The 144,179-nt window shown below is 34.8% G+C and overlaps 1 protein-coding gene across 2 annotated transcripts; it reads left to right on the plus strand.

The window, feature by feature from the left end:
- Positions 1-13,329: 13,329 nt before the first annotated feature.
- Positions 13,330-109,480, plus strand: LOC149793767 (uncharacterized). 2 transcript variants are annotated; one of them, XM_089967755.1, is made up of 4 exons: positions 13,330-13,620; positions 95,606-95,695; positions 100,923-100,946; positions 107,950-109,480. In XM_089967755.1, the coding sequence occupies exons 2-4, from the start codon at positions 95,629-95,631 to the stop codon at positions 108,342-108,344; spliced, it is 486 nt and encodes a 161-aa protein (XP_089823881.1). In that variant the 5' UTR covers positions 13,330-13,620; positions 95,606-95,628; the 3' UTR covers positions 108,345-109,480. The 2 variants fall into 2 exon arrangements, with proteins under 2 accessions (XP_089823881.1, XP_089823880.1); XM_089967754.1 differs by lacking the exon at positions 13,330-13,620 and adding an exon at positions 31,649-31,839.
- The last annotated feature ends 34,699 nt before the right edge of the window (positions 109,481-144,179 follow it).

Here is a 144,179-nt window from a genome sequence, read left to right on the forward strand (position 1 = left end):
CCAAAGCAAATAGAAACGAGTTCCACTATTTTAGAATCATCTGATTCTTATCCAATACTCTCATGTTCTTCATATGGGCGGCACTTTGAACTTATATTGAAAGTGACTTCGATTGCAACCCTTTATGGTCCTAAGCAAGGTATCATAAACTAGTATGTCTTATATGATTGTGAATATAATAGATCTGAATCGAGATTTTGTTAACTCTGTGGCGCAAAATTAATTCCCACTGCTATTCACGCTCTTGCTAAAATTGTTTGCCTTGATTTAATTTCCTTTGTTCTTTTAATTTCTGGTTTCGTGCTAGTTTAATTTGCGTTGCGTAAAATTACATTAATTCTAAATATTTGTTTTACCAACTTGATCACAGACCTAAACAAAGGATTTTGTTAAGTCAAGAGCATTAAAGGGTACTATCCCTTATTCTCTACAACTAGACACTCATAAAACTGCTTTGACAAACGGCAGCAACGCTATATACAAGAACATAACAACCACATCATCAAAAGAAAACAAAAGGAAAGAAAAACGATATTGGAAGTCAAGTGTTATTAAAGCTTCCTTTACGAAAGCCCTAATTAATATAGCAAATTAGTTCTCGTACCAACCAAAGCCTCTCTGCTACCTCTTCACAAAGGGAAGGTAATGGAGGCCAATATTATTAAATTCTTCAGTTAGGTTTTTAATTAAGATCAAAAGAATATTTCATCATCGAAGGTGTCCGTTGAAGTTCCAAGGGTTGGTAAGATGAATTGAGAATACAGTTTCTGGCAAAGTACTGAGAGAAGTTGATTGCATGCTTAATAACGGATTATTTTTTTCAACCTCTTAAAGCCGTCTGTAAAGACCAGCTATTAGTGCCGAAAACATAGAACTATAAATATTGTACAAATAGCAAGGATGCCGTGAGCTTAAAATTTCAGAGATCTTAAAATGGCATTACCTTTACTAACGTAACGAACAAAACATTATCCACTTCGACATCTTGAATCCAATTCCGTCCTGACAGCTGATTAAAAAGCTTTCTTTTTCCAGTCTACCATATATCGTCTAAATAATCACAGTGTTCACATTACTATAAGGCGAGAAAAAAGTTAAATAATTGTCATGTGTCGATCTTTTCTTTGCAATTCATCCTAAATCAGGGAACTTATAGTCCTTTATCATTTTAGAAAAACAGCATCCAACCTCCGCTAGTTTAAAATACTTTTTCAAAAACCAATACAATACCACGCAAGATTCTTTTTTCTTGATCGCAATCTACCATGCGTAGCCACAAACTTCATTAAAATTTTTAAACATCAACATCGAATCTTCACCCGGTGGAGGCTGAAATATTGTGTCAAAAAGAAAGCATCCTACCAACGATACAAAATATTTTAAAAATAGTATTCGTGTTCACTCACCAACACAATAGCTTATTTATTTTATACAACATTAGAGAAAAAACAACGATGTAAGTAACGCGATGCTTTAATTTAAGCATTATAAGTTGATCTTTGCATTATTCCTTAATGCAGACATTACTGAGTTGTGCCAACGGATGCATGAATATAAGTAGTGATGGGGAGAATATATATTATCATTTCCCCTTCCATTATCTCTCGTAGGTCAAAAACACATATATTGCATGCACTTGTTGTTCAGTCAATCGTTGCTAAGCCAAGAGAGTCAAATAATGTTATAAATAGAACCCACAAACCCACTGAAAGATGATCCACCACCAATGGTGTCCTGGAATTCCAATAAATAAATACCATGTTAAAGAATTAGACAATAAGTAATTCACAAGCCCACTCAATAGAAACTGAAGAATGACCAATTAATATAGAAAACATTATATAGGATGATGCTATATGCACTCAGTCCATAGCCATGACTTATATCAATGCGTAGGTCAAAGAAAATAAAACGACAGTTAGTATCATACAATAATCATGTTGAAGAAATATTGAACATTTAGCTAACAAAGAACAACAGGACAGTTAATCATGGGTACCTATACAAATCATAGAGAAGGGCATATTGATTATCACGGAGAATTTACCACTCTAAATTTAAAATTGTCCAGCTGGTATAATCAAGTTATGTAAAGTTTTGTTGATATATTACTCGAAAAATATAACGTAAATTTATCTATCGAAATCGAATATAAGTTACCTAGCTGAAACTTAATTTGTTTTTAATCTATGTAAACCAATATCCTAAATATGTAGTAGAGTAGAAGGATTCGGAAACACAATACTACGATGAAAACAGGAATGTTCCAATTCAAAAAACAGGCTTGCAATTTACATTCGGATAATGTCCGATAATATGGGTGAAATTAGATGGCTAAAAGTACAACGAATATAATTAAACATAACACCGCTTTGGAAGCCAGCAATGTGTGTGATTTGTGAGCAAGATTGCAATCATCTATGGTCATGTACAAAATATAAATAAGGCCAAATACCAAAGATCTTAATAATGGCGGGAAATAAAGCCACTATACCAGCTAGCATTTGTCTATATTAATCAAATGGGATAAATAAATGAAACGAACGTTTAAGAGCTGATATTTCATCTCAAGGTGATATTCGGCCTAACATACGAGCATGACGACTGAAGGAACCAACATAAAATAATATACTCCACCTTACATTAGTCGTATAAAAATCGTTACATTTGAAGTGCAATTAATGTGTTTGTGCGTTTGGAATTACGATATCGATAATGGCACATGTATGTTTAACAACTCTGTTATAATGAGTTCAGTCGCATCGGCAATTCTGTAATCGCAGGACAATTGTGACATGATATCAGAAGAAAATGTCAGTACAGAATTTGCGGATGCATGCTACATTTCGTCAATAATGGTTTTATTATGAGTCGTGCATGGCACTAGAATTCCAAATTACATACATTAGAGCCGAGCTGAAAAGGATTGATGTCTTATTATGCACACATGGATGAAGAAGGACATTCTGCTGATATATGCCCTATATACATGTTTTCCACAATTCAGCTCGTTTAATTATGCAGGCATGGGTTTCCCTAACTTTGAAATTCAAATAATACTGTGCAATGTATCTAAGATAATTGATTTAACCAAGATGTGTCTGTTTCATTCCCTGTATGTTCTGTAACACTTTTTCCAACCCTGCAATTGTCTTTTTCAAAGTTTTTGATAGATCATAGCATGTAAAAGAATCTTCTTAACTTTATTTTCAAGCAGTCAAATGTATGGCCTATTTCATTTAATTTGTGTTTGTCGAATTTATGACACTCTAGATGGATTTTCTGACCCATTCAGGGAATCTAGCTTCATTTGAAAGGCATCCTGGATACATAATGCCTGTCTACCTAAATCGGCCTACTCGGATAAGAATATATGTATAGTGTCAGTACAATGGATATGTACTTGCGCAATAACCTAGAACTCGAGCAATTAAAATAATTAAACATTTAGGTCGCTTATAAAGTACTAGTGGACTAAATAAACCTAATGCATGCTATTGTAGATCAAAAATATAAAAATAAAATTAAAATCTCAACATAGTTTAAAAGGAATGTATACGATGCACAGAATATATAGTCTATATAATTAGAAATGCATATCTTTTCTTTAGTTCTAATAGACAGCAAATCAGATGGTGCTAGCAATTATTGCCTTTCCTTTATTACATGTGTGGTTGCTCATTTGATAGAATTCATTCACGCATCCATTCATTTGTTTATTAATTGTTTACATAATTTAATGAATTAATCTTTTTATTAAAAAATCGATAACATTATGCAGCCACTATGCAGAAATTCTTAAAAATAGAATTATGTCGTATGTTGGTTTAGACTATTTCGTGCTGCGCTTTGTAATCGATTCTAAATAGGTAGAAACCACTACTAAGGAAGAAGTTTTCGTTTGGTTTCTTGTTTGGTTTATTGCAACTTGACAGCATACATAATGACAATTCCCACGTAAGGGGTCGTCCATTTAGTACTTACGCATAGAGGGGGGTTGGAGTAACCCAAATACATACGTTTGCGCGTGCGCGCGCGCGCGTGTGTGTGTGTTTTACTGATAATGTACGTACGCCTAGGAAACGTGTGTGTGTGTGAAACCTCGATAATAATTTGTCTGTGCGTTTGCATTTTAGCGGACACCAGACAAAATGTTTAAAGTTACGCAGCAAATTTCTTTGCAGTATACATTCAACGTCTGTGGACTATCTGTTTTATTAAACACTTTAATGTTATTAATCGTTTATGGTCTCTGCATGGATTAAATAGAGGTTGTTCTATATAATTCGGAAGATGGTGTGTGTGCGTCAAGCGTACGTAAGCAGATGGGGGTGGTGATGTAAAAATGTACGCATATGTACATGGGGAATAGGTCAAGCTTTGCCAAAGTTTTGCTTACGTACTAAATGGATGATCCCTCAGCAGAAATATTCCACCTCCTTTCCTGTCAGGCCAATCCCAGAATAGGTCTGGCAGCTATACATGAATACATATTTTTATATCAATATTTGTCTGTGATAGCCTTAATTGAGATATATTCTGCAGCGAACTCAAGATACCCTCATCGGTAATAATGATTGTCATATACTGTAAGAAAATCCGTTATTTTGGAGACGACAAAGACATTTTGGGCGAATATATTTGCATTTAATCCATTGACTGTGGATTCTAGTGGAAATAATTTTTTCATCAGAGTTGGCATTGATTTATTGTTTGCATTTCTCGATTCAAGACGGGTTCAGATTTAATACGATTCGAGTGATAAACATAGTGTCATTTGGGATTACAAAGGATCACAAAGGTGGGAACGCCACAAAATGGAAATTAATAGGAAAGTGAGTTAACTTTCATGCCTTATAAGCTATGAAAAATCACCGTTATATGCTTCATTAGCTATGTCAATTTTATATTCTTATTCCATGTCAGCAATTTGTAAGTAATAAATACATTCAGCAAGAATGATGCTTTTCACACAGGCAGCAACGGATTAAGTTAAGATTTTGATATTGTTTCTGTTTCTCCAGTAAAATTACAGCTGTTTTCTACAATAATCAATTCCGTGTCCTAAACAGTCTAGATTAAATCTTTGTCCCTTTGGCTTATACTAGAAACCCATTTAGCTAGAATCATGAATTGCTTCATCGCTAACTTTGTGATTGTAGACTGTCTTAGAATTAATCATCTTTCTGATTCAAATTATTTAAATAAAATTGATAATTAAATATTGATAAATAATCCTTTTTTTCCAGCATTCATTAGGTTTGTCTCACCTTGTCAGATTTATAGGTTTATAAAAAATCTGCATATGATCTTAAAGTTGTTACACCAATAACGAAACAAATAAATACATATATGTTACTATCGCTGAAAAATGATTTGTCATGATTTCCGACACACACACACACACGCACGCACGCACGCACGCACGCACGCACACACACACACACACACACACACACATACATACATACATATATATATATATATATATATATATATATATATATATATATATATATATATATATATATATATATATATATATATATATATATATATATATATATATATATATATATATATATGAAACAAATGCCATGAAATCAACAAGCAGATGTATGGTATCTCCTCTTTGACATATGTTCCCTAATGACACAAAAGCGACAAGTCAGTTTTGTTGTTCCCTTCAAGATATTATTTATTCCTAGGTCTATGTCCATGCAACATTTGGGAGGATTCGGTATTTTGGGATATACCGATTATTCAGTTGCAAGTATTAAAAGAGTATCGTGTACGTGGTACGTTTATTCCAAAAACACTATAATTGTCATATGTGGCAACGCTGTTAATTTCTCACTCTAAATGGGTTGTCGACGAATGAACTTCAACAATTACGTCTCATTTTCTAGTGTGTAGCAAGCCATAATGTGTCATAGCTTATCTTTAATGATCATATACCGAATGCTTTCAGCCCAATACAATATTAAAGAGTCAGACGATGAATGGCTAGCAGAAATTAGTAGATTAAATTACTACACCGTCTCAATTCATGTCTAGTTGATCTTTTGGTATTTGACCAATCGTCTTCTGTTGAACCTGACAACACGTTAAAATATCTTTACGATCGAGAAGCGCTTAACTTAGGATCTACCTTATGTGATATTCATGAGAACCTTCAATATAATTGTTTTTACGACTAAATAATAATTATCGCTAAGGGTCGGGCCGTTATTACGATGTCTACACTGGGGCATCATATTGCAGACACGTAGCATAATGTCCCACCCAGTCACATTATTCTGGCACCACGCCGACCAGTCCTAACACTAACCTCTTAATGCTGAGCGCCAAACGAGGAAGCTGTTAGTACCAACTAGGCCACCGGAGCGGTGAGATAACCTTATGGTTGGTAGTAAAGTTAATTAAATCAGCATAATGACTTATATCAATTTTAAATATATTCAAAATTTTAATTGCTTTTTTCTGGTTCGTCATTGCACTTGGTTAACACGCCACACGTATTTCAATGCCCCGGTCCGTGAATGTTAGAAGGTTCAGTGATTGTAGTGCTCTGATTTTAAAAGCATCTTTGCCTGTAGTCAATCTTAAGTCCGTTCAAATGGCAATATATGTGTAGTGTGTACGCTGTATCATTGATATACAACTCGTTGTATTAACCTTTCATTAAAAGGAAATTATGCAATCCTCGTTTCCTTTAAATGAAAAATGTATACATATCATTGTATATCATTGATATAGCGTACATACAACACACACACACACACACACACACACACACACACACACACACATATATATATATATATATATATATATATATATATATATATATATATATATATATATATATATATATATATATATATATATATATATGTAATGAGGCTAATGAATTAATATCACTGGCTTAATCTAAACTTACTTTCCTTCCATATTAGATACATAAAAAAAACCCGGATTTAATACGTGACGTGCCAGAAATATATTGGATCCAGAACGATCGGGTCTACTCCAGTTCTAAATGAACCTAGTAAAATGATAACATGACTATGGCTCGATTATGTACTGATCAGTTTTTTGAGTAGTAGATACTTGATCTGATATAAAATCGTAGACGTTTACTTTTTGAATGATACTCAACGTCCCGTTTAGAAATCATCTATGCCAAGACAAAAGAATCATCACTTTGTATTAGATGGACAACCTTGGCTCATCAGAATGCTACCAAACCTGTAATATATCTAATTTCCCTTGTGATCTGATCTATAGTCTAAATACCAAACCTTTTACATTCAGAAAACAGCTTTGTATGCCACCTTTTTCATACGAATTCATCCTCAACTAAAATACTGGAAGCTTCTATATTCTATAATCCAAAATTACCACTTTTCTTTATCTTTTGGGTCTGAAAAACGTAGACATGCTTACATCTATTGCTGCAACACCCATATCACAAGCTTGACCCGGTTACCAGATTCAATCACAAGCTTGTCCCTGTTACCAGATTCAATCTGTGTTCATACCACAGATAATACTTCAATATTAAAATCTTTTAACTCCATTAAAACTTCTCAAAAGCAAATCTCATCATCAAAAATACACACCGAGTCTTTCTTCCCCGTAATCTATTCTGATACCATCTTGCTTATCAACATGTCTTTCCTCCTAATGTTCTGTCAATTATAATTTTGTGTGCAATTAGGCTTCAGTAATCCATGTTGTACCTGTCATGTGGGAGTAGCTGCCTTTGTCCAAGAGTTCTAAACATCTCTCTTTTCTTCCCTTAGCAGCAGGAGGACCGACGCTTTAGAACTAAAATGTCTCTAAGGGATATGAGGTTGTCAAGGAGGCATCAGTGGCATTTGGTGTTGACATTGTCAATTATTCAGTTTTAAATTCTGGGATTTTAAGGGTTATTATGTGTATCTTGAACGACACGCTACATATATCGACACGTTCCGTGTTTGAACCTTCATGCATGTGTTCAAATAATAAACTTGACGAATACGAGTCTTCTTTAAATTCTATCTGCTTTTATTCTGAAGTAAAACATGCATACTGTCTTAGGAACAAGTTAGATTATACTTTTGGTCTGATGAGTTGAAGTAATTGACTAATCAAAAGCACATCATCTTCCTAAAACGCCGAGAGTTTTTATTGCTGTTTTATTGAAGGGAAAAGTTCGGGTTGTCAATAATTTTGGACCAGCTGTACGCGTGTTACGTCTGTTTTTATTTGCCCAATCATGTGGACTAGAACTATCGTCAACTTATGTATCATCTTTCCACCTTTTATCGAAGACAAACGTATTTACTTGTTTTCTTAGTCAGGTCACATATACAAACCTAAATGTACAGAACATGATTGTATGATGTTTGCTCACTGGATCATGAATTCTGGACTCTAACCGATGGGATAGACTTGCAGTAGTGAACCTACTTTACAACTAACGGTGAATTATATTGCATCCATCAACTTGCTTCAACATAATTTATTTTGCTATCTGACACAATTATTGATATAATAATTTAGATATAAAACTTCTCTATCGAGAAAGACTTGCAATCTGGACGTCGACATGCAATCACTTAGACCTAATTATGGGGAAAAAGAAAAGAGAACTGGAAGGTAAAACTGTTATTTGTTGCACGCAGAAGATGAAGGGCATAGAAAGGAAAATGCAGTTTTATCTTCTCTGTTTTCCTGCCTTTAGAGAAATCATTCGTATTAAGGATAATAGCTTTGGTCCCGATATTTACGTTTTCTTAGGCATTCACCTTGCAGGAGTACAAAAAACAAAACAACGACTTATGTCGATTTAATAGCAAACTGTCTAGTTAGAAAACATATCACGTGGGTAAATAGATGACCCGAGAAACGTTCTGGCTGACGATCTCTAACTTATAAAATCTTACAATTACGGTCACCAGCTAAACACGCAAAGCACTTCTGACACAAATTTGTTTTTAAAAAAATGAAGACGGCATGGGCGTACGGTCGGAGTATTTTCTCAGTCCGTGTCAGTAAAGCTGGTTGCTCCACATGTCCAATGAAATTGTGATTTCTCGGATCTCTTTTCCGGGATTTCGAGATTATTCGTCGGCTATCATTAAGACTCTTGTGAATACGTACATCAGCACCATTCCTTAATACAGTTGATTATCTATGACACACAAGACGATAATATTATGTAAGAAGAAGAATAAAAAAGAATGTCTGATAATATGATCTCAGCTCCAAGAGTGGATTGATGTAATAGTGTATTTACTGTTTATGATACGTGTTAAAGTTTTGTTTTCCAGTTACGTCATCCTCATCGTTGTGAATTATTTAATGTTGATTGACGTAAATTAATATATATATATATATATATATATATATATATATATATATATATATATATATAATCTAGGACAGATTAAAGCCATATTATTAAAGTGTGTATATATATATATATATATATATATATATATATATATATATATATATATATATATATATATATATATATATATATATATATATATATATATACACTTTAATAATATGGCTTTAATCTGTCCTAGATTAAACAACTTAACATACTGAATGATTCAAACGTGAAAAAGAACACAAAACTGTGGCATTTTCATTTATATTTGGGTTCCTGACACTCCACGTTTGAAGTCACGCTATAAACTAAAACCGAATGGCTAATTCAGCTGATGTAAAACGTTATTTTGCTAAGAGTGCAATTTAAGTCAAGGTTAATTAAATTATATGTGAAGCCTGTGTCATTGTATGTAGAAGGTTGCACGGTACGTAAGCACATTCATGTTTATATAATGTGATTCAATCTTACGTTCTAAAATGGTAAAGGGAAACTTGCAAGCAGCAATAATTCAAACAACTCAAACACAAAAAACATAAAGCTTCTGTACGGCAAGACAAAAATACGTTAAAATAGCTTAAAATGGATATGAAAAATGCTTTTAGAATTTTGTATAATAGATTAGAAATTATTGTTGAATGTTTTAAAAATAAAATACGATGCCACTATTTCCTGGAAGAAGATGAGTTTACATATTAACAATTCTTATGTATGATTAACAACATCATTCTCAATGAATTACCGTGAAGCTCCTAGAACAAAACTATTTAATTTTATGAAATTATGAGATAGTACGTATGTGATTATCAATTATTGTAATTAATTATTAATTAATTGCCTATTGAAACTTTGATATCAAAGTTTGATGTTGGGAGTCGACGACATCGCTATTACATACTTCTAATAATTACAAATATAATGATAATGAAAAGGTTTTAATATTTGTCTAATCACGATGCCAGCAGTTGTGCGTTATGACAATGTGATGGCTTCAGTAGGAACTGCGTGCACATATTCCTAGAAACACACTACATGTCATGAAGCAATTTATGTGTGATCGATTGTGTACGTCGCATATGTGCAAGCGTCGTCGATGTGGAAGTCATGGAGGCAGAGATTTGCGTGTCAATATTTACGATTGTCAATCGGTCGATCAATGATTCAATATATATATATATATATATATATATATATATATATATATATATATATATATATATATAGTGCACATAGAACTGGAAATGTAGCGGGGTTTGAATTTTGCTGATTGTTAAGATCCATTTACGAATCAAGCAAGTTCTCGCATGCGTTGAGTTTCTATATTCTACCTTTTTCCATCTTCGTTGGGAATGAGTTCATGCCGAGTGGGTTAATGCGCCGAAGGAAGAGAGCTAAGCAATAGATAATGTAATTCTTCCTAGGGGTTAAAGTCTTGTTCGCAACTAATTACAACTCTCTGACCGTTTTCATGACACTGGATATTGATGTCAGTCGATGTAGTTATTTTTCCTAATAAAACCATGCTTTAAAATATAACGTTCAGGATCTAGGGGTAACTGTTTATGTATAATAATAATAATAATAATAATAATAATAATAATAATAATAATCAATAATTGTATCCTTAATGAGGCTGTTATGACTCTGTGGTTGTGCTAGCTATGGTAATCACCTCCAATAAACTATCTTTTATCGATGCTTTTATTGCTCCTTCATTATGGTTTCAGAATTATCTTGCAGATTTAGTTCTGTTAGATTGAAGCTTTTACGGCACCATTAGTAAATGTAAAATATCGAACCAGCTTTCCGGTTTTTATCCACTGCACGAAATGGGTCATTTATTTACCTTTATAATGTAGTGTAATTTTGTATAAAGCTGGGTTGTATCTTTTGCCAGTGCATAAAGCCAAATCAGCATGCGTAATGTTGAAACTAAAGGCGAATAAATTCCTAAACAAAAATGTATCCGAAAGGTAACATTTATGTCAGTCCCTAGTTAATGTCTTCTTGAGAATCCTTTTACAGATCGTGCATTAAAATATTATAACTTTGCACACAGGATCAGAAGGTTCATAAACACTGTTTGTATCCCATTCCTCCAAAGAAAGGGGCAATGATGATTTGGGAGGGACAAATGAAAATAATACTAAATAATGTACCAGACTATCATGTTTTCCTTGAACACTTACATTATTGTAATATAAATTGTATGATGTGCGCAAGGCACTCATGAAAACCAATAAATTGTTAACCTGAAAAGAGCTGCACCATGGAAATTTTCATTCCGGATATTGCTATCTCCTTTACTTTCAGTGTACGTTATTTATCTACCAACATATTATAATAATACATATGTTTTTTGAATTGCTTTTTTTTTCTAAACTAAAAAATCATTATTCACTTTGATTAAATAGGAAGTATCAATGACCTTCCAAAACGTTCGATAATCTCCATGTTACTCACCTGCCCCATCCCCAATTGTATTCCTATATAATAACATTGGGAAAACCTGGTTAAATGCTTGTGCATGATTATCTCGTGCATGGAAAAACACCAACCCAATGAGTACAAAAATAGGATCGGAAAGATAGAAAAAGGTCAAAGTCGTTTGCTACGTTTAGTAAATATCGTGACTGTTCAAATACGCCTCTACCCTCTATTAACTATTGGTATTTCGAAATTGAACGTTAGACAATTCAATTTAAACATAGTTTTGTCTAGACTAAAATCTTTGGTGACCTGAACGTTTCTTCATTATTTCAAAATTCCTTTTTTGTTGTAAATTAAATTAAGTTTTCTCAGTATCATGCACCAAAAATTAACCATAAAATATGTTATATCTTATGCATTTATTTAAGTATATTTATATTGTATATATCAATTATTCATGTTTATTTATTACAGCGATTTATAAATATGTTACATACATACATACATGCATACACATACATACATACATACATACATACATACATACATACTTATCACCGTCATTTGAAACAAAACTTATGATGACTCGTAGAAAAAAGAATCTTTCACGCCATCTTTATTAGCATTCGTAATCAGATTATGCACGAAGGGAACTGAAAAAGACTAGCGCGCATGCTTCTTCAAAATCAGGCATTAAGTAGTCAGTACTCAGTAGTGATCATTTTGCACTAGAGAATGTCACGCTTAACGTTTGCAATAAACGATGAAGAGGAACGAGATTTCATATCAATTTTAATGGAAAAATAGGTTTATGCTGAACGATTCGTTCAAGAAACTATTTGACAATATGGAAAAAGGGATGAAAGACCTGCAGGAGATTCTCAGCATGGATCTTTCATCGCCTTTGCCGGGATGCAAAAATTATAGAGTGCGCTCCGTAACCTTTGTGGCAACAATAGACCAATTTGAAGGTTAATGATATTAGAATTGTATCGTCATATAGTCACCTGTCTTTCACATGTTAAAAGAATGGCATGGTAAGGGCATTATATATTAGATTTATTGCAATAATTGTTTCCTAAATATTTCGAATCCTGCAGTTCATTAAATACATTTGCTCAGTGAAATTAGTGTTAAGCTATCTACTTCACAATTTGTTTTCGAGGTAGTCATATGATGACATTGACAAAACAGCGATTGATTTGGTGTTCCCTTTGGAATGTCGAATCGCATTAAATGCCAGACTATCACGAGCTTTACCATTTGAGCTTTCTCCAATTACTGATCGATCCTAGAACAAGACTCTGAGCATCATGGAAGGCAGACATATTTAATTGCTTTTTCCCGAATAGTTTTTGTATACACATATATCTCTGGCCTTTCAATATGCAAATTCTTTTGGTTGTTAGGCGAGCTCATCATGATAAAATGATTGTCTCTAATTCAGGAAAACCCCGTTGCTTTAGAAACGTCAATGTCCGTGCATGGAATATGTTATGTGTGTCGACGATTAATTGATTGCGCATACTCGTGGACGCATCCATTACATAAGCAATTAATCTCATATGTAAGCCTCTAGTCAACCGCTAATTATCAATCTTGTGAGAAGCAGAATTTCATTTGAAATATGAAGAATCACAAAACTCAAAAGCACATGGGAAAATTCAGGGAAATACACGAGTCAACTTGAATTATGAAATGAATACATACAATTCATAAGACTATATCCAAAGCTAAGAGCTTTAAATGGTTCTATTAACAACCTTTCATCACATCGTTATATTGGATTTCAATAACCGGTAAGTAAATGATACATTGATTAAAAATGTTACACCTCACAAAGGCAGCAATTAACTAACTTTTGGCGTTGAAATTATAGAGATCATGAATTTGATGTTTTGAAAAGTTATTTACCTTTCGTTGGTAGTGGAAAATCAATATAAAATGGAATTTTAGAGAAGGGTCTTTCAAAACAAGTGTCATTATTGACAGGACTATCTTGAGTTCACAGTGTCCATACAGAAGATTGCCATGATTCCATCTTTATCTTCTATTTGAGTTCTTAACATTTAAGGGTACTTTGTTCTTTGTTGTTATTACATGGAATTCTCGTAGCCTGCGACCACTATGTGTATGGATCTCATTGGCCTTACATAACTAAATATCTAACAACAAAGTTATCATCAGTAATAACTTTAGTTACTTCAATATTCACGCACTGCTGTGGAAGGTGTGGGGATAAGACTCATCTACGTTCGTTCTTGTTATCCATTCGTGTGCTATTGTGTGCTTTTATTAGTCCGATTAAATTTGGAATCTGGATACTGGATCTCTGAGATCTACTATTTAATGTTCTTATTCTGGTAACTTTTGGAATTACGGTTTTCGCTTTTAAGTAGCTGCCAGTTAAACTATTGTATATCGTATTAGGACTAGCTTTTATTTATCAATAACTAGACGTAAATATTGGTGAAGATTAAAAACTAATTATAGTATTGCATATTTCCTCTAGATAGAAGATCAGCAAAATAAATTGGTAAAAATTACGCCAAATGTACAGAATTACCTGTGTATGAATACAAGCATCAGGCACTGATGAGAACCTGATATTTGGCCGCAGAATTTAATGACATAGGTAAATAAAACAAGAGATCAAATGGAGATAATATTTTCTGATCATATTCAATGTCGAGAAAATATTATATATCAATCAATTTAGTTATCTCAGACTATACTTGGAGTATAACACAAATCTGAAATTCCATGAGTTGTGAAAATGATAGGTTTTGCAGGAGGTTAACTGAAGAGTTGTCATGACCAAAATGAAACAATAGGAACATTGGTCATTACAGGAACGGACCTGCTCATCACAACAAAACTGTTACTATAGAGGTCATGCAACTTAAAATGTATTCCAACAATAAAGAGTGCGGTTCAATAATACAGCGTGGTTAGAAACTAAATATTATTGAACATCGACAGCAAAACCCGAAACATTGTTGCTGCCAATAGCCCACTTAGATGCATGTAGCAGTCTTGCAAAAGATAGACATCTAGAGCAAATAGATATTAGCTGCTCAAAGTATTTAGTGGTTTTTAAATATTTATTCAGTCATGTTTATTGCTTGCAAATGTTGAGCCAAATGAAACTAAAACTAAAGACTTTTGTAGACATGTACGCCAATTTTTTCTGTAGCATGTTGCGATATCACATATATCAGATTATACTTATTGTTTGAGATCGAATCCGTTGTTCGTTTGTTTTCTTGTTTATTTATCCAAAATTAACTTAGTGAGCAGCTATTAGCTGTTAGATCTGTGTTAATTTTTGCTTGGTGTCAAAATTGTTTTATTATTACAGACACCTTTTCTTGTTACAAATAAATTATCATTTAGTATACCTATGCAGGATAACCTTTCCATTGATTTAGAAATTAAACTATTAGTATACTATCAGAGTTTTAATTATGTGTATATGAAATAAGATCACTTTCAAACTGGATATTGTATTCGCTTTCCATTATCAAGCTTTTATGCTAAATTAATCAGTAATTATTTATATAATAATTGATAATGAAATCCTTCGAGATTGCTGAATGCCGTATTAGCGGTAGGTCCATGTTCTGCTTAGTTTAATCATTGTCTTTTTCATTCAGTGTTCTCTTAAAAATAATGCATCGCCAGATATTATTTATAATATGTCTTGTTTCGTTGCTAGTAGTGGGAATGGTATTGTTATATGTATAGCCTTGTTTTGTGTCACTATAATAATGTACATAAGCTCATGTAATGTAGTAAATTGTCCTTTTGACAAATAGCCAGAAGCCACCTTTATGAAAATTTAAGTTTCGTATTATATTCCTTTGTTTTGGTATTGTTTTTGGTGTTTGCGTGATCGCTCGTTTTGATGATGGTCTAATTTATATAGGCCATCTGTATTGTTTTATCAATACCTCTTTTCATATCATGATTCTCAAAATGAAGCAATGAAGCGTTTACTTATTATTTTGATAATACATTTGTAAACTATACCCCCGTTTAGGGGTAAATTGTTTAGCAGGTTTATCGATTCCATATTTTGGGGGGTAAAATGTCAGTACAACATTGATTAGTTTTACTTTACTTATTTGTTCTTATCTATTATTATATAATATATTACTTGGAATAAACGCTCCAGAGACAATAAGTTAAATAATCTAAATTGGGATGGATGCTAGATTAGATATAAATGTGATACCAGCAATTTCACATGTTGTGATGATAGTTGATCGCTATTAAAGTGATATTAACATCGGTAAAAAGTGGTTAAATTAAATTTTCAAAAATCATAATTAAATTTAAAGCAACCTTATTAAGGGATTATCGATGCATGTAAAGTACAATTTTTAGAGTGATATAAAGCAAACGATTGAAGAATATAAAAACATCCAAAGGAGTGAAAAATGTATAGATAAACATTAAAACTTTTACATGTCATATAGCTATGAGATAAAGTCGATTAATTTAATATAACTGTTAATAATAATGAGAAGATTGCTGTTGTTTTTAGGGTTTAACGCCATTTTTCAGCACACGATAGGCTATACATGGCGGCCAATATTAATGGTGGAGGAAGACCCTGGGAAAACCCCTGAAAGAACCACCGACCCACGAGAAGCTACTGGCAAGTTTTCTCACATACCCACATTGGTCGAATCCTAGACTCGAACCCAAGCAGACAGAGGTGAGATGGCAGTGATCCGTAACTGAGAGTGCTTTAGACCACTCGGCCACTTGGGGCCCCTTAATAATGAGAAGAATTAATTTTGATGTTGCATGACCTTAAGATACAAACCATTACTTCCTGTTTTCTGATTGTCATTATCTTATGGATGGAAGCAGAGGCTAAAGTAACAAACTATGTAACGAAACTATTATTTCAATATATTAATTATGATGAAATTAAGATCTATTCTATCAATCATACACTGTCAAAATATGACATGTTGGAATAACCATTTAATACCTGCACCTATAACATTAAAACATCCAGCATTACCTCAATGACGCTTCATGGTGCCCGCTCCATCAAATTATTATATAGTAATGGATAATGGACAATTATCATGAACAAATATAATTTAGTTATGCCATTACAACAGCTGGATGCTGACAAAGTTGAAATGAATAAATCTTTGTTTAAGATTCTTAATACTGGAAAAATGATTGGTGAATCAAAGAAACAAAAATATTGGGAACACAAAACTCCTTTGTTGTTAGAAGAACACTAGTCAAGGTTGAGCACTGGAAATATAATAAATTCTGATGAATCTGTAGTCTTTGCTGTAGAGTGATTCGTGCATTGGTCATCTGTATTGTGATCTTAGTAAACTATCATAATAAAACTTAGAAGCGTAATTTAATGTCAAAAGTGTTTCTGTTGTTTCTTTTCCTTTTTTGTAAAAAACAAAGACCGTTCATTATGATTGTATTAACCTGATATTGAAAATATGGAATCGTTAATAGAAGTACAGCGACTATCGTAAAACATTTTTTGGTAATCGTATGACTTACTTCTATTAACAAAAATATAGAAAATGGTATAAATAAGGGAGTCAATATAACATACTCTAATGACCAAAATCAGTTAGTAAGGAGATTGCAAAAGCATAGGAGACATAATTATATCGCTTGATAATTAGATGTTTGGAATCATAAAAACGTTACATGATGATAGCATCATAAGAAATAACGAGTATTTCGAGAACTATCCATTCACACTGTATAACAACGACTTTAAAAACAACACAATTTTCAGATTCTGGAAATGGAACTCGTGACGTACGTACAATTGTACTTAAGTTTGGCACACAACTAATACATGATCTTATTAAATAGTTTATTTTACCACTTATAGACACAATATTATTGTATTCATGGTGAAAACTTACTTGAAATGAAAACTTGTAAACTGAAGCATATTATTTTATAACGAAAGCTGATAAAGAAGCAAGAATCCAGAGCAAGGAAAATTAAATTGTATGGGAAAATGTATTGAAATTGTAAAGCATGCCGAAGCGAACAAAAGATATGAATCTAGGAATATATTAGCTAAGGGAAATGAATTATTTACAAAGTGCTTCTAAAAGAATATGACATTAGATTCAGAGAAAATGTATCTAATTTAATAGGGTGTCGGGATGAAAAGATTTTTAAAATTGTAAAGTAAATAATCTCCCTCACCCTCTTCTCTTTCCGTATGTATGTATGTATGTATGTATGTATGTATGTATGTATGTATGTATGTATGTATGTATGTATGTATGTATGTATGTATGTATGTATGAGATGTATGTATTATATATGTACATACGTATGTATGCATGTGTGAGTTGATTTTCAACGTAGCTTTAAGAATTTTTCAGTCATATTAATACGTAACGTTATATCCCAACCATATCACATTATCCTGACACCAGGTCGATCAATAGTAATACTAATCTCTAAATCCTGGTAAGACCCGGCCGAGGTTCGAACCCGCGACCACCCGCATCTGAGGCAGACAATGTAATCTCTTAGGCCACCGGAGCGGGGTATATTAAAATATATTTTGTACTATGCAAACAATGAATTATTTATCAAGTAGTGATTCAATTATGTACAGATTTTAGTTAATGTATAACATAATCCACCGTCATAATTATGACCTGTTATCGTATTACTTCAATCTCGGATCCCAATATAAAAATTTATAAAATAGTATGAACAAATATTTAATATACTACTACTGCTACTACTAATACTAATACTGATACTAATGAAGACATTGTATAGCGCCTAATCTTTAGAAGCTCTAAGCGGTTTACAACACTAGACAACACCTGTAACATAAAAAACTTATATAATGATATTATTGCAGAAAACAAACACCATGAAATTAGAAAACATAAACACATGCTGTAAATATTTAAGGTAGGGAACATTATTAGGTCTTTTAGTTTGCTCTTGCATCCAAAATAAGTGAGTACTAAGAGCACACTTGAATAGGATCAATGTGTCTTTGTGTCTACGTTCAGTGAGCAATTCATTCCACGTTACTGGGCCCTGGTATGACTTCGTTTTCATCGTGGGAATAATGATTATACGATTGTCAGAAGAGGTGCGTAAGTATCTTGCTGGTATGTACACATGGGTGAGGTCAGATAGGTGTGTTCGACTGGAGTCCGTCAGTGAAACGTAGCACAGAGAACACATTTTGTGTTTGGTTATGGATCCAATGGATAGCCAGGGTAGGGTACAGAGCAGCGGGGAGCTCTGATCGTGGTACTCTAAGTATGATCATCAGCGCAGCTGTGTTTTGAACGTTCTGAAGTTTCTGGAGTAGATATGCAGATGAACCAGACATAATTGAGTTACAATAGTCCATTCTTGAAAGTACTGATGAACAGACAAGTGTTGTAGTGGCATCAGCTTTAGATATGCAGCCTTGCATGCATATGTTCATGCCATGCTGGTGCCACCTGGGAGTACTGTCCAGAGCGACACCTATGTGAGCGACACCTATGTTTCCTAATGACTGTGTAAATTTAATGTTGGTGTTACTGATATTTATTGTTTGAGGTAAAGGATGTGACTGAGAAAGTCTTTTGTTGTGATCAGAATGGCCTCATTTTTGTCATCAGTCTGATGTAGCTTGTTATATGTCATCAGAAATGCACGTCTCTTCACCTTGGATGATAGCATCAACTTCAGTTGGGTGGCTAGATTTGTATATTTAGGTGTCGGCAGCATACAGTTGGTGAGACACTGGATGATGATCTATGACACTTGAGAGCGGCTGAGTGAATAGAATGAAGAAATCAGGTCCAAGAACAGACCCCTGTGGAACACCACAACATAGATTAGCTGGGCTGGAGTGTATTCCATTTGCAGATACAATTTGTGTCCTGTTGACCATGTAGGACTTGAACCAGAGTAAGGTTGTATCATGAATGCCAACTACATGCTGGAGACGGTGAAATACTATATCATGGTCTGTTGTGTCAAATGCTAGAGACAAATCAATGAAGGTGAGGACTGTAATCTTTCCTCTATCCAAAGAAGAGATAATGTCATTAACTACTTTTAGAAGAGTAGCTTCATTACTGTGGCAAGGGCAATATGCAGATTGTTCATTGCTAAAAATACTGTATGAATTCAGATGACATTCAATTTGCGATTGAACAACCTTTTCTAAGATTTTTGATATGACTGGAAGATTATAAACTGGGCGGTAGTTCTTTAAATCAGGTGGAGTGTTGGTTTCTTCAGGAGAGGTTTTACATTGGCGCTTTTGAAAAATGATAGGAATTCCAGGGATGAGAGAGAGGTATTAATAACATCAGTTAGTGAAGGCAATACTGAATCTAAGCAATCAAGCAGCAGTGATGTTGGAATTGGATCAAGATCACATGACTTTGGTGCACTCTTCATCAGGATTGTACGTACAAAATCCATAGAGACAAGTTCAAATGCTGCTAATAGTTGCCGCTCAAATTATGTATCCCAACTGTATGGTGACGACGAGTCAATTGAAATTGTGATGTCTAGTTTATTCCTAACGGATTGTACTTTGTCACGGAAGAAATATGCAAACAGGTCGACTAGGGAGATGGTAGGTGGAAGTTGTGTACATTTGTTCCTTGACATTAGCTTGTTAGTAATCTCGAAGCGCTCTTTGCATTATAATGAAATAATATTGTTTGAACTGCAATGAACCCACATAAACAATGCATTTGTAACAAAAACAAACACTGGCAGAAATATCACCAAAGTAGAAAGGACAATGAAAGAAGAGAAACGAATTCTTCCAAAAGTTAACATAATTATAAAAACAAGAGTTCATTAGTTCCGAAATTAAGAACAAACACCGATACAAATAATGTGTGTGTGATTTTGTTTTTTAACGTAGTTTTAACAACTTTTCAGCCATATAGCTACAATGTCTGCAATGTGACAGACAGTTTATAGTGATATCTAGCACTGGGGCATCATGCTGCAGACATGTAGCATGACGTCCCACCCAGTCACATTATCCTGACATCAGGCCGACCAGAAAATTTAATCTATGGAAAGGTGTTAAGATGTACACGTATAAGGACATCATGCCATTGTTGCCAAAGGGTGGACTGGTGCGTACCTTTTATACTTGCTGTTGTAAACTGTTACAAAATGGGTCGGCAGTCAATGTGCTTGGTGGTATATTACTGCAAATGACTACTGTTGTAATGAAATGAATGGAAAAAAATGTTACTGAGTAAACTGTAGATAAAGGTAAGGAACTGAGCGAAAAACAAATGCATTGAAAGAACTCGCCGTTTGGTTTTGCTCCAAATGTAAGCGTGGGTTAGGCAAAATACAAACAAAAGGAAGCAAACAATGTAACATGATAAAATGCGCTTGGCGAGGTAACAAGGAGTAACACTAAGACTTGTATAAACCAGTCATAATACAATTTATGATGTACTAGCTGGTAAAAGAGATTTTAGATAATCTCATAATTAATTTGATATGAAAGTATGTAGCATAGAGAAAAGAACACAACTATTTGCTAAACGTTATAAAACTAGGGATATCAAAATGGTTCTTGTCGAAACTAGCAAAAAAGAAACTGGTTTACATGAATCTATACAGTAGCCTCAAGAAAAAATAATTGCTATGGTAAGAATTTAACTTAAACTATGAACATTCAAGGACTATAATCCGTAATAGACGGTAAAATTGTTTAAAATAACAAATTTCGGATTTCCAAATTTAGTTATGTATCAAATGAAAGGCTTCAATGACGAAAACAATTTAAGCAAATTTAATAAATAAGATGTACAAAAGGAAGTTTATTTAGAATTGAATAGTATAAAATCACGATTATTAAAAGAAGCAAGGTTTTAACATCTGGAACAGGATATTGCTCAGACTATAATGCATGGACAGAATCGCTATGGCCCAGTTTACAACAAGGGATGTAACAATAAAAGTTCGTGCTAAAATCACAGACGGGCGGATTATTGTGTCTATCACACAGAGAAACAGTTTGTTTTGATCTAATTCTAGGTTGTGAAGAAAGGGTGAAACACAGCCTGGCGAGATATTGATACCATCTAGTGGATTAGGAAAAGAAATTATATCCCGGTTCAATTATGCAAGGAGGTTCTGAAGGAATGATATTAAAACAATTGTGTATCGGGCTAATTTATGAGAGCAATAATAATAATAATAATAATAATAATATCAACAACAACAATGATGACAATAGAATCATAACAATTGTAATTACTTGGTTTTATTTTAGCGCAAAAGTTTGCATCTGGTGCAAAACCAATCACTCATTGTAATTTTGATGAGACTGCAACAGGCAGGTGAGCTTTTTACATTTTAACCAAACTTCACATGAGTTTTCAATTGTTTTACATAGCATCGTTCCATACGTGTACCTTCTATGTCTGTCCAGAACAGGTTAGATTTAATCGGTAACATCATAGGGACTAGACTGAATGTCCATTCAAGTTGTAGAGCTCAAGTCTTTCGCTTTGATTTTGTGGCGAATTTGACTTTTGTGATTATTTTTTCGGTTTCTGAAATCAATTGTTTCGCCAGCATATTGAATAACAAATCTTGCATGTCAGATGATAGGCTGTATTAGTGTGGCGCCACCATAACTTTTGATTGATCGTGTAGTTAATCACTGTTCTAGAACTTTCGAACGATTTGCAAATTAGGCAACGCATGTCTTTGAAGTGTTATGTGCCTGAATCTGTGATTGGCTTAATACTACCCTGGCACGTACCGGATGGTCTTTGAGATGTTTATGTATACTGTAAGCAACCACAGAAACGTCTTGAAATATACCCTTTTATACGTTGGAATGATTCAGTATAGTGCCAATGCTTGTGTATGATCTGTTATAGGTTTGGGTCTTCGGAGAGGAAGGTTTGCACGAAGAGGACACGAATATTATTCGTTTTCTTAGTTTTATATTTCAGGAGAGTTTTTTCTTCGTGGAGTCTAGTTTTGTTTATAGCCACCTCAATGTAGCTCCGTCAGTATAATTTCCTTATAACGTACTCTTTGAGTTCTTTGAGTCTCTTTTCAAAGGTTGCAAGATTAGAGCATATGACTTTGGTTCGAATTGTAGGTGGTAATATTTATTATATGCTGGTGGTGACAGCTTTTCTGGAGTAGATACTGGTGAGAATCAGTAGGGTAGCTTGAGTATCTAATACGACATTGGACCTGTTCGATATCTTCAATCGTTGCATGAAAGTTATTGTCATATTCAAAATATATTTTGAAATTGTGGTCAGTTTCGATCCATTTCGATTGTAGTTGTTGTTGTTGTTGTAGGGTTTAACGCCATTTTTCAGCACACGATAGGCTATACATGGCGGCCAGTATTAATGGTGGAGGAAGAACCCCGGGAAAACCCGGGAAAGAACCACCGACCCACGAGAAGCTACTGGCAAGCTTTCTCACATACCCACATTGGCTGAATCCGAGACTCGAATTTCGATTGTAAGTCGTCACTGAATCTACACCAGCTTAGGGCACTATATGGTAATTCTTTGAGAAGCCTATACCCTAACCTTCACATGAAGACACTGACATACGAAGGTGCCATTTTATTGCCCACTGCAGTCCCATTAATGTGCACGAAAGAGAGATATGTATATATTAGACGTAAATGTTTATAAATTTTTAACTGACGTCATTTTGCATCAATGCATGTTAATAACTATATTTTCGGCATTATTAGCAATATTCAAATGTTTTGTATCTTGGATCATTCCATCATCAACGTGCCCGTATGCATGACACAATCAAAGAGATTGAAGAAACGGGAAGTGAAATCAGTTTGAACGCCTATCTCAGCAACGGGTTGGATCTGTCTTTGGCAAGGCCATCTACTGATTTTGACAGCAGGCACCTAACTAATTTCTGGACACAATCTCTTAGTGACTATTCACATGGCCAGCAGTTAATCAGTTGTCCTGACTGACACCACATAAGAAATCAATAGTTTCACTGTGTGCGATTAAATATTGCTACTCCCTAGCTGAATGATTATTCTTTTGGTGAGACTAACCTAATAGATTTTTTTTCCAACTTTCATTTAGCAAAATCCATAACTACTAGAAATGTCACAGAAAAAGCGGCCAGTAATCAGTAGTACATCCAACAAACTATCTATGTAAATTCCAATGATTATTATGATATAAAATCCTAAACGTATACCATTATGAAATTTCTCCCTCTTGTTTGATTATAATTATAAGTTAGAAGTAACAGAGCAACTTCGATGGCTCGAGACATATTACCTAATTTGAAATAAATCATATTCTCCACATCCCACCTTTATTTCAAACACGAGCAGAGCCACATGGGTTTTAACCGAAATTTCTTACTTGAAGTGCACAATGTTCTTACATTTGATATGCAGTGTTGTGGAACGTTCTATTAAACGGTTAACGAATAGATATAGTTACGGACAACTGTACAGAAACGCTGGTACTGGGGGTACTAGGTCTGTTAAAAGGTATCACAATAACACAGATGGTGAAACGGTGAATAACTTGGAAGTTTTGTAAATATATCCTATTACAAAATACCCATTTACAAAGTTTACAGCTCAAGTAAGTCTTCTTCTACATGTCCATAATCAGTCGTCTTTTCATTATCAACAACGGTGTAATCGCTGCATCTCATTAGCTTTTTTTTTAAAGTGCACCACTCCTTCTCTACTAGGATTGTTTCAATTGTTAGAACAAAGAAATAGACTGCATTACATTCTTAATCTCATCACAGGACTCGTCTCTAAACAGAAACGTACGACTTAATCGACTTAAGATGTTCCATATTAATAGTGTTCTTAATTTATTCTGGTTAAAGTGGCGATATTACAGCGATCCACACAAGAAACAAATGATGTTTCAATAAAACACTTTACCACATTGACAATAAAGTTTTTGTTTAAAAGTTCAATTCGAAAATGTGGCTGATATTTTCAAGACAAATGAAACTCAAATGTGTCATCAGTTAAATTACTAAATTTGCAAAACTACAAAACTCGGATTTTAATTAAAAAAATATTAATAAGCTAGAATCAAAGCAATTAAAGAATTCAGCCACCTCTGCCATCGCAAAATAGTACTGCTACATATACTAGTAAGTGGTTGGAGCGTCCGCATCGGATACAGGAGGTCGAAAGTTCGAACCAAGGTCGAGTCATCCCAAACAATTATAAAAATTGCACTGGCAGATGCCTCGCCTGGCGTTCAGCATTAAGAGGTTAATGTTAGGACTAGCTGGTCTTGTGTCAGGACTGGGTGGGACATGATGCTAGATGTCTGCGGCTTGATGCCCCTGTGCTAGACATCACTATAACCGTTCACACTGCAGACATGGTGGCGAGATGACTGAAAAAATGGTAAAAGCTCAGCTAAAGATACAAGTCACATACACACCCTCCTACTACCAATACTATTAATAATAATAATCATTTTCTAGGACAATCGAATCCACACAGACCACGAAATCAAAGCCATCATACCGTATATGATAGGCAAAAGACAAAACTGAAATAAATTGCTACATTATTGACAAAATCGTGGCTGCGGACAGAAATGTGTCAATAAAAAAATGAGCAAGATAACAAAACACAAAGATATTAAAACAGACGTCAAGAGAAAGTGGAACATCAAAAATCCAATCAACACCCTAGTAATAATCGGTGATCTCGGACTGGAGATCTCAGAAATGTCAATATTGAGGAAATCCAAATGATGTATGTTATAAAATATATATCAAGAAGTGCTCTTTCTCCATCATGCAGTTTGATATCCGAAGGTTCACGGCGTGAATTCGGAACAAACCGATAGCAAATCGCAAAAGCTTCATGTACTACTACTACTACTACTGCTAATCTGTCGCCATCGTTTTCATCATTAAATGGTAGTATATATAAAGTAGCAATCCTCATTAACATTTACAACAACAACAAAACAATAACAATAAGACCAATTACAATTTTCCGAGCATAAACTAGGGTGTGTACATATATTCCGCGTACACACAGCTCCGGTGGCCTAGTGGTTTGAGCGTCCGCCTCGGATGCGGGAGGTCGTTTGTTCGATCCCCGGCCAAGTCATACCAAAGACTTACAATAATGGTACTAACAGCTGCCTCGCTTGGCGCTCAGCATTAAGAGGTTAGTGTTAGGACTGGTCAGCCTGGTGTCAGGATAATGTGACTTGGTGGGACATCATGCTACGTGTCTGCAACATGATGCCCCAGTGCGAGACATCACTATAAACTGCCACACTAGACATTGTAGCGATATGACTGAAAAATTGTTAAACTACGTTAAAAATCCAAATCATGCACACATACACACATATTCCACTTACGATAAAGATAAATTCATAAATTTGTGATATAAAAAGGAGATTTACTTATATATATATATATATATATATATATATATATATATATATATATATATATATATATATATATATATATATATATATATATATATATAAACATCTGAATGAAAGTTTTGTTAACTGAAATCTTTATATCATCGACTTTATTTGATATTTTATTATATTCTGCAAGGACATATAATCTGTTACTTCTATTACTTCCACTTTTTGACTTATGGAGAGATGCTATTATTTGTTATAAATGCTCGTTAACATAATGAGCTGACAAACTCGTATGTTTTGATTTATTACACATTTAAAATTAATGATAAATAGTTACTGCTCAATGACGCTAAAAATTAATCTGATACAGCCTATTCAGAGCACGAATTAGTATCATCTCGCTATAACCATTGTGTTCTCTAGAGTGTACTCTCTCTTGTCCCCTAAAGTGCTCTTCATACTCACTAGAGTGCACTTCCACGCCCGGCAGAGTGAGTTTCCTTGCTCTCTAGAGTAACTACATTGTTCACTATAATGCATTTCCTTATTCAGAGACAGGGAGCGAATGTTCATGACGGAAGCTAAATAAAATCATAACTTATATAATTGACATATCATTGTTATTTTGGAAATGCTTGATATTTTTTTCTCCATTCGTAATGATATTGTATTTGCTTTAGAAATGTATTGTTTACTAAAAAATCAGCACGTAACTGAAACAGTTCCAACGAGTTACCATATGTTCCGAAATCACGTTAATACAATCCTTCAAAAGATTAGAGCAGAATCTTTTTATTTCTGCTCAAAAAATGCTTTTCTTTGCCGTTTTCGTTTTCTTTTCTGAATATAATTTGAAGAAGCAGAAACGAAGATATTAGTTTTAACATAATACCAAATATCCACATGAGACTGGTGCTATACATTCCTTGTAAACTCAACTGAGATTCGATAATTTTCAAATATTTTAAAATGGACAGATGACATAAGTTATGTGACGAAAGCCAAGTTATTTCGTGATAAATGAAGTTCCCAACAAATGTTACATCAAGCCTTGTGCAAGGCAACCGTGGATTTCTGTTTTCCTCCAGCAGCTGTGCAGGCTAACACAACAGTTAAGTTCATTTGTTCGTGTCCTGTGGTATCAACTGCTACTGTCTTTACTCCCTTCTCTGCCACTGATCTGCTAGCTGGAATATCGAATGACATTGGAACCTCATCTATGTTGATGATGTCATCATCTGCCAACTAATTTATTCTCCGAATCGTCTTTAAGCTTCTGTCCAACAGGTGTACGTGCCCGGACTGCAAGGTTGTTCCGTTTCATCAACTTGTACACCCAGTTCGCAGTACACGAAAGTCCATGATCTTAATTTCTGTAGTAATAATTCGAGCCTTGAGTTTGATCGATGTCGTCGACAGGGTTACTGTCACGTTGCGAACATACCCACTTGGCAAGATTTTCTTCTAAGTTCGGCTATCTTGCCTTTCTACCTCTACGAGCTCGTTTCCTTGGATTCATCTTCTTAGCCTCCTCTTCCTCCAACTTCCAATCACGTACATTCTTCTCACTGCAACTAAATTCTCTTCCAGCAGCTATGTTGCCATGCTCCTTGGCAAACTTGATGACGTATAATTTAAAATCGGCCTTATATGATTTTCGCTTCGTCATCGTGAAAATTTAATAAATTTTTATAAAATGCTCAAGAGATTGATGACTCATTTATTTATAACAAGAGCTTGATCCCACGTATACCCTGTATACCGGTATATACTAACCCCAGCCGCTGAAGCCTAGGCCTAGCGGAGTATGGGAAGATAAGATCAAACGATAACTGTTGCGGCCCTGCCTCAAACAATTCTTTGAACTCCAGCCAAAACGGTCAATGAAGCCTTGTTTACATCAGGTGAGTGATCGAAACATTGGAGATATTTGCGTTTATGACAAAGGAGAGTACCGGTAGCCACTTTGATACACGTAGTTTGAAAACGGATGTTTACCGATATATATTAGAACAAAACAACACACATAATTATTCAAAAGATTTTATTAAACTTTATTGGAACAATAACGTAATAGTACTTAACAAAATAATATTAGATACAGATCAATAGCGTAAGCAACTTATAAGTTATTAAAAAGAATCAACGCTATGTCATCTGCAGTCAATATAGGGTTTGCTCAGTTCGGCAGATGGCGAGGCCGAGTGAGTCTTATATTCGTGGGCCTCTTATTTAAAATATATTTTACACAAATCGTCAAAACCCGCGTCTTATATATGGGTGCGTCTTATAATTAGGTGCGTCTAATATACGCGAAAATACGATATATATAATATATAGATATATATATATATATATATATATATATATATATATATATATATATATATATATATATAGAGAGAGAGAGAGAGAGAGAGAGAGAGAGAGAGAGAGAGAGAGAGAGTTGAAACATTTTAAAATTTCTGTTCCTTGGATCGTGTTTAATTGTTTAAAAGTTTTGAATTTCATACGAATTGAGCAGTAAATGTCATTTTTTAAGTTGAGTAATAGAAAATATATTCGAAATCTCGGTTAATTTGAGAAAGAATCTTGGATATGTATTGTGTAGTCGGAGCCAGATGTCAAAAGGATCATTAACAATCAGAGCCAGTGCCTAAAAAAAACCTGGCTGATTCAATATTATTTTCCTAGAGTTTTCATCATTGAATTAGCTAATCAAAATGAAACTCGTACATAGTTTTTCCTATTCGGCACCTTGTAACGACTTCAGGGTCTGATGTATAATTTTGGAGCGTTAAAACTGTCGACTCCATTTTCTTCTTGAGTGCAATTGTACAGTTCACTGTAAGAATCTGTGTTTATCAAAGCAGTTCTTTATATACCCATCAATGAATCACCACATGAATATCTACACTTGTGTAGATGTATGGTACAAAGAGATTTAGATCTATGCGATAATATTCTCAGTTTTCTTACACTAACGTTTTCTCATTGACGTTTGACCACTTTACTTAACCAGTTTGGTTCTTAAACATCACAGTGACTTTTTATATTTTGAATCCTATGCAATACGTTAGGGATGGACACTGCACAAAATGCTAGAAGAATAATCCAGTCTGCTCCATTGTTGGACAGGGAAATCTCAATGATACATAATATAAAGAGCAGATTTCATGTGAATTGATAAGCAATAACTTCATGTTACTCAAAATACTGCTTCAATGAAATCAAGAGACAAGATACAAGTCTGAACTTCCTTATGTACAATAGACTGTTGAGAAACGATAACTACGTTGCCTGTAAAAGACGGGAGAACAATCCGTCAAGGTCTGTCTTTAATAGAAGTTACTTGCACACATGACGCGGCCATGTGTAAGGTTTTAAATCATTCCCAACAAACGCATACACAAGCAGCCATCCAACCGGGAGTGAGTCAAAAATCGCTTGTAACCAATGTAATAGTGTAACTATAAGGAACTCTAATACTAAAACCATGATATGGAACAGGTGTGAGCCACACAAGCGGCAACAAAGACCTAACCTCAGTGGTAATTATAGCAATGTTACCATTAAGAACCCAATTATGCCTTATACAAAAACTGATTATATAAGGTCAACAAATAGGGCATGAAGTAGGTAGCCGCGGAGATAATGCTGTCACTAAACCAAACACAGAACAAATTGAAGAATCTTACAATCCTATCAAGATATTCAACCAGTTTGGAAGTCCAGAAGGTATGGACAATGGATAGCCCTTTGCTACTACACAAGATAAGCCTTCCAGAACTGAAGTACTTTCACCGACATCTGATATCATAATGCAGTGGGTTTGCAGAAGTCTGAAATGAATTGATAAAACGACGAATACGAACAAATAGACGCTTACTTTCCTCCCAGCCTTTCTATAAAAAAACACAATTTACATATTAGTAAATAATACAGCTTTTTATTTTCAACGAGACGTTATAAAAACCATTTATTGATTGCACAGTTTTGTTTCTTCTAATCATTCCAATCTATCAAGCCAATCCAAAAAAATTGATAGTCACCATCGTTTTTAATAGAACCTGATTTTTGTTTTTCTCATTTGGCTACCATACACGTTGGGACGTTGGGTCTGCGGTAACAGTAAGAGGAAATTAAATAGAGGACTTGGCTTGTAATCACAATGTTTACTGTTTTAACGACGAGCGCCATGCACATCTACGTCGTGGCACATAATCAAAGTCGTCCTTAGATTTAACCATCTGCATTCCATCTTGATTGCTTGGATTTTCATGGGAAGACGGTGGCGATGTTTTTGGTAGTGACCGTTTTTAAACATACATATGACGTATAACTCTGAAACCATAGTGGTTAGTAAAGAGTTGGAAAATGAATCAGGCAAATTAGAAAACTATTCAATTATTCTGTGACTAGCGTGACAGCTGATCGTACCGTACACACTACTCTTATTTACTAACACGTTTCCACGATGGTGATACTAGGGTAAAACTTCATTACGTCATAAATGTCAAGAAACGATGGTTCGAAAATACTTGCGAAGACGCCATAATCCAGCAAACAAAACGGTCTAAAATTTATTCTAGTTTAATAACCAGTGTTTTGTAAACGGATGGTTTCACTTGTTTTGATCTTAATTTGTACTAGCTTTGAGTTTAGATTAATTTATAGAGAAATGCACACCTTGTCTGCCACATCAAATGTATCTGTTCTGGTGCCCGTGCTTCCAAGGACTTGACACATTAACGTTCAATGACTTAAATGTATACCAAAATGTATCTTTGACTTTGTTTTATATTGCAAAGATTGCACACCTATCTTTACTTCTGTAAACAATTATGAAAACGTATTAGTATATTTTATTTGACTCTGTGTGATAGATAAAACGAGAAATTGCAATGAAATGTACGCACTAAAGAATGGCATACCTTTTTTATAAAACATTATTCTAAATTGTATAAAGTGATAGGACATTGTATGCAGTAAAATTTATCTCGTAAAGAGAGAAATAAAATGCCCCACAGAATAAGTGCATGGGTTTCCAGCGATGGTCCTTTCATCGCTAGTTCGAATATTGTGACAACGGGTCTCAATTTTGTATCAGGGAATCCGACTAAGCTTTCGAAAGATCTTAAATAAACATTGTTGTGTAATTCTAGTCCCAACTTTGAGAGAAAATATTTCTTTATTGATCGACCATGTTTGCTACACAACTGCTGCATTCATTCGACCGGGTTTATAAACCCTTATGGTTGGAAAATATTTGCATGTGATTGCTGTGAAAATATTTTGCCGTTTACAGACACCACTTGCTTGTCTTGCTATTAGTTTAGCATGGAGTGTGTCTGCCACTGCACTAAGCCGCCTTCAACTCTGCTCTTATATATCTGATATAGAATAGATGTTGACTGCGTTTAGATTATACATTTAAGAGCTGGAACTGACACTTGGAGCTACAACAGTATTACAACAAGATAAACTGTAATGGGAGTAAAGACGTGGAGCATATATTTGGAATTACAACAGTGTTAAAATCGAGGAAAACTGTAATAGGATATAAGAAGGAAACAAGAGGTAAGATTTAAACGAGAACAATCGATCCCAAAATAGCAATAGAATAAGCTCAATATGTTAGTACATAATCAGCTCTCTGTTGACACACCTCGTGTTCGGCTCGAATCAGTACACTGCATTAGCTAAATATTAACATTTGCGGATGTGCTTATAGTGGCTGGTGATTGAATGAATACTGCGGATACTAATGATGATGTTCCTGTATTAATATCGAAACTGATATCTTGTTTGGTTAACATTATTAATTGATAAATTAATATATCGCCTGAATAATTATGATATTATATTCTTTCTTAAAGCTATATGTGTAACTGTATTTAAATGTTCGCCATTTTATATTATCTCGAAGAAAACAAATGTTGCACCAAAGCCATAGTGTAGTTGTAATACACTTCTATAATGTTTAGTTTGGCTTTACGGTACCCAAATCTCAGCCATCATCTTGTAGAAATGCGCTCGATTAATTCCTTTCATAGTTTTTGAAACATGACAATGGCTGAACTACCTTTGCAATTCAGTAGTCTTAAGGAAAACCTTTGAAATCACACAGATCAGAGAATTGTACGAGGTTTCCGAAACTGCCGCGCGACAGCTCTTTAATCCGGAAACTATTAGTTACGTTAACATAATGGCCACATTTGTTTCTGCTATTGATACTGTCCCTTTGCTTTTTTCTACTATTACTATTTCAAAGCATAATTTCTCTTTCATCCTTTTGTTAAAGTTTTTTTAAATTATCGTATTTCAGCTACTATTTTGAATTCTTTTGTTACAACTGCTACATTGTATTATCATAAGACAGCTACGGCTTTTAACTCTTTGGCTATAGCTACTATTTGTTTTATTCTTTTATTACAGCTGCTGCTCAGTATTATATACTTACAACCACTACTTTGAGTTCTCTTGCGACAGGTACTACAATGAATTCTCTTGTTATGTCTACTGTTTTTCAAAGAATAATTCTCCTGCAACAGCCACTACCTGGAATGTTCTTGATGCCGCTACTGCTTTTGTATTTTCGTGTTACAACTATTATTTTTGAATTCTTAGGTTATATCTACTACTTTGAATTCTCTTGTTTCGGCTTCTGTTCTTATGATCATGTTACAGCTAATACTTTGAATTTTCTTATAACAACTAGTTCATTTTATTCTTTGGTTATAGCTACTATTTTTTATTCTTTTTTTATTGCTGCTTTATGTTGTTACATCTACCTAAATCTGTTATCTACTTACAGCTATGCTTTGATTTTTCTTTTGTTACGGCTACTGCATTGTATTATTTTGTTGCAGCTACAATTTTAATTGTTTTTACAGCTTCTTATTTCAATTCTATTGTTACTGCTACTGTTTTTATTCTCTTGTTACAGTTACTACTTTAAGCGGTACTACTATTGTTCTGTTGAATTCATTTGGCTGTTTGGTACACACTTTCCATACTTCTGGTGCTTATACAACTACTGAAGCTGTTGCTGCTTCTACGTCTACAACTACTACCCCATAATTACATAATCGTGTTCTCCTTTTCTCGTTTCCCCAAGTTCAGAAACTTTATTGGCGCGCACCATTGATTATACGAAGAGACGATCTTGTTAAAAGAAATACAATCTTGATAACTGCAGAACTCGGAGTCACTAATAAAACGATGCAAAATTCATAATACCAAATCTAAACGAACCGTTGATTAGAGATCACAGTTCGCGTCTTGAATTTAACGAGAATAATGACTGCAGCAGAGTACTTATTTCCGAGAAAAAGTAGCATTAATTAGTTCAACACTGCTTGATGAGTTTTTACTAGTTCCATTAGTTATTTTCTGTTTGCTTTGCACGCACAGTCTTTAATTGAGTAGAATTCTAATATTTTGCCGGCCGTAGTTTTCAGACGTTTATTTCACTGCTGAAAGGGCAGTTTATGGCCTGGTAAGAGCTACATATTGTCTTCATATATTATAAAATTAAAACAGATGCATTCATTGAGAACATTGTTCTTAAAAAAAGGTATCAGCGAACTCGAGGAACTTTTGTACAAATGAAGATAGCGATAATTTACTGCAAAGCATTGCTTAATGTTAAATCCCTAAACTTTATGAGAGGACGTTTATTTCATATTCAAATGCGACTCTCGATAACTGAATAAATGATACTATGGCTTCAATATTACAACATTTATTGTTCACACTATTCGCTAATTGTACTTGTATAGTGAACACATCAGACATATAGTGACGGGCTTTCAGTTGGTTTTAACACATTCTATGACAGTGGGCATCTTGATTATTTTGCATGTTTCATTATTATGTCTTAAAGCTGGTGTTGTTTTACGTGTCTCATGTGGTATATCCTTTACAAGACAACGTATCTAGTAATCACATATGCGGCATTAGCTGTTTCTTTAATGTAAAGATGAATTGCGTTTGAATGCATTCATGCGCGGTAGATATTTGGTTTGTTTTGTTATTAAATGGGTTTCGCATGGAATTGATATATTTGGAACGGTTAGATGTATATAAACCTTCCTTCATTGTAGGCAATTGCAGAAACAGTTCTTTTGTTACCATTTCAAAAGAAAGGTGCAACATTTCGAACTAACACTTTAGAATTTAATTGTAATTAATTGGCTGGACTAGAGTTAGCACTCTACAGTTTCGTAGTTTGCATAGGTTTAAATGTGTCAAGAAAACGAATTTCAAAACATTTCTTGACTGGTAAGCATGGCTATTTAAAAAGATCATGCATAGTTTAGATATTGCTAAAGGAACATTTAATTCATTTTATATTGTTGTGTTATTAAAGGGTCGAATTCGAGTCACATACTATACAGCATAGCATAACTTCAAACGTGCACCTAATAATCAGTGTTAGCTCCGCTTCTGCATGTTAACTTCACGAACATCGAACTGAGATAACAATCGAGCCGCTAAATGTTTTGCTTTTAATGTATTACCTTCATTGCACTTTCAGCAGCTGTAATGTCCACTCTGTCAAAATTCGTTTGACGATTATATTAAGGGCGAAAGCTAGTGTACCTTAAACTAATTCGAGTTGAGTACATAGGAGGAGCAATTAGTCTGCGTGTGTAGAGCATGTTCAATTTCCCGGAGTACAGTATCCAAAACATTTTCAGCCATATTACAAGAAATTAACATAGAGGTATGCCAATATTCTCTCCATTGTGCAAGTTACAAATGCTAACATCTTCGCCTTACACCTGTCACTCTTTCTGAAGTACGTAATATCTGATTCGGTAATAACGATGACCCGTTTTGAAATATTGGTGGGATATACATTTATGAGCAATTACAGGGTTTGCTTTTACTATTAGTATATTTCTTTCCTTTTTTGTCCTATTTCAATTATATTGCTTGTTTTATAATTAGCAACCTTATTACTGATCCTGTAGAAATGGAATTACCTCGTCACAAATAATCGAAATAATTAGTGTTTGACAAAGTGTACAATTTAGGTAATTAGTACAGCATTATGTGGATAATGTGTCAATGGTGTGAAGCATTTATTAAGTAGTCAAACCTTGATGTTGTGGATTATTTAGGTAACTAGACTCTAATGTGGAGCATTATTTATGGAAAGGCTGTAGCTTCAGAGAGCACATAAAAGATCCATTAGTGAAGCATTATCAGACGGATTTATTTTAATCCACATCAAACCATGTCATTTTGTTCTTCGTTAACGCATTGCTTTGATCGTGTCATCAAGAGGATCCCCATTGATGCTTGCTATCTTTCGACGTTTTGTTTCTTCCATTAGACGCTATGTGCTGCGTAAAAGGTATGTATATAGGCACTTACAAAATATGTTTGAATGAAGCTAGAAACAAGTTTTTAACTATTTCCATGCAAGGAAAACTGTAACTTATAATCGCTTATTAGCTCAATCCATTTGCAGTAACAACTTTGTATTATATGTTTTCATGTGTGTTACCATCTATAAAGTAAACAGCTCTTTGTTCACTTTAAATGAAAACTCCCTTGGCAAGAAGCCCGAAAAACTAGGTTTACCATAGCAGCGATTTGAACATATGCGTGTTAAAAGAATTTTGCAGTTGGAGGTGTACAATCATTTTTTTCTTCAAGTTTGTCTAATTTACTTCGTGTCCGATGTTATATACTGTGAATGTCGTCTTTGACACATAACTCGAATGATGAACGCCCGAGGATGAAGGGAAAATTAACGTAGAGCAAATAGAGAACGAACGAAAGAACACAAGGCAAGCACTGTTTGCCGAAAGCAATACGCGCTGAGCCATACACAACACATGATGAATGAGTTAATTTGTTTTCCTTATTTCTCAGAACAGTTTGCAAACGGATTTTCCAAATAATTGGCAAGGTACTGAAATGAAAAACGCCTGAGATAACATGATAATGCGTAAGGCATAGGATGACATGATAAGGAGTGAAGAATGAGATGTTGAACAGTGGCAAGTCCGATATTTGATTGGTATACTAGGGAAAAACGATTTCACTTTAAATGTATTTAAGACGTACTTCACTGTTTCTGAGCATGCGGGCTCAAGTTTAATCTTACAGATACATTTTCTTTCTCATAAACATTTTGAATTGAATCTCTATCAACTTTTGATAAGAAGGTTGTCTTTACATGGGTCATATGTATCACCAATGCCAGCAATTCTTATAAATATAAGTAAAACCATTGCATAATACGCAGATTTTCAATGTCATATGTCATCTCTTTCCATTAACGTATTTGTCGATCTAGACTATAATGAATGCAGTAAACACTAGATCACTCATACAACATATAAATTATGATTAGTAGAGTAGGCAGAAATAAGTACTTTAACGAAGATGCAATACAGACACATACATTGGTCAATCACGTGGTGTACTACATAGTTGGCTCGTTAGCATCTCTCTAAAGCCGACTGGTCAATTATGTGTTAGGATTTGCTCGTCAATTGCCGTGTCATGAAGTTTCGAATGTCTAACAGTAATCACATTTCAATAAAGAAAAGCTTTCACGACGACAACCAGACTGATACTTAATGAAATGAGTAACCCTTTTCATTTTTCTTGTAGAGCATCGTTTCTTAACAGCATGCTAAATTTCATCTCTATATATTCCATGCATTCTTACGAAATGTCAGTGTGAGACCTGAAAGCCAACTTAAACCTGGATTGCCTCTTCTAGGTCAATATCTAAGGAATATTTGTTTATCATCAGGTTACGGATTCAATAATTGGCATTCTTTCTCGAGGTATTTCATCCCATTTCGAATTATGTCATCAGTCAAATAATTTAATCTTCGTTTTAACTTTTGTCTTTTGTTCTAAACATATCGTGATTAATATCATTATCTTTCCTTTTCCATCTTGCTTTTTCAGATGGTTATTTCAATATTTCATTTTTCAATTAATTATATTCATCAATGTGGATCGCTTTTAATTAGTCACATGTTGGACATTATGTATGATACTCAACATATACAAATGAGATTTTCTTGCATATTATATATTATAACTCCAATTTTGAATTGAATGCGTTTTCAGCAATTAAATTGGATGTAAAAGGTTACGTGAAACTGAACTGGAATTTGTTTTAGACATCGATCAATTTTGCGGACTACTATTGGTTGCCTGTTTTCATATTATTTGATATGAAGTTGTAACTATAGCAACCCATTACACCCTACTAATAACAACAACAAAATCATCACCCTCCTGCTCGTGTGATTTCCAAGTCAACTTTACCAACCACAGATATAAATGGACTATTATAAGTTAAAACAGTAATTGCACAGACCTCCCTGCACTACACCACTCATCCTTTTTGCCGACGAAGATATGGGGGCAGGCTTTGCAAGCCAATCTTCGGAAATTATTACATTTCCACTCGACAACATGTTACCGCAGTGGTCGTTAAAGAACAGGATCAAATGTCAGACAAGGGATCTCACTATCAATGGACAGGATTTTGCTTTTGAACGATCGAAATGCGTAGAAAGTTAAGACAACATTGCTATTACAACACGTGCCATACGCAGGCGTAATTTTCGAACGAAAACGAATATCATAGTTTAACCGCACCAACCACTTTTATAAATGAAAATAATGATCATAACAATATATCACCGTCATGATCCGCTATGACATTCTAATCAATATCACTGTTTTAAGGACCGGTGAATTTTTGCTAGCTGGGATCAAGCTATGTATTCTATCGCAGCTTAAGAAGTTAATAAAAACAAACTTCGTTCTACAAAAAGTGAAAGTTTTGTTGACTGCATATGCTGCTCTGAGGAAGGAAGTAAATTGGAATTATAAGGATTAATATATATATATATATATATATATATATATATATATATATATATATATATATATATATATATATATATATATATATATATATATATATTGTAAAATTAAATGTTCATGGTTGGGTATTTATCGATGTGTAAATTTTACCCAATCACTCACCAAGTTAACATAAAGTCCTTCGGACTTTCTTTAGTTGCGAGTGAATAGGTAAAATTTACACATCGATAAATACCCAACCATGATCATTTAATCTTATATATATATATATATATATATATATATATATATATATATATATATATATATATATATATATATATATTACTCCCAATAGATAATAAAATCGCTCACTTCCGGTGATGTGTCAGCAGAGAATACATCAGTCCGCTGATGAAGTACTTATTACAAAGTCTATCGGTTCAGGTTAGCTTTCTACAGTTTTTGTGTTTGTGATTTAGAAGTCAAAGCATTACTAAACATTAATAATGCTATACAGTTAGGTTTTCACCAATAAATAATATATAATTTATTCGTTCAAAATCGATTTGGTCGGTGAACTCATCTGATACTTGTTTCAATTTCTTTTGGTATTTAAATATTTATTTTTGAGTCAGTTAAATGTTTATTGAGCTGAGGAATCGCGAAGAAAAATATAAGAGAAAGTATACTGAAAAGTAATTATAATAAGGATCGCCCATACATATTATTTGCTTCTGTTTCTTCCTTTGACAATTTGTATCAGACACGCAAAACCCTTTATAGCCGATGACATAAGCAGTGGCCGTCAAACGTTTTGCTCTTTAGAAAGATAATTAAATGCACCACGAGCCGAACTCAAGTTTATGAATAGTGAACATAATATCAATTTACCTTCGAATTAAAACATGTGGGTGACGAAGTAGAGAAAATTATTTTATGTGCCGCTATATCGTCTTTTTTAAGTAAAGACAAAAAGAGCTCGAAGTGCAAAGGGAAAATGCATATTTTAACTAGCACTAGCTTACGAAACGTACTGGAGAACATAATTTTGGACTATTGGCAAGTCATCAGTGCAAAAATAAAATTTCCAGTAAAATTGCTCTTCTTATTTATAATACCCAACGCGACGTGGCATTATAGTTAGGTAGAATCAAAGACTTCCAATCGCCATATGTATCCTGCTCTACAGAAGTTATCACTCCTCCACTTATGTGTCTCTTTCCGGATTACTATTAAAATGTTCTTCCAGATTGTATCCTTATTAACCAGTTGTCTTTGATAGTTCTTTTGTCTAGAAGTAATCTTTAGTGACTGTGTACTTGAGAAGTGCCAGTCTTCAGCTGGAAAACTGACCAAAGAAGTGTGAACATATTTGAAGGTGTGCTAAAGGTCTAATAAATCCGACTAGTGGACCATTAAAAGATGGTGATTATATTATTGATCCAAAAAGGTTGGTCAAGATTTTGGATAGCCAATAGTTATTATAGAATGTAAATTTAATCAAGATCTCACAGCGCAAGGAACCAGACTGATCCTTGACATATACAAAGAAAAATTCTAGAGCGTTCTCTATAGTAGAGGTTAAAATCGATGCAGATTTATATAGTCAATTGTGCATATGATTAATTCATAGGCTTCACTTCTATTTAGAATAAGGATACATTTTGGTTTAACAGTATTAATTTATCTAAAATCAAGTATTCAATTCGAATAAAAGGAAGGGACCGGAGTGGCGAGTGGTCTAAAGCGCTTACCGTTACAGATCACTGCGTGGGTTCGAGTCTCGGTTAGTCCAATGCGAGTATTTGAGAGAGATCACCAGTAACTTCTCGTGGGTCAGTGGTTATTTCCGGGGTTTAAATGGCGTTAAACTCAACAACAACAACAACAAACGAATAAAATAAATCGGTGACTGCTCCGTAACATATTTTGACATATAATGATATTACTCCGATTCCAATTAAGAGTAGAAAACATCAATTTTATCCGTAATCGCAGGGACACTGCTCCTGGTTAGCCTATGTGGTTAGAGCGTCCACCTAGATAAGCATGTGTTATGGCTAAAAAAAAATGCTTTTACAAGCGTAGGATCTACTGAAGACTGCTAGTGCCATGTCAAAGTACGCTTTTGTTTTAAAATTCGTGATTACTATAATAGTAAATCAATTATCTCGCACTTATCACTTGGTCATCTAGTAATCATAGTTAGGATCTCAGGATTAAAACTTAGTGTCTTGTACTTACAAGGTCAGAACCATCAATCTCCTTCATCGAATCACTGTTGAGAGCCGACCGTTCCAGTCGCCTAAGTGTTTAGAGCATCCGCCTCAGACGTGGGAAGTCGAGGGTTCAATCCACGACCAACTTATACCAAACACATATAAAAATAGTACTAGAAGCAGCCTAGCTTGGCGCTAAGCTTTCAGATGTTAGTGCTAGGACTGGTTAGACAGGTGTCGGGATAATTAGACTGGGTTGGGTATGATGTCTTCGGCATGATGCCCCAGTGCTAGACATACTAAAAGCAGCCGCACTGCAGAAATCGTAGCGATATATATAACATTGTTAAACATATGATAAAAGGTAAACTAAAACACAAACATACATGGAGTTTAGTATCATGAAGCTTATAGTAACTTAATACGATGAAAGTTAGATGTAACCTATCGGGATGTAGCTTATAAGTAACGTGATGTGATGAAGCTTATACATAACGTAATGTGATGAAGCTTATACATAACGTAATGTGATGAAGCTTTTACGTAACATAATGTGATGAAATTCATACGTCAGCTAATATCATGAAGCTTGTACGTAACTTACTAAAAGTGCATACCCGTCCAGGTGATGAAGCTCTGAAAGTACAAACTGTGTAAATATTTGGGAAATATATATTCTATGTAATAATATGTGGGAACTATTTCATTAATCCTATCACGCAGGGTTACATTTCCGCAAATTGGTCAATACTAAAGAAATGAAAATATACGATTTGTTTACTGTCATCGTTGTCCAACATAAGCCAGCTAATTACCGAGTGAATGACTATAACTTGTAATCGATATATACAATTCTAGTTTCAAGCGTTTGACGAGATCAAGCCTGTCTTTAAGTACTGCATTTAATCGAATTTATGCTGATCTCATCTTCAGAAACAGAAATGACGTCTTATGTCAAAAACTTGCCTTTACGATTAGACAATCTTCTGAAGCCTGCTAGTGCCATGTCGAAATATATTTGTGTTTTAAAATTCGTGAATACTATAATTACGACTTAATCATCTCGCAGTTACCAATTAGTCATCTAGCATTTATTAGCTAGGATCTCGCAATTTAAACTTAGTGTCTCATACTTACAAGGTCACTATCTCAGAATGATGAGTTACTATCACCTAATTAAGACCTAGAATTTGAAATGACAGGTTACAAGCTAACTCGTAATTACGTCTTGACTACTGTAAAAACAACTGACGTCACTGAGAGTTAGTAGAGAGTAATATTATTATAACAAAATGCATTTAATCGTAAACCGGATGTTATTATTATCATTGCGACTTGCGCAGCTTTTTATGCCATTCGGAATGGATCGGGCTTGGATTTTCTGTTTTAATGTTCAGTTGGGATTGAGGTATTCAACACTTCATCTGTTTTCAGCCCAATTGCATGGATTATGCATGAGCATGCGAAATGAATACTGTTTTTTCGGTACATTTTAAGGAGAATATTTCTTTCTGATCTAATGAAGGTGGATCAATTTATTTAAGAGCAGACTCCTTGTGCTGCTAATGAAACAGGAAACCCTTGGACGCATTTTGATGTCATCATTAAATAATGATAGTATCAAGGTCCACAATGTGGACGATGATGCATTTACTCGACTCTTTTCGTTAACAATTGGGACGAAGAAGTCCTCCTCTGAGACGAAAGTACATTGGACCAGGACCTGATGATGTGTCGATTTTTACCATAAAGTCAGATGTGAGAGAAAGCTGTGCATAAGTGTGAATTCATGTGTTTGTAGATCGAATAAAAATACATAAGTATAAGTGTTTAGGCTTTTTGTTCGAGATACAGCAAGCGTGAGCGTGTGGGTGAAGTGTATATCTCCCGGTAGGGGTACGAATGCGTTCTTGATACATTGGCCGTCTCCCCCTCACGTTCTTGAACTATCAAAAAACCCTGTACCCCATAAGAGGTACGGAATGGCCGGGAACGACAGGCGTGACAATCTTTTGTATGTTGAACATGAGCGGAAATATCTAGTTTTAACATATTTTATTGGGATTGTAAAGCACATGGGATCAAACTACAACACAACTAGGGACACAGGAAGATACTTGAAATGTGTACAGGAAAAACGGTATGTATTGACCAGAAATCCAGTGTATAAATACAATTTTGTAACGAAAAATTCACCATACCAATATACGAAAAGGGCAAAATAAGTTAAAAATATTGAATACAATAGGTGCGTGAAGCAAAATAATTTCAAGGCGATAAACGGACGGAGATAAAAAGGGATAGGGTAGAGAGAGGTTAAAAAATAAAGGGATTGTGTGTCAGGTAGTTGAGGAAGATCATGCTAATAGGTAGTTTGTCTTGTACGATTATTGAAATCTTTCAGTGTCTTTAAGACTTCAAAGATGCGAGTCAGCTACAAGCTAAGCTGATCCCAATATGACAATATTAGTTGACAATATTAGTACTAACAGGAATAACTAACTTATTTCAGCAATGTGTTAGTCTCAGGTTTTGTACTTTATATTTCTTGCAATCTTATCGTCCTCCCTACATGTGCACATCGTGGTATCACTAAGAAAATTTGGAAATAAATCTCTGTAGTTGTTTCTAAGTATGAATAGTTGATGAGTTGCATAATGACATAATACTATGATGGTTAATGTTTGGTTGTAAGTGATATATTACGTGTAATATGTCTCATTCGTGATACTTGATGCTTTAATTGGTTTCATGCTTGATGCTTAATGCTTGGTCTCATGCTTTTATTGGATCCGGTAACGTGTTTCAAACCTTAATATGATAGTTATAATCATATTTCCGGAGATGTTTGCATACATAACTATGATTTCTATCCAGCTGATTATTTTGTGTTTTGTGTCCAACTAAAGGGGGTACTAGATCTTGGATGCAAGAGGGGGGATGAAACGTATACGATTTTGTGAAAGGTGTTTTTCTTTTTGCCGATAATGGGAGCTAACCGATTTCTCTGAAATTATGATTAGTAGAAAATTACATGTAATCTCAATTCACAATTCTTTCCGCTTCGAGTTGAAGTCTTTCGAGACCTGGTTTGTGCATATTTGATTGCCATATTTGCAGCACATGATGTCGCGCTAGAAGTTTTCACAACTTAGCCACTTCATTCACCCAAAGGTTCACGTAGGTACATGACAAGGACTAACAGTACATATTTATACTTATGCGTGGATTAGAAATACAATGGTTTAATACAAATGAATTTCATTGTGCTAGAAACTTTAAACCAAATAATTGCGTAATAACTAGTTTAAAGAAGAGAAACGGGGACAATGGAGTGTGGGACTACTAAATAGTAAATGAAGTGAGGGACTTGTAAAGAGATTCTGTGGTATAGTCTCGAAGATTTCAAAGCTTCGAATCTTTATGCGATTTGATAGCTCGGCTGATTCAAACAGTCCCATCGTCCTCCCTACATGTGCACAATTAGCATCAGTTAGAAAATATGATAATAAATCATGATTTAAAATTACTTCAGTTGGTTCCAATCATATTATGAATAAATGATGGCTTCCTGTTACCAGTAAAACAATATAGTGGAACATGATTTTATGCAGGTGAGATTGTATATTTAAATATTAAATAATCAGTTTCATACTTAACTTAATCTGGCAGTGTTCTAAACCTTTTATGTTGAAGATATAAAAGAATTCCATGAGAGTTTTAGTCTAGTAGGTATTGGTTGAAAATTATTTATATTTCTCAGATTATATTGTGTTTATGTTCAACTAACGGAGGTGCAAGATGTTGAACGTAAGAGGGAGGAGAACCACATACAATATTGTGCACGGTACAAACACATTATGAAATTGTTTTCTTTCCGAAAATTGGAGTTTCTTTAAATGTTGCTAATATAATCGTTATGGGTTAGTCTTAATGAGTAGAGGCAAAACAAGCATCCAATATTGTATAATCATTGACAAAAACATGACGTATATACCATGAATCGATTGTTTCTAATATTTTCCTACTTAAGCTGTGTTTAAGGGGCTTCAAAACATTAATCATTTTTCAATACTTGTAAGCAGTTATTATCAATATATTCAGAAAAGCTACCAGCGTTAGTTAATGTTCGACCATGGTGTTACTAATGCCAAGCAAATTGGAGATTCTCTTTGTTATACTCAAGCTTGGTCTAATTTGTTGGGTCTGATTTGTTGGAAAGAAACCCCAAAAGAACTGCGGTATTTGAAGAGCTAAAACCTATCAGCTATTGTGTAAACAAATCATCTATCATTTTTTAATCCAACGCATGCATATATATGATGTTGTTACTAAATGAGAAGTAAGCATCGGCTTAACATCGTATCAATATGTTATCATATTATTAACATTGTCAAATCCATCCTTCCATCTATCCTTCCATCCATCCATCCATCCATACATACATACATACATACATACACACACACATACATACATACATACATATATATACATACATACATACATACATACATACATACATACATACATAGACATTCATACATACATACATACATATATACATACATACATACATACATACATAGACATTCATACATAGACATTCATACATACATACATATACATACATACATACATAGACATACATACATACATACATACTTACATACACACACACATACATACATACATACATACATACATACATACATACATACATTGATTGAAGCCGAAACGTATTATTTAATGCTGAGTAGCCTCATGTCGGAGTTTTTATGGACAAATACATTCTAATATTTGTAAACTAGATTATTTTAATTCAAATGGTGGTACATGCATTTAAATATAACTACTTCTATTACTTTCCCGACAGAGATTAACAAAGAAATGTATCGTTAGTTTGACGGCTAGTTGGGATTCCATATTTTGTTTTTCTAAAAACGGGCATTTTAATAGCTTCTTTTCAAATATTGGGAAACATTTCTTTTCTTACGGATCTATATAATAAGATGCAAAGAGGTTAGGCAATGGCTTGGAAGACACTTTTTAATAATCGATTACTGATGTTATGAAGCCCACAAACCTTTTTACTGGATGCAGTTGAATTCTATTGATAATATCTTGTGCTATAATCGTTATGTCTGATACTATTTCAGTCGTCGTGTAATAAATTTGAGCTGGTTTACTGTTGGTATCATCAACCTTGAATATTGCACTGAAAACAGTCTGTAAGCATTGCGCATTGGTAAAAATAATAATCGCTCCTACTTTATTTCCATCATCAATTTTGTACCCGAGTGGTGATTTTTAAATTTGTTTCTTTTAATTAGATTCTAATTATATGTCAGTATTCCCACTTTTTCAATGTCATCATACTGTAAAAGAAATAGTTCTACTGCAAGGTTTGTTAGAAATTATCATATCTATGAGGTTTCTAAATTGTGATCATAGTCTGGGTTTATTATGCTTTATTACTTTTTATCTTTATACGATCTTGTGGTTTTGCGCAACTGTTATGTCATAGTTTAATGTAGCGTTCGGACGCATTGTTACAAGTTTACATCTTTTAACAAAATATGTTAACATTGACTTGAAATACACTTTCCTAGTTTGCATATAAGGTAATCGCATTTACTTTGTTAAAATCAGCTTTGCTATAGAAGACGTTTGCAGCGTGCTGCAGACTTAAATACACTTTAATGAAATATTTACCTCGATGATCACTTATAGATGGCTCAACAAGAATTGCACATGAATGCCACATGTGAACTGTGCAAGCTACCATGACATGGCCAATTAAAGTAGATGAGATATCAATGAGCCTTGCAGAATCAGGTATGTTGTCTAAAATATTGATTGACATTATGTCCCTGTAAATTCTCAAATGAGCCGTGAGTGCGCTCTCATTTGGAATTACGTGTAAAACAAAACCACCTTCAAGAAACCGAGGGAATGCTCAGTGGTACTATTTAAGGAATCCGGGAAGCTAACTGCTGTTGATGATATTTTAGTGCTCTAGAAACAACACATATCAAATAGTTGCAACATTGTTCAGCACGTTCTACCCATAAAGCTTATAAATGAGATGAAAGAGTTTCATCAGTGTTCCAAACATCAAGTTGCTGGTTATAATGATCGAACTAATTGAAACTTTCATAACTGTAAAAAAAAACCGCTTACACAACATGTACAGCTCTCATTAATAAGGTTATGGAGAAGGAGCAAGACATGTTGATGCACACTAGGAGGACTAACGTATTCATATTAATGAAGTTCATTATGACATAGCATTTATCTGCTAGCGTCTTTTCTTCTATGTCATATGTTGCACCATACAAATGTTGGACACATTATTACACGATCAATCATTAACGTTCGGATGTAGATGCATCCTGGAACAATAAACCCACTTGTACCCAAAGTGTTTCACTGTCAACTACTTTTGACAACTTTAGTAATCTTATCATTTTCTGTGTTCATTGTCCTTAAAATGCCAATCTTTTCTAAAGCCCCATTGCACAAACTGATGAAATCTGATCTATGGGTGGATTCTAGGAACACTAATCCATTCATTCAAAAAGAGGTCACAATGACGCATTTGCATTTTCGTAGGTTCATATCTTACACATCAAATATGCATTTCACATTAAATATGAAATACTTGTATCAGATATAATAGGAAGAAATTTTCAAATATTATTTGCAATCCAAGAACTTCAAAAGTAATTTATATTTCACTATCAGTCATGTTAGTGAACACACCAAAAATCTTATTACATACTAAGCAAATGATGGACATAGACATCGCTTATTCATCATAATTTGTCTGGTTTTGCAGATGGGATGCCTAACCAAGCTAGTGGCAACATATTTGTTTCCTTTTACTATAGGTTTATGTATGAAAATTATGCACAATACCGTCGTACTTTGTTTATCAATGTATTAATATCGCACAAATAATATAATAACAAACTGAGACCTGCATTAAGAAAAGGGATTATTTATTATGAAAAATAACTGATACATTTCTCATTCTAAGCGACATCACAAGTATGGTGAAGATGTTGGTGCGTAGTTTATTTCAAACTACGATTGAATTGAATCAGCAAACCTGACTGAAATTAAAGGCATCAATGTAATCAGTAATAATTTTAAGAAACAAAAAACAATGTGAACAAAAGAAACTAAAAATAGGTAAGTTGAACAAGAAATCCACAATTTTGACTTTTCGATTACTGCAAAGGATAGTGAAAATGAGAATGTATATTTATTTTAGCATACCTGTTAATTGAAATGCAAACTTTAATGAAATTCAAAACATTGTTGTAATATGTAATACTGATTTAAAAGATGCAGATGCAAAAAGAAAGTAACAATTGTTAAGCGAAGACAACAAATCTAAATTTCGTTTTGTATAACTAGGAACATACAATAGTAAGAGACAAAGTCTGGTGCAACCCTGTAGACCTTTGAATAATTAAAGTACAAATGTAACCACCATGTTGAACTGTTATGTTAATTTCATCACCAGATAATATATCCTATATTGACTCGCATTATGAAAGTAACATCCATTCAAATTATACAGTTTTGTGCCAAAGAAAGGAAGCTATTGATCTATGCAAAGTTAAAATTGTATCAAGGGTTCATGTGGTTTTATTATACCAGAACATCAGATGATCATGTATTTCATAGATTTACAGATATATGTTGTCTAGAATATTTATCAAAACAAAAGTTATCAAATTATCGAACAAGGAGAATTGGATCAAATTTCTAAATGTCTTGACAATTAATTCTGTCTCTGCATGATACATTAAATAATTTATTATTTTGCAAAGAAGACTGAGTTATCAGGTTTGTCAACCCAGTAATACCATCGAATCTAGCAGTTTAACATTGGACATTTATTATAAGCATTGTATAATCGGATATACAAAAATGTATCGTGCTTTATTACCTTCAAAGTCTAGTAGAAATGGCTTATGCGTGGAAATATAAGTCTTACAGCATTTTTACTTCGCAATATTGTTATTGATATAAACATTTTATGAAATTGCCTATTTGTAATATACGCAATGTTACATTCAAAGTGCTGTAGTTTAAAGACGTGATATTTGCCCATTGTTATGTTGTAATAGATGACATATAATGCAAATATATCAAATATACTCCAGATAATTAAACATAATAGCAAACATCCTCACACATAATCATCACAGAAAAGCTATTCATAATATGATACAATACAATTTGAGTATTGAAATGAAAAGCAAAATTTCCGACCAGAAAAGAGAACCTTAATTAACAAAATCCACGTAAACAACAGTAAATGCCCACACATGAAGAGTAGCGTTTCTAACGACCAATTCATTGCCAATGGTCGTTTAATATCAGATAGTTCCTTAACAGTTAGAAAGACTAATATAAGATAATTACTTACGGACATTAGTAAAGTTGACTGGCGGTATATTTGAACGGGCTAAATATCTCTACCTATTGATCTCAATATGCGCAATGTGTACATGATTTTCAAACTGTTACATGAACCATCATGGAAAACCTTAATAAGAACCCAAAGGAGAAATCAGTTTACTGCGTGTACCACAACAAAGATGCCAGCAATTTATAATGGTCACCAAAATGTACTACAAATATTTCACAAAACATTTTATCTTCCAAAATTGTTTACTTTATTTCTCACTATAGACATACGTGCACTCTGAGAAACAAGCACACTAACGTGAATTTGCATATGTATGTCAATAGTTGAGTGATTTCCAACGGCATGTGACCAGCAAAACTCATTTTACTATTTAACGCTATTAAAATACTAAATTGTTTAACTATAATTTTTTTCTCTTCCAATTATATCGTTTCACCAAAATGAAAATTGTAGATTAGGCGTGCCTGCCTAAGTATATTTACATTATTATGTATACCATTTCGTCTAAATATCACAGATTAATGAGACCACTGATGTGGCCTAAGTGATTAGAGCATCCGCCTTGGATGCGGCAGGAAGCGGTATTGAACCAAGAATAGCATTACGTTTTTTTAAAATTTGGGAATATTGAAAAATCGCAAAATGTATATATCAATAAAGTTATAAACATTGGATGTATAATAAGAGGGATAGTTGAATACTGAAGGATTCTGTCTTAAGGTACATTCATATAAGTTTTCTTTACTACTCACATGCTCAAAAGATGGAGCTACAAACATGTCCGGTCTCTCCTAATCGTTTGCGGTGGGAGAGATGTGATACTTCAAGCATGTAAAGTGAGGAGGCAGCCCCTATATTTAACAAGCACATATTCCTCTACCACGAGATATATAACCGACCCCCACCCCCAAACTGGCTTTATGTTATCTCTTCAATGAAGCCATCACATTTGTCATTATTATCACATATTTTTCCTTCCGTCTGCATCCACACATACACGCACACTTATTTACATCTTTCACCCATATTTGAGTTTTACGTTAGACTCAACTTAACATACCAAATGTATTTAGGTTCTTGTCGAAAGTACTTTCATTTCAAGCATGCCTTCTTGGTTGCAAATGTATACCAAAAGAGTCAGGTAAATGCATTAGTACATACGCTGTGTACATTGATACTATCATTTCTTTGTTGATAACATCGAAGTGTTAATCTGCGCTTCGGTAAATGGTCTGCCTCCATTGCATCACAAAAATCTTCTGACAAGGCATTGATAACACAATATTCGTTTCAAGGTCCGCGTGCTCAGAAATAATCGACATTATTGGACTGGGAAGCAAAGCATTGTTGAATAATACAATCCTAAGTGAAAATTAAAGCTGGAAATCCAAGCACGATCCATTCCAAGTGACAGAAAAGCCTATACAAGTCAATCTAATAGGAGGACCACTTGGTTTTGGATTAAATAGCTTTCGTTACTGTCAGTAATACAACTTACCACAAAGTGTCGTGATATCTTGTTATCTAACTGATTTTTCGTCTTGCAAGGCTGTAAGTACGAAATAGTAAGTCGCAGTTCTGTTATACTGAACATTAAATTACGAAATATTAAGTATTAAGTATGATATACTAATTCGTAAATACGAGACAGACAAGTAGTAATTACAAGACAAAAAAGATTTATTTCGATATGGCACTAACAGTCTTCCGTACAGTTTGTACTTCATACAAGAGTGCAGAATTATCGATCTGCTGTTAAATAAATTAGTGTACCTCCAATACATCAGAAAGAAATCTTTTCCTAAAATGGCACAACTAAAACAGTATTCGTTAGAGATTTCGCATACGCATGCATAATCCATGCATATAAGCTGAAAACAAATGAATGATGTTGTGTAACTCATTCGCATGTGAAAAATAGTTACACAAGTCAGAATATTATAAAAAAGACCACTTCATTTATGATTAAACAAATTCCAATACAACAGTATTACTTGTAACTTCCAATGACGGAAGTTGTCCTTACGTTAGTTAAGGTGGCATAACTGCATACTATGAAAAGAAGATAAAATTACATAATACTCCAGGGATTTATAATCCTTTTTACTGACTTCTGAAGGGTTATCAAACATTTGGGTGCATGTATGTAATCAAAGTCAACCTTTCAGATTTGAAAAGCAACAACGACGCCGTGTTTGAATTATATAAGTAGCTCACAGTAATAATACCTACATATTCGAGAATGTGCGCCTGTTAAGTAAACGGTGATGATTCCATGTAACTCCGAGAAGAATGAAAACCCACATTCCAGAGGAAAAAATATGTTTTGTGGAGACCCCCACCCCCGATTAAATGGAATTACATCAAGGAGACGGAGTAAGAAGGAATAACAGAAAGTACATCAGGTACAACGGAGGAAGACGCTTCCATCCTTGAAGTACGTTGATACGTGATAAAGCAGGGCACTAAACAACAAACGCTCGATTAATAATGATCTAGCACATATAACTATTTCCAATTGGTACTTGCAGGAACTTAAAAAGTAACAATGATAGTTTTATATAAATTAGTGATGAATGAAAGGAGATGCCTTCCATATATTGGATAAATTTGCCGTTGCTGTAACATAGTGTACAGAGTGAAAACGTTCGCATATACTCATCCGTTCTACCTTGACCTGAACGCACTACTACAGTGTATGCTATATACATAGCAAGAAACTGTTTCCAATGTCATTAATATTGTCTCATTGACAAAACCGTTACAGTTTAACTCCAGTTTACTCATTACCTGGCCCCCGAGTGGATGAGTGGTCTAAAGCGCTCAACATTACAGATCACTGCCATCTCACCTGCGTCTGCGTGAGTTCGAGTTTCGAGTTCGGCCAATGCGGGTATTTGGCTGAGCTTGCCAGTAGCTTCTTGAAGGTCGATGGTTCTCTCCGGGGACTTCTCGGGTTCTTCCTCCACCATTTAAACCGGTCGCCTTGTATATACCATCGTGTCCTGAAAATGGCGTTAAAGCCTACAACAACAACAACAACAACATCAGCTCCTTACTCAACATTTCTTCATTTGACATTGCTTGTTCTGTATGTATGCATTGATCATGACATCGAAATCCATGAATTAGTTTTAGCTAATATTCATTCATTGATCATTTCGGGGAATCACATTACACAAATGACTTTAAAAAACGCTCTTTAACAGAAATATTCAAGCGAACAAAGCTGATAATTTCTTTCATATTGCAATATACACTCTGTTTGTCATTTGTGCTTCAATTGTGAACGTAGCTAACACTTAAAGAAGTATAACAGCTATGAAGAGATATTCTATGTAAATGTTTAATTTGATCAAATATGTATCTCATCTAAAGTGAATGGCTTTAGTTTCTGATTACAAAATACACTTACATTTGTGCTTTTTGAAACAGGAAAATAATGGTTTTGTGAATGTTGTTATGTCAAACGCGTTGCTCTCCAGTATTATAATACATGTATATCTAATCGTTTAAGTATATTTTTAAAGTATCATCTGATTCAAGTTTGTATTGTTGGTAGCTTTAGGTAACTTTGAATACGTATTAGGCAATCGGCTATCACTAATACCATGACATTACGGACAGAGAGTTTCACAAACAAAACACAAACAGGTAAAGCTTACTTTTTCTTAATTTGGGAAAATAAGCACTTGTACATCCAACACATATTGATTGGTCAGGCTATCCGTCGTAGAGGAATTTTCATTTGCTCATAATGTTCAAACAATTATGACTTCCGCCATATAAACACATATACATTGACTTGATATAACATAAAAACTACACATTTACAGAATTGAAACGTTTGCCCCTGGATTAGGCCATACCCCTAGCCATATAGATTGAAATCATGGTCATATGCTATGCTATGTCATTTACCTGATACTAAGTAATTTTCCTGTATCTCACTTTGGACGTTCATTGAATGTGATGGTTACCGAAGCAATCATCCAGCATGAATAATGTACAAACGACACAGCCCACATGAAAAATTTGAATCAGTATGTATTCATATTTGTGTGACCTTTGTACAAAAGCGTCATATAAAATCTTGGAATATTTACTCTTTTGTCGAATGATGTTTTGTAAACATTTTATTTGCAAGGTCAAAAACACCTATCCAGTTTGCAATTACTATAAGTGAGCTTTTAAAATTTCTTAATCTGATAGAAGCAGTTTTATGGTTAGGTTCTTTGTTTATGACCCAAGGGACAGCAAGACTGAGGAGACAGATAATTGAAACAGGAATGATAATGCAAGGTGAGCGTGTTTAGAGTTCAGAATTAGGGAAGAAAAAATAACATACTCCATGATTGTTGCTGCAGGCCACTTTTAGTGACTACAGTATAGATTATATATCGAAATAAAAAATAATTCAAGTCAAAAGGTATACAAATGTATATCAACGTTACTGCTATGATGGCGTAGCTTCTCTATTCACACTTCATGCATTCTTGAGCCCTACTTTACATACATAATGACGATGAAGTGCTTGAAACTTTGGGCTCTGACCTCCACACAATATAAATATCCCCATGAAATATCAATAATGAAATACAGAATGAGGAAGAACGATTGACTTTTAATCCAGGAGGTTGCATTAATCAGCAGTAACAAAATTCATTATTTTTCATGAAACTTCATGCATGCTGTATCACGGATCTCTCTCTCTATCTATCTATCTATCTATCTATCTATCTATCTCTCTCTCTCTCTCTCTCTCTCTCTCTCTCTCTCTATCTCTCTCTCTCTCTCTCTCTCTCTCTCTCTCTCTCTCTATATATATATATATATATATATATATATAAATGCATGTATATCTTTATTTTTATGAAAAAGAATTTAAACAAAAAGGAAAACTAAAAGGAGGCTGTGTAGTGGCGGAGGTGGCACTTAAAATGCCCCACAAAATATTTTACTGAACCCCAGGAGCGAGTCTCAGCTCCTATGCAGTTCACTTGCAAGCAACGCTAATTACAGGTCAAGCAATTTTGCGCAGTTGCAAGCCCTGCCAAATGATTAGCGAATTAAACCCATGTGACCACTATTGGACAGTTCAATTGGCCCTTCCGGGCTTTGCTCATTGTCATTACAGAGTAAGGTAAAAAGGAGACACAACCTTATCACACTACCCATAAATGTACTTACGCAGGCGTAATTAGTTTTATGGTTAGGCGTTTGTTTATGACCCAAGGGACAGCAAGACTGAGGAGACAAATAATTGAATCAGGATTGATAATGCAAGGTGAGCGTGTTTAGCGTTAGGCTTCAGGGAAGAAATAATAACAAACGCCATGATTGTTGCTGAAGGCCAATTTTAGTGACTTCAGTATAGATTATATAAAGAAATAAAACATAATTAAAGTAAAAAGATATATAAATGCATATCAAAGTTACTGCTATGATGGCATAGCTTCTCTATGCACACTTCATATATTCATTAGCCTTGCTTTAGATACATAATGAAGCTCAAGTGCTTGAAACTTTGGGTTCCGACCGCCACCATACAGACAGGGCCTGCCACATCTAGCGCACTCTGTGTAGCCCAAAATGGAAGAAATGATAATAATAAAATAAATAAAACAAGGGGGGGGGGGGTGTGTCCTGCAGCAATGGAAGAAAAAGAGAGCACAATAAGATAAAATAAGAATTTAAACATTCAGACTACATAGTCCGTACATCTAAATTAAGATATAAAGTAAAAACATTGTAAACATAAAAGAACATATATAATATGTACAAGTAATCAGATAATGCCGAATTGTACACCCCATATCGGGAAAAGGATGTATTACATGTCGCATAACGCCACTGGAAGAATATTTTGCAAGATGGCCACACCTTCAATGAACCCGTGTGAAGAGCATTGCCCATATCACGTGGACGGCTATATCGGTCTGTGCACTCACAAGAAATATTACTAATATTTGTCGCCCTACTTAAACCTCGCTGACGGGGTACTAACATGAGCATATATGGGTCAATGGAGCCTCTTTTATCTATTTTAGCCTAATATCAACAATTAGAACATATTCCATGCATACAATCCAATAAATTGAGTAGTCCTCTTATTTAATACCGGAAGTATCACAAATCATTGTAAAAATAGTTGTAAATCTCGTTTACCTTTCTTATCCGATATTTTCGTTTAGATAGTCCGCCATATTAGTTAAAATAATTATTACTTCCGATCTCAGCCTCGTTTGTTTGTTTGCCATTGAAGGACATTGAGGCCTTATTTGGAAACGTAAACAAATCAATATAAAAATATGGCGCGTTTTGAGTCAGAAATTCTGCGGATTAAGGGTAAATACGGTTTATCGGCAAGTTTCAAATTCCACCAAGAAGCCATTTATTCGCCATTTGATTGATACTAACATAGCGTAGCATATCCAAATATGGTCTGGCAAGCCGTATATAGAAAAGGGGTCACGGCGAGAGTCTCGCGTTATCTGTCATGGTGGACTCATTGAGGTTAGTGTAACCATGCCAATTTATTTTATCGTGTAAGGGCTTAATAAAACCAAAATAAGCCAAACTTCTTTCACAACATGATTATGCTTATGTAGTAGATTTCTATATTTTTATTGTTCTTTCTTTAGTGATGATTTTGTTTTGTTGTTGCTCCATTATATTATATGGGATCAGTTTGTAGCCTCAACCACAACAAATCAAGTTGAGGCTACGACATCGTAGCTACCACGAGACCTAGAAGAAGAATTGTAAAGCAGAACAAGGCAGGAGGAAGCGACAGGATAACGTGTACAACAACGGAATTCAATACATCTAAATTAAAATATAAAGTAAAAACATTGTAAATATAAAATAACATATATCATTAATACAAGTATACAGATAACGCCGAATTGTGCATCCAATATCGCGAAAAGGGCGTATTACATGTTGTAGAACGTCACTGGAAGAATGATTTTGCAAGATGGTCACCTTCATTGAACCCATGTGAAGATAAATACCCTTCAATGAACCCTTATGAAGAGCAATGTTCGTATGATGTTGACGGCTGTATCGGTCTGTGAACCCACGAGACCTGGAAGAAGAATTGGAAAGCAGAACACGGCAGTAGCTAGTGATATGATGACGTGTACCCCAACGGAAGTCAGCACTAAATCACAGCCTGGAAATTCTATTGCTCAGGCGTATATATTTCTTTAAGGCATCGGACCTCCACCGACCCAAGACGCGAATAAGACTGTCTGAGAGACCCTGCCTAGCACCCTCTGTGGCTACCCTTATCCTAAAACTATTAGGTTTGAATAATTGAGGGTTACAACCGCATTTCCGGAGCGTCGTGCGTAGGGCTTGATTGAACTTTGCTTAGTTATGGGGAACCATCCAAAAATAAGGAAGAGTGGTCCCGCCCGACAAACCCGCTGTTGTAAATAAAAGCTCAGCGCGTGGACATGACATTGGTCTTCTACTTTTTGGGGCACAACACTTAAGCGAAAAAGGGTACTATTGAAGTGTTTTTTAATGTGTAAATTGGACAACTAAAGCATCGTCATTGCTCCGAACCTGAGAGAAATGAAGCAGGTCTGGATAGCTGAAAACAAGCTGTCTAACGGTTATTTCCCCTACCCGCAGAAAAACATTAAATGCAAGAAGAAACATAGGCTTAAATAAAGCCGCACTAAAACATTGTCGATACATGTCGACAGTAATAGAACGAGTTTATGTAGCACGCTTTTATCAACTGGTAGTCTGGCATCAGGAATTGGTTGGATCAGGGGTATTGTTTAGTTTGTGCACATAGCCAATAGCCGAGACATAGGTAAATATGGTTTATGGTGCATAGTGTTTGTCAAAATGATACGAGATATAAAAGAAATGCCAAGTTGGTAGTTGAAACCGGGAAAGTGCTGTTGAGGTTTAAAGCGGTTGAAAAATCGATGTAATGTTTCCAACTGCGCCTGTAAGATTCAACCGAAGATAGAGAAAGAGCACTATGTACTAACATGGACAGTATCACTCCCAGTTTGTTAATATCGGTAGTTCCGGGACCTGTTCTGGGATTTCCTCTGCACAAGATGAGAGCTGTAGGAATCTGTGACCTATCATTGTATCTCCCACCAACGCTGACGTTGCCATCTCTACGGCCTGCTCCAACAACCCATGCTTCCGCTGCTGTGACATAGGTTCCGCAGGTGATGAATTTTCAGTTTGTTGATTTATCAGTTGCAGGTTGCTAAAAATGTTGGCAGTTACCTCTCTTGCTATGTTTTATTTTTTTTTTTTTTTTTTTTTTTTAATCGCCTCAGCATCAAAGGATGAAGAAGTGCATGGAGCTGGAGCTGAGGAAGTTCTTCTATGCCTGACATTCCCGGTGTCCACCACAGGTTATACCTCCTTTAAAGCCTTTCATCGCTGAGCGTGCATTATTCGTAGTCTACCACCACATGTACACCTTTGGAGGCTTTTCTCTGTGGAGCCATTCTAAGCATAATAAGGGAAACAGCAAGCAGTATTTCCGTATTGTTTGAGGAGGAATGAAAATGTTACATGGTGTATAAACGGCATAAGACGTGGTAACCAACACCCTAAATAACTGCTGTCAACTCGACCAACTAGATACGGGTTAGGAGACACGCCATGTACGTAGACTTTGTAGCACTGATATTGAAGCCAGTTGTCAAAATTGAGAACTGAATCACCCAGTAGATGCAAGTGGAAAGAGATGAATATTGACACGATGCATACGGAACGAGTCAAGTGGTCAGGAACGACTTGATAACTGACATTGTTAAGGAGAAGGGCTCTCTTGGTAATGCGTAACCTTAGCATGTATAGTTGAGGTGGTTGACTCAAGTGATCTCTGACTAACTTAATAACGGATAGAATGAAGCGGAACTATCGACTTCATAACTGGTAATAAAAGATTTAAGTGATCGACTCTACCAGTTATCAAGGGATCATAGATCACTTGACCCTATTATTAATGGCTTTCAAGTGGATACTACCACTCGACTCTACCAGTTATCAAGGGATCATAGATCACTTGACTCTATTATTAACAGTTTTCGAAGTAGATACTTTCAATTGACTCAACCTATTCTTAAAACTTATCAAATAGATACTTCCATTTGATTCTACCTATTACTACAAGCTATCGAGTGAATGCTTCGACTCGACTCTAACAGTTATCAAGGGATCATAGATCACTTGACCCTATTATTAATGGCTTTCACGTGGATACTTCCACGTGACTCAACAAGTTATCAATTGGAAGTATCTACTTGAAAACTGTTAATAATAGAGTCAAGTGATCTATGATCCCTTGATAACTGGTAGAGTCGAGTGGTAGTATCCACTTGATAACTTGTTATAGCAATGCTAACTTCTCAGTCGTCTCAACCGTTTACGTTGATTGATCCACACAGTTAAATTGTAAAGAATACCGTAACATTGAGCTTTATGTTGTCTGCTCAACCTTTTCCACTCATTCTTGTTTCGATCAATTATAAATAAATTTAACCCTCTGTCGATCGGCAATTATTGACCAATGAAGTGTGTTAATTGGCAATGCATGTGGTCTGTACGAAAATGTTATAAATACATATATAATTTTTTAAAATCAAAAACAAATTTACAATCATGGAGAAAACGCTATCACAGATGCAAAAGGTTCATCTTTTGTATGATGGATAGAGTTCTGGCTGACGGAAGTACATCATGATGTTCATGGCGAAATTTTTCTCGGCGTGTCAAGATCACGAAGAATTGAACTTTGAGAGATTTCGTTCGGGCATCAGACAATCAGAGGCATCTAAATCAATGTACGTTCGTTTGAATCGCCATCTCCAGGCTTTGGTCCCAACACATGGAACAGTACCGTTAGAAGATTTCTTGGGAGGAATGACTCATAACATCTAACATTTCTACTTATGATTTATACATAAATTGGACTAGTTTTGCGCAATATTCTCCTTTTGACGATATTTTAATAAGTCAGTAATAGGTTTGCTAACATTTGACAAGAAGTGTGTTTAGGGCGCCTAAAGACAATATTCGAAGACAATATACCAGCATTTTGTTAGCAAATTTATGTTTTATTTAATTAATGCATTATATTGTAAGAACATTTGTTCACACGTTTTAAGGCGCGCTTATGTCTGCGCCCATTTGTCTTGCGCGCTTTAATCGGGTCACATTGTAATCCAGATGTCTGTAAGAGAATTCGCGGTAAATCCCAGTTAATACAAATAGTATTTAAGTGAATTCACGGTAAATCTTCAGTAATCCAAATTGTCTTTTAGTACTATTATTTCACTATCCACAATGATCTATGAATGAACTCACACTATTCCCGTATAGCTTTTATATAGTATCCAAACATCTTTTAAAATGAATGTTCTAAATATGGTAATTCCAACGAACAATTGTAAATGAATAAATTTCAACTCATTTCAAGTCCAGACAAACTTTAAGATTGTGATCTTCGTGTTTATTTTCCTTTGTAAAGAAATATAATGTATAACCACCAGAGATCCTATACTAAACTTTCACTGTATCATCCTGTATTCTGAAATGTCGAGGATTCAGTTGATTCGAACTCGCTAATCAAAATGTTGTTAAAAGCCTTAATCAGAAACACGCGCGACTTCCGTTTGCATCACCCTTGACATACTTGGACCAATCGGATGATTTTATTTCCAATTGTTCATCATGTAAATCAGGGAATTATGCATGAAATAGTAAATATTATATAGGCCTCATTTTAATTTTAACAGAAAAAATCATAATAATTTAGAATTAAAAATGTCATTAACTGAATGACTTTTACAAAATCTATTATTATGAAAATAATATACATGATAGCACCTTTAATAATCCCTTGGTCCTGTTAGCAAGATCAACTTGCTCAATGTAAACTCCTTTATTTGTGTTGGCATTTTGATCCATGCTTTGATCACAGATCGACATTCTGTGTCAAGGCACTAGCTCTCATGTTCTCAAGGATAATGAAATAAAACTGTATTTATTAATGCATTAGGACCTGTATATAACCCCACCCCAACAGACTAGGTTAAGTCCACAGTTAGAGAAGGGAAAAGGTAAGTTATTTTGTACATTTTCTTGAAGATAACGTTTAAACTAATTAAGATATCTTTATGAAACTTGAGCCACGTTTTAACCAGTTACTAAATTTTGATAAACCTTTTGCTAGCTCCGCACCTTGTCATGCAAATAGTAGGTTCGTACATTTATGTTCAAGGTTGTTGGTAGGGAACAGGGCATAACTTTGGATGCTTTGCGTGTATATATATATATATATATATATATATATATATATATATATATATATATATATATATATATATATATATATATATACCCTAGCCTCATTTGTATTAAATTGTTCATTAATTATCAGTGCATACAGCTATAACAGGAAGAAGTTATTAATGCATACGTACATAGACGATCATGCAGACAATCTAATGTTCTGAAGATTTCTTCTGCAAAACTATCCATCATTTCAGTTTGACAAATTTTGAACTCTTCACATTGACATATTTGTGATTTATACCAATAATATCAGGAGTGTTCCAACTGCTAGGAGTTACATTGAGAGAGAGAGAGAGAGAGAGAGAGAGATCACATGTACAATATGATATGTTATTCATTTGTCATCTGTCTTGTATAAACATACAAAGGAAAAGAAAACTTGACACGAATTTACATTTTCTGTAATAGCTGTATTTATGATGAACCCGACCTGTCGGCTATATTTCTAAATTAGGAAAGTCCTACATAGGTCGAAGTTTGACCTTCTTTAAATTCGCTTTTCGGTCTTTTTCTTGATCAAACAAAAGATTACATTCAACATTCATCAACATTTCTTGTCTAATAGAAAAACGAAAGCAAAGTAAAAATGTTGAAAATGAATGCAGTAGTTATTATATAAATCGTAATTTCAAGTTAGCATATAATGCTTAATTACAAGATGTTAGGTTGTAATTACCGGATAGCAAACACGTACTTAATTATTATTATTATTATTATTATTATTATTTTTATTATTATTATTATTTCCTACAACTGCAAGTGTCTCCTTTGGTTGTTGCATCTTCAACACCACTACAGTTTTACATCTAATTGTCTACTTAAAGGATCGTTTAATATATCAAACCACTACTTATTTTACAGTGAGATAAAATGATCAGTCTTCTTGGGGGAAAATAAAGATTGAGTTCTAAATATATTGACACGAACCTAGTGGCTGGTAAATTTTGTTTGCATTATGCATTTCATAAAACATCACTCTGTGAACTGGGAATGACAAAAATAATTCATTTTATTTTGATGTAATGAGAAACGAGCACATGGTCTCTAAGTGCGATGCTATGTTATCCGGTGCGGACCACCCATTTTTGGAGCACGAGGTTGACAAATCGCTGCTAAACTCCTGTTGTTCGCGCCTGAAAAATCTCTAACTGCAACGAATGGAGGCGTTTTGGGTAAGTCAGTCTAATTCAGAAACCATGTTTAGTTTTTAGTATATCAACATAAAAGTCTTTGAGAACTGATTGTTATATGCGATCAGTTAATAAATATCGTATTTTGCCCTTTAAAAGTCATAACACCAAATTGAAATTGTTGTTGACAGTATTAGTTTTAGTTTGTAATATTTCAATATTAAAGTCTATGAAAATTGAGACTGTGTGCGATCACTTGTTAGGCATCGCATAATACCCTTTAAAGGTTATAACATCGAACTGAAGTTGTCACATTATTGTAGACAATATAAATTTTGATATAAAAATGGTGTTTGGATATTCAGCAGCAGGGAAGTTGTACAGACCAGACGGTTCCGCCAAAATAAAGCTTCCTACGAGAACTTTCTCCGTAGAAGCCTCAGATTTCAAAAATAAGCCTTCCTACGAAAATTAATTTGCGTAAATTCACTCCCGACTGCAATTTTTTGTGTGCAAATTCAATGATTCTAGACAAGTAAAAAAGGGGGGGGGGGGAATTTATTCTGGTGTCGACGAAGTTTGCAAGGTTTGGCTGCTAATCCTAATTTTACCTCGCATTAAAACAATATAGTTGAAAATAATATGAGTCGGAAAGCTAGTAGAGTTGGAGAGCCTCATTCTGCCAAATTAGCGCGAGAAGAATTAGCGGCAGTAAGGAAGCTTATCCCGACAAAACGATTATTTAAGAGAAATGTTCGTGATTACGAAGATTCTCAATATGGAATTACTGAGATATCGTCAAAGTTGTTGAGTCCAGTCACTGGAGCAATCGAGCAAGTCGCATACGGCGACAAAAAGGAAGATAAGGAACTCAGGAAGAAGGGACTTATTCCTATGACACAGGATATCGAGCAACACACTCGATTGTTGCCGGAGCGAATAGTACAAACACAAACACGAGCACAAGCACGAGCACAAGCACAAGCACGAGCACAAGCACAAGCACAAGCACAAGCACAAGAACAAGCACAAGCACAAGCACGAGCGCAACGAGAACAAGAGCAAGCGCTACGAGAACAATTACAGAAAACACAAGCAGAATTGAGGATGAGTCAACTTATTGAAGAATTAGATGAAGATAAAAAATTACAACAAGAACAAGCGCAACAAGAAGATGAGAAGGAGCGGTATATGGAGAAATTAAGGGAAGAACAACAAAGGAGACGGGCACAACGAGAACGAATAAAAGAGGAGGAAGAAGAACAAGCGCAAGAAGAAGAAGAACTAGAAGAAGAAGAAGAACTAGAAGAAATACCAAAGGAAGAAAAAAAAGAAAAGAAGGAAAAAAGAACCGATCCTGTTGCAAATATAAAGGATAAATTTAAAGAAGGTGGTATTATCAAAATGAATTTGGAATTAGACAAAATTAATCCTAATAATCTTGATGAGCTCGGATATTTTGCGAGGCGCAGCTTTGATGATCGACATCAATATTTAACGGATATGGGATCAAATTTTTATAATTCACGAGAAAAATGGTATAAGGCAATATACCGATTAAAATTTGGTAAATCTCAGGCCAGGGGGGATGATGTGAATTTTGTTCATTTTGAGAAATATGCAAATACTTCAATTACTGAACCGATGGAATTTTCTAATATCACTGGAAGAAGACCCGAGGAAAATTTTACGAATGCTGGAATTCAAAAATTAAATGAAGGCAACCTGGTCAAAATTGCAAAATACGGTTACAACGAAAAAGGCAAATATTTACGTCCCGCAGCCTTTGAAAAATATACCCCCGAGGAATGGGTTCCCGCTGTGTATTTTGCCTCATGGAGAGAGAAAATCGATCCTGATCACCCGGGATTCAAAAAATTTCAAAAGGCTGTGAGAGAATTTAGCGAAGAAGAAGAGGAATTCGGGGACGCGCCATCGTCATTTTCAAAACCAAAGACAGGAAGCGGATATACCGTTTGTCCTGACAGTGTTGTCAACGATGTATCTCGCCTTGAGGTATTAATCGGAGGAAAACGAGCTGGAAATAACTCTCGTGAAATAATCAACGAAGCCTCAGATATTTGTCAGCGATTATTCCGCGGCGGTGTCATCGACTCTCACATTTACAAGGAACTTGTCGATGAACTCATCGATTAAAACAACACAATTGAAATAACATGATTGTTCACAAACATCAGCGCAGACCCAAACAGGTCCGCGTAGTAAACTCTCGATTGCCCGTATACAGATATATCCACGGCAATGGATTCGGCGATATCATTGGAAGTCTCTTTACGCGAATAATACCTAAAATTGGACCCGTGATCAAACAGCTCGGGTTAAAAGCAATAGGAAAAATCGGCGAGACTGCCATTTCTGGTATCAGTAATTTGGCTAGTAAAGGCTTCAATGTTGTCAAAAATAAAATATTAAATTTAATGCGCAAAAAACAACCCGTCAAATTGCCTATCACCAGAGAAATGCCACCCGAAATCAGCAAAGTCATAAACGACGCGGCAAATAAAAAAATAAACGATGTAGCGCAGGAAGTTGCTAAGACAAATTTAGCGCAGGAAGTCGCTAAGACAAATTTAGCGCAGGAAGTTGCTAAGACAAATCTAGCAAAGGAAGTTGCTAAGACAAATCTAGCAAATACAAGCTTCATTTCAGGCAGCGGTCTTCGTTTTAGATGATATTCTTAATAATAAATGTTCGCACAAGTGTCAAATGAAGTGTTTGACATGGACGAGCCTGTAGGTAGAGACACATCCGTGCGGGATTTCCAGTATTTCTCATACGACGTAGTTGACCCAAATACAAATAATCGCAAGGAAATTCAAGTCCACGATACAACAAGATATTTTCTTCCATCTGAGGCGTATATCGAATTTGTTGGTAAAATTGTAAAAAACGATAATACCGAATTTGATACCAATTTTAAGGTTGGATTTGTCAACAACGGTATCATGGCGTTATTCAAGAGCGCCACTTACATGATCGATGGAAGAGAGATTGAATCAATCACGAACAACGTTGATATAGCAACGACGATCATAGGCCTAGCCAGATACTCGGATGATTTTACCAGATCGGCCGGCCCTAGTATGATGTTCGCCAAGGATAATTCTGATGAAGCTGATCATGATCAGTATAATATTGGTGTACCGACAAATGCCGCTGGTGCTGCCCCCGCCGATACTTCAAATGTAGTGCTCGCCCCCAATAACAATTACAATCTTGGATTTCACACGCGAAGGAAAATGTTAAAAGATGATGATCGAAAATTTTCCTGTGCAATTCCACTATCTCACATTTTTGGATTTTGCAGGCATTTCAGAAAAGTTATTTACGGGGCAAAACATACGATAACTTTCGTTCGAGACTCCCCCGCTGGCGATAACAGAGCCATCTGGCGAGAAACAGGCGCGGGTGCAGGTGATGACGGTAAAGTTGTCCTTGAAAAAATTACCTTGTGGATGCCAGCGATAGTTCCATCGATGCTCGAGGAAGAAAAATTATTATCATTCATGAATCAAGGCGGAAAATCCGTCATGTCCTGGTTGACAACGATGACCGACTCCTGCGATGTTAATATCAACGGAATATTTACCTGGAGAATTGCGTCACAACAGGGCGCTTCGGCACCTAGACACATCTTTGTTGCTCTTCAAGCAGCAAACAGATACGATCAACTTCACAGTCACATGATATTTGATAATTTCGATGCAACAAACGTTTCACTAAGGATAAACGGCCAGCAAGAACCATCCGAGGAAATATCAATTGATTTTGACAACTATTCGACTGCCCGCGCGTATCATCGATTGCTAAGTTTCATGGGACGCGATCAAAATATCGATACCGGATTGCAAATATCACAGCTAGATTTTAATATTCGCTATCCTATCTATTACTTTTCCCTGGAACATCTCGATTTGGTAAAACAATCTGTTGTCGATATCCATTTCAAAGCCAGAATTAACACAAACGGACCTGCAAGAGCCATCGCGGTAATCCTCAGTGATAGAACAATGATCTTGGAAGGAATCAGCGGCAGAATGCGAGTCATCGATGCTCCTGTCGAGAATATGTGATAAATTCCAAATTTAGACTAAGCGGTTATTAATATGCCATACGAGCACGTCAGTGTAACTCTGACCCCGGGTCAGATAAAAAAACTCCAAACAGCAACAGAAAAACGAATCGGTTTGAAATTAACCTTGAAAAACGATCAAATTCATGGTGGACCTAACAAACTATCGCTAACTAGAGGTCAACGTGAACGATTTACCAGAGCCAAATCATTAAATTCCGGCGTTCATGTGAGTCTCTCCATAGGCGCCATCAGAGATATGGTCAAAACCGGCGGATTTCTTCCTCTATTGGGGCTAGCGAAATTGGCTCTTCCGATGATTGGAAAGGCATTAGGATTAGGTGCGCTAACAGGTATAGGTTCCCAAGTAGGTTCCACAGTAACAAGAAAAATTACCGGAGGAAGATATCGTAAAAAAAAGGGAGGAATATTTCCCGCCTTCTATCCCTTAATCGCGAAAATGATGCAAAAACAACAAAAAGGATCCGGCCTTTATCTAAGACGCCCCCCATACGGATCCGGCCTAAGATTAGCACGGCCTATTCAAATTTAGATCTAATCAACGAAGCAAAGAAAAAAAAAATAAAATTTTTCAGAGGTGTATTTATGCGGGATCAACTACCAGAAAAACCAAACCCTACCGAGACAGGAATAATAAATCTAGACTTAAATACCGGCCCTGGCACGCATTGGGTTGCCTACGCGATTAATCCTCGCGAAGTCGTTTATTTTGACTCATATGGATTAGCACCACCGAAAGAATTTATCAACTACGTGTCTTCGCTGAGACTTCCGATTTGGTATTCGACACTTCCAACGCAGACATTAGCGGATCCGCCAATATGCGGTCCAGAGTCAATTAATATTCTTGACGCAACTTCAAAATCATCCGGTCCGTATCACAAAATTGTATTTGAATACGCCGTAGATAAATATCATGGTTGATATTTACGGTAGATTTATCTACAGGAAGGAAAAGGCAGAAGTGACTGACGTCGATCTATCAAAGTTCGCAACCAAGAGCGATATTAACAATCTTCTATCGCTGTCAGAGGTGGACCCTGGTGAAGTTGCTGTTTTTCAAAATACCGAAGGAAGATTACAAACCAGCAACGTCAAAATAACTGATATAATCAAGCGAGACGAATACCGCGATCATATTAGTCAATTTACTCGTCAATCGGAGATGGTATTAAAATCTATTGCTGATATCGCCGATATTATAGCGGTATTGCCACTAAAGGCCAATATCGCGGATGTGGAAAAATCCGACAAGGAGCTATCAGCGGCGATGCTTCTAAAGGCTGATAAAGCATCACACGACGATCTTCAGGATAAAGTGACAAAAAGATTTACCAAGCTAACTAACGATCTTAAAAAACTAGACGATACATCAAAAAATCTCAGTAAAAAACTCGACGAGGATATAAAAAAAATCATCGATACCTCTTCAACTACACATAACGACCTCAACGAGAAAACAAGAAAAATAAACGAAGATATCGCCCAAATCAACAGAGAGATTGAATCGGCACGTGCATTAATATTTCAAAAAGCCGATAGAACATCACATAACGATCTTACCGAGAAAACAAAGAAAATAAACGAAGATATCGCCCAAATCAACAGAGAGATTGAATCGGCACGTGCATTAATATTTCAAAAAACCGATAGAACATCACATAACGATCTCAGCGAGAAAGTAAAATCCATCAACGAGGAAATTACCAAAATAAATACCGCGATGGGTCAGAAAATCGATAGAACATCACACAGCGATCTTACCGAGAAAACAAGAAAAATCAACGAAGATATCGCCCAAATCAACAGAGAGATTGAATCGGCACGTGCATTAATATTTCAAAAAGCCGATAGAACATCACATAACGATCTTACCGAGAAAATAAAATCCATCAATGAGGATATCGCCCAAATCAACAAAGATATTGAATCGGCACGTGCACTAATATTTCAAAAAACCGATAGAACATCACATAACGATCTCAGCGAGAAAACAAGAAAAATCGACGAGGATATTACTAAAATTAACGATGATATTAACGCGGTACGCCAAATCGTAAACGAAAAAATCGATAAAACATCACACGACGAGAAAACAAAATCCATCAACGATGATATTAACGCGGTACGCCAAATCGTAAACGAAAAAGTCGATAAAACATCACACGATGATCTCCACGAGAAAACAAAAAAAATCAGCGAAGATGTTACTAAAATATCCGAGGAAACCTCCGTGGTACGAGAATTAGCAAATAAAAAAGTCGATACATCAGTTTACGACGGAGAAATTCAAAATATCAACGCGAAACTTCTCGACGCATCTAAAAAAATTGACGAAATCAACACAAAAATATCACCGTTGGATATTCCAAAATTAGCGCTAATTTGCGTACCAGTGGAGGTAGAAACATCAGATCTTCCTTGTCATGTATCATTTATGATGAATACACAAAATATTACCTGGACACCCGATAATGATTCTTTTACCTTTATCGCGCAAATTCGGGGTGTATATCGAGTTTATGTTATATCGGGGTCAACAAAATTTAACGTGACGGCAAATCGTCATGAAATTTACGAATATTATCCTGGATTTTTCATTATTTCCATGGATAAAGATCACTCTGAAACTTTTAAACTAACGCCACCGGATAGAACCACCACGGAACCAGTGCATTATTTTGTAATTTTCGAATATTTATCCGGTTGGAAAAATATTGGTCAACTCGAGCCGATCGTAATTGTCACGGTAGATTCAGTTGCTGAGATAGATGACTTTAGATCATTTGAAAACGGAAAACCGATCCGCAATTGATTGAAAACTAACTAATAAATGACCGCATCGGATTATCGTTATAATCAAGCGCGATCATGGCAGGATTCGTTAAAAAAACTACTAGACGAATATCAAACAAAAATAAAGAAATATCAGCGTAGATTAGTTATCATTGACGTTGCTGTGTACACGGTATCCGCGATAGTCGCCGGCGCGGGGATAATTTTATCCGCGGTAACAACAATCGCGCCGATCGTAGCAACAATAATAATCTCGTCAACAACGACAATCGCTGGTGTTCTCAATATCGTAGCGAAAAAAATATCCTCGTGCACAAATGAAAAATTATCATTGTACAAAAACAAACTATCCAAGGTCAATGACGCGTATTCGAAATTATCATCGCTGCTTTCGGAGAGTCTCAATGACGGCGTTATCTCCGATCCAGAATTTTCGGCAATGATAAGTATTTACTCGGATATTGAACAAATGAATATTAATAATGTCCGAGCTAACCCAGATAGTGACAAACACGACACCGCTGACAACGACGCTAATATCGTTAAGCTCAACGAAGCCAGAATTTAGCATCAATTTTCCAACACCAATTAGCGTCAAAGAAATTGCGTTAACACAATTGCGTGTCTACAATAGCTGGCCCAATGTTAGATCGAAATCATTCGGCAGATTATTATCAAACAATTCACTTGTTTTTGCCAACAAAAACAAACCCGATGGAACGCCAGATTGGATCGTCGTTGGCATACCAACAGGCAGTTACGAAATTGATCAGCTGGATAAGGAATTTACCACCAGAATATCAAATATAACCGGCGATGCTACTCCGGGAATAAAGATATCTGCGCATGAACCAACACTGTCATCGATGATAGAAGTGAAATCGCCGTACATGGTAGATATTTACCAATCATCGATTAGGACCATATTAGGTTGGCCTGAAATCGCACCTCTAGCAAAACCAAAAAAATCAGATTTTATTATTCCAGGTTGGTACGAGGAAGCTCCTCCAGAACTACCGGAGCCAAAAAAATCAGATTTTACCACTGACGAAGTATGGAGAGAAGATAACAAACACAAGCCTCTGATCCACAGCGCCATCAACCTCATAAATAACCACAAATTTAACTGGGTAATGTTCGCTTTTACTTTTAGGGACGAAAGAATTCTCTCGTGGTTGGTTCTTCCCAAAATCCCCCCCGGCGTGGAAATCTTCGACGCTACCAACATTAACATGATAATAGCCCCCATAGACGGTATCTTGGTAAGAAGAACCCTCGACGAATTTATTCAAGAACATACAATACAATTAAATTTATTGCGGGGATCATTTCATGAATGCATCCTAAATAAATCGGGCTCATGTAGCGAAATTATCAAACGCGTGAAGATTTTAAATCAACTCGCGAATGATGTTGAATATTATCACGACATGTTCATTCGGGCGATAATCGACGATATATCAATTGCCGATTATGTTCTTCCTATTAGCAAATTCGAGTTGATCAAAAATTCAGGAGAAAAACAAAAATTTATGAGAGTATTTAGTTTAACCGAGGAAACGCTACCAAATTTCAAATTTCCCGATTATGATGTTGATAAACTGAGAAAATCTGTTACTGATACCATCGATGATTTATTTCCGAAGTTACATGCCGCGTGGACTAAAAAAATACAATCAGAATCGATTCTCAAACACGATAATGATCCCGCCGGGCAGGGGCGGCATATCTAGCCAGGTATCGTTAATATAACGGAAGTTATCGCGATTTATCTTCACGCGGATGTTGTCGAGGGGAGTTACAATGTTGATTCGTCAGAGTCAAATCAGGCGCAGCAGGGATTTATATTGTATTCGTTTTCACCTAGCGCCTCTCCGGGTTATTTGATAATAAAGGAGCCAGTGAATCCGTTTTATCTGCGATGTCATAATCGATTGTTGTCAAGGATAAATTTCAAACTGACGGATCAGAAAGGAAATTTGCTTGATATCCGCGGGGAAACTGTTAGTATCAATCTGCTGGTGAAATCGTGAGAATCTGTCCACCAGGGAAAAATGGGCCAAAAAAATAAATAAAATCCAGGGAAATTTTTAAAATTAATATATTTTTTTAATTTTTTTTTTGTTGTTTGCGAAAATATTCAGGAAAATTCAAGAGTCTGCGATTTCCTTGGCCTTGCTCTCATCGACAAGTTTTTTCAGCTGTCTGATGCGTGAACTTGTAATTTTTCTTGATTCATATTCGTCGGATAAAATCAATCTAGCTTTTTCTACCAGCGTAGATAATTTAACAAAATCCTCGACGCGATCATCGCTGACAGTCGCAAGCGATTGATACATCGCAATTTGGATTTTCTTTATTAATTTGTATTCTGACGGCAGCGTGTATTTGTATTCAAGTTTCCCCTGAACAATCGTCTCGAATTCGGATCGAATTTTATTCGTGTCCAACTCCGAGGGAAGATTTATTTTTTTCCTTAGATCATCGATAGCTTCGATAATATTGCTTATGGTTTGTTCATCCATGTTATATTAATTTTGTAATATTCAATTATTCTTCGTCGAATATTATTGGGATATAGGAGAATTTGATCCATTCACCGAGATTATATGAAAATGTTGCTTTATATTTTTTTTCTGCTGCAAATTTCACCGATTGTGAGTTAATTTCATAATATTTCGCAGCGGCAGTCATCGATTCGAATATCATCTCCTCGCCCGTTGCTTGATTTATCGATTTGACGGCCTTGGCGTATTTAGGGTGCCTGCCAGAATTACCGGATCTACAGTTTACGCTTTGTGTAACCGCGCGAAGATTGGATAGTTTGTTGTTAAGTTTATTTCCATCGATATGGTCGATAACAAGACCGATTTTTATTAGTCCATAATAACACTCGTATACAAACCTATGATTGGAATACGCAATTCTTCTCTTTGCTGGACCAAAAGTAAATATGAGATAACCTGAATTACAAACGAAACCAACATTTTTCTTTGTTTTGATATTTCTGACGGTACCATCCGATGATGCTTCGTAACCCTCGATAGTTGGATGAGATCTATACTCGTGCGTGATTTTCATTGCAGGAATCGTCGATTTCATTTCCATTATATAATAATTATCTGTCTAAATCATAATTTGCCTTGAATCGATTAATATAATCCTCTTCGCAGGTTATCACCGAGGAAGATTTCTTTTTGTAATATCTGAGCAATTCCCGATAATTTTTCCCTCCGCAGGATAAACACAATCGAGTCTTTCCTCGAGTGCCAACTTGACAAACTAAGCACCGCTGTGGTCCTTTACTGCCTCGTCGAATCGCATATATGTGAGCGCCACAATAATCGCCTCTGCAGGATTTGTCGCATGATTTTGTTGATCCGATTGGTATCCACGAACATTTATTCATTATAATTTAGATATTTGTCTAAAATATAATAATGGACGCATTTGATCTTGATGAGGCAGAATATATCATACCTGAGGTTGATCGTGCCAAGAGAGAATTCCTCGATGATGGGGGGATTCATGTTTGGTCGACATGGAAAACTAACTCTGTTGATGCTACGATGAATCTGGAACGGGCCAAGAAGATAATCGAGCACATAAAATCCGAACACAAGGAAGAGCGATTTATCTTTGGAATAAAATTCATCGCACAAATGCCTGACGACACTTGGATTATTCGCGATAAACGAGATCCCGTGCGTGGCGGTAAGAAAAACGTCGTTCTTGATAAAAATTCGAAGCCAGGATTATTATTGGGAATCGATGGTCCTTATTATGCTAGGGCGTATCCCTCTAGTGCTGTTGTTTATGGAATTTATCGGCTGAATAACAACCCGGATATGAAAAATCTACCTGCGATGAAAGAATCACCGATGATAAACTGCGTGGCTGAGCGTGTTATCGAGCATATGAAAAACGCTCGTCGTGGATCTGGTCTGACTCAGTTGAGGTTGGATAAAATTAACGCGTGGGCGAAGACAGTTGTTGATGGCGCATCGATTGACGATGTTGCTGTGTTGAGCAAGAAACTTAAATTTCCTATTACCGTGAAAACTTTATCGGGAGAAATATTATATTCGTCGCCGTATAGATCTCGAGGAGTACCAATCGAAATTGTTGATCATAATTCACATGCGTGGTCGCAGTCGGTAATGATATTCCCGCGGGATCGTGTTGTTAAATTTTATCCCACAGATAGTAAATCTGCGCATGGCGCAAAGGATAATTCCGATGCCATGTTCCGATATATCAAAATATTAGCCGCATCTGATCCGATATCAGTTTGGTTATTCTCGAGTGAAGAAAAATATGATCAGTTTATATTGCCGCGCGGAGATATTTACCGAGATGAAAAATTACATGAATCTATGAAAAATATCGCGGTGAAATATTCGTCAAATCCTGATCAGTTATTAACGAATTGTTTTACGGTTCCATCTGTTGCTGCTCACGCTGCCAGAGAGAGAAATTCGTGGAAACCTACAAGGAACGAATACCTCACTGATATTCAACTTAGCTGTATCGAATACGGCCATGGCGGATTGTGGAATACCAAATATTATTTCGAAGATATGATCTCTGTTGATATGAGCGCGTGCTATCCTGGAAGTTTTCTTGGATACGGAGATTGTGCGGATTATTTTGCTAAATTTGGCCATCCCACCAACGAAATGACAAGGGTAGCAATTAACGGGCCGTTGCCAGATTTTGTTATGACCGGATTCGCTTGTGTTACTTCATTCGAGTTTGCTGAAAATTTACATAAAATTTGTTATATTTGGTTTGGTCGGCATTTATCTCAACGCAGATGGGTTCCCACGGTGTTGTTGAGATATATGCTGGATTCGTCAATGTTAATATCGTTGACAGTGAGCGAGGCGATTATATCATACAGGAAACAAACTGAAGTGTGGTTGCCGACGGATTGTGAAAACGCGAAAGATATTGGAAGAAAAATAATTGGCAAATTTACTCAAGGAGGATCCGTTGATCATAAACATCGACACGCTAGGTTGTTTATCAACGATGCCGAAATGGACTTTATTATTGCCGATACGGTATCGCGAGGAATATTCTGCAACAGAGAGAATATTATCATTGACGGAGTAAAGTTGGGTACCGTAATTAGCTATCTCGATGGAGAATCAGCGCAGTATACGCATTTGAGATCGTCGATGCTCGCTTATGTGAGTATAAATTTACTGTCGATGATAAATAAATTTTCTGATATCGCGGTAAGGGTCGCAACGGACTCGTTTTATATCGATAAGAAATATCAGTATAGGCTGGATAATTTAATCTCCGATGGTTCTTGGGGCACTTGGAGGATAAAAAACGAGGATATCCTAGATTATTGCGAAGACGCCGATGTCGAAGATTGCGATAAATTTCATCGAGATAAATTTGAGGAAATATCGACGGCTGCATCTGCATTTGACCCGATTTCACGTAACAAATTCGTTTACATGAATGGTCCTGGTGGTAGCGGTAAAACAACGCGAGCGATAAATTTATTTGCGAAATCTGATATGATCGTGTTGACTCCAACTCACAGATTAGCGCGAGAAATAAGGCAACACGGAGTTGATTCTGGTACTTATCATAGTTATTTCAAATACAGCGGTGGATTATGGGATTCGGCTCGTATGGGAAATAAATATATCAACAAAATTATAATATTTGATGAAATTTGCACAGTAAATTTAGTTGTATTAAAATCTTTCCTGATCTGGCTGGAGGAGAAAAATACCGCCGTGATAATGTGCGGAGATCATGGCCAGCCTGATCCGATTGATGGTGAATCTCCTCACGAATGGCTCAGAAACTTCGTTGACTATTATGAGGAAATCGACGCTGATTACAGATCCGATGATATTTTACTGACTGAATTTAAGAAATTAATTCGATTACAACCGAATAAAATTCAATGTGACGTGATGAGAAGAATAATCGACGAGACTCCGATGGATATTTTTCTAAATTTGTGGCGTCCAGATCATTTGATTGTTGCTAGCAGAAAAATTGTTCGCGATATTATTCAGGATATGTTATTCAAGCTTCATTGCGAGAAATTTCCAACATTGCAGGTGCCGTTGTGTTACAGGCCCGCTGATACCAGGAAACAAAATATTAGTGTTACTTTACCATGCGGAGAGGAAAAGATCTTGGTCTTGAATGATATTATCTTTGTTGATATTAATCTTGTCAATGACGCGATAAACGCAGAAAGATCACCGTGGAAATTAGGCTACGCAACAACGATACACTCGTCGCAGGGATTAACCGTCGATGGTCAAGTTTGGATCGTCGATGATAGAATATCTTGGTCAAATTTAGTTTATTTAGCCGTGTCAAGAGTAAGAAAATTATCTCAGTTAGGTAGAATTCGGTTTCACATAAGTGACGCTGGCGGTAGTTGAGTATTTTCGGGGACTATTTGTAATTCTTCCTTGGTAAATCCGCGTTGTGGCGCTAACGAATCTAGGATATAAATCGCTGGTCTTCCTGACGATCTTGTTACGGCGGATATTTTATGTGTTGTAACGCTCCAGGTTGGGTCGGTTGCTCTTTTTCTGCCTCCTTCAGCCTCGCCTTCTTTATATAAATACCTGACTGTGACGCTACCTAGTACAGGTTGAATTGTGGAATCTCGCTTTAGGGGTATATTCGATTTTGTAATTGCAATTGCAGGCTTCATTGATATTGTTCGAGTCGTCTCATTATTTAACGCGTTAATTACATGAGGCAATCTTGATACCCAATCATGAGATCGATTATCTTGAATAAATTCACGCGCGTACTGGTATCCGAATAATCGTTCCGCGAGAGTTTTATTGAATCTCTCAACGATAGCTTGATTGTGATGAACACCTACAATACCGCGACGGATTTTAACATTATTCTTTTTCATCAGTGAAGTAACCGCGCCAAGAAATTCTCGACCTGGATCAACCTGGAGAAGCTTCGGCCATGTTAATGGAGATCGTGAATAAATTTCGCTAAACGCCTTAGCGATCTCCGTTGCTGTTTTATTCGATAACGGCTCGGCTTCTTTATACCTGCTGGCGATATCAACGACTGTCAAGACATATTTATATGTGACTCCGTCGACGGTATCGTAAGGAAGAAACATTAAATCAGCCTGATGGACTTCATTAGGGACACTGACGGTGAAACTTGCATATGGTATTTTCTTAGGCGGAGGAAGATATATTTGCCAGACCGCCTGTTTCGATAGCCACGATTCAGCGGTGGATTGTTTTACTTTTGCTGCCTTGGCGAGTTTGGCGATCGCTGATTTTCCTCGCCAAAACCTCGCGGAGAATAATATATTTGCTTCATTATTATTTACCAGCGCCGAGTACTAATTTACCTTTCATCGCGCCTTTTATCAACCAAGTTGCCAATTTTTCTTTGAAACTTTTGTCAGGAATCGCGTTTAGTGCGTGAATTAGCCTAATATCAGCGAGATGTCTTTGTTGTAAATCCCCGCTGCGATACGCAAGATCATGATAGTAACACGCGTTATCGATGGCGTTTACTGGATCCTCGCCGGGATTTGGTTGATTATTATTGTTGAGTCTTATATCGAGCCTCGTGCCGGGTCCGCAGTAATTGTATCCTGGCAAATGCTTTTCTCCGGGATATTTCGCCCAAGGCAGCCCAGGTAGATTTTTCATGGAGGCGGCAATGTCTCCTCCGGTTCTTCTATTTTTTTTTTTACAAATCTGAACTTGCGTGTCTTACAAACTTCGCATTCTCCTGCAATTGCGTTCCTGTTATTGCGTGTGACGATTTCGGTTGGATTTATCGTAGCTGTGCGCGTGCGACATTTAACACAATATAGATCCATATATTCTAGTAACATGAATGTAATTGATTTTTCAGCCACGAAGCGACGCGAGCAGGTGAAACACAACGCGGTGTTACCGAATTCGATTAGGATGATAATTATTGGCCCGTCTGGTTCTGGAAAGACGCAGCTGTTGCTAAATTTGATAATGCGATGGCTAAAATGGGATAAATTGTATTTGGTTGCACCGTCCGTTGATGATCAGCGTTGTTATCAAGTGCTAAAAGAATTTAGCGACAATACCGACGAAGGCACAATTGAATTTATCACAGACATCAATGAAACTCCGTCCGTGGAAAATTTAGATGGCGATGTTAATAATCTTGTTGTTTTCGATGATGTTATGCTGGATAAGCAAACTAATCCGGCTAGGATATTTTCGCGTGGCCGACACAAGAACACCGATGTGATTTACGTGACGCAGCGATATACGCAAATTCCAAAGGTAATTAGGGACAATTGCAATATCTTATCGGTGTTCAATGGCGTCGATACTCACATGTTGAGAAATATTCATCAGACTTGGTGCAACGGCGATATGGACATAAACAAATTCAAAATTTTCTTCAGCCGCGCCCAGGCAACACCGCACGGTTTCATCACGATTAATCTTCATGATCCGCGTAGTAGATATCGAATCGGTCTTGATCAATTTTATTCATGAGACTCGCAGCCAAACTTTGCAAACTTCGTCGACACCAGAATAAATCCCCCCCCCTTTTTTTCCTTGTCTAGAATCATTGAATTTGCACACAAAAAATTGCAGTCGGGAGTGAATTTACGCAAATTAATTTTCGTAGGAAGGCTTATTTTTGAAATCTGAGGCTTCTACGGAGAAAGTTCTCGTAGGAAGCTTTATTTTGCTGGAACCGTCTGGTCTGTACAACTTCCCTGCTGCTGATATTCACACAATATAGCAGCTGGTTCCAATAATTTCTATTCCAAGGAATGATATGATTTTGTCTGCAGGTTCGAAGAACTTATAGCATTCGTTGAGCTTCCAGTGTTCTTACTTGAAATTTCTTTGATTATGACATCTGTTTTTAAAGATTCTGTTCCTGTAGTTGCTCCTACTGACAATTTTGAAAATATCCCTTTATCGATTGTTTCCGGCTAAATAAAAACAGAATCATCGCGAGAATGTTTGGATTAATAGGTAACAAAATAGAACGTAACCACATCAAAATGTAGAGGATTTGATTAGTCTATTTCTAAATTAACTGTCAGAGTCATTCAGCCGATTTCGTTTTTAATGTGAGCAGCATACATACCAATATTGTATGCCTATTTAGAATATTTTATACCTATGTCGAGTGTTGTATAACGATTTCGAAACTCCGATGCACATTTTGAATAATTATGCAATAAGCGACAAAGACACCCAGAAAGTCATTTTTTCTTTTACTTTAGTGAGTCTAGAAGATATCATCAATCAACATAATGCCGACTCTTTTATAATTTCTGAGGAAAAGATTATGTTTAATCACGTAACACGTGTCAGGCATTGAATGTCATTCCTCGTATGTCATATCCAAATTGGACTGGAACTGCGAATGAAAAGTGAACTAAAATATTACATAAAGTAGATAAATGTATCATCCTGTACCTTTTGTTTCAAAATTCTACTTTTTCGCAGGCACCAAATTTTTTTTGATCAGAGCTAAGGCTGCTAATTGGTTCCCTGTTTCCACCCACTTTTCATTTCTCCCCGACCCAATACATCTACTATCTTTTCAAAGTTTTCGCTTGGGTCTGGTGGGTTGAACGTTATTTTAAGCACAAGGTCGGATATAAATAGCGACTGGTATATTTTGTGGAAGACAGACCCCGAAAATCTCCGGAAAGGACCACCGCCTCACGGGTAGCTACTATCTATCTTTCTCACGTATCTATGTTGGCTGCGCTGAGACTCGAGCCTCTCTGCGGGTACCGGGTTGTAGAATTGACACGACGTGCCTGACTACGTGTCGTAAGAGGTGGCTAAGTAAAGGCAAACTGTTTGCCGTGGGCTGCGTCCCGTGTTGGGGGAGGAAAGGATCCTGGTTGTTGAGCAGAGGCTTTCCGATGCGATACACTACTTTGTCATCTACTTCTTCTAGACGGGTTGTCAGGATGGGCCCGGTCTTAACTAATCGGCTGGTCGCACCAAGCTTTAGGATGTTTTTATTTGCTTGCTCACTTTCTCGTTTTTTTCTCCATGTATCATTATGGATACCACCTTTCTTCTACTCTCAGAAAATTTCCATGAAGCCGGTGGTGGCTCAAACGGGTCAATCGGGAGGTAATCTTACCTACTGAGTATACCACTTGTGTATCCCTGTCACTTGGAAAATTTCCCCTTGTTGGATTCTATGACGGGTGGGCGAGCATGGTTGACAAAATAACGATTTGTTATATAAAAAAATGGAAAATCCAAAAAGTCAACACAAGAGAACAAACACTGTTGCAGACTCTGAGGATAAGTCATGTGACGTGGAATCTTCTCCTCTCTTCATGGTCATCCAGTCCAAGGACGAAGCTAAACCTCTTGCTGAAATATCGCTATTTACAGTTGAAAAGTCTATTCTTAAATAAGTCGGCAAACACAAAAGTGTTAGAAAACTTAAATCAGGTGGTCTGCTTGTGGAGTACAAACCTAAAGCACATACAGAGAACATAACAAAAATTAAGACCTTTCATGACATTCCAGTAACTTGATTCGCACACACATCAATTAACACATCAAAAGGCATCATTCGTTGCCGTGAATTGGCTGGATCCAGCGACAATGAACTCATCGAAGGGATGAAAAATGAAGGTGTCACTGTAGTCCGTAAAATTCGTATCAAACGAAACAACAATCTGCAGGACAACAACACCATTATACTCACCTTTAAGAAACTAACAGTACCTCAAGTAGTCAAAGGCACTTTCGATGCAGAATACGATGCAAAAAAATGTCCATCATGTAGACCGATGCTCGAAAAGTCAAGCATGTGGCCGATGCAGAGGCCATTCTGATTGGGAATCCGAGTGCAGTGCCACTCCGCAATGCGTCAACTGTGGAAAGGAGCACCATGCTAATCAAAGGATTGTGACACATGGAAACAGGAGACGGAAATACAGAGGATTAAGTATACCTGCAACATACCTTACCCCGAGGCCAGGAAGTTTGTACAAGGTAGAACGTTTTAGGCCCGACCTTTTAGTAAACAAATAACCCCAAAACAACGAAAGACGCATAAACTCAAACAAACCAACCCGAATTCTCTTCCAGCTCAAGCATTCCGCATTAAAAACCTCCGAAAAACTAAATATCGACTCACACAACATTCAAAAACACTCCACCGCAAAATTAACAAACAGTTAAAAAAGTCGCAAACAAATAGGCAGCAAAAGGGGTCTGATGACACTATAAAGCTGTACAACGTGTTTGGGGACATTGAGGATATGGATGCAGAAAGAAGCTGCTCCACACCGTCAGGGTTGCCCAAGACCTACAACAACAAAACATCAATCCCGATCTTCCTCTCGAGAAATAAACCCAAATATTAATCCGCGAAAGATATAACCGATTTAAAATGATCAATAATGAAGAACAACATCATAAAATGAAATTGCGGAGGACTTAAAACCAACTGCACTGACTTCTGACTTTAAAAGAACATGCTAATGCAGTACTATGCCAACAGTAAAGTTTGTAAAAGGAACAGAGAACATCACACTTTTAACACCTACTCCAAAATTGGTGACAGGGCTTTATGTTTATTTTCCGTTGTTGTAAACAATAGGGCTCGTCATAGCGTCATTCTTTTCAACACAAATTTACAAGCCAATGCTTTACAAGTCACACTACATCGAGTGATTTCCTTTTGCTCTATTTATATGCCACCAAACACCAACCTAGTACCAAATGACTTAGAACAACCTTGTTCAACAAATGTCAGCTCATATGTTCTACTTGGGGATTTTAATGCCCATAACATTTTATGGGGATCAAACGACATAAGCGACAGGGGCCAAAAGGTATACGATTTCATTTCTTGACACGACTTGTGTCTATATAACACCAAATCACCAACATATTTACACCCAGGAACGGGTACATACACATGTATCGATTTGACAATTTATTCTCCTTCGCTGATGACCTTCACAGCAGTGTACACTTTCCAATCTCTCTTAAGAACACTTAATTGATGAAGCAATTCCACAATTGAATTTAAAGAAGGTAGACCGGGCCAAATTTGAAACACTTTGCACAGCTAAGCTTAATTGTGATACCGTTTTAAACGACAATAGCCCGTTTCAATATTTTACTTCTGTTTTAATCGACATTGCCAAAGAATCCAATCTCCTCACCAAACTATAAAAGAACCCAAACGATGTGGTTCCCCAAAGAATGTAAAGAGGACATTAGAGAACAAAGAGAAGCACTGAACAGATTTACTAATCGTCCAACGCCCGAAAGTTTAACTAAGTACCTTATTGATCGGGCCAAATCCCGCCGCACAATAAAAAAAGTAAAAGCGCATACTGGAAAAAAATGTTTCAATTTAAATTCTCTTTCCTCTATAAAGATAGTTTGGGACACGATCCGAATAAAAAATGGAAAGGGAAAACACAATTCGTTCCGACATCTGCAACAAAACAATAAGAATTTTAATTTCAAACGCGACATAATTTATATAGATTCTGATAGTTTCTCTAAACATTCCTCATCCTCATCCTCTAATTATTCAGAATCCTTCCGATGAGTAAAACCTCAAAAGTAAAAGACGCGATTGAAATTCACATCGAATAACTCAGAAAGTTATAATCAACTGTTTTCACTGTTTGAGCTGATGGAATCTCTGAATAAGGCTCATGATACATCCGCTTAGCTTGACGAATTTCATTACCAGTTTTTGAAACACTTCCCAGAACCATCATTAACTGTACCTCTGGAAATCTAAAATGCTTTATGGATTACTGGTAATTTACCGAACTTTGGAAAGAAGCAACATTAATACCAGTTCCCAAGGCAGGTAAAGAGAGTGCAGATCCTAACAGCTATCGACCCATTGCCCTGACGATCTGTGTGTGCAAAACAATGGAACGAATTATCAACTCCCGGCTTGTATGGTGCGTGGAAACTATCAATTTAATATCTCCTTTCAAAAGTGGCGTTCGATATGGCCGGAGAACCAGTGATCATCTGGTTGGACTGGAAACATTTATTAGTGAGACATTTATCAAGAAGGAACATTTAATAGTCGAAATGGCCCTCTACACTCTTTCATATCAAACTTTCTCAAACAGAATTCAAGGTACGAGTGGGCTCTACCCTCTCAGGTTTGCACCAGCAAGAGATGGATGTGAAACAAGATTGTTTTCTATATGTGATGCCTTTCAACATCAAAATCAATAGCATCAGCAACTGTTTGGCTCCTGATGTGGATTGTTCCTGATACGTTGATAATTTGCTAATATATTATCGATCATAGTACATGCATACAATTGAAAGACAACAACTGTTACAGCACGTGCCTTCTACTCAGTGAATAGACGATATAAGTCCAGTAATTTTTCATTATTGGGTTTTATTGTGAAATGAGGATGATACGTGGAGATTGATACATTTCTCCTGCTTCGTTACACCCTGCAAACACTAAAAAATACATTTACTACAACAATAAATAATACCATCATCAGTGCATTATTGATCTGCATCTTTACATTTATCCTGTTTCAAGTACATTCAATACGAATAACTACGAATAACTTACTACAGCATATATTTATTTATTATTCATCAAGAGAGATAGTGAACCAAATAAACCTAAACACAATAATCAGTATTTAGAGCAAAATTAGAGAGCAGACAGACAGACAGACAAACACACGTATGGACAGAACGATAGGCTCATAAAACAACTTGCAACTGATGACTTTATTTCACCTTTCAATAAACATTAATTACATAAAATAATAAAATACGTACTTCTGCTTAATTAAAACATGAATAAATAAGATTATAAAATATATGCTCCTGCTAGACTACAACAAAATATCAATAAGATTCAAAATTGAGCCAGTACTAAGGTTTCAAATTTTTAAAATCCAGAACGGTATGTAAGCATTTCTGTAAGTTACTAGGACATATTGATGCGCCTAAACTCACGCTGGGCGGAACACCTATGAACCCTACGTTTTAGGCTCTTTTGCACGAAAACAAACTAAACATCATACCTTCCTTTGGCATTAGAATATCATCAGCCTTGATAGCACAAAACTTGATCTTTGTAAAATTCAGAAAACGTCCATCTCCGAAATACCTCCCTGGCTACTTAAACAACCAAAAGTACTTTTAACGCTAAACCGCGGAAATTAAATCCGAGACTAATACATCCATCTTCCACAACTCTTATCTTGAAGTCCTCGCCGAATTTAAAAACTACACAATAATTTATACCGACGGGTCAAAGGATTTGAAAAAGGCTGCTGCAGCCTTCTTTAGTGGAAAACACACAACACAAGTTCGTTTACCAAATGGCACATCAATTTTTTTCTGCCGAAACCAGAGCAATAGATCTTGCTCTGCAATATATCGAAAACAAACATATTTTAAACAGTGCCATCTTATCTGACTCCCAATCAGTACTTCAGTCACTACACAATAGAAAACTGGAGAACCCATTTTTGACCAATTTTCTCGTAAAACATACTAAGCGGAGTACCTCTCACAATATCGTATAATGTTGGTTACATAGTCAAATTGGTATTAAACGTAATGAAAAAGCACATCGCGCTACTAAATTGGCCCTAATTAAAGATCCATCCAATTTTTAAATAATGTTCACTGATATTAAAGCTACTAACAAAGATACGTCAAGTCAGAAGTGGCAGGCATCACGGTATGATGCAGGGAATAAAAAACTTCACGCCATCAAGCCAACCCTAGGAGAATGAACACCTTCCTACAGAACCATCCGTAGGGAGGAGGTAGTTATTGCAAGAATTCGAAATGCTCATACGCATATCATCAACTCACACATACTAAAAGACAAATATCCACCAGAATACGTTTCTTGCTCCATAACATTCACTGTGAAGCATTTTATGGTAGAATGTTTCGACCTTCAACCTACGCGATATCAGTATTCCAATGTGCATGACATGAAGAAACGTTTTGATACAATGCACATCACTTTTATTATAGAATTCATGAAAGCAGTGAACATTTACTCTAAGCTATAACTTGTGTGACATGACCTTGAGCATTGTTATGTAATGTCCTTACCGTATCTTATTTTGAAGAACTTTTCATCTGCCTTTATTAACATATACCATTTACATTCCCCATTGCTTGTGAAGCTTTATATATTGCCGTTAATGATCTTATCGTTTTACTTTCAACTGTTTGGTTTTGGTATAACTGGACGATACAAAACCTTGTATCATTTTTAAATAATCGTGCATCTAACCATTTGCATGCCGCTATAAAGCCTAACAGTTCAGGTGCGCCGTGAAAATAACAATCAATCAATCAATCAACACTCGAAAAATCTGGACAGAGGTGAGATGTCATTAATCAGCAAAGACGAGCACCTTAGACCTTTGAGCCAACATTGACTCCGAGCTGTTGAAAGTTTTATATTTGAAAGATCGTTGTAGGATATGTGGCATGCATATTGCAATTACTTTTATCTTATATGTAGAGTTTGAAATCAAGTACAATTATTTACTCTAGCATTGTACTAATTATGCAAAATTTCAGTGCAAAGATACACGCGTCAACAATGCACAGAGCTAACATTCATTTCAGAACAGAGTTCTTCTCATTTATTTTGCGGTCTCGTATTTACGGACAGTTAGATTTACAGGCTGTATTATACCCACCTTTTTGTGGTAAGTAATTAATATTCTGCACTTATAGCTAATGATTCATTTCCTTGCTTGTAATATCAGTTCAAAATGTATATATCGATAATGCAAGAATGACACTTCCCTTAGAATAAGTATTTATTACACACGAAGAGCTATAAAATACACAGAGGCTGTTCCGTCATGAATAATGCAAATAACGCAAATTGACATCTAACCGGGACTTTTATGACCAAGAGATTTGCTGCGCATTAGTCATTTGCATTTTGGTTTAACGCCATTACGACGGCCTGTAATCCAGCCAGCAAATACAAGAGATCTTTTAATCGATTCTGGGAAAGTTTAGTCATATTTGCTTACCATGTTTTGAAGCATATTCCGGTTACACCCTTTCTCTGCTGGTCTCTGGAATTTTAATCCGTTTGTATCTCCCGATTGTTTTCTGTCGTATTGCCTTGAAAGCGTATAACTTAAGCGCCCTTAGTCGTAGACATTGTTTAATGCGTATATATTGCAAGAGGTGGATATATGTTTGTGTGACAACTTAGGTATCTATATACCACCAAAGTGTGACTAGTACTAGTAAAAATGCAATATTTCAGACTCCAGATCATTTAAGAGGAAAATACATGTTGGAATTGCACTTTTAGTTACTTGTTCAGTTACATATAATTTAGTATTTTATATTTTGAGATCATTAAAGGCTTATAAATATTGAATATCTGTAGCAATTGCAACATTCGCATACTAAATTACTATGATCGGCTAAATTGGTGGTCTGAGATGTACCCATTCAGCATTGTCTATTCCGGACATATATCTCCTGGTTAAAAAGAGGGGAATACCTCTTATATTTGCCAATGTCATTCACTCTGACATGCATATTATATACGTCATGCGTATAGTGCTGATTATGTATACAGTTTTTCTCTTTGTGAAGAGACAAGTTATTTTCTCAGTCACCATAGCAGAGAATATTCGTACGAATCTTTACCGACAACTGTCATTATTGACTGTGAAATAAAAGGTTTTGATGTAAGAGTGTCATCTACTTGCATAATGTTTTTTTATATTCCAAAATGATCAGATCATACCCGTGCACATTTTCTAGTAGATTCCCAAACTTGAATAATTCACTTTTGCATACTGTTAGGCGAGTAACAATTTTGAAAAATTGTGTTTTAAAATACATTGGTATATGTAATATAAAATGTTAAACATTACTTTGATTTAAACTATGAAATACGAAAATTGCTTGTCTAGTTGGGACATTATTCGTGTGATATATACTTTTGATAATGAAGAACAATAAAAACAACATGAAGCAATACAAATTAAGGAATATAAATCAATCCGGTAGCTATGATATTCCTGAAATTGTAATTATGAGAAAACGTTTCGCACGGTATTTATAATCGTTAACAAAATACTGTGTTAATTTTGAACTCAGACTAATTTATATATATTAATTTTCATTTTCATCAATATTTTTAATATTGACATTTTTTAACTGATATGGCGGAATTTTTAGGAATGTACTGACCATATACTCGCCATTATTTTCAACTTCTATAATCTGCCAATGGGAGAAGGGAATATCAACGAGCAAGGAAAACAGTCAATTTTGCAGAAGAGATTGATTTTTACTTGTGAGTGTTTACTATAGACACTTCGAGAAAATGATGTAATCTGTCTCGTGTACAAAACAGTCAGCTACTGTTGAACTGAATAGAAAGCTCTGCAGATGTAGGTATTAAATTAGAGCAGTGGAATATAGCTTTGATTTATAATAAATATTTAGGCCCTGGAGAAACTCGAGATATAGAAAGGTAAGATAAATCGTAATTATATCTTCCTGGCACAATGTTTAAGTTAACATGTACTTTAATGTTCTCAATGTACTAGATTGCTCCGTCTGTGGAATCTAATATTAGTAATATATATTTCAATAAAATAAATGCACGCTGGATACTGTTTTTCAAATAAACAGATTATATAAATTATCCTCGGAAGAATTGCAGATTCATTTGTTAGAAATGTGAATTGAGAAACACTCTAATGTAATTAGGTAAATAACATTTCTTGCTTTATATATGGTCGTGCTTCTAAGAATGATGCATTTCTCCTCCACCTCCAAACTGTTTAACGAATATGTTGTTGTTGAAGGTGTTTCTTTTATAATTTTCTGCTGACAACTATATCTGTTTAGTGTTTGGGTTTGTACTATGCTATGTCTCTTACGTTTGTGGAGATATTCCAAGTGAGGGCTTAAAACTGGGACTATTTTTGTAATCACCCAAATGAGGAATGATGTACCTTGAGGAGGTGTCAGACAAGTAATTACCGCTTCGGTGGCTTACGTGGTTAGAACGTTCGCAGCGGATGCGCAAGGTTGAACCCTGCCCGAGTCACACCAAAGACACATACATATAGTACCAGCTTGGCACTCAGCATGAATATATTAATATTAGGACTGGTCGGCAACGTGTTAGGATAATGTAAGAAGGCGTGGCATGATGCTACATGTCTACGGCATTATGTCTCAGTGCTAGACATCACTTTAAACTTCCACACTGCAGACATCGTAGCGATATTACTTGAATTGTTAAAACTAGATTAGAAATCCAAATCATACACGCACAAACAAGTATTTAGTCAATGTTTCAAATCTACTTTCCTATGTATGTGTCATATAATTTATGATTGCTCGATTATAATCTGTATCAATTGGATTTGTTGCAATTGCGGTGCTCTTCTTGCTTACTCCAATGATTCATAATTATTACGTTGTGATGAATGTAACTATTTAAGTAGAAGTGGCTGTTTCTGTTTTTCATCAGGCTGTTGTTTCTCACTTTGTCACAGTACATTTATGTTGGCAGTATCATGTACATCTGTCATTAAAGGCATATTAAGATCTAAAAAGATGAAATATATGGCAAGACGCCAGTGCCGTAGATAGTTGTTACTTTGTAACTTTGTCACTCGGTTGAACGTAGTATGAAAGTTAGAAAAACATGTATACCTGTTTGGCCTTTGGCATATCAGCCATTACACATCTAAAAAACACAGTGACCTCAAGCTTAGACATATTACTTTTGTTTTTCACAAGTTAAATTGGAAAGTGAAAGGAAAGGATATGACCAAATTATACAAACGCAGCACATATGTGTTTTATCGCTAAATATATGAACACACATTATTTTAAGGCATTTCAGGCCATGCTATTACATATTCATGGAGTTGCTTAACTTGATAGTTTTTACACCTTCTTTTTACATGCTGAATTTGTTTTAAATATATCCATTGATCTATGTTACTATTTTGATTAAGACACTGTACACTATGTGATTCTCCGATTATTTGGTAATGAGTGAGATTTGGATTTAATTTGTACGTGAATGCGCGCATAGGTTTTGACCGTGATGTTTGTATGGTTTCGTGTATGTTTATTGGGATGCAATGCATTATTGGCTGCTTGTATACATACACGCTCCAAAGAGATTACCTGCAACAATTATCCAAATACTTATCTGAGTAATTTAAAGCTTTATGGATGCGGTTTCTTCCTAACCATTGAATAATATGTACGTAAAGAAAAGAGAGCCTTTCAATGAATTCGTTCACGTAAAACTAGGCATGCCTGCCTCTATTCGAATTACTCCAACGCTGCGGCTGATTGCAATATAAAATTATAATAGATTCTTTAAATCAATTTAAACTCCAAACCTCTCTGCATCAGAATATCTGCTTGTTGTTGAAGTGCTCCATACTCAAAGAGTTGAGACTGGTATTACATAAATACATTACTCGCAAACGTTGAAGACTAAAACTGCTAAATCCGAATTGTAGCCTCAAATTACGGTATCATTTACTTTAATGGGCAGAAATGTATTTCATTGTCATAAATCATCCCTTCAACTCATGCCAATACAAACATTTCATGCAGAGATCAAAATATCCGAAAACGGAGAAACGAAACACCATTATTGATTTTCTATCTTGAACTCGAATCTTAAGAACGAGTCAAACGTGATTAGATAACTAATAATCACGTGTTTCTTTTGCTTATGAAAAATATAAAGTATCTCAATAATTTAAGTTTATAAAGTGTGTGTGTGTGTGTGTGATTTTTAACTTAGCTTTAACATGTTTTTAGTCATATCGCTGTCTGCAGTGTGGCAGTTCATAGTGATGTCTAGCGCTGTGGAATCAATCAGCAGATATGTAGCACTATGTCTCGCCCAGTACCATTATCCTCACACCAGGCAATCAAGTCCTAACAGTAACCTCTTAATGTTGAGCGACAAGCGAGGCAGCTGCTAGCACCTTTTGTATCAGTCTTCGGTATGACTCCACCGGGTTCGAACCCGCGACCTCCCGCATCTGAGGCTGACGTTCTAACCATTTAGGCCACCAGCCCGGACTTTCTAGGAAGTACTGTTGGTAAATATGTATATTCATTGTTGTGATTATAGTTATAGCAGAATGAGGGATTTATCTGTGGATCTTCTTTCTGAATCGAACTGAATCCTCATGTTGCAATTTCTAGAAACTTTCAGTCGTTAATTCTTAGCATTGTTCTTTTGAATCTTTTTGTTGGTAGCGATATTAAGCGGATAAGCCTTTGATGAGTTCGTCATATTTTCATAGGTCGTTACGCTTCAGAATCGTAGCATATAATTAATGAATATATTTGACATAGAGTTTGAAACGCTGCAATGAAATAATAATAATAATAATAATAATAATAATAATAATAATAATAATTATAATAATAATAATCTCATGTAGCATGGTGATCATACGAAATTACATGCATGTATTAAACCTATGAAACAAACACAAAATAAAACAATTCTAGGTGTAACGCACTAAGTCTCTGACTTTTATAGATTATGATAGATTTGATCAAAATGATGCAAGATATTAATAATATTATTGATTAACTAGATAAAGTTATAAACCCTGATGTAATTTGCATTACAATATAGGAATGTACTTCGGCCTTTCGCAAATCATCACACATGGGTATTTTAACAGCAACGCGAAACGCGTCTTTTATATCTACATCAAAATGCACATTCATTCAACAGAGGGAATATTTTAAAACCTTTCTATGTTTTCCATCATGGTAAAGAGTCCTTTTCTCACATGCATAGCACGCCACCACTGTATAGTTCAAACATTGTGTATGGTATTAAAATCTCCTTTGTGATCTTATTTTAGAAAACGTAATATATCCTTCGAATTTAACTCTCCATTTAGTTTTTTTTGAAAAATATATTGTTAAATACAATAGGGGCCCCGAGTGGCCGAGTGGTCTAAAGCGCTCTCCGTTACGGATCACTGCGTCCTCACCTCTGTCTCGGATTCGGCCAATGTGGGTATGTGAGAAAGCTTGCCAGTAGCTTCTCGTGGGTCGTTGGTTCTTCCCGGGGTTTTCCCAGGTTCTTCCTCCACCATTAATACTGACCGCTATGCATAGCATATCGTGTGCTGAAAATGGAGTTAAACCCAACAACAACAACAATAAATAAATAAATACAATAAAAACGTGTTTCTCATCACCTACCACTTAACTGACCCAAACGTTTCTCATTCCGTATGAAACCGGTCAATTCTTAACTTTATTTACTCAACATGCACAATATTAGTCCGATGTCAATTATAGGTTTTATCTTTGGTTTGGTATTCTATCGTCAGTCATAGTTCATAATTTGAACCAGTACTTAAAAATTCTTCTATATCTTACTACTTGCATTCTACCGAATTCACTTTAGATATAAGCGTGGGAGTGTATTTTATACTACCGATAACATATTTACAAAATGACGCATATAAAGCTTCAATGTAATTTCTTTTGTACAAACCCCAAACTCCCGATCCATTAATCACAATTGGTGCTATTTAAGTATCAAATATTTGGAATATACTTACTTTAGTAAGTATACAAAACCAATTAAATCTAGTGTTCAAACCATAAAGCGCCTTTGTCACTTGTGCTGCAAGTGTTTTTGTGACACGTGAAGTTGTGAGATATTTATAATAAGATTCTGTCTTTATCAAGCAATCATCACAAATTGTTTTATCTTCTCAAATAATCCCTTTGTCAAAAAACTACGATTTCGTATTTTCCAGCCAGGTTTAACTTTAATTTCCAGATGTTGCGGTATTATTTTAGCTTACTTAGAATTCTCTAAAGTCTAGTAGAAGTTTCCGCAAAGGCAACGAAGTCATCTGCATACATAAGAGAACATAAATTAGCTAACGTCTATATACACGGTTATTATGGTCATAAATACATGTCCTTAAATAAATTAGAAAAAATAAACAATATGTTACAAAACAACCTTTCCTTACCCAAGTCGGTCAGTTAAATATTCCAGTCAAGCCATTCGGCGTTTTCGCACAATCTGTGACAACTGCATAGATCACTGTCAGTACTATACGCATTATGCTGCTAACTTGTTCTTTTAGTATTTTTATGTCAAGGTAAGTTGCTCTCAATAGAGTACAACGCTTTTTCATAATCAACAAAATGGAAATAAAACATATATCTTTGTTTCCGTTAATATTTATACAACAATGTACTATGGGGAAATACACTATCTACAATGGAATATCTAAATATATTATCTACAGTGGAATATCTTAACGTATTATCTACAGTGGAATATCTACCAGCTTGTACTTTACTTAATTGTCATTTTCTTGGATTCCGATAAATAATCTTTTATGTAAAAGTTATTAAATTTGCTGCAGGTTGTTAAAAGGCTTATGCTTCTATACTTTTCAGGCATATTTTTATTCTCCCTGTTTTGAATCGGGGCAATAAAAGCCTGGGTTCAACACTTCGGAAAGATCAACTAAGTTATAGCAATATATACTAATACAGGTACCGTATTGTTTCCGGCTGCTTTTTACAAAAAAACTACTTGAAAGGTAATGTGAATATTTCAATTGGCGGTGCTTGGACATTTCACAAGTCTCCAAAAAAAGGCTTGTGTTTTCTTCTTTTCTGAATAGATTGGTCTTGTGTCTAGTTATGTTTTAGTATTTAGTCCAATAATGTTTTAATAAAGCCAATGTATCTGTGTTTTTATTTTTTTTTCAGAAGTTTCTAAGTGCATCACATGCACGATTATTTGCAGCTTTACCGTCTGCATCATGATAATGTTGGTTGTTGACCAAAACTAGATCGTTTCTTTTATTGATATCATTTTGAACTACTTTTGCTGCTTGTATTGATTCACAAATACCTCCTTGAAAGAATTCGTAGCAGTATTAAGATGGTTTTTGCTGTATCGCTGTGAGGACTATATATATTGTTCTGATGTGCAGAGCTTACATTAGATAAAAAATATATTTCTCTGTGTTTCCTTTCATATATGTGTATCTATAGAAGGAATACTTTTATTAGTTCCAGCTTTGATGGTGATTTGATCAGTTTGACCCCATGACAAATATCTTTGGTTCACAAATATATTCGAGTATAATACCAATCCTGATTGTTGTTATACATGGAAATAATGATTGATCTAAAAGTATGTAATCTATGGTTGTAGCAGAGTTATCATCTATAAATGCAGTTACCAAATACCTCCAATACAACACTCTCATTTGCCATCTGCAATCTTAATTCCGGATAGGTGGCAAAATTTCGGTAAATTCTCACCGTAGTGATTTAGGCCCTCTCTGTCCTTAACAGTCATATCAATGATCTGAATATTAACATGTATTATAAAATCAGGTTCTGAGAAAGTATAGTCATTGAAATTATCACCAGCGATAAATAGGCGGTTTTGAAAGGCTATAGTGTACAGATGCAGTTTCTGTAAGTGTAATCAAATCTTTCTCGACATGCATAGACTAGTGTTCATGTGAAATATACACTACACAAACATTTGGTCAACCTGAAGGGTTTGTAAACAAGGGGGACAATTTTAACCAGGTAATATTTTGTTATATTTAGTCACAAATTAACTGATATTGAAATTATTTCGTATATGCTATTATATACATACCACCAGCATAATGTTTTGCATTAAATGCTTTATCTCTGATATTTACGCAAATTGTGAAACCAATTATGCTGATTGATTCTAAAAATGTTCCAAGACTCATTTACATATTGTTGTATTATAAACAACCCTCAAATATGGCTACATAGTGGATTTATAGATGGGCCCAAGTGTGAATTACATATTTTTCTATTACAGCCAACCCTTATATATTGCAACAAAGTTCTATCATCATCAACTTGTCAAACGTATTAGACTTTTATTTTGTTGTTGTTGTTGTAGGGTTTAACGCCATTTTTCAGCACACGATAGGCTATGCATGGCGGTCAGTATTAATGGTGGAGGAGAACCCGGGAAAACCCCAGAAAGAACCACGGACCCACGAGAAGCTACTGGCAAGCTTTCTCACATACCCATATTGGCTGAATACGAGACTCGAGCCCAAGCAGACAGAGGTGAGATGGCGGTGATCCGTAACGGTGATCGCTTTCGACCACTCTGCCACTCGGGGCCCCACACTTTCATTTTAATCTAATCATTTTTGCTACAGGTATTGTATAAGCATATATCTCGACACATGAGGATATAAAATCTGTATGTGTTAACATTATTCAGGCATTCGGATGACATATATAATTTATAATGAGGATGTCATTACAACCCCTATACTAATTAGTACAGTATAGATTATGAATGACTATTGGATTTAACTACCTATTAATCCTTGCTATATCTGGAAGCTTGCATACATTAATACTTAATTGATGCTTATAGATGTATAGATACTACTTATAGATAAATGCAAGTGTAAGCTTTGTAGGGATGTAGACTGTGAGAAAGTCTAGTACATTTCATTTTTTTTACAAACACGTTACAGATATTTGTGTTGTTTTGATGTAAAGAATACCACGAATGTTCCATGACAAAATCATTTCGAAAAGTCAAGAGCTCGGGCCCTAGAAAACGAATACTTATTGAGAAAAGAAAATAATAGTTTTTCTATCGAGTATATTTTAACATAAGTTAAAACTATAACAGTGACAGACGTCGATAGTTGGTGAAAATACAGTGAGTGCAATGAGGATAGAAGTGTGGAAGTACACTGGACAAGTTGGACAAGTTGTTGTTTCATTAAGCAAAGAGCGCTTACTAATATAACATTGTTTACAAAAATGTACACAGTTAAAAATACAGAAACAGTAGAGGACGTATAATAGAACAGAACCGAACGCTGCTAAGTTCCTTTGCAAACAAACTGTGCAACGTTTACACGTTTAAGCTGAATGCCAGTAAATGTTTGCAAAATTAGTAACGTGTAAACGATAGTGCAGTTCCTTGTAATACAGGAACTTCTGGTTTGAACTAAATTATGTATTTCTGAATCACTTGTTAAGAGGGATGTTAATTAGGATCGTGGATTAAACATTTGCCTTAGGTATCTATCATTTTCACCCAGAAGTTGGAATCTCTAAAAAAGAAAACGTTGACACGAAACGGCTGTAGCGCACCCTGTACAATATTACATATCATGGTGTAATACTGAAAATGTTGATGCAATACCTTTCAAATAAAGTATCTAATTTTCAGCAGCATAGTAACATAGTCGTTCGATGCTCTTCATTCGAAGTGATTCTGTCTGCATATTCATTTTAATGTCATACTGAGAGGTAATGCATATTATTTCTGGGTAAAAAAGGCAATAAGTCTTGATTATTATGCCCTAGAGATAAACGCATTTAATGATAGAGGACATTCACATTTGAATTTGAATCATCTTACGTGAAATGTATATCTAACCAAATAGCTGAAACTCTTGTAATGGTACCGTACAGTAGACAGCTCTAACAATTGAAGCAATACGCACTAATTATGAAGATATTTAGGAATAACAACCATATGGTACGGACTTATATTGACATTTGAGAGTTGTTAAGCATATAATGCTTTGTATACGTTTCGCCCAAATATTTAGTCATGTTTAATTTTAATTCAGAAAAGACATTTTTGCTGATATGATTAGTTTTCTCCAAGTGCTACATCCATGCCACATTATGAAACGTTTTAAAAGTCTATACTTTGGTTGAAAATAGTTTAATGTACTTTTGAAAATTTATTTAAATTAAATGTCCAATCGGTTTACTAAGAATCAAATACCTTTGAAGGAATGCAGATTTTTTGTGTCTCTTTTGACGAAATGTTTTAGAAAAATTCATAACAACTAAAGAGAATCAACTTAAGTATTTATTAAGTACCTTTATTCTTGCCAATAATTCAAATTATGTTTAAAGCAAACATCGCCTCGTTACATTCGGTGACAAAACACAGCATGCTTTGAAATTCAAATTAAGTAGAGGGTTTGTGGCGAATTTTATTTGCAAACGTTTCTTTCGAAACCACCTTCATTTACCTGTAATTACATGTGAATATTGGAATTTAATTATACTTTCAAATTATGTCAATATGTCATACAAATCAAATTGTAAAAAGCTCCAAGTACAAACCAAACGACGTAGCAATTAAATCTATTTTTTTATTTATGTTGGGACAAGAATGTTGCTGATCATCATAGCCATAATTTAAGCTAATTATGAACTCTACGATATTTGTTTTGAAAAGATTATATGAAGGCCTTCTATGTGATTATGAAGCCAAATATAAACCTGTTTTAAAATATTGTCCCTTTGTTGTTAAACTTCTAGTTGTTACGTTATTGTAAAATTGTACAACATACACATGTTTCTATAAAAAGTTTCGGAACATTCCTTGTTCATTTTTACGAGAATATTCTCTTAAAACAAGTAACAGAAAGGAGTGAATGACAGAAAGCTTTGTAAAATTTAACAAATATATTCATTTTCTTAGAATACAAAGTGAACAAGAGAAGAAGAAAATAATACTTACGGTATTGCGAATTAAATCCCCAAATAATCCAAGAATTAGAGACACAAATCCTAGTAATTTAAAGTCCTGAAAAAATTCAGTAAAAGTCCAGAAAAAAAATTCCCAAACTGAAGTCGATGACGTGTCTGTGTGAAGTGTTGATGTATCAACAGTCTTTTGTTCAATCACCGAAATATAATTCCGTGTTAGAATATACTATAATTTCCAGTCTTTATCCAAGAATTTTAACTGATACAATATTCACTTGAATGACATAAATTTAACAAAAATTTCGAAACTAATGTAAGCCAACCATATATATATATACATAAATAATATTATTATATGTTTGTTATCTTATAGGTGTTGTCTAATGTTGTAAAGCACTTAGATATTCTAAAGATTAGGCGCTATACAAAGTACTCATTATTATTATTATTATTATTATATATATATATATATATATATATATATATATATATATATATATATATATATATATATATATATATATCTATGTATATATATATATATATATATATATATATATATATATATATATATATATATAATGAGCGAAACGTACTGTAATTTACTTTTTATTTTCTAGTACTTGAGATTATTTTTAGTACCTGTTTTAATAGCCGGCTTTTGTTTCATGTATGTTGGCATGTATGGTATTATTTCTTTACAGTTTCCGCTATTGTTATCCGGAAAAAAATGGTTTTATTTTATTGAAGCTTGTCTTTTGTGCGGTGATACAACTTCAAAATAAGTCGTAACGCCAGCAACATTAATTAATTTGAAATATTTTCATTTACAGATGATTGATGACCACCGTAGACTATGAATTCTGGTGTATTAGGAGCAATCATTTTGGCTATGAACTTAGCAGAGGCTATTGCTCAACAAGGTAATGTACATGTATAGGGCGGACAAATAAATAAATGAACAAATATCATGCTATCCTTTCATCTAACCTTTCTTAAAACAGTGTAAACGTCAGTTAATTTTCTCATTTAAATCAAGTGTAATGCCTTATTTCATATTGATGACAATTTGAAGCTTTCTCTTATTTGTGTGTATATATATATATATATATATATATATATATATATATATATATATATATATATAGGTTACTTACTTAAATATGAATTACTTTGCATATAACACGCCCGATACATTAATTATGATTCTGAAGTTATTTCATCAGTCATTTGCCATCTTGTATTGCATGACGCAATCAGACTGCCGTATAACCATGCGAGATCACTTATCATTTGTGTGTGTGTGTGTATGTGTGTCTAAGTGTGTGTTTTGAGCTCGTTTATCTGTGAATAAGAGATTTGAAATACAGATACCATCTTGGAGTCCGATTTGTTTTTACTCATGAGAAGATATATTTAAATTTTGTTAAACTTCAAAGCTGTGAACAATGTTTATTGTGAATCAATCAACAATCTACTCAAGTTCATTATATTTATGCCCAACCGGTATTTTAACACAAGAAACATTTGTAATTGAAAGGATCTAATATCCATTCAACAAAGACCGTGTGGACAACGTTCATTAATAAAGTTTGATCAAGACCTAATAGTCTGCGCCAAAGGTGAGTGTTTCTTGTCGTAGTTGACACAATACGATATTGGTGTTTCTTCTTTGGAGAATTTCTGAATTAAATACTTTGTGTGACTTACAATATGGAGACATTTTCCGACTCTTTGTCTATTGGCAAATTAGTCGATGCCATGAACTAACAGGACCGAATATCTCAGCGGTCCGAAATATTGATTTTCATGCGGTCTGTGCCATATGTCCACAAAAGGTTCAATTCATAACCTCTGAATAAACGATTTCCTTGACTAGTTGTCCAAAAGCAGAAGAATATTTTCAATGTGCAAATTATCCATTTAGGAATGGGACGTTATGGATATCAGCTGATATTTACACGAGAGCAAATGATCATGAGCAAATGTACGGGAAAAACACATCATTGAAGATGATATTGTTTCTACATTTTGATCAAAGACAAAAATATATCACTAACTATAATGAAAGTAACTCATGAAGTTCTCGAATAATTGCATTTATATATTCTACGTAATCATAATTGTGACTTTTGTGTACAATATGAATTGTTCGTGCTCTATTGATTTTTGTTTTTCTTTGAAGATGTAAAGAAATAAACCTAAATAAGTTGCATAATTACTTCACACCTCGATTACGACAATTGTTCAGTAGAGAAGGCCATGAAAACATTCCCAGCGTTGCAACGAAAGTTCCCATGAATTTAATAATGTAAAATAAATCTGTAATTTCGAAAGGAATGCGTATTTTTAGTTTATCAGTTCAACAATTTCAACTTATTTAGATGTAATGAAGTTTCATGAAAATTCTTATATATTTCAAAATGGAGGTGATAAGATCTCATCTGAACATGTATCCATATTCTTTGAGAAAAAATAATAAGAAATCATAAGAAATTAATGAATGAAAAGAACATGCGTTAATTATGATATCACAAGTCATTGTATATAGGTAATCGAATTTCCCGTTCAGCGCTTTAACGCTAAGATCAATCAATTTCAGTTTGAGAAAACTATCTTAATATTCAAGAAGGCAATATGAACATTGTTACCTTTCAGGGTCTCTTAAGAGGACCACATAAATTGTTCTGCAATGTTAATTTATCTCAAGAAGACAACATAAATCTTTGTTCGCTTCCATCTGCTCTCAGGAAGACGATATCAATAGTTGTGCCCTTTCAAGTTGTCGCGGCCAGACCGCATCTATCTTTCTGCCCTTTAAACCTATGTTTCCCAGACTATGTACGTTTTCACAAATTTATTTATTTGATTAATTTTAAAGATTGGGCCTAGTTAAATAATCAAATAACTACAACCTTTACTCTAACAATATTTGTCTCAGAATGACTGAATCCTTTGCAGAGCATTTGACGACCAGAAGCATTTCTATGTAGGCATCATCTCTCTTTTGAAGGGGTCTGAAATGTGCTTTAATAATTATTGAAATATATTATCAAATGAGCCAAGTATAATTAGTTCTATCTGGTATTATATGAAGATGTGTTTGAAACGGATATCATTAAACGATTGACTGGCGGATTACGTGCACGAATTCTCTGGTGACAGTAAAGATGGATATCGATTTTTATCTGGCTAATGTATTTGAACAAGCAAACTATGTATACGCGTTCGACATAAACAATAAAAATGTTTAGTACAGCTTTGATTCAGTCTGGTTTTAATAAATAATCAACGGTATAGCCTTTCTTAAGCGGAATCATTATCGGAACTTTGGGGTTTACCGTTACACAGTAAGCCTTATATATAATCGTATTATATGTAGTAGGATGTACAAATTGAATGCGGTTAAAACATTTAGTTGAGTTGAAATGATTTGGGTTTATAGTTTTAGAGAAGCCGTTTGCTTACATATATTGATCAAGGATAAGAAGGTTTAGCTACCAACGTCTCTTGTTTAATCAGCGTATTGGAAATATGTGAGTGTGGTTATTGGATAGTTCTTGCAAATATGGTCAACCAACCCAATTTGCTGTCTTGCTGTACTAACTTTGCAATACAACTTAAGTGTCTAGTACCTGGGACAAACTTTCATATACTTTTCTGAGTCTCTGAATCAGTTTTTGGTTAAAATTTCACTGAACAGAGTGCAGTAGTTTTCATATACTTCACTCGGAGATACCAAAATTACGTATTAAGTATATCGTCCTTAAGAATTCATAGTCGTATCTCATCGTTGTCATCCATGTATCACGCTTCCAGTCTAAGTAACGATTTCGAGTATTTATACGTCTATTGATATGAACTGTACGTTAGTGCTTTTGATTTATATCAACATTGTGAGATTACAAATTTACTCTTATGCAGAAGTCCTCCAAGTCACAGAGATATATGTGCTATCAAATATCTTGCCTCCATGCAAGGAACCTATCAAAAGTGCACATATTGAAATAAGAAATTGCCGAGACATTGGAGGAAAGTAATTTTGAAAATATAAGTCCAATGAAAGCATAATTCTCTCTTGAAAACTAAACATCGTTATGTAATGTATCCTATTGTACACCAACTGGACTATCATAGCAACATGAATATGGCAAGAATACAAACATGGCAACTAGACTACCATGGCAACACGAAACTGTACGGCAACAAGACTATCGTGGGAACATGAAATTATACGCCTACGAGCTTATCACCACAACATGAAGGTATACACAAACGACGCTATCATTGCAATATGAATCACGGTTGAACCAAAGCATTAAGCGTGCAGTTAAGCAAATAAAATCATCAATAGCAGGTCTGTGACTAATCCATTTTAGAAATACTCTATTAATTTTCCTTTTTCTTTGATATGTACTTCTTGCTCCTACAGGCAAGAAGGATAGATTGTATATACTGTATCCATTTATTTAAAAAGTAAGAGAAAACATATCAGTGACAAATGTATAGAAAATATTAATTTATAATGGTTCCACGATAATGATATTTATCTGTTCTATCCAGCCATTATGAATACATTGTTGCTATATCATTATAATACTGATTATAACTCTTCATGAAAGGACGAAATAAACCGCCTTGTTAGGTTTTGTTAAATGAGATACACATCAATTACACGAACTGTTACATTAAATACGACAAATGTGGAACTTAAAAATGTGTGGCGCAAATTTAATAAATGTAAATAAGATTACGCCGTGCTTCCGAAATGTTACTTTCCATAATGTGTTAAAGCCATTCAGTTATGATAAGTTTACAAAACACCAACTAAACAGCATGTACGTATTATAACCTATATAGTTTTCCTCTTAGGTTTTTAATGAATAGTTATTTTAGCATGTGATTATAAAAACCATTTATCATTTGTTCTTTGCACTTTATAGGATGATCCATGATCAGGCAAGTTTTAATAGCTTGGAGAGTTCACATGTCACTAATGTAAGGAATAGTCAGCGAAGCATTCCATTATATACATATTGGAATGAATATGTCAGTTAAGCGTTTCAATCTCCACAAAATGTCAACAATAGAAAGGTTCCACACATGCATTTAAATTGGATATATGGTGATACATTTAAAGCAGGTGATCACAAGTCTCATGTTCGGCAAGCTGAAGTCAATGAAGTCTTATGTCAAGATTTGGCAACAATAGGCACGTGTCTGTACATGTATTTAAACATTATATTTTGGTGAGTAAGTGAAAGAACGATTTCCCAAGATCAGTCGACATCCCAACGTCAGTTAAGACTCATGAGAAGATTATTTTTAACAAATGTAATTCAGGCGTTCTCAATTGTTTCAGAGTTGTTTAACATAGAAATGCAACGATATGTATTTTAGGTCACTATTAATCCATTTATTACGATGTTTTATGACTGCTGCTGCTTACTTGCAAAGTTATCATCGTACACGTTGTTTTGTCTGTAAAATTTTGTAAAACTTAACAATCAACGTTATGAATACAAGAATGAAAGGAACGTCAGTATTATGAAATGAATCCAGAAGAATCCAGATAAAGTTATATGGAGGTCCAGAGCAACGAAACGTTCCGTATAAATTTCAAAACCGGAAAATACTGATCCACCACGAATCCTGACAACATACCCCACGAGACAGATCTTACTATTCCGTTTTTCTGGAACTTGCCAATTCACATGAACCACCGCATTCAGTCTTAAGTGATAATTACATTAGCTAACTCTAGTCACCAGTTGTTTCCGTCTTCTACTCCACGACACTAGTTTCGGCGTTCAACGTAGATATGTGAGAAAACCTCACCTAAGTCGGTAGCTCTTTAGGATCTCTTGGTTTCTTCCTTCACCAAAGATGTTGGCCGCCAGGTATAGTCAAGCAAGTATTGAAAAATGACATTGAGTTAACAAACAACGATAAAAACAATATTGTCGTCGGAAATGAAATCGGTAGTTTACTGTTTATAAATAGATAGGCGTAAGATTGAAAAAAAGATCCCCGAAAAGCTAAATATTTATGTTTGACTCTAGAGTAAATTTGTATTTTTTTAAGTACAATATTATAAGAACAGAACTCTATGGAAGGAATTTGTTATTAATATAAATTGTTATATTGCAGGGAATCATACGATCTTGAGATATGGCAAGTATTCACAGTTCATTACGTTTTGTTGTTGTAACAAATCATTGAATAAGACTTCATACAATATAAGTTATGCATGAAATATTGTGTAACTATATGTTTATGAAAAGGAATTATATAAATAGGTTTGAAAGGACACAATCACATTTGTCTTTTTAATCTTAAAGTAAGTGCTTAGTCTAATGATGGAAATATTGTAAATGAAAACATATACTCAAACGTCTTTAAAATTATCCAATGTATCTATTTATCCCTCTAAAATATATCGATACAGGAACAACGTTGTCTCTAAAATATCCTCTCTGTCGGACAACATTGTGTTCTTTAAAATATCTTGGTAGGGCACCCTAACGTTCCTTAATATTTCGTTGTATGACAATGACATGCTTTCTAAACAATATTTCTAAACATTTCTCCGTACGACAACTTTAGGCTCTCTACAATTTTCTCGAATGGACAACTTTGGGCTCTCAGGAAGGAAAAATTGTATTCTCTGAAATCTCCATATAGGATTAACTTTAATTCGATAATACCTCGAATGTTGTGCGTTATAAAATCTTTCAGTAGAACAAATGTTTTGTCTTCCGCAAATGTATCAATCACATTATGTTGCTCGTTATTGGATAAATAAAATTTCACATTATTGCCGCCGTAGCTCTTATTGCGTGAACTAATTCTACTCCTTCCATAATTTTAAGATGAACCCTTATGTAAGAGTCTCCGTGCATGCATTACGTTATGTTGTGGTTTGTTGTACTGTATTATGCTGTGCTAGATAACGCTGTTATGTTATAGTATGTTATATTTAATTATTTTATGATACTCTTACTTTTGATGGAACCGAAGCAGTTCAGTAGTAAAAGCTTAATCTAGTCGCATGTCATATGTCTTTATTTGTCTTTGGGAAAGGCACTTAACCATTGTGGCATTGTCTTTACATGCAAATAATGTATTTTTAAAATGTGACAATGCTACCAACAGAAACAAACTAAAAAGTAATAACTTTTGTTACTGTACTATCAATCCTGATTAAAAATTTATATAGTTTTGGGACCTGTACTATAAGACCAGCATTCTAGAATTTATATGTTCTCCAAATTTAATACCTAACGTTTGTTTTGTTTCTTGCTCGAAAGATTTTGAAAATATGGAGTCTTAAATATTGTAATACTTGATATTGAATTGATAATTGGCTGCCAAAATGAATGGAATACCATACGTAAGACAATAAAGAATAAACTATCAGTAAATTCCAACTGTATCTACAAAATCAGGCGTAAATTACATCAGTGTAATAAAATTTACAGGTTGCCACTATTTCTGCACTCATTGATGCACCTGGAGAACAATGCGTTTCTTCACATTTTCAGTTTATTCCAAACGATATTCTTATGCCGAATACAAGGTAAACACAGGCAAATATAGATCTATATCTTAAGGAGAGATTGTTTACGCACTCAAGCATGTCTTCTCGAATTATATTGCTGACTGGCATGTTTTGGTCTGTTTCTGCCTCATAAAATAGACCAATCTTGTCCAGCTATTGAACTGCATTGTCTATCCTACATTTGGAAATAGATTTCCAGTGTTAAGTTAGGTTCATTTAAGAATTTAATTCTGAGTACCTAGTCAGAAAATCACACATATCTACAATGTTAAAAAAAATAACAGAACGAGGATAGTTAACGAAAACAAAGTAGCTTGTGTTCATTGTTTATGATGTTGTTTATTAAATAAATCAGTTTGTACAATATTACATGTGTGTCTAAAGTTAAGAACATAATACATTTTTTGTCGGCTGTGCAAAGTGCAGAAGATAACTTTCAATATATCATGTACTTTCGGTTTAATACTTGTCCTTCAGAGGTCAAGCCCTGTGTAAACATTTTTGCTTTCCTGTCACTTTCTGTAACTTTATGCATGATGTTCTCTTTGAATTTTATTGGGATATTGTTTGCATTATTTCATCATTAAGCGTGGGCATGTTTCTTTATTTGGGACCACCCCAAGAGGAAACAAGTCACATTGATAGATCGTCATGGATGAAAGAGGTATTTGGAAGTTAACACCAGTGTCGGACGTTTGTCAATCTAGTGAGAACAATGGTAAGGAAATATCAGTCGCAGTGATCTAGTTTTCATAAACGTAATGACTTGTGTATAGTTTACAATATTTCATTGTTGCAGCATTAGTCTGTCCCTCCTCATCGAGGGGAAGTAGGTCACACAGATAGACCTTTCCTGTAGTAACGCGGGTTTCTTTTGTTGCGTAACTCCAATTATAAATATCTAATTTCATTGCTTAACGTCAATTCTATGATTGTCATTTTATATCAAGTGGTCAGAACGTTTTCTTTGTTGGCATAATCCGTAACAAGTCTAGAAAAAAAAATCAAATTAATCCCCTATGTATTCAGGAACCAAATGTGACATACACAAGCAAGCAGGTGAATACTTTTGCATGGAGAGACGGATTGGTAATAACCATTGATCATTGCTTTTCGTAACAAACCGTTGGGATAACAATTAATTCTTTTGATACACCATGGCCTGCATGAACTTGAATGACTCTCCGCTAACCTCAGTATACAGCCATTTACGACATTGCAAATCCTTTTCAAAGCTGTTTACATGTCAGGCTAATGACGAATCTTGCGTGTAATATTGAGTTTAAAAAAAGCTTTGCTCTCTGCATTTATCATAACAGTTGCTGGGAATATTATTCCTCTCTAGCAAATGGAACAAAGTTTCCGAGATAACAAATTGTGAAAGTCAAGTAACTGTTTCAAGAATTGTTTACAGAATAATGTGAATTTTGTTTTTGAAAATGCTTTTCGATTAGAATATTTCCCCGTCATTTTCAAATAGCAAATATTTGTTCATGTGATGTAAAAACACTGTGTACAGAGTGACAAGAGGTATGTATAACTATTTCAATAAAGATGCATTTCTCTTTCCAGTATTAAATCTGCTCACTGTCCAAAGAGTGGCAGTTCAAATATATTTTAATTCATACTTTAGAGCCATATAAGGACACGCACGCAAGAAACGGAATGTATGAGGTCCCAAATATTCGGAAACATTTATGTAACAAAATATTTATTATTACAAATTGTTTTGAATATTCTCATCTCTGAAACGTTATTGACATTAAAGTGTTCTAAGGTCATTATTATGCTTTGTAGGTTTGAACTTAAACATATAAATCCTGTGCAAAATACTATTTCAGAATAAGATGACCTTTTTAATAGGTCTCTTTACTACACGACAGCCCGCATAATTAAACATTCTCTCTGTTTGGTTTAAACAAATGTATAGATACATTCTCATATTATTAAGCTCGAACTTAAAAAAGAAATTCATTTCTTTGCGGTTTTAAATATCTGACAGGAAACACATTTGTCGTTTTTGACTACATGTCTGCATATTAACCCTTCAATGCGCAATAGAATATTAAATGTTCATTGATCACAATAAATTTGTAAATATGCATATACATGACAGGAATAAGACAAGATTCTTCATTGACGCCATGGTACAATTTACCAAGATATAAATGCTATTATTATCTGCCGCTAACATCATGGATCAAGTTTCGTAATGAAAAGTATGTGCTTTTAAAACGTGTTTAAAGAAAACAAATCTTTTCTAAACGTGGTTACCAAATATAGCAGATACGTTTTAGAAGATATTTTCTACCTTCATCACAAGTAACTAAATCTCTTATGATATAACTCGTAATGACTGCCACTTTCACATGCCAGAAAAAGAGAAGAGAAGCAAAACATAAAAATCAATAAAAAAAACAAACCATAACCAGTCAAAGTAAAATTTATGTTATTGGTTTAATTAAAATGATAATAGAAGCATGCGACTATTCAGAAATACATATTAATGCTATATACAACTTGTATTTACTCCATAATGACCATAATTAGACAACAAAATTATCCCTGTAATCGATTAAAGATACTGCATGACTCACGCGTTTTAATCATTACTAACAGAACTTCTGAAGCAGATCTATGACATTTTAATTTTGTGTACGATTCCAGAGACTACATATTTGGCCATAAGCCAAGCTGCACCTTACACATCAATGTCTCTATATAAGGAATAATAAATGATTTATTATTCTCCAGGAAACACACAATATAATAAACACACAGAGCAATGTAGGCAAGACACAAATCATCGCTCGAAACATAGAAATTAAACACAAATAAAACAGGAAAAAATTAATAGCATTAGCTGGACACTTAGAATGCAAATGTTGTCATGATTCTTTGGCATGTGTAGGGGCGTGATATTGTATATTTCAACATAATTAACATCAATAGGTAATTGTCTGTCAGAAGACTTAAATTGGCGGAATATGTTTATTGTATATATATATATATATATATATATATATATATATATATATATATATATATATATATATATATATATATATATATATATATATATATATATATATATATATGGTGTACTAACATGTGATATATTCTTAACAACATACGCATACAACTGTAAGTACTTTGAACATAATTCAGCAGTGCCATTACATTTTTGGTGATTCAAGTCGAGAACACACTATACCAGTTTTTCGAATATTAATAATACACACGAGTAGGTATTAGCAGGTGCATATTTATTTTTAAAAGATTTTAATGTTTCATTGTCATTTTCGGACGAAGATTCCATGATGATATGCGTAGAAATGTAAACAAAGACAAAATGAAGCATAATTGTAATTCAATATTTAATCACTAAGGTACATATTGGGGTGATTATTAGCGTTGTTGTCATATTCCACGTGGATGGTCATGGTTTCCAGTTTAGAACGCCGGTGTAGGACAGTTATATTCTTATATTGGATTATTGCCACATTCTAATGCGAGGATTCTGCACGCAAAACAGTAAAGGCTATCAAATAAAAATTAATGCTTGAGCAATATTTCATACGTTAAGTTTGACAGGAGGATGTGTGTTTAAAATATGATTAAAGGCTTAGTGCTTGTATTAAAGCCATTGAATTTGTCATTTATAGACGTTAAGGCAGACAAACCATTGGCAAGTTAAAGTTGCAAAAGACTGTCATTGCAACCAATTAGACGAAAGGTCGCATGCGATACTTTGTGCGCATTTTTGTACTTTTTTTGACTAAATGTTCTTAATAATATACCTTTTGAATTGTCATTAATTGTTACAGATGTCAAAAATCAATCCTAAATTATTCTGGATCAGAGAAAAGATTATTTATGATAGTGGAAAAATTAGATGTAATTCATGTTAGGGATGAATTAAGCTGACGTTGATGAAATAGCTGCATGAGGTTAGATTATTTGTTATTATATTGCATATGATATAATGTATATTAAAGCTTTCAACACATATTATATCTAGAGTTAATTTAATATCAATACATGTTCGCGTCAAAACTAAAAGGTGTCATTAGGTAAATGGGCAGGGAAACTAGGAAACTATACAAATTATGACAGACATACTATGATGGGTAGATATTTAAATTCGTTTAATTATCACTTATATCATAGAGGGTAAATATTCTGCAATTGACATAATATACATGATCTATTTGCAATCCAAATGTGTGGTTAAAATTGTTTCACGCAGTCCTTAAACATCAAGTTTATCATCGGTCAGACGCATCTTAATTGCATAGTTTTAATATAAATGTCTAGCCTTCAGATTCATCAATGTTTGAATATATATGTGTCGGGTTCATATTTATCAAGTTTGGTATGTAAATATTTCGGATTCAGATTTATATTTGCGTGAATCTATATAACCAGGATTGATATTCAAAACGTTTGGAATGTAAATGTCTAGTATTCAAACCCAACGCTTAGAATCTGAATGTCCAATGTTCAAAATCATGATGTCGAATCCTTTGTGTGTAAAAATAAAAACTGTATTAGACTGGATTCCAGAGCGGCAATAAATGTAGCATAAACGTCATTGTTTGAGATTGGGTTCGGTATTAGAAGCGTTGCAACTGAATTATTTGCATATAACGGCAGCCTTGATCGTTACATGTACACGCTATGTTCACATTACCGTGTACATAGTGGATTGATTAAAGTGACAAAATCTGAATGCACAGAAGTATGCCCGCTAATGTTTTAATGGATTTGCGTGCTCACTGAAATTCCTGTTGTTTAGTCTGTACATGGGCTATGAAGGATATTAAGACAGCCATTATAAATAATCGTATGATATCTTTGTGAAACTATAACACGAGCTCTATGCACGAATATTGTATGAAATTACATACGAAACTGAACTGTCTCTAATCAGGATGTATCGTTGAGGTTTGGTGTATTGTATCAGTTTGATAAACTGATACACCTTAATGACAAGATAATTGTCCTCATTTGTATTGATACACTCTAATGCCAAGAGTATTGTCCTCATTTGTATTGATACATTCAAATGAAAAGAGAATTGTCATCAATTGTATTGATACACTTTAATGACAAGATAATCGTTATTGTGGCTTTTTTTATATTATGATGGCAAGGAAGCTGCTTGTGACTGCAAAGTCAGTTGCTTATCAGACATGTGAGTATTTTTATAGTTACATTACTATTTTCTTTTCACTTCTTTTTTTATAAAGAAAACTGTATTGATCAATGATTTCGATGAAAAATATGTTTGAATGTTTTGAAATTTGTATTGCCAAGATGATTGTCCCTCATTTGTATTGATACATTCAAATGACAAGAGAATTGTCATCATTTGCATTGATACACTTTAATGACAAGATAATTGTTATTGTGGCTTTATGTTTTATATAATGAGGGCAAGGAAGCTGCTTGTCACTGCAAAGTCAGTTGCTTATCAGACATGTGAGTATTTTTATAGTTACGTTACTGACCATTTTCTTTTCACTTCTTTTTTTTAAATAACGAAACCTGTATTGATCAATGATTTCGATGTAAAATATGCTTGAATGTGTGGACATTTGTATTCTTTTTCAGACCATCGATGCAAATGGTCCAACGAAGGATGTATACAAGACGAAGAATGCTGTAGTGCATCATGTGAACAAAAACACCCCGGTACGAACCCAAGATGCACAAAAAGCCGCATTGGTGGACCCTGTCTTTTTAGCTACCATTGTGACTACAGACTAGAATGTAGTGATCAAACCCATGTCTGCTGTGCTCCCTATTGGGGCACGTGCGCAGAAGACAAAGAATGTTGTGAACATAGACACACGTGTATGCAAATTCGTGGATTCGTCTACAAGAAATGCTTGGAACCTCCTATGAAGCAAAGAGCTTCGGCAAATACATTTATGCATTCCATCATCATCGAGTTAGAAACATTGTGGATTTGTATTGTTCATTTCTTACTGAAGCAGGGGTCCTGACTTCATATTCACATATTTAATTAATATTAGCATCGGTGTTGCCCTTTTGTAATTAATGATATAATAATACCATGGCATCGATGTTATTACACGATTTATCATCTGTAAGTCAAGCTAACTGTTATTATTACTTCAGTTAAAATAAACCACTTAATATAAAACTGAATGAAAAAAAACATATTCAGTAGGGTTACATTAAACACGAACCAGTACGTACGAGTACATATACAAGGTCTAAATGAGTCTTGTTAGACGGTGTATAAATGTACTTACTGCAAGATTCAGGATCCTAGTGGATTAAAAATTATTTAGGACTTCATTATTTCAGCGAAGAACACAATCACACTAATCACGTTCATGGCGGCCACCCACTATCTCATTCTATACGTCTGAGCATTTGTCTAACATCATGTTAACTGCCTGTATGTCGGTAACTAAACATACTATAAACCATGGATGTTGAATCGATAATGCAATTATACGTAAATGACATGTCGTCGTCTCAGATGATGTGACTAACCAGAACAAATGAAAGATTTATGTTGCTGAATTATCGAGTTGAATAGTTGGAATAAAATATATATCCAACAGTTGATACATGGATAAGTATAATGATAGATGGAGTATCTATCTATGTGATGACACTGGGCGTTGATATATGTTACAGCTTTCATTCCGATTGGGACTGCAAAGTTGACGAAATTGTGTCATGAGAAAAGTGATAATATTAAAAAGAATTGTTTCCTTTCTTGACGTCAAGCCATTAAATTCACAAAGCAACATATAATTTTGCAATCAGATAGCCCTTTTAACTAATTTAAACTCTTTTTTTGTAGCGTGCATACTGAATGAATTACGTGTGATATTGTTCAAGTTATCTGATAATGTAAAACGTTTCTCTACTGCGTATTTAATTAGTTAGAACCATTTCTCTGAAATAGAAAGCCACTATTGCTACATTGTTCATGTGACGGTAAGATTAACTTTAAGCTTTCACTAGATGTGGTAACATGTTGATGTATTGCTGAGTATGTTCATGTGTCAATTATTTTCACATAAGTTGTCAAGGTTCTTTGAATCATTTTACAATGCTGTTTTGGTTTCAGTGTGAACACAATAAATGTTCAATTTTTCAATTGTTTCTGAAAGGTTTCTATTAAACAGTGCTGCTGCTTTTTCGCCATCGTATTGGATGTAGACTACTTTATTTCAATACGATGTTTAAAGTTCGTACTGGCTGAGCGCATGATTTAAGTGTCAGGGGAACCACGAAACCAAGTGTTAAAACACACCAATGGCACATACAAACATAATTGTAATCTAGATTCTACGAAGCTAAATTGGAAGCTTCTACTAAATCGGTAAGCCATTGATGGCCAACTTACGGCGTTCCCTGTAGTCTATATCACATCTATGTAAAACCGGAATTCGATGTCTTACTGATAACATATTTCACTATCTACAGAGGATTACCTTATGAAGGGTTCCATAAAACGCATGTTTCTGTCTTTCTGACATGACGGTCTAATGTGCTTCTATGACTTTGGATTCATTTCGGTTAAAATTACTAACACATTATTTCGTAAAAGAAACCCCAGTTATTCAGACTTTCAATTGTCAAAACGTATGAAGTATGTTAGGAACAAATTCCCCTTATACGTTAACTTACACTGGTCGAATGATACAATGAATCACTAATATGGAATACCATGAATATAGTAGAAGCATTACAATATCAATATGTTCACATATGCAATTACGTAAATTTGGAATTAAAAAGAAATCGCTACGTGGCCTAATTGAACAAACCCGCTGTTGCTGCATTCACTTCGCATATTAAAAGACATTTTTCGTTTCGAAATTTGGCAACAAAATTTATTTTAATGAAATGTCAAAAGAATTTTTTTATACATGTTTGTTTACATGTTTAAGCATATATCAAAACTAGGTCATTTGTGTACTGCAAGAACATAAAGGGAACATGCTACAATCACAAAAGGGATGAACCCCACCAATGTTATGCTTGTAAATTCTATGGGGCAAAATGTAAGCAGTAGGTTCAAACATTAAATTTATGAATAAATAATTTCATTAAGAATGTGTTGAATATCAAGGATTGGATAACTGGTACAAAATAGGAATAATGAATTTCGTTGTAAACATAATTGATGCGTTAATATGACATAAATAACATGTTAATATCTTTGATTTTCACATGAGTAATATCAGCAAACCTAGTGTTGCACTGTTAGGTTATACTTGCTATAAGGCTGTAGAATCATCCTCAAAGAGATAATATCATGTGGAAATTAATTATTTAGAGAGGTATAACAGTAATAAGTACTTCTTCTACCCATATATTACTAAATTTCCATACTTTGATTGAACCAAGAAGCAGGTTTTATTTTACAAAATTAGTAACATTCCAAATTATATGTGTTCGTTGTGTCATATATCTGCAAATATTGTTTCGAACCTTTTTGAGGATGGATTTTACTTTTAAGAACAATTTTGATGAGAATTGTAATTCCGTTGATTATAAAGTTAAGAACAAAATTATTAAAAGTATTTGGAATGGTATAGTAAAAGAAAACCATGTAAGAATTGAACTTAATATTATCCTGTATAAATGGCTACAGCAAAGTGAAGATCGTTTATGCATAGCAACAAAATGTAACGAAATAAATAAAAGTCAACATTCTTGCTAATAATCAAGTGTGCGTCAATGGACACAAGACTGGCACATACATACAGGCGAAGTTCCTTTCTGATTTTATGAACTAATCATTTCTAGTTTTCTGTGTAACATAACGCATATTAACCAGTCTAAATGTCTAAATGTTTTTAACCATGTTTACTAATATACTGCAATTATACACTATTCTGTTCAGCTGAACCACTGTTTATTGACATTTTCTATTTCTTAATTATTTACTATTGTGCTCTTCATTAACAGTTTAAAATTACATCAACCTGTCAGATATCAAACGGAGTTGACGATAATATGGAGAGTAAGCGCTAGTTTTGTTTATACCAATATGCTTCATGTGACTGAATTTATGGTAACCTGTTCCTACCTAATAAATTTCTCATTCTGCAAATACAAAGACCAAAAAAGAGTTTAGATTTGGGCTGACAAAAACAAAATGCATTTCTGTTATATTTACGTTTGTTGACGTATTCTATGTGATTCAAGATTTAAATTTTATGATAGTACTCTAATATGAACGATGCTATAGTTTTTACTGCTTGATAGATACACGTATTAGCCACGTTCGTATAGTTACCACTGATTGTCTATCCCCATGCAAAACATTTAAAGCATATCTACACGCATAATAATATATGATTTGTAACAATCGTTTAGAACACTTGATATTTATTATTAAATAGACATTTGCATAAATAAGGCCCTGAATATAGACTTCAGTGTGAATGGTAGTGTACACACTTTGCATTAATAATGCAAATGTAAATGTTATTTGTTGGTACTAATTGGTTATAGAGTAACCTTAACGTCAGGGAAGAATTTAAATATCGTATCGCGCTATGTTTTATAATTTGCTTTACATCACGTTATGACAAAATGCTCGCCTTCTAATAAAAACGTAAGTCACATTTGAAATATTTATCACTTACGTTGACAGTTAAACTTCTAAATATCAGGCGAGGTTACAGCTGAACATCTGTATACATTTTACAAGGTAAGTTCTTACCTAAACTTCTGTATACCATGTATGTACGCAGCTAGAATGCTGTTGATAAAATACGAGACAATTATATGTAGTTATGAACAAAATATATTTTAAAAAAATGTTGTTAAAACATGTACTTCAACACAATTGTTACGAAGATGACTAACAGAAAATCCGGACAAATCTCCTTCTAAGATGAACATTCATCATTCCACTGAAAATCCCTGATTTGTACCCTACTTATGCAGTTTTTATAATAAATAGCAGGTTTATATATTAAATTGCAGGTTTATATATTAAATTGCAGGTTGTTCTTTGATAACCGAAATCTTTAAGGTAGTTGAACATTTTCCATGTCAAGGTTATGACCAAATTACATTAATCTTCATGATCTTAATTTAACGACCGTCATCTACGAAATCGTTCATGTAATATTGGTATCATGAATATACGTTTTATGTACCAGGTGTTTGAATGTAATAAAATAATTTCTAAAACTCTACTCTTCTAAATGAAAACAAAATAATTGCATCATTTAAACATTATTATTTATTTTATTATGGGTCCTCCATTGCAATTATTCTAATTTATTTCACTCGCATATGGAATTGTTCGTAAATGTCTGTTTTAATTCGGTTTCACCTATGTTGTAATATATTGATAAAATAGCTTCTTTAGAGCTAGTGATTCACGTTATCTACACTATGACACTAAAATGTTTTATGCCTTTTGTACCTTTTATTCATGCCAGACTTTTCAACTTTAAATTTCAGGAGGCAAAGTTATATGGGGTAAAGATGCTGTGCAGATTTCATCAGTTGATTGCAATAGCTTAATGTACATACGAATTGGTTCTATTTCAGGAAACTTGCATATATATTATGTGTGTCTTAGTCTATTGTCACAAAAAGTCGTAGCAATTTAGCATAATAAAGACACGGGAGTCTCATTTTATATGATCAAGATGTTGATTATCTAGATATTTTTCTGTATCCCATTAATCAGGTACACTTTTATTGCATGCTTCGTAAGTTATCTGATATTCAATTTACTTGTAAATCTTTTAGAATATAAAGTTGTCTTTTTCTCTAATATTTATGGACCACATTGATTTGGGAACCGACATTCAAATTATCAGCATGATTTAATCAACAAACAATTATGTTTTAATTATTATTGAAGAGCTTAATTTCGGATGTTCTAAATCGGAGCAGCAAGTCCTCTAATGCATTTAACTTTAAATTGCATTCAATTAGCCTCTGCATCATTCCGTCTTTTTTTCTGAATCAATAACATTTTTCATCACAATTTAACACCCTCAGATGTTCATGCCAGATAGCCTGCCAGTTGTCACAAACTGAGACTGTGGCCATAACTTGTAGCATGATATTAACATTTTGATTGGATTATTTAGATACGTAGCTGTAATAATATGCCGTGACGATCACTAGGGGACTATTAGAGCCAGTCATACTGGTCCAAACTGAAATAAATGCTTATGTGGGTGAATGAAATATATGTATGTGTGGACATACATATAGAGACATATAGACATAATTAAATAATACATAATTAAATAAATAAATACACCTACATACATACATACATACATACATACATACATACATACATACATACATACATACATACATACATACATACATACATACATACATACATACAATACATACATACATACATGCATGCATGCATGCATGCATGCATACATACATACATACATACATACATACATACATATATACATACATATACATACATACATACATACATACATACATACATACATAAATGCATACATACAGACAGACAATCAGACAAAACCCATCGGTTTTTATATTGCATTGCTGTTTCAATGCAATGTTTTACTCGTCTCGCTCAATACATTTTGTTGTTCCCCTTAGTGAAATAGCTAGCTCTGGCGAATGTGAAGTGAACTATTATTATTCCCTACATTTTACACGTGATACATCTTTTCGTTCCATTTAAGAACTGACTTCTGGTGACTGTGAACTGGTTTTGAACTAGTAGTATCCGAAACGTTGAGCTTTTATATAATGCATTATGAGGAACATAATCTAGCACGAAAGTGGTGTGTTATGTAGATTAAGACACTCTATATCGATTCATCCATTTGACATATTTCATAATATCTGACCTATATTGAAATACAAAACACATGATCTATGACGACGTAATCAACCATTAATTGCGAAAATTAACCCAAACTTGTTAATTTGTTCGTTATCCAGGCTGAATGTAAAACGAATAAATAACCTATCTCTATCTAAATATAGAATGTACAGTCGTGGAACAAAAATTAAACACCAATATAGATATACTTATTACTTATCCTTATGAAGATAAGTAAAAATTTGGAAGATGTCGTATGAATGTTGTATTTTTAATAACAGTTGGTATCATTTTATATCGATAAAACTATCATAAAATGCATGTTCATGAATTTGTATTGCCGTTTCCATGTGCGAAATTCGAAATCGTTTCAAAATGTCAAAGTTGGTGACACATTTTCCACTTCCAATGTATCAATGCAGCTATCGATTTTGTAGTACTGAAACTTGATCTGTTTTGTTAGTACTGTTGACATTTATATAGCTTGAAAGTAGTATCTGGTTATCTGGTATCTGGTTACGGCACCATGATACATGATGAACTCCAGAAATATTAATGCGTTTCATAAAAACAGATTCCCTAAAAGCAATTAATAGCAAATGAGCACCCTCATCACAGAATCTTCCTGCATCGAAGCAAATCATATTCTTCAAAACCTGATGATATATTTCTAAGACCCCTTGATATTCAGGGTGATATGCAGGCTATTTAAACAGTTTAATGCGTAATTCATGCCTCACGTGATGGGCACGTCCAGACAGAAACTTTGACTCTCTTTCATGCTGTACAAATTAGGGAAGACCAATACCTATAAAACATGAACTTTATCAAAGCTTTTTCAATATCTTTAGTCTTACTATTCATCAATGGAGTTTTGTTTGGATATCTTGTGGACACATTATTATCAACAAGTATTGGTTGCCTGAAATGGTCTTAGGTAATGGATAGACACAGTCTAATTTTATTCTGCTAAATGTTTAGTAAGATGCAGGAATAGGTTGTAGATGATCGTTGGGTACTTTCTTATTGTTTTCCTACCATTTGAAACGTGTCATACGATTTACAGTATTTTAAAACATAAATTAAATTTTTGGCCAATAAAAAATGATTTAAGATGTTCTGAAAAATTGCAATGGCTCTCAAATGTCCTGTCGCGGAAGTTTCATGACATCGACTTAGAAATGCCTGTCTATACTATTTAGGACCAATATTTTCATAGCTCTGGACCACTCGTCACCAGCGGGTGCCTCAATTTTCTCTTAATGACTTCATTTTGCGCAAAATAGAAAACTGGTACTTTGTGGCTTAGTTTGTGGTAATGGGTCTCTGAAACATACATGATATAAGATTTTCTGATAAATCGCGATCATACAAATTTCCAGCCGCGACAGTTTCACGCTATCGACTAAGAAATTCCTGTCTAGACTATTTAGGACCAACAATTTGTTAGCTCGAGACCATTCAACACCAGCGGGTGCCTCAGTTGGTCTCGGTTTCCTCAGAATGACTTCTCTTTACTCAAAATAGAAAACTGGTACTTTGTGGCTTCGGGTTTGCTAATAGGCCTCTGAAACAAATATGAGCTATCTGGATCATTTGTTCTGCTTCGTTTGTCACCCTGATTATAATAGAAAGAATGAGTAGTAAACAAAATCATGATTGATACTAGGAGCAAAAGTGACTTCTTTAAAAGACAAACCAATAAATGTGTCAGCTGAAACAATTTCCTCATTTAAATCTTCCGTCTATTGCTGATCACGATAGGTACGGACATCACTATGGATGAAACTGTTGCAATTGTCAACTAATATGAGTTCTCTAATGTTATTATAAACTTTATCATCCTTGGCTGAGCACCACCTCCCAGTTGTTCTTTTAAAACAGTAAATTCTACATTAATTTGTCAACCTTTTTCCTAAGATTTCTAAACCTTTGTCGCGAGCCTCTGGTGCCAGCCATAACTCTTCAACTCCTCGTCTCTTACCTATATCATAATCAGTACTTTTCTTGTACCGACTATGAAGTATAGACTTTACGAGATTTGTGAATAAGTTCCCTTGGCAATAATAGCGTCAGTTGCTTTCGTGACAATTTCTAATTTTTAGCAATAGGCTCAAAATGCTGTCATGTGCTGATAGTGAAGTGTTGACTTCACGAACTCCGACAATAGGTACACTTTTAAAAAAATCAAGTTCAATGCTTTGTTGGCCTTTATTAAATGTTCACCAATGTCCTTAATATGAGAAAAATACTGATATTCGTCTTATTCGATAGAAGAAGATACAACCTGTTATTTCTGGTAATATCAAAACTTAAATTTGTATGTAAAACAAATCAGTGCTTTCTGTAAGCCATTTCTAATTCTTTTGTTCAAAAGCGCATTATCATCTCTTCTTTTGTTCTCTTTCTCTCTCTGAATTGGGTTTGTTCGCTTCTGTCCTCAGTTTCATTTGACTCTCTCCTCGTTGTATATGTTTCTTTCATTCTATGTTTGAATATGTCTTTATTTGCTTATTGATTTCTAAGTTTGGACTTCCATTATTTCTTTTTTAGTTCCAGTTTTCTCAAGGTAATCATAGTGCTTTCCATTTGGTGTTTTAATTGCAATTCTCTTAATTTCATTTCAAACGCAGATAGAGCCTTATGAATCGAACCCAAAGCGCATTTATCAAGAATTTACTTTAACAAATATCGTAACAGAATATATTTATTTCCTGATTTCCAAAAAGAAGAGTCTAATCATTTCAAAGTTCTCACTTCAGATCATTTTGTAAAAGATCAGCGGATGGGTGCGTTTTTAGAAGTTTTTTCCCCCCGTTGACCATAATCAATTTTGTTGATTAAAATATAAATTAGCTTGAGACTGCAAATATCAGAAAAAAACATACATTGTGCGATATTGTCGCCTCGCTGCTTCTAGTCCACGTTCCGAAAATTATACATTGAAAAACTATATAGCAATTATATTTAATTGAAAATAAAAATTAAAGAAAAATAAAACGTTAGGGAGTCCTCATGTGAGAGACAACATCATGCTGCCAGAAATCTGTCAATCAATATAGTTGGATACATGCTGATCATGTAAATAACATTGTCGGTACCGTTCCATGTACCGTATGAGTATTTGGTATGGGTGGTAAAACTTGTATTGTTCAAGCATTACTATGACCGAGAACTATGATGGAGAGTCTGGTATGAATCCTTTAAACATCATCCACGTAGGGATCAATTGTAATAAGTCTAATACAATGTATCAACTCTTTGGGCACAACACAACTATTTTCAGCTTACTGGCGTTAAATGTCCCTAGTCTTGTGTAAATTTACCACTAAATGATCATTATTAACTATTCGTAAAGATTTTTCGTCATCATGAATTCAGTAAATTTTACAAAGAGAAAGAATGTCTACAACTATCCTAAGACGAACCTAAACCATTTACAACTAAAATTTGATTTTGACCGGAACGTTTCTCACGGTGTGAAGCTTCCTCTGTTGCAGGTGAATGAGTTTTGTCGTGATGCTTAAAATCAGTCGGAATGTTACGTCATTACCACGTGTATTAGATGTGGTATATTGATCTAATATATACACAGCAACGACCCTATAAGGAAATAACTAAACACAATTTTGTTTGTAATCCCGCATGGAAAATACACCTGCGCGTTGCATTATTAATCTTCTCCTGCACAATGATCACCGCTGTAAATATATTTATGAGTAAAATGTCACAGACCAAATCGACCCAATACGTTAAGATTGTGATCATTATTTATTCAGCGAGTTCGTCGCCTGGCATTTCGACCGGCGTATTCTGTTAACATGCATATCTAGTGACCGCTGTTGTATATACAAGGTATGGATGAATTAGCCGAGCTCGCATGACAACAGTCTGGATGAACTGCGTGGCCCAGTGTGTTACTGAATATCTATGCTAGCTGGTGTTTTGACAGAGAAGTGACGGGAAGATTGAGAGAAGCATCTTTGACACCTCAATTTGCGAAATAATGACTGTAAATCAATTCTAAAGTGTTTTCTTGAAGATGTTCAGCCATTGAATAATGATATAGTTGTCTCTGGAATAAGAATTATAGGATCACTTGTGTGGTTAACGTTGATATGGTGACGTTTACCTTGGTAGTTTCCTCGCGATAGGTGGTTTTAATCAATATTTCGAACGATTTGGTCAACGCAATTACTTGCTAGAATTTCAATCAGTTGGTCGTTACCTGATTTTTACATGACTGGATTTGCTGAAATTAAGTCGTTTCAGTTTTTTTCTGAAGTGTGTTCGGTATACCTGCGTGGTTTTTGTTGTCATTTTAATGCACCACAGTAAGATGATGTGTCTAGAAACGCTCTTGGATGAGCCTCATTAATCTCCTGCGTTTTATGCTTTCTAAAATATTCTAACAAGTTGGCCTCTTCTGACACAAATATCTTGTATTAGCCAAAAAGATAATTTTGGTTTTCAACCCACAGCGAGCACACATCTGTGTCTGAGCTGTATGACGGATTATATGTAGATTTACAATGGAGGGTATCTTTGGATTGTTAAGGTCTCAGTAACATACTTGCTAGATGCCAAACTGAACATGGATATCTCATCAAGGACAGGACCAACAATGATACCTTTGTGTATAGACCACATAAATGACGATCTGAGCGGGTATGAAATTTCTTACAACGATAACATGTCCCCTAAATTAGTTTAAGAATCTATATTCTTGCATAATTAAGCATCAAATTGTTATCGAAGGTTAATGGATTTCCAACCTCCACGCTTAGAATTGCTATGGATTCATTCTACTTCGATAAAACACGTTTTTGATGTCTTCTTAATCTTCCTGTCACACAAATGTCTTAATCGCGTTGTATTTGGAACTTCACTGCACATGAGTGTGATATCACCATCTTACCAATTTATTCCATATGGTCACTGGGGAATTAAGAAAGAACAAGTTAAATATCCAGACCGAGCTCGTAATTGATCAGCATCATCGGTAAGAGATCCAATCGCGCGATATAATCTCTTATATCTGACCTGCGCTAGAGGTAACAACACTCGACCAACAAACATGTTTGTGGTCACCATCGTGCTGGCACATACAAACTTACATACAAAAGATATACATGAAAACAAGCCAGTTTGCGATACAAACATATCATCATTTCTTTTCATGGAGCGGTGACGCTTGTGATTCTGAGTTAATGCGTCCTAAATACATTCATCGTGTTATTATATGTGATAAGATTTGAAAAGATCCTAAATAAACACTAAAACATTTCTCGCATGGTTTGCCACGAAAAGAGTTATCCCCACGATTGGCTGGGAAATCACGTCGATTGCTCCGAAGACGTTCTTGATGATATTGGTGCTGATTTTTGAAACACCCACAAATTAAAATACATTTAAATTTCAATTATGACTAACGCAAAAAAATGTTTAAAGCAATTCTTGAGATTTCCTACGAGACTTTATTGCAAAGTGGACCCCTGATGACCTCGTCGTGGTTTCAGGAAAATATTTCGCAACAATATTTAGCCAACCGTGCCTAAACCTCACCAGACAAAATATCCAAAAGCACCAGTTCCACTTGAGTATAGCCAGGCGGATGCTCGTCGTCAAAACACGCACGTGAAAATACATGCCTCGGACAACACAAACGACACCAGAGAACTCTTTCTCAATGATGTTGTGTGTGTAGAAGTTTACTATTTCAACCAAACATCTTCTGCCTGGTGCACTCCGCATCAACAGTTTTGCGCGTATTTAATTATTTTGGAAGCACACTGTTAAATCATTCAAGATTGACTAGATCGTGATGAACTCCGACATATCCGCGACGAATCTTTACTTAGGTGCGTTCCATCAGTACGTATGCGGTTCCGATACATTTTCGACTGGATTAGGCTGCAGATGCCGTGGCCACGTTAGTGGTCTTCGTAAGTATATGTGCGGGAATGTATTGGATATCAGCGGTTCAGCTTCCTTATATCGACTGGCAACATCGATGAAGGTCAGTGTGTGTACTTATATATGCCCCTGCATGGTACTTCGTGTTGCAAAAGCAAAATATCAGCCTGATGAACATTGCTGGGTGGTCTGACCTTAAATCACCAAGATTATACTGGGTCGACCCAACTGGAGAATTTAACGGTATTAATGATTTGAAAGCGGCGTCTTAACAAGCTGCAGAAAAGACAGCTATCACCCTATCGTATTTATTACAGATATCGATAAGACACATAGCAAGGATGATATCAACGGGGGCATTAATAACCTAGCTGTGTACAACGACGATGTCTTGTTGGTGAAGTTTAAACCATAACTAATTTATTTTCTCGTGGGCGACACAAAACAACGATGCTGTGTATCTGACGCAGCGCTACACACCAATCACGGCAGTTATCCGGGACCATTCTAACTTGTTAATGGTTTTATACGGGTTTGATGTAGATACACTCAGCAATATTTAAGCAACATGGTGTTCAGGCGACATAGAAATTAATCGTTTCCAGAATTTCTTTTTGCACGCACAGACATCACCACACAAATGTGTCACCATCACGCTGGCCCGGGAATGACTTGATAAAATATTTTAAATGCTGACATACACGATAATAGGTTTCGAGCTGATTGTTGGGCCGAAAAAATTAAATTTTAGCTTTAATGTATAATTATTCCGCTTATGCTAATAATGTTCATTTTATAGATTTTCTATCTTATAACAATTGAGACATATTTTGTCTGTGTCCTTTTTTATTAACTCAGTTATATCTGTAAACAATTTACAAAAGGTAATCATTGCGCTCGGATTGTGCGTTGTTGATATTAGTGCCTTGAGATTATAAACACAGTACTATTTAAAGCTGTTGCATATCATTATTTTCAATGAAAGGACGTATAAACATATCAATATTAAGTGGTTTGAATGTCAACCCCAAATGAAGCTCTATAATGACAAGCGACATTCATGAAAGGTCAGATGTTGCTTTCCAGTCCTAGATACTACAATCAACGTAAATATTTGTATGGTGGTATAAAGAATACCAGTCGATATATTTGTCATAGCTGACTTTGAATGTATATATGCAAACCAGGATTCACTCAACAGACTGAAATCAAATATAGAATATTCGTTTTCTTCTCAAGCGTGATTTGAAGTCGCAATGTCTCCCTCTCTCCTTTGTGATAGTCTGTTTCTCTTGAGTGTGATGCACTCCACTATAATAAGTAAAGTGAGCGCCGACGCCATATTGTCACGTGATCAAAACAAAGGGCCAGTCGGGCTTTTAACCATCGACACATACAGGTGTTAAACATAACAACACCAACATGTATTGCTCTTCTAACAATTTACAAATAATATATCCGATAAGTAATAGGTTCCTACTTTCATGTCCTGTATAATAAAGCGTTTGAAAAGCATGCTATAAATAAATAGTCGAGTCTATCTGCAAACACCATAAATTTTAATATGTCGTACCATAATGCGCCTGCATATCACGGTGTGTTGTGTATTATAACAATTACTTCTTACGAACTGCACAGTCGCAAATCTGCCGGTTCATTTTGCGACGTCAGATCTGGAATTGTTGTTTGCAGTTGGAATTGTCTTATAAACTTGTACGTGCGGTAGGATAACGTTTCCTGCAAATTTAAATTATGTCACAAAAGATTTATCCGATGTGGTAAATACAATATTAGCTGGTTCGTTTTCTTGGATATAAGCTGAGGTTATCGGTCAATAAACCACAATCCAATCAATTTTATAGAGTATCGATTGATTTACTCAGCAGTCCAAGAGTAAGTCCTATTGGATACTGGCCAATATTACAACCAATACTTATATACATTTTAGGTCCATATCATGTTAACCAATCTGCATATATGACACTTTGTGAGTTTTGAGGGGCTTCAATTTCTTAATTTTTATTAAAGTAGTTTTCTTTGTATGATATAATCTTATCTGTAATAACAGTTCATTAGTATTATCTTGTTTGGACTGAGATTCAAAGATAGATTAAGTTTGAACCCGAAACAAGTGCTATTTTTATATCATGGTTGCAATCCTCTCATATTCACAATTGCTACGAAAATATGTTTCTGATTATGGCAGAAAGCAACAATTTCGTAGTTTGCGTTATCCAACCAAAACATTTAAATTTTCTTTAAATTTACACATTTATATAGTGTAAATGACGTGTTGTTAGAGGTTTAGTTATTACGACGTATCTGTATATATTGAGATATGTATCATATAGTGCTGCAACTAATGGAAGTTCAAATGTAATATGTTTTGACTTTTCTTAGCTTAACGAGTGAAGAGAGTGCAATTATATGTTCATATCTAGCGACAATAAACGAATGGACAATCTGTTAATAAGACTGCTCATTCATAGTCGACGGATGCATTGATTACATGAAATGTGGTTTGGTTATGTCCACGTTACATGACAGTACGTAATAAATTTAATTAGACCTGATGTTGAAGCCTCCTAAAATAAACCTCCCTTCATGGATAATTGACAAGGCCATCCATGAAGTGTTACTTCTTTTAAAAGTTTAAAATGTACAACGCAGCCTTTCTTTGCCTATAGAATAGTTACACATCATGAGATTATATGAATATATGGATTTGGGTAAGATTATATATATTTCCATATAATAATAAACTTAGCATTCCAATGGTAAAAATGTTATAGGGAAACCAAACAAGTGTTAAACGTAGTAACAGCTGATTTGGAATGTCGTGCAAGAGACATGAAATACTACACATATAAACAATAAACCACTAGGCGAGAAGCACTTGCGTCTGTATTGAAGACACGTAATTGCCGTGTTTCGTTGTAAGTCTCGTAAAACATGTCTTCGAAGAACCGAATATTTGCTTTTGATTATGCAAATGTGAGGTGAGGACATTGTATCGTATATGATTCTACAACTATTGCAGTAGGAATAAACTAATTCACCCTGAAATTACATCAGAAATGCATTATCAATATAACACAATCACAGGTCAATATGGTAATTTTATCTTTAAGAGGGTGATAATTTAGTATGCATTACATCAAGCGAAAGGAAACATAGGAAATTGTTACAACTATATGGTCTTGAAATGTGTAACAGAAAAAGTGACAACCAACAAGTTTCATAAACTTCAGCAAAACATTTATTTCTTTAGAATAAAAGATGAACATTTGAAAAGAATTTACAGTATTAAGAAGTTATAGTATTGCGGATTAAGTCGCAAATAGTTCTAATAGTTCTATCACAAGTCAAAACGCATCAACTCCCAAATTAATTCCAGTGGTGTCCAAATACAATCCGATATTGAATGTGCTGTTCTGCATCTAGTATCGAATGTGCTAATTTTGAATAACCTAGACTGTGATGATTTCTTGACAGTACTTTTCATGTATCGCCTTAATATATTCCAAAATGTCCTTGACTGTATTAGCTATAATTCCAAATTAATGATTTTGTCCAAGACATTATAATGAACACTTTATAATTCCAGTCAAAAATTTAAATAAATAAAATCACCCAAACTAAATTCAGCAACAAGACGGATTCCTTGTCAGAAGGTAGGGCTTATATGAGTAATGTTTCTTGTAAACAACACTTATATAAATGGCCAATACGCATTAATAAAGCGACAATGTACGTCAGTCTCCTCTCTAAATCACTCAATGAGGTCATCCTGTTTAGAAACCCTGTGTGAAAACCAGCATCCTGCATTCAGATAGACGCTATCATGTAAATCTGCATTAATAAAAGAGAAATATTAGCTATGTAATATGTTGCTTACAAGATAAATGTCACTAGTCCGGTAGACCGTTAGCTCGATTTTGGACAAAAGTCGATTACAAAATACACATATAGATAACACTACCATTGTAAAAAACAAAAAACAATACAAATTGAAAACACATAATAATTTGCAAGGACGGCAAAAATATGGGTAATTATTTTGCTATGAGACATTGTGGTCCTTGTTATACAGTCATGTGATCGATTCCGAAATGAAGCTTGACAAAATTGAAGATAATCGTTCATAAACTATTTGTGTCTCGCCAATTATAACTTGATTGAATATCAGACTATACCTACATATTATTTCCCACATACTGCATAATACTGATATTGTATTCAATGCCAAATTTCAAGTATTCAAATAGATTGAGTAAAATGCGTTGCAGCGGGGGGATTATTTTTAATTGTTTCAATACCAATTCTATCATCGGCATCAGTAAACAACTAGCTGATACGATTTGCCCTCAGAAATTGCAAAAGAATGTCAACATCTCCTTTGTATTGACTCTCCATTTCTTGCGATACATTAGTAACACAAATAATTTGCAGGAAACGAGTTGAAACATAATTACATAAAACAACATGATTAGAAAGATGCTATGACATTCATGTACATTAAGGATAGTGGAAATAAACAAGAAGTATATTCTAATTTGACAACAGCCGATAGCTGTAAACGTGTATGGAAAGAATGCGTAAAAGCTAGATGAATTATTCAAAGATTTGTAATATATTCACAGTGAAACTAAGTCTTAGAACAGCTACTGATCATTCGAAAAAGCATTAGAAAAGAAAACTGTCGACGTACTTAGACTGAAATGAATACAACACGTCGTTGTGGGATTTTATCATTGTTTATTATCCTCTGTGCGCAATATGTACGACTACATTATAAAAAACGTGCAAGATAATGGGCCCAATGTCGTTCGAGGATTGGTTTTGCCATTTATAATAAGAGCGACAGCATTTCACAGTGGAGAGCAATAATCACAGAAATAGGAAGTACCTGACACATGGAAAATTAGTTGTTAACTCAATCGTCAATAGTCTTAACAACAAGTAACGGTATTTATATTTACAGCCTATTAGAAAGTCTCAATAGGTGATAGATTCGACTCGTTTTGTCTGATATTCAAGCAGATAAACCGAACAATAATGACATAAGAATTGTCCAATATGTCAACTTGAGACTTCGTCGAGAACACCTGCCCTAATTTTAAAAACGTTTCTCTCTTCCATTGGAAATATATTCATCTATATTAATTAAGTGGGAAATGAAATAGTTAATGTAGTGGGAAGAATTTTACAAAATATTTGCAAAGTCGAAGAATGATAGAGAATAAAATATTTGTAGTTTAGTTTGTTTCTGGTTGGTTCGTTTGTTTAGTTTTATTGGTAATATTATTAGTTTGTTATTTCCAAGGTCGGTGTATTGTTCTGTATCCTCATAGGCTTTCTGGTCATTTATTAAACTATAAGACCTTGAAGGAGTGTGACATAAGAGGATTTTAAAATTGTGTTTCAATTTCCACTGATTCTTTTGTCAGAGACGATATCTCCGAAATGTTTATTTAAACAGACAAGATCCCTTATGAACAATAAGTGCACATCAAAGCTACCAAAGGAAATAGACTCACACAATTCTGAAAGAATATTAGCATAAATCCTTGCCCATCACTGGCAGGAAAATTTAAGCAAATCGTGAAGCCGGCACTTTTCTTTGTTCATGTGTTTTAATCGCTTCAATTATGGTTTCTTTTCCTTATTTATTATACCAGAAATGGCTACATTCAATAGTGTCAGTTTTATAAAAATGGATAATACTACTTACGAGTATTTTGATTTTATTTTGTTGGAAGATGACACTTCCTGTCTAGGTCATTTTAGTGTTTTAAAGTGTCGCCAGCATGTGAGGTACTTAGCTGCTTTGGCAGTATGGTCTATGCCGGTACTATGCTTTAAGGTGATACCAGAACTATATACTTTACTTTCCAACAGAGAAAGAGACATATACTGACTAACGTTCGCAGCTCTCAAATAATTGTTGCCAAATCTGAAGCAGTCATCTGTTTCCGCTGTTTTAGAACCGGCCTCAAATCAATGCAGTATGGTCGGCGTTTCCGATTTAGAAATCCAAGTATGGTTCTTCCATTCGACCAGAAACGGGTACAAAATCTTTGCTGAAAGAGGCCTGTTACGATGATGCATAACTGATCCTGATTTCGCTGCATCCGTCACATGAAAGTTGCGATTGCATTTGCTGGCTATTGGGACAGAAGCAATGACAAACGATTTCATGTGATTATACAACGGGTACAGAGGGCGTCGGTAAGAACATGACGCAAAGTGCTACATCTTTTAACAATTTAGCAGCAACGAAGATTACTAGTCAAACATAATCAGTTTGGCTTACAGTTTCTATATCTTATATCCAGCCCAACAGCTATGTTTAAACTACATATTCAAAATTATCTATAATACAAGCAAATAGAGCTTTTTTGTTTTCAGGAAATAGAACAAACGCTCATGAAATTGAGTATCATACATTTAGTTCGAAAAGGTGATGTAGTTTATTTTCGCGTCGAAACAACATAAATGCTTATAAACCCGAAATCGCTTATCAAATACAATATAATATTCATAACCTAATTGATACTTAGCAAATACCTTGATTTAGTGTGGACATGGAGGGAGTCATAACCAAATACAATATGATGGAAATAACTTTGATTTCGAAGTATGAATATGCAACAAAAGCAGTTTAGCACAAGTGATGAAACAAATCTAATTGCCAAACATATTGCCTCACTGCGCATATTTGTTGCTGCTCTTTAAAATCGCATTGATGTGTTTGAGTTTCTAAGTTTTCATCTTTTAAAAACAATATTTTTAGTTCAAAACCAAGACCGTTCATTGATTTATTCATTGTATTTTAACGGCGCATCAGCACTGTTAGGCTATTGAGCGCCATACAAAATGTTATATGCATAACCGTTTAAAAAATATAAAAAGTCTTATATCGACTAGTGATATCAAAACCAAATAGTTGAAATTAAAACGATAAGATGTAAATGGTGTTCGTTAATGAAGACATGAAAATGTAATATAAAAGGGACGGTATATATATATATATATATATATATATATATATATATATATATATATATATATATTACATAAAACTGCTCTAGGTGATGGCATAAAAATCATAGTTTACAGAACATGTTCACTGCTTTCAGGAACGCAATAACACAAGTGATAATTATTGTATCAAAAAGTCCCTTCATGTCATTCACATCGTAATACTGATCGTGCGTAGGTTGCAGGGCGAAACACTCTATAATAGACTACTTAACAGTGAGTGGTTCATTGCAAGATACGCATTCTGGTGGGTCTTCACCTTTTAGTATGTGGGAGTGGGTTATGTAAGGAAGACCAATTCGGATTCCTGCCTTGACTACCTTCTCCCTACACATGGTCTTACAGAAAGGAATCCATTCTCCTAGGGTTGGCTTGATTGCATGAAGTTTGTTATCCACTGCGCCATTCCATGGTGCCTGCCACTTTTGACGTAAAGTCTCTTTGATACTAGGTTTAGAATCAGTATATGGTATTTTAAAATCAGATGGTTCTTGACCAAGGGCCGTTTTAGCAGGGCTATCTGCTTTTTCGTTACCTTAGTGAACCAACATAGCTAGGTAGCCAGCAGTATACGATATTGTGGGAGTTACCAGCTTCGTATGTTTACGAGAACTTTGGTCAACAATCGGTTCTCCAGTTTGCTATTGTTTAGTGACTGAAGTACTGATAGGGAGTCGGAGAAGATGATGCTGTTTGTTTTCGATATATTGCAGAGCAAGGTCTATTGCTCTGATTTCGGCTGAACAAATTGGCGTGCATTTGGTAAGCGAACTTGCGTTGTGTGATTTCCACACACGAAGGCTGCAGTAGCCTTTACCTCATTCTTTGATTTGTCGGTGTAAAGTCTTGTGTACTTTTTAAATTCTGTGAGGAGATCAGGATAAAAGTTGTAGAAGATGGAAAGATTTGTATCGGTGTTTTTTCCCCATTGAGTAGCGTTCAAAGTACTTTTGGTTGTTTAAGTAACCAGGGGTGGTTAGGGGATGGACGTTTTCTGAATTTTAGAAAGATCTATTTTTGTACTGTCAAGGCGGGGTGTTATTCTAATGCCAAAGGAAGGTATGATCTTTGGTTTATGTTCGTATAAGGTTTGTATTTGGGTTGAAAAACAGCGGCAAAAGAAGGGTTCAGAGGGTTAGATTTTAATATGAGAGCATACTGTGCGGATAGCATTTCTCAACGATGTAATAACGGTGGTTCGGTCTCTTCAGCTAGAAGGTTTCACACGGGGATGTCTTAAATGCTCCCAGAGCGAGTCTTATTCCTTGATGACGAGATGGATTAAGCATTTTCAAATATGACTTTCTGGCTAAACCATAACCAACGCAATCATAGTCCAGTTTGGAGCGAATTAACGTTCTATATAAACTGAGGATGGCTTTTCTATCAGCACCCAGTCAGTGTGTGCTAATACTTTAAGTAGATCTAGAGATTGTAAGCATTTAGCTTTCAAGTTCTTTCGGTGTGGAATAAAAGTAAGTTTTTTGTCGATTATAATACATACAAACTTTGTTTCCTCAGCGACTGTAATATCTGTTCCACCCAGCGTGAGTTTATCTTCATCGTGATGTCTTTGTAAGAGACAGAAATGCATCTATACCATTTTTGATTTAGAAAATTTGAAGCCGTTCCTACTGGACCAATTTTGAATCTTGTTTCTTTCCTGCTGTAGTTGTCTTTCAATTTTATGCATGTGCTTTGATCGGTAACATATTAGGAAATCATCAACGTATAACAATCACACATCCAGGTCACAAAGTGCAATGGTTGAACTATGTAAAACCACAAAACCCACCAAAGAAACAACAAAACAAAACAGCTGACAAGTGTTTTGCATAAGATTGTGGTACCTTTTTCTATCAAAATGGAGTGTTTCCTTCTTTTTATTCCAACGGAAAAACCTACGTTTCTTAATGTTGCTAATTATACATAATATGTTTATGTTGTGCTTCATATGTTATTCTTTCTTTTTAGCAAAAATTGTAAAATTAATTTATTTCGTCTTATGAAATGCATCATGTCTTCTGTGTTCATTAAAGAATTTAGAAAACTACCATGAATCACGGCTGCATCATCCGTTCATAACGTGATTGACTAACGGGCATATCGTCCTTGAAGAAGAATAAAACAAGAATAATGCTATGGCTTAAAAAATAAAACATTACTGCCTCGCTGTTATTATTTACACTACTCAGTTGCATTTAAATAAAGGAAAACTTATCATACGATCAGTCTCAATACTATTAAGTAGTGTTCTTCAAAAGACTTTGAGGTAAATATGAGGCACATGTCTTCGTAAAACAGTCAGGAACGCGCGAGCCGAATGATGCTTATGGCTAAAGCTGGGTGTTACAAAAACATTTATACCTCGGCATACCGCGTTATTTCTGAACATACATCTGCGTCGAAATTTATGGCATCTTGTTAGCTGTGCATTTCGTCGATAAATGCCTGTTTCACATTGTCCTTTTTTGTTTGGAGAAATTAAACGTTCTTATCTATATGTTTCCTTCTGGTCGTCTGCTACGCTGAATCTTGATACTGAGCATGTCGACTATAACCATGTATTCAGTCCAGCATTCTGCGATTCTCGTGGACTTCGAGACTCAATAAACCTGCATGCCTCTTCTCCTGACGACAGCATAGTCCATAACATAAAGGTATCTGGTGGGGTAGGCGAATATCGGCATTACTTGCGTGTGAGTTGTATTTAAGTGAGGGAAATCTGTGTAGAGTAGACCTTACTCGCTCCTACAGGTCTGTCGAAATCCAGTAGCACGACAATTTCAATTATCACCAGACTATCCCATTTGTTACCACGTTATCCCTATTTAATATGTGTGATCCAAACGCTAGAATCTGTATAGTAATTATCTTCAGAGGAAGCTTTTTCACAATAACAAATGGTTCGCAAAACCTTTTGATTTGCATCGTCAAAATAATTGAGTAGGGCGTGCACAACCTATCTTTGTTTCATATTTAATTTAAAAGAATTGTCACAAAATTATATTTAATATAAAATAAATAAATTCAAATGACGTCTATATTATTGACTTGCTCAGTGTGAGTACGTTCTTGTTCAAATTAGTTTGCTTGTGCACGCTATGATCATAATATCAAAGTCAGGTGAATGTTCCCAATGCAGAATAATTATTGTGAACACACGGGCACCGACTGAAGTGGATAGCTGATAGAAAGATGGTGTTTGTCGTTGCGGACATCAATGTCCAAAATGCATCATATTTCGTAAGATGACGAACCCTCATCACTGGTTAATGATTTCACATACTTAAAAATCAGTCAGAATTATAATGGTATATTTAATATTGCCAAAAGCGAACAATATCGGTACGCACTCTGTGCAAGTTATTATATAATGTAAATATGAAAACGTAGCAATATAGATAATGTTTTATGAATATGTTTTTTAAACGTATAATGCACATTTAGAAAAGATATCCAAAAAGAAATATGAAAATAAAAAATAAAAATTAATAATATATTATATCTTGATATATTATTCAATATTTCATCCGAACTGAATTTATATAATAAAAATTATGGTATTTAAGATACTTATAATCAAGTATTTTATACATAATTAATCATAATGTATTGAGAATTAATTTAAAAATATACTTTCATTTTCAAAGTATCTGTAAAAAATTTAATGATATTTGTTTATACTTTCACTAGTTACATTTTTCTGTAAATTCTAATGATATACAACTATTCTTAAGTAATTGTAAACAGCGGACATTATTTAAAAAAAGATTAATGAATGTCGTATAGTGGTTTCGAATTTAAACCTTTTTGATATACCATAGGTTTTCTTTAGCAGACGTTCCATCCAAGAATCAGCTATGACAATATTGAAAAGAGAAAAGTATGGGAACTATAGTTCAAATGTGCGGCAACATGAGATGAAAATGATTGATTTATACAATTTTTATGTCTGATCTTTATTGAATCATACGTTTAAATATTTGTTAACAGGTTTGTCCAATATATTGGATGCCACATTTTGTTCGTGTGATCATATAAATAACATTGATGTTGCACAACATCAAAACGCATTTTAGAAGTTTCTTTTGTATTATTACTACTGAAAAAAGTATTTTCATTAATAAAACAACTGTGCGAACATCTAGGTCTATTACATTTAATTGATGATCCTTCTGTAATTAAATGGGAAATTTTTAAGATTTTTAGTGTGGGTTTGCTTTCGTAAAACGATTTAACACTTGATTTACATGATAATTTTAATAAATCCCAGTATTTATTTATAATTCTACCTATATTAGGCAACACTGGATTATATTCAATAACAAAATGAATTATATCTTATTTTCTAATTTTGATTTTGCATTGTAAAGATTCAAATTGTGTGAGAGAATATACGTTTTGGAAAGCAGTGTTAATGATGTTAGTAGAGTAATTTCTATTTATAAAATGCTGACCAATCTTTATCAAAGATGAGTTAAAAACTGCTTCATCTGAAATATTTTTTTCGGTATAGTTTTGCTTGACTATATGGTATGCCGTTTTTGCTTGATTTAGGATGACATGATTAATATTGAATAATTTGATGAATATTCGTGTTTAAGCATGAACCATGGTAGTGGTGTCATTATTTTCATATTTCTACGACCTCTACATCAACAAATGATACTTTCATTTTAGACACACCGAATGTAAATTTTATTTTTGGATACAATTTGTTTAAACTGTCTATAAAATAATAAAGGTCTTCTAATGAATAACTCCTAATGATAAAGAAGTCGTCAAAATATCTTAACCAAACATCTGGTTTTAAGAGGCACTTAAATATGGTTTTGAGAATGCTAACAATGGCTGAGGCCTGCGGTTTTCATACTGTAAATTATATCGAAAATGTATATATGAATTTCCTTAAGGATGGTTTAAACCTAGAAGAGAAGACTTCAAATATAGCGATATATTGTTAACTTAGACTTTATTCTTCCAAAGCGAGAAAACAACAACGAATTTTGAAATACCGCTTAAAGGTAAATATGAAACGATTTTTATTATTGTTTCTGTTATTTGTTTTTGCAAGTGTTTAAAGGATCTTAAAATGTTAACCTGTGATCACGGTTTTCCGGACCTGTGGGTGTGGTTGTTACAGTATAGTAATGGGGGAAATTTGCAATTTGAGGGTTTAACTAGAAAACATTGAAACTCGGTTATCTGACGTAGCAATTTCATCAACACGTTAATAGTTTGAGAGCATTCAAACCTGATTCCAAATGTACAAAAATGCGGTTTGTTCAAGAAATACACTTCGTCTCTCAACAGATTTAGATAAATATCTCATCAACTTAAAAATAAGTACGAAAGATTGGAAAACATAAGTAGAAATTAAACGTAATTCTAAGGTGAATTGCAAGTGTTACTTGTATGTCCGGCCCAAATCCAATATAGAAATGCAATACTACTTTAAACCCATGTCACATTGATCGATTAGATTAATTAATTTATTAATTAACTTTGTAGCATTGGTATCGAAAAAAGGAAACTGGTGCTTTATTAATCTCGTATATCAGGAAGTGTAAGCTTTAGAATTGGCAATCTGTCAACCAAAGTTTATTAGGATCTTTCAAAACTGTGTGATTCGTGATTAACATGATAATAAATAGATCTTCATACTTGGTCACCTGATCTCCTTCTCGCGAAGGTATATATGAAAATACGAAAAGGATATTGGAAGGAATAAAATATAATATTGGAGATCGTAAATCAGAACAGTGATTTCAGTGGAGCCATCGTATCGATCAAATGAGTGATGTTGTCTCTAAGGATCTTCGTTGCACGAATCTCATACAGCATGAGATCAAACTGACAACACCCCCTACGTAGAGTCGTGTTTCAGAATATTGAAATAGTGACAATAATATAATTTGTTGACAAATTATGCTTATAGTGAAAAATCTGACTTAGAATTAACTTTGTTATAAACGCCACCAGATAAGAAGGAATAACCTTTATGAAACAAAATTCATGAATTCACGTATCGGTTAAACCTCATAATACAGGTCACCTTTCCACTAAGAACATCATTGCATTCTTCTTTAAATACAGTGTTTCTGCACTACACTTTTATCGACACGTACTAAAGTATCGTTTCTATATTTGAGTTAACATGACGCGATCCGCTAAGATACATGCTTAACATTTATTATTATTATTATTATTATTATTATTATTATTACTATTATTATCTTGAAAATTGTCGACCGTTTGGAATTGTCACTGTCGTTAGTGAGGAACTCCTGTTAATTATTGTATTTTTTTATACCAGGTTCGATTAAAATTGTATAATCGTCATATATATATATATATATATATATATATATATATATATATATATATATATATATATATATATATATATATATATATATATATATATATATATATATATATATATACATATATATACATACATATATATATACATATATATATACATATAGATATATATATATATATATATATATATATATATATATATATATATATATATATATATATATATAGATATACATATATATACATATATATATACATATATATATATACATATATACATATACATATATATATACATATACATATACATATATATATATATATATATATATATATATATATATATATATATATATATATATATATATATATATATATACATATATATATACATATATGTGTGTGTGTGTGTGTTTGTGTGTTTGTGTATGTGTGTGTGTGTGTGTGTGTGTGTTTGTTACGGGGACCCCGAGTGCTCACCGTTACGGATCACTGCTATCTCACCTCTGTCTGCTTGAGTTCGAGTCACCAGCATCGGCTAACGTTGGTACGTGAGAAAGCTTGCCAGTAGCTTTTCGTGGGTAGGTGGTCAGCCATGTATAGCCTATTTTTGGCCGAAAATTGGCGTTAAACCCTACAATAACAACAAAAACAATAGTATATGTTACGAGTTGAATAACGGAGTAATATTACGTAGGTTTACATATAAATAAGGAAATACAGAGGAAAATCGAGTGATCAAGTAATTTACTTTTTCCATCAATTGGTCCATCCATCCATGCATCCGTTCGTATTCTATTGTTTTAATTTATATTATTGACACTGGTTACTTTTGTTGTTATTGTTGTAGTTAAAGGTGATGGTAGTCCTTTAATACCGCTTGCCAATACTCTTCTTCAGCACTGGTCTTATGTATGTTCAATTTGTATTATTTGATTGACTTTTCGTAACGATTCTTAAATGTGTTGACCTTCTGAACATCATAATACACAAATAATAATTCTCTGTGAGAATATATTAAATAGTAGGATCTTTATCAATGGAGGCAAACATGTTTATCTTAATTTGAATCTTTGACATTGTAATTCTTCAAATGGAAAAACTGGTGTACCTGATGTTTGCTATGTCCTCTATTATACTTTTGGTAATGGACCTTATCTTGTTGACAACTCAGAATACGCTCACTAACATCCAAACACATCAGTGGGCAGGTATCGGTTCAGCTAAAAGATGCAGGCTGTTTAGGAAAGTCGAAAGTGTATGTAATGTGATCTATAAATAAAATTAAAAAACTATTTTGACAGTTATTGTAAATTAACACATTTAACAGTTAGGGTGAAACTTCAGGATATCCAAATAAGTCCTTTACCTCGGACAAGTAATTATTTACAAGGCCTCTTTTGTTGATCAAATAGCGACCTACTGAAATGTCATTGTGATGCCCCAAAACGGTCAAAATTTTTAACTAAAGTAATAAAATGTATTGAAGAATAAAAAGGGATATATGAGTGGCTTTACATAACAAAAGTGGAGAAAAACTACATTACCGCACAGTTGCAGACATTTACTGCCATACTGTCTGATACAAAACCATAAAATGGCCTATTTATTTATAGAAGCCGTATTTGTATCTACGTTATTTGGTTTATTGACTGGAAGCAATATCGTTATAGAATCGTATTTCCCTGTTTTCTGAAGGCAGTAAGCAATACGCATCCTTGTTCTGTATTTATATAACGATTCATCCACCAAAGACATGAGATATTCAACCCTAAGGCTTCGTCTCGGTGCAACATAACATTTATCATCATGTGTAGACAGTGTCTCGTTTAATCTCAAAGTAATTGCAACAAATGTATTAAGCTGTAGAAACGTGAAAATACTCAGGTAAAAGGAAATGAACAAAACGCACGACCTCGTGGTTCTTTCATTACATTTACCTCGAATAAGGGCAGATACCAATTCAAAGTGGGAGGCCACATTTTTAAGACCAATCAACAACTCATGACATAAATGTAATCGCAGGGTAACGACTGTTTGTTATTTAACTTCTAGTCAAATAATTATATTGAACGTGTTAAATATATTTGTTATCTGAAATACCCGATGAACATTTCGTTAACAACGGAAGTAATCATGCAGTTATTGCGCCGACCAATATATTTCCTAATTAACTTAACCATGCTTGAAAGCAAACATTTAATAAATTCTCATATCACCCAAGTGAATAAAAGCTTTTCATCTTTATCCGGAAAATTTGTCGTTACTATTTTTGCTTGGAAGATTTGCTTGACATTGAAGCTATCTGCTTTTAAAACATCATTTAAAACCATTTAGATGACTGTATTGGTGCAAAACGAAGAGGGAATATGCCATAATATGAGATATTATTTTAGGTAATATGTTAGGCAAAGCTCAAATCGAAGAAGCCAAATAAAGCATCCATCCGTTCTCTACAATAATATAATTTATGGGAATTTTATTTGACACAGTAAGCATGACATTTATAAATTACTCCAGAAAGACTCTATGAAATTACACGTCTGGTTCAATTTTGTTTCAGGAATATAATGGCATCTGTTCATTTTTGGAATGCTCAAATGTATATCGTCGTGTGAAAGACGTCGAACATTACTATGTCGTGTAATATCCTGACCGAGACTTTTCTGTACTGCATAGATATCGGTGCAGCATAGGAACATTTCACCCGGGAGTGAATATTGCGTCAAACACAAGCATGTAGCAAATTATGATCCAGAAGGATTCTTTCACATTTTCGAACTAAATATGACGGTCTATGTCCAGATGGCTTACAGTGAATTCATACGAAATTGTCAAATAATAAAATATCCATTGAGTATAAGATAGAGTGTACTAACTTAATGTTAAACTGAACATTTCAGTGTAGACTTTAAATTACACATTTTAGCTTTAAAATAACAGTAGTTGAAACGGCTATGGTAATAGCAATACACGTCATCTGAATTAAGTAATGCAGAAAGCTTGCGTATAGAGACAAAGATGAACAGGCAACACATGGAAGTCCAATCTTATCCATAGGCTTAATCGAGAACGATAAAAGTAATGAAATAGTTGCCGATTCTTCTTTGAGATGATATTGATTTACTATTCAGAAAAAAAATAATAGGAACATAATGTTTTTCAAAATTACGACGTCTTTTCGAGTCCGGTTTTGGCTAAAGGCACCATTCTAATAGGTCAATTAGTGTGAAAGACATTTAACTCAACCACGTATAGTTTTAGTACGTAAATGTGATGCATCTAATTTTTTCTTAATTATTTTAAAAAATATACAATTGATGATGGAACTAGGCAAGTATTTAATACTTTGCGTTTATTCGTGCAAAAAATTTCAATTTTGGATCTATTCAGCATAAAAACGAATTCAAGTAAGGTTTGGCTGCTGTACGATATTTCGACACACCAAGGAACTTGTTTATCCAGCTCACATGGATACAATCAGTCGAAATCGGGGAACTAAGTTTTGCATATACCTCTAGTTAAAATATTCAGTTCGGTACGTTTTCTAACCAAAGCCTTTCATTTAATGTGGTCATTGATTCCATGTAATCCTACCGTATCCGCCTTTGTTTTACGTAGCAATACAATTATTACATATCTAATGATGCAAACACTATTTACGAAATATAATCAGTTAAACAGAAAGCGAATCCAACAAATTGCATTATACAGTTTTATAAGTGTGGCATCAGGTTTGGTCTCTCCATCAGACGTCATTAAATGTTTAGGGAACTGGAAAATTACCGTCAGCTGGCAAGATGATTTAAGAGTAGGCGAATATAATAGCTCAATCAAGACTAATTTCTCTGTCAATCAAAATAATTTCATAATTCAGTTTACCAGTATCCATGGATGATTAATTAACATTAAACAAATATTTCAGAAATAAACACTTTTTACACGTTATGTACGGATGTACACGTAGTGTACACATACACACTTTTCATTCATGGAAAAAAATAGAGTTCTTTGCAATAAAATATGGTGGGTTTCATTTAAGGTGTAAAGGGAAGTGGGATTAAGAAACTTTATCTGCAGTTTTAGACACTCTATTGCATTCTATAAAGTAGACAACGTTACTGGCATCCCACGTTTGAGCTTGATCATAATCTTGACTAGATCCATTTTCTATTCAGATGGCCTGTGATGATCTAGTACTGAATGGCACATCCAAGCTCCCACCTCACTTTATTCCGTGTAACTACAGTGGACCAGCAAACATCTATTTGTTGCATAATTTTATTAGCAAAGGTGAGTTTTCTTAGCATCTTTGCATATACTCGTATCTACAATTTTAATTTCAATTCATAGCTTTAATAATTCCTTTCGCACCTCCATCCAGTTTTATATATTTTTCATCCTAACATATATCTATCTGCATCACCACTAGAAGATTATTTCTTATGATGTATTTCACCACTAATATATTTCACAACCAGTGCGTGCTCTGGACTCAATAAGCAGTGCAACTAATTCTGATTAAGTACAATATGAGTGGTGAGATTTTGGTGGGCCGTCTTTTTGGCCGCTACATATAACGTTTTCGAGTGTTGTAAATTTCATATTACATACACTCATGTTCCTTGCTTTTCATGTTTTACTATTTAGTCATATTAATATTATTGCTGATATCGAACTGAACTGACATCTGTAATCTACAATACAAGAATTGTCAAGCACGTATGCTTTTCTCGTCGTAAATTGACATGTAAATCTGATAGGCCATAACCAGTAAGATCCGTATCTACCGACTGGTTAATCAGTATGTTAGGATGAAATCAGGAACGTCCTTCCCTTAACGGCAAGTTTGCAAGGTTGGAAACTCTTTCCCCTTTATCTGCTGTGTTTGGTTGATACTTTCACATTGCCTGGGTGCATAATGATAAAGCCGTTAAATATTTTCTTCAAGGAAGGCCGCTGATTATTATCAGCGATCTCAAGAGGGTAAAACTTGTAAATTTGTTGACAGAGCACATCAGAAATACTCTTTGTCAGTAATACAATGTAGAGATAAGGTGATTGCCTTCAAGCAGCGGAGAACTCAATGACACTAAAGTAAACGTATAAAAAGAACCGTATACAATATCCGTTCAAAACGAGTTTGCTTGTAAACTCATGCTTGCGAAAAGAGACATGGGAAGGGCTTCTTTTAAGCATTGATGGGTTGGGAAATTTTGCTGGGTACCCGGCTTGATCAGGTTTCCCCAAACCAATTGTGTGCGGTGTCCGCACCCACTCTAACTTCAATTTTCGTACATCATTCAGCAACGTTTTGTCTCGATATTTTGGTACTTCACGTACGTTCATTACCGGCACTAAGAAAGATAAGGGAGGAGTTGCGTATGCCTACATGGCAAAATGAAATATTTTAAAACCTGCGGCCTCAGGGCGGCATAGATGTTATCCCTAGTTTCGTTAAAACAAAGTCATTTCAGTCACAAAGTTAATGCAATGAACCAGGTTTATGACATGAACATGACTCTAAATACGGAATATGTATTTATTTGTACAATAACAAGTACTGCAGTATTTCTTTTTTAGTTTTTTTTTTCCTCTCGAATATTGGTCAAATCGCAAGAAAATGAACCGATTGGGCATTAACATCTCATATACATCTTATTAAAACTGGTATCGTACTTTTTTAATATTGAAATGTAAATTTTGAAAAACAAAATTCGAATTTGCGCTGCAGCAGTGTGATATGTTACTTGAACATGACGAACACGGTTTTAAAGTTAATGACAATAAAAGAATAGGTGCGGATTCAAACGAACGTATTTTAACTTTTGTTGCATTTAAAAACAACTTATAAACATTATTTTGGATTCGTTATGTATATCTATAGTTTTCGAAATCTTGGTACATGTACAATAATCGATTGCCGAGGAGGAGACTTCATCCTCTCTGCTGCTATTAATTAAAAATTGTTATATGAAATAACGGTTCATTCGGAATCTCATACTGCACGTCTAGCTCGAGAGCGACTGGAAGCAATTAATAAATTTCTCCCCGTGAGAGATTCTTTCAGAAAAACCTACAAGAACGGCAGGAAATCCAAGTTGAATTCGCTGCAGGCACATACCAATTATTTAAGCCTATCACAACAGTTGGTTAAAACGTCGTAGCAACTACTGAAGGTCTACTTGCGTCAGTAAAAGAAACCGCTGAGCAAATTGAAAGAAAACAAAACAGCGAGTACTAAGAAAACAAAAAATTGTTTACGAGCACTTCCATCTGACATAGTTGCTGCACAAACTCCCCCGTTGATGAAGAAATTCTTGAACTTATTGGCAGAGTTCCTACTGAAATCGCCGACGTGACAAAAGAACTTGCGCCTACACCTAAAGTAAGAAGAGAAAATATTGAACTGATTAAAAAAAATTAACGGTGTTTTTGAATAACTTAGAGAAAAAGTTAAAAAGAAAGATTATTCTCATCTTGCATTTGACAGTTTTCCTTAAAAGTCTAAAATTTTAAAACCTAAGTATGTTAACATAAATACTGATAGTTATTTTGAATGGCTATATCGCGTGTATTATAACAAACCCCAGGCTAGAAATGATGATGAAGCATTCATTTTATATATTAACGACATAAATAAAATTTATTTGGGGTCACAACTCCAACAACAATAAAGACTACAAACCCCCCAGCAGGAACCTTCAAATTAACGTCCTCCACCGCAGCAACAGATAGAACAACAACAATCTTCTTCACCACAGCAAATGTCGATGTCGGAACTTAAAAGGTCTGAATAGCTACTTAAGAAAGCAAAAGTAGAAAGATCACCCTTAAGACTATTTAAAAAAGGCGCGAAAACAACAAGTGAGGAAGAAGGAGCAAGCGGAAGTGGTTTTACTGGAAGTGGTCTTGTTGCTTGTCCTAACAATATTATTAATGACGTATAACGGTTAGAAGTTCTCATAGGAGGAAAACGTGCTGATAATGAAGCAGCTAATATTTGTCAGCGATTATTCACAGGTGGTATCATGGATATTAGCGTTTACCGTGAACTTATTGATGAACTCGTTGACCATCTTGACTAAGTGACTAGTTGTCACAATAATTAGATGACTGGCAAGTGAAATAAAATGATCATACACAATAGTCAGCGTGGACTTGTAATAGTCAGAGCAATACACTCACGATTACCAACCTACATAACGATTTACGGAGATGGGTTTGGTGATGTTGGACAGGGATTATTCAGAAGGTTTGCTCCAAACGTAGCACCTATTGCCAATGAAAGCTATTGAAGTTGTTCGTGAAACACTATACCTAAATCAATGAATCGTAAAAAAGCTCCTAGTGCAATCGGCAACGTTGCTGCTAAAGCATTCTCGGCAATCAAAGAAAGACTAGCACAATCAATACGATGACAGCAAGTGGTCCGACCACAAGCAGTGAAATTACCAAGCACTGAAGTTATGCCTGCATGTGGCAGTAAAATAATAAATCAAGCTGCAAATCAGAAACTGTCACCCCTAGCAGATCAAGGACCTAGTGAAGGAGGGTATAAGATTTCAAGTTTAGCATCAGGAAGCGGAGATTCCCGAATGGGTAATCCTCGTTTTAGACGAAAATAGTTATAATAAAAATGTTTAAGCGCATATCCGACACAGCATTTGACATGGAAGCACCTGTCCTAAAAGATGAGTCTGTGCGTGATTATCAATTTTATTCTTATGACGCACGACTACGAAATCAGAGTGGAAGAATTGAACTGCAAGGCCATGATACAAGTAGATACTTTTTACCGCTGATGCCTTTATTGAGTTAGAAGGTCAAATTATAAAAACAGCTGAGTATGTAAATGAAGCCGTTATTGGTTTTGTAAAAAACGGCATCATGTCATTGTTTGATAGCGCAACTTACATGATCGACGGAAAAATTCAGAAAGAAGTTGACGTTGCTACACCAAACATATGATTGGCAAGATACTCTGATGATTACACAAGATCAGCCGGTTCCAGATTGATGTTTATGAATGACAATCAGATTGATATAAGACGACCAAGAAATTTTGCAGGAAACGCTGACGCTGATGTGGCGCGGTAGGTTCATGTTAGTAATCGAGAATTTAACCTAGGAATATTACACGACGAGCAATGTTGAAAGGGCGTCGTAGAAATCTCTCCTGCGCAATTCCACTATCTCATATCTTTGCATTTTGCAGAAATGTTAGAAACGCTAAACACATAGTTGTTCTAGGTGTTACCGAGATTTCTTTACTAATAAACGGACAACAAAGACCAATAGAAAACGTACGACTAAATTTCAAAAACAATCATATAGCACGTGTATACCATCGGTAAATGACGTTTATGGGACGTGATCAAAACGTAGATACTGGTTTACAAATATCACAGTTAGATTTTAGAAATCTGTATTATTTATTACTTTTCGCTGGAGCATCTTGATTTATCCAAACAATCAGTCGTTGATATACACTTCAGAGCCAGTGTGAATACAGGCTATGGTGTTAATTACAGATCAATCGCGGTTATACTCAGTGGCAAAGCAATGTTACTTGAAGGTGGGAAGTGGGCGAATGAGAGTCGTTGATGCCCCATTGGAAAATCTTAATGTGTTACCTTAATCACGTTATTTAGAAACACGACTATTTTATAAAATGTCTTACCATCACGTTAGCGTTAGTCTGACTCCTGGTGAGATCAAGAAGCTACAATCCGCACCAACTAAAAAATGTGTGACCACAATAACGCTAAAGCACAATCAAATTACAGGCGGTGAAAATAAACTATCGTTGACAGAATGTCTGCGCAAACAGTTTGATAAAGCCAAACAATCTAAGATTGGATTACGACTTACACATTCCGCTGGAGCCATCAGCGACACCACTAATAGAGGCGGAATATTCCCACTTCTCGTGGCAATAACAGCGCTGATAGCTGCTGTTCCCCTAGCTGTTACAAATGCGGCCACGTTAAGTGCTGTTGGAACAGCTGCTGAAATTACATTTTAAAAAGCAACAGGAAAGGCTTAAGACTTCCCGGAACGTATCGAGGAAAGGGCCTTAGACTTCCAGGAACACCACGTTAAACCCCTAATGGTGTTTTACACCTATGTCAAATTGTGATTTACTTGATGCATCTAAACAACTAAAAATAAATTGTTTTAAAGGTGTTTTTATGCGCGATCAATTAACAAAACATCCAAACAGCGTTGAAACCTGTATTATTAATTTTGATAACAGAACTGGATCTGGAACTCACTGGGTATTATACACGATTGACCTCATGGAATTATTCATTTCGATTCGTATGGGATAGCTCCACCGCAGGAATTTATCAAGTATGTTACGCCGCTACAAGTAGCGGTTTGGTACTCAACACTACCAACACAAAAATTAACAGATCCACCAATATGCGGCAGTGAAGCAACTGCTGTACTCAAGTCTATATCCAAATCATCATTACCACCTCACAAAGTTGTGCACAATTATACAAGTCAACATTAGAAATCTGCGATTTCTAATCATTGATTTAGATCCCCATTTGAAAAAACGAAGAAAAAAAATAAAGGTAGATATTTACGGAAGATCCCACGAGAATATTACTGCGAGGAAAATAAAATCTGACATAAATCTGTCAAATTACGCGACAAAAGACTATCTTAACGATCTCATGAACCTGGCTGGGGATGACTGGGATGAGGTTTTTATTTTTCAGGACAGATGCGGTCTTTTAAAAACGAGCAATATCAAATCGAATGATTAGTTCGACGAGTTCTCAGTGAGGTCACGGATAACCTTCCAATATTTACTGATGACAGTAGTATCAGAGACTCAAGTATATCGTTTACAACCATCACATATAAAATTGCAGGAAGTGTTGTTAATCGTTTGAAGAATACCGTTGACACAAAGACAGGTGAACTCAGCATGAACGGAAATAAAATAGTGGTTTTAAGAGAATCCAAGATTCGAAGAAGATGTCGCGACGAAAATATATGTAGACGTTAACTATAGCATCATAGATAATAAATTATCCACGTTGATATAGTCCGAGAATGACTAAATCCTCCACAAACAGACCACCAATAGCGTATACACAGTGTCATCCGGGTTCGCAACATGGTCACATCAAAATAATACCATTAAACATACTTCATTAGTCAGTGATATGTAGAGGTTGTCTGTGTTCAGCGCTGCACAATTTAGTATATGCACCAAATAGCCCTGGCGGCATTCAACCGACATGTTTTCCGGGGTTGTGTCTGTTGTCTTAAATAGCGTATCCGAAGAAATATTTACACTGGAAGCAGCTGATAAACAATTAACCTCATCATCTTCCTGGTGGTGTATGGAATTTGTTGCTGCAACGCCTAAATTGGTCACTGTGTAAGGTATAATGGAAGTTCAAATATTTAGATATGATCAAGTACGTGAATGGCAAACAGCACTAAAACCATCATTGACAAGTATACCGCGAAAGTAAAAAAATACCGAAGACGTGATGTTGTATATTCGTTATCTATAATCGTTCCGTCCACCGGGGTAGTATTATCAACGCTAACCCCGCTAACGGTAGCAATAGTAACAGTATGTGTTTCATCATCAGCAGCAATTGCTGTTTTTTTATATTATCTCGAAAAAGATACCCACGTGCGGGAGTACCAAAAAAAAAGATTATAT

The sequence above is a fragment of the Sinohyriopsis cumingii genome, chromosome 8 (assembly GCF_028554795.1).
Source record: "Sinohyriopsis cumingii isolate HCF-2022 chromosome 8, ASM2855479v2, whole genome shotgun sequence".
NCBI classification, from domain to species: domain Eukaryota; kingdom Metazoa; phylum Mollusca; class Bivalvia; order Unionida; family Unionidae; genus Sinohyriopsis; species Sinohyriopsis cumingii.

Bases quoted from the DNA above. Each gene is read 5' to 3' on its own strand.
- LOC149793767 (XM_089967755.1), top strand. From the start codon at position 95,629: ATGAATTCTGGTGTATTAGGAGCAATCATTTTGGCTATGAACTTAGCA. The intron at 95,696-100,922 runs GTAATGTACATG...GTTATATTGCAG, and splicing joins AGAGGCTATTGCTCAACAAG to GGAATCATACGATCTTGAGA. The intron at 100,947-107,949 runs GCAAGTATTCAC...ATTCTTTTTCAG, and splicing joins TCATACGATCTTGAGATATG to ACCATCGATGCAAATGGTCC.